The 144,179-nt window shown below is 37.8% G+C and overlaps 2 protein-coding genes across 2 annotated transcripts; one reads left to right on the top strand and one right to left on the bottom strand.

Annotated features, from left to right (window-relative positions):
- Positions 1-57,237: 57,237 nt before the first annotated feature.
- On the top strand, positions 57,238-101,527 carry PIK3CA (phosphatidylinositol-4,5-bisphosphate 3-kinase catalytic subunit alpha; the record flags this gene model as incomplete). Its single annotated transcript, XM_080695730.1, has 20 exons — positions 57,238-57,589; positions 58,104-58,313; positions 60,060-60,310; positions 61,793-62,038; positions 63,202-63,287; positions 71,867-71,972; positions 72,715-72,867; positions 75,676-75,810; positions 80,234-80,358; positions 81,351-81,432; positions 87,462-87,626; positions 87,835-87,938; positions 90,143-90,314; positions 93,925-94,031; positions 94,503-94,624; positions 96,506-96,584; positions 99,162-99,332; positions 100,093-100,210; positions 100,323-100,474; positions 101,257-101,527. 20 exons carry the CDS (start codon positions 57,238-57,240, stop codon positions 101,525-101,527), a joined length of 3,207 nt encoding a protein of 1,068 aa, XP_080551856.1.
- A 5,880-nt stretch (positions 101,528-107,407) lies between these two features.
- On the bottom strand, positions 107,408-129,468 carry KCNMB3 (potassium calcium-activated channel subfamily M regulatory beta subunit 3; the record flags this gene model as incomplete). The annotated part of the gene is made up of 4 exons (XM_080695729.1): positions 107,408-107,476; positions 112,694-112,892; positions 118,167-118,355; positions 129,407-129,468. 4 exons carry the CDS (start codon positions 129,466-129,468, stop codon positions 107,408-107,410), a joined length of 519 nt encoding a protein of 172 aa, XP_080551855.1.
- Positions 129,469-144,179: the final 14,711 nt, after the last annotated feature.

Below are 144,179 nucleotides of genomic sequence, written 5' to 3'. Positions count from 1 at the left end.
ATACTAAAATGAACAGTGAAGGGGACGTATTATAGTAGGTGGATATTCCTGCCTGGAGGAAAGCACTGACCTAGCATCAGCATGTGGGGAAGGCACATTGGGGTCTTTATACAGATGCATAAATCCTTTATTTCAATGGGCATTTATTTATTGAATTATCTTCACCCTTCCCCCAAAACATACAGTTCAGTTAATCATTTCAACTGGAGAATAGCAATAAACAACACATATATCATCAATCATGTGTTGCAACAAGGGGAGATTCTGAGAAATGTGTCATTCGATGATTTTGTCATTGTCTGAACATCTTAAGAGTGCACTTACACAAACTAAGATGACTGCATTTAAGAAAATACTGTCAGTGAGTGGGGTGGCATCCACCTACAATCCCAGTACTTCCTTGAAAAGCTGAGAGGAGGAACACAGTAGGTTCAAGGTCAGGGCTTAGAGAGACCTTATTTCAAAATAAAACAGGACTGAGGATATAGTTCAGAAATAGAACACTTTTATTCAATTCCCAGGACCCCCCCCCCACACAAACTCTCTTGCATTCAAGTACCAGATATGACTTTGTGCTATGACACATGATTTCATAACAAAATCATATAATTAATTAGCATTTACTTATTAAAATATATTTTAGAGGAAAAAATCTCTCTAGCATAAAATTTCCCCACAAGTACTACCTATTAATATCTCACAGAATTCTTTGCTTGAAAACACAATTTTAAAAATACTACCTAAATATTAAGGTTTACTTCAATTAGTGATTCCATGTTGTTTTTAATTCCCTGCTTCTGAATAAGTGTTCTAAAACTGCTGAAAAACACTAGGTCAAGAAAAAAATTTAAAACATAGAACCCTAGAGTGGGAGTGGGAGTGCACAGGGGGGAACGAAAGAAAACAGGAAATAACAGGAATATAGTCAAATGAAACTCTGACCACAAAGAGGAATGGATCTCACTTAATATCGGGTTACAGACGTGTGTCGTTCAGGAGGACTGAATTGGTCGGTTTTGCCCTGGATGTTAAGCTGGTTGTGACATCTCTAGAGTTGGTCACTTCTTTGTCCTCTAGTCCTTAAAAATTTAAGTGGGGAGCAAAGCTGTATCAGCCTTCTGATCACTGCTCCTACTCCTTTAGAATACAATAAAACACCGCTAGGGGGAGAAAATCGCCGAGTATAGGACCCTTATAGAAGTAATAGCAAAGCCTACAGATTCCATTACTGCACTCGCAAACAAAAAGAGACTTCCGTAGTATGCAGCATCAAGACACCGCCTCCTATCTAAGCTATAGTCAGCATAGCCTTTCGGAAACCTCCTTTGGCTTTATGCGAAAAATCACGTCTTCTGAAAAGTCAGAATCCTGCAAGCTGATTCGCAGAGTGGGAGGAGGAGGGCGCAGCGAGAGGTGTCCGCGAAGTGAGTCAAAGAACTGCAGAGGGCTGTGTGCGTGCGTTCTACGTCTAAGGTGGGTTAAATCTTAGACCAATGTTGGTAGAAGGACGCGCAGCAACTCTCCGTAAAGGCCTTCTTTCTAGAATCCATAGCTACTTTGGGTTAACAAATAGTGACAGTGGCAGCCACCGTGCCCCCTTCGCTTTGCCCCCAACTAATCCCGTTTCTCTTTGGGCGTAAAAGTGAATAAATAACTTGATTCTAATCATTCCTTTCTGTATCTCTACCCTAGCCTGTCTTTGTCGTAGGAAAAAGAAAAAGACACGTATACTGTCCTAGGATGACACAACACCCTCGCTACTGCAGAGACCTTGCATTGAACAGGACACGCGCCAGAGAACTAGTCCCAACTAGCCCACACTCCGGGCGGAAACGCAGGGCGCAGGCGCAGTGGCACACTGTTGCCAATGCTGCCCGTCCCCCGCGTCTCGCCTCAACTTCACTTCCGCTCTCTTGCACATCTGCTTCCAGGGCACCGCAGGCCCGGCCCCTCCTCAGCTCGAACCCTCCTCTGCCGAGGAGGGGGGAGTCGAGGGGGTGGGGAAGAGTTCGTTGTTTGTTTACACGATGTGAGCGGAAAAAGAGACCAATAAAGTTTATTCTGGAAACAAAAGAAAAAAAAAAAAACAGGGGCGACTGAGAAAGGAGACGGGGGCGGGGGCGTGTGGCGGGGGCTAGCGAGGAGAGGGAGCCAGGAGGAGAAAGCGGCAGTTCCGGTGCCGCCAGCCACCGAGGTCTCGGGCTGCTGCCGCCGCGGCCGCTGGGGCTGGGCTGGGGCCGCCGGCGAGGCAGGGCTCGGCCCGGCCGGGCAGCTCCGCAGCGGCGGGGGAGAGGGGCCGGGCGCCGCGCCGCCCGCTCTCCTCTCCCTCGGCGCCGCCGCCGCCGCCCGCGGGGCTGGGACCCGATGCGGCCGGAGCCGCGGAGCCTGGAGGAGCCGGAGCGTGAGTAGAGCGCGGCGGGCGGGCGGGCGGGTGGGCGCTGGGCGGGGGCCCGGGTCGGCCCGCCGCGGAGTTGGCCCGCGACGCCGCTCTCAGCCGCCGGGGCGCGGCGCCGCTCCCCCGGTGGCCCGCGGCCGCCGCCTCGCCCCGCTTCCTCCCTCCGCGTTCGGCCACCCGGCGGCCGCGGGCTGGGGAGGGCGCGGGGCGGCCGGGCCGGGCGGGGCTGTCACGCCGGCTCCCGCCGCGCAGCCCGCGGCCCTGCGGCTCGCGGCGTCTGGGTTTAAATCGCCCGGCAGGGGTAGGGAGGAAAGGCGCTCCCCCACCCGCCGCTCCCCTCCCACCCTTCCTTTCGAGGTTGTTTTTTTCCCTTTCGCGAGACAAACATTTAGATCTTTCATTCATTGAACTGAGACACTGGCTTGTGTCTTTACTGTCTATTATGTGATGCCTATTTCGTCGCTAAGTGGCTCAGAAAGAGAGAGTAGCGCCCAGGATTGGGCTGTGTAAACACCAGACGTTCAGCCAGTGTGTTTTGACCGCAGCTTGCGGGGTTTATTTTAGGATGCTAATGGTGATGGTGGCCAACCATGTTACGAGAGACTTGGGACTAAGAGCTATTTCCTTAGATGTCAATAATTTGGAAGCTGTTTACATAGCTCTATAAGCACGACAATAAGGGGGCTTTGTAGACCACAGTCTGCATGTTCTTTAATGAATTAGAGTTGTGATTTCATCTTGGTGAAGCTTCCTCCTTCCACCACTGCGCCTTTGTTCACACGCGGGGCATAGGTTTGCGGGACGATGTTTTGATGTTTTGGAGTATAGTTTGTAATGCCAGGGTCATCCCCTAGAAAACCCGGAGAGATAAATTCCAGGTAACTCAAACCGGGTGATTTCTGCTGCAACTATTGAACCGTTTGTGGCAATACTGTTCCCATATTTTCTTGCATAGGAACTAGATTCTCTAGGCATTTGTTTACATTGCACCGTACAGAATTTGTGCTGAATTGTGTGTTTTAAAGAAAGTCCTGGGAAATTCTTAAGATACCATGCCTTTACATTAATTGAGATAAATCAAAACACTTTTTATTAATGAGCTCTCAAAGCCAACGGTAGTGTAACTAAAAATTTGTTAGCATGCCTGCCTGTTCAAGTTTTAAGAATTTTTAACTGAAGCGTTGAATTCTGGTTAATAGCATAGATCTCCATCTAGACATCACATGTTCTGGAAAATTTTAATTATCAGATTAACTGTTCTGCAGTGTCATCAGCCAAAATTATCTGAAGAGAGCCCCGGGAGAGAGCTAGAGAATGAGAATGAGAATGAGAATAAGAATGAGAGAGGGGCGGGGGGAGAAACTTTTCATTTCATGTTTTGGGACAGTGTTTTTAGGGAGACAATAGTAAGTAAAATTCTATTCATAATCTTTTCAAAGTTTCTTATATACTTTTCAAAATAGAGTGTTTTTCTATTAAAATTACAAATTAGGTGGTTGAAAATTACAACATATCGGAGTAGTAATAGGATCACAAGGGAAATAGGAGAGTAATGAATGTTAACATTTTATCATTGAGTATAAAGTTTGAATGCCTTTCCTGCCATGTAATTAAAGAATTAAAATGGTCCACATATAAATTCAAAACAATGGTTTTATCCACTTGGAGTTTTTTTTTTTAAATTTAGGTAAACTGGATATAGCATTAACGAGGTGTCATTAAATACCAATGGTGCATGTGAACTGAAGATTTACTGTATGGAATTGTGTATGGGTCTGCCTGGCTCTCTTCATGGAACAGTCCTGGAAGCAGTGCTTCCTTCCTGTCAGGATAAGATCCTCTCCATCCCAAATCAGTATTCTTTTAAAAATAACATCTAAATTTAGAAATAAAATACTTATATGATATAAATTAGATCATAAAGCTTTTTGTCTAAAAGTTTACTTCATGTAGCTTATTTCTTATTCATGCTTTTTCCTGAATAAAGATTTTTAAACAGTTGTGTTTACCATGTAAAGGGCATTTGCTCTGTTGATCTGTTTATTTGAAGAGAGCTAACTTAATCTCATTTGATCTCTTTAGCAGCTAGAGGAGCATTAAAAGGATCAGTTTTCTTTTATTATTCTATATCTTGAATTCCAAAGTAGGGACAGTGATTCATTTTATTTACTTATTTTGTGGCACTGGGTATTAGCCCAGGAGTGTTGTACTACTGAGCTAGACCTCCAGCCCTATTTTAATTTTTATTTTGAAACAGTATCTCACTAAGTTACTGCACACTGGCCTCTGTCTTGTGATGCTCTTGTCTCAGCCTCCAAGTACTGTAATTATAGGTGAGTGCCACCATGCCCAGTGGGATGATTCTTCAAATGTATCAAGTATCATAAAATGTATTAAGTATCATAAAAGATTTTTTCTCTAGTGAAAATATTTATGAACTTAAAAATTTATTCTACTTTTTTTGGCCGGGCGTGGTGGCGCATGCTTGTAATCCCCGCGCTTGGGAGGCAGAAACAGGAGGATCGCGCAGGTTCGAAGCCAGCCGCGCGCTGGCTTAGGAGACCCTGTTTCCAAATAAAAATGTAAAAATAGGTCTGGGAGTGTAGCCCGGATGTAGAAGGGCTTCCAGAAACCCCAGTACCACCAAAAAAAAAAAAAAATTTATTCTACTTTTTAGAAGTATGCCTTTACATATGGTATATATTTTATTAGCATATTTATCAAATAGTTTGTTTCTCTTACGATTCTATAAATAAAGAAGCATTACTGTCCCTAGGAAATAATATTCAAGTCTGAGGTCAGATGGGTGACAGGTGACAGACTCATTGACAAAATCAGTGTTTTCTGACTCATTTCCCTCTGTCATGCCATCTCAAATCTGCCCCAGCTCATTTTTAGTACAACTAGAGAAATGGAAGAGAGGTTAATTACTTAAGATCACGTTTTCCCAGATTTGCAATAATAAATATGTATTTTTAATTCCCTTTGTAGTTGAAACAGTACTTTTCAATCTGGCTGCACATTAGAGTCATCTAGGGAGCTTTTAACAAATACTAGTATCAGGGTCTCATCCCCAGATATACTGATTTAATTGGTCTATAATGGAGTCCAGACATCTGTTTTGTTTGTTTGACTTAAAGTTCAGGTAATTCTAGTAGATAAAATTGTAAAGTCCTGGCATTCATTCAAGGATGTGTGTGATTTGGTCCTTGTTGCTCTCTCTCTCTAGGTTTATCTTTTCCTTGCTACTACAGCTCCCCTGGTCTTTGCATGCTTTTATGTGCAAATGCTGTTTGCACTTCCTAAAACATTTGTTCACTCAATTCTCCTTCCTTTAAATAGCTGGCTCTTACTTATGGGTTACATTGCCTCCTTAAAAACTTGTCTCTGGGTTAGGTGTTCCTGTTTCCTATTCCCATGGCATCTTGTACCCCCACTGTCAGATCGTTGACCTCTGTGCATTGTAATTGCCTGTTTGCCCATATCTTTCACCTTCACCAGGGTGTAAATTCCATGAGGACAGGGATTGCTTTCTGTTTCATATACAATTGCATTTTTATAGGCAATCATGCCAGTACATTATAGGCCCTTGAGTGAATAAATATTGTAGAGATAGACTTTTATTCATCAGCACTAATTAAGTTTTTTTTTCTTGCTAAATACATTTAATTTTTTTTTTTTCAATGATGGGGATGGAACCCAGGAGCATTTTACCTCTGAGCTACATCCCCAGCCCAATTTTTTTATTCTTTATTTTGAAATGTCTCACTGCATTGCAAAGGGCATCACTAAGTAGCTGAGGCTGGCCGTGAACCATGATCCTCCTGTCACTAAGTAGCTGAGGCTACCCTCTAACCGCTATCCTCCTGTCAGCCTCCGAAATGCTGGGATTATAAGTGTGTACCACCGGCTTCATTTAATTTTTTGGTCACTAAAAACCCACAGCTCTGAAATTGCCATAGACATGAATTTCTCTCTTCCTTTCTTCCTTTCTTTGTTTCCTTCCTTCCTTCCTTCCTTCCTTCCTTCCTTCCTTTCTTTCCTTTTTATTACTGGGGATGGAACCCAGGGGCATTCTACCTCCAAGCTATACCCCCAGCCCTATTTTTTATTCTTTATTTTGAAACAGGGTCGCACTGAGTTGCAAAGGGCCTCACTAAGTTGTAGCTGAGGCTGACCCTGAACCATGATCCAAATGCTGGGATTACAAGCATGTGCCACCATGCCCGGCTGGACATGAATTTCATTTGGAGACATTTGAAATGTTATAAATCATCTCAGTAGTGACATTTTCCCCACCCCTATATCCACACACACAGGCACACATAATAATCATTATTAGACACAGTACTACACCAGAAATCAAGGGACCTGAATTCAGATCCCCATTTTACCATTAACATTGTGTCTTTGGGCAAGTCTCTATTTCTTCAGGTTTCATACTCATCTGTAACATGGGATTGGACTAGATATTCTACATGGTTCTCAGTGATCTAGCCTTAAAATTCTGTATTAATGAAGTTGGTTTTGAAATCAGATGTGTCTTGGTTCAAAACCTGGTTCTTAAACATGTAGGATTACATTGGACAAATTTTCTAATCTGTATAGTGGGTGTAATTTCTGCTCAGTAAAGTTGTTGAATTAAATGAGATAATGTAGATCCAAGAGAATTCTTAACCTGGATCAGGTACTTAATAAATGTTCACTTCCTTTCTTTTAAGAGATGTGAAATCTCATGAGTGGACTTAACTGAGATAAAAGAAGGACACAGTTTATGTAATAAGTTCTATTTTCTGCTCTGCTGACTGCTAGCCCTGCTGGTGTGACAAAGGACCTAAGACTTTAATCTGTGGATTTTTTTTCTTTCATTTTCTTAGAACCCATTCTACTTGGGTTCTTGGGAAATTATTATGCCTGGATATTTGAACCTGATAGAAAAACAAGTGCCAAGTTATTAATACCTAACATATGTACATATATATATATATATATATATATATATATATATATATATATATATATGAAAGAAGAGAGTCTGAGCTGATGACTTTAAACCATCTCCAAAGATAAGTAAAAGACCTGGTCATTCAAAAGAAAGAAACAAAGAGTTATAAGAGAAGACCCAGAGACTTTGGTGAAATCTCTGTTCACCAAACCTTAAAATTTAGGGACTGCTATTGTATAATCTCCAAGTGATAAAGGAAATATAAGAAAAAATGGTCTGGTCAGGACCAATTCCAGAAGATAGGCACAAAAAATTCCTAATGTCAGATGTTCCTAATGTCAAATTAGCAGGTAAAAGATATCAGCACACTAAAATTGCTGATATTTTTCTTTATGTGGGAGCCATATTTCTTAGTTTTATGTAGTGATTTTAACCTTTATTTGGTAATATCAAGAGCAACTTTACACTTAACAAATTGTTGCTCTGCTGAAGTTTTGTCATGAGTTTGTCTATAAATTAAAATTACTTGCCTGAGTTTCCCCTTAAATTGATGTCAAAATTGAACTTTATAAATAACCTTTTAGGGAAAATTACTGAAATAATTTTAAACTGTGGATAGGAAAAACTGAAGTATTATAAAAGAGAAAGATGGTATAACATACATAGGACTCTGAGGATTCATTATGGAGGCTGGAGATTTCCATCATTCAAAAACGTTATTCAGCTAGACGTAGTGGCACAAGTTTGTAATCCTGTACATGAGAGGCTGAAACAAGAAGACCAAAGGTTCACAGCCAGCCTCAGCTACTTAGTGAGCCCATCTGCAACTTAGACCGTTTCCAAATAAAGAATAAAAAATAGGATTGGGAATGTAGCTCCAAGGTAGAATGCCCTTGGGGTTAAATCCTCAAAAAAAAAAAAGTTATTCAATTTCAAATATACTGACAATATTTTATAGCTACATGCCTTATAGCTATATGTAGCCATGTAGTTTATATATCCTGTTATATTTAACCCTCTATTATATGAATCAGTTAATCTTAAGGAATCCCCTCCCTACCTATACAGTTTAGGGAGTTTAAAGTTAAAATACTCCAATAAAGAGTTTGCAATAGAAGTTTTCCCTCAAAGTTAACACTTTTTTAAGTGAAGCTGGTTTTAGTATGTATTAGAGAGTAATCATCTAGATGTCTGAGACTAAAATCTGATCACAAACTACTTTGTGTATATATGTGTATATGAGAAAGGCAGATGATATCACATTTTTGTCTTTGCATTGTTATGAAATGTGTTGCTTACTAAGTAACCTTTATAATAAATGAGATAATTTAAATGATCCCAAAATAATTGTATAAAATATTTAGGAAAAATGTATGTATAGTAGTTATAAAGTTGCTTCAAATTTACATCTACCATAAGAATAATATATATTTGATCTGAAATTAAATACTTATTTCTTCTGTATGATTTTGGTAGTTAGCTTTACAGTTTATCTAAATTGTATTTGTAAGTGGTTAAATTTTAGTAACTTTTAGGATATAATTGTAATTGTAACAGAGGTCTTTTTAAAAATCAGGGTTAACATTGCCATTTGAAACAAGTATAGGATTAAAAAAATTTGTAGGAGGGCCAGGCATGGTGGCACAGGCTTTTAATCCCAGCATTCGGGAGGGGGAGACTGGAGGGTCTGAGGGTTGCAGTTCACGGACAGCTACTTAGCGAGGTCCTTTGCAACTCCGTGAGACCCTGTTTCAAAAAATAAAAAGACTAAAAAATAGGGCTGGGGGTGTAGCTTGGAGGTACAATGGCCCTGGGTTCCATCTCTGGTACCACAAAAAAAATATTTTGCTTTTTTTTGTAGGAATTCTTAAAGATTATGCATATTAGGTATACTTCTGATTTTAAATATTTGTTTAGTAGATACCAAAGAAATCAGTGTTGTGATGTGAAAAAGCTGTATAAGGATAAAATCCATCTGCTATGATCATAACTCCTAACTCCCAAGAGTTAATAAGACTCAATGGAGAACTGTGTTTTTTCAAGTACAACAGAAAATGCAAGGTAATAAATGAAGAGGATTTTAGAAATGGGTATTTGAACAAGAGGAGACAGTATTGTGTTCATTCCTAATATTCTCAGCTCCTAGTATAGTGCCTACATGTAAGCATTGGGTTTTTGTTTTGTTTTGTTCTAAAATAGAATCATATTGAAAATCAAAATACCTGTCTTATATTTCTATCAGTAGTTATAAACTTTAAAAGATATTTTTAAAAGTAGTTTTCTATGTGCTAGTCTCAGTTGATCATATATTGTATTGAGTACAGATTTGAAGTATATAAGAAATATTTTTCTATAAGTAGTTGTATATTTCTATTGATATTTGGAGATTTTTTTAAACAAAGATTGATTGCTTAAGAAGAGGCTGTGTGTTGTAATGAAAAAGAACATTGTATCAGATACCAGAAAATATGGATTCTACAGTTAACTATTTACTAGCTGCTTGGCCTTAGATCCTGAGCTTATTCTTCACCTGCAAAATTTCTAAGGTTATTTGTAATTTCCAAACTGTGTGAGATACCTCATATTTAAAATTTATTTCTGAAGCCGGGCGTGGTGGCGCACACTTGTAATCCCCGCGCTTGGGAGGCTGAGACAGGAGGATCGCACGGGTTCAAAGCCAGCCTCAGCTACTTAGTGAGGCTCTCAGCAACCTAGTGAGACCGTTTCCAAATAAAATATTTAAAAAAAAAAAAGGTCTGGGAGTATAGCCTGGAGGTAGAAAGCCTCTGGGTTCCACCCCCAGTACCACCAAAAATAAATAAATAAATAAATAAATTAATTAATTAAAATTTATTTCTGATTTAGAAAAGAGTAAGCAAGCCACCCACTAGAGGGAGTAGACTGTTCAATTTGTCCTATTTTCAGAAGCTGAAGGTTTGTGGGGTTTTTTGTCTACCTCTATAAATTTGTACATATTTGAAAGCTTTTGTGTAAAAATCTGTAGCAGACAAAAGTTGCCATTGGGGAAAAAAATGGAGTGAAAGAATTTTCTTTTTCCTTAAACCATGAGTAACTTTGGATAACCAGACTTATTGCAGGTGTGGTCATTTTGCTTACTGGCACTGGAGCAGTCGTGACTGGCGGGCATTGAGAGTACATCACCACTCCACAGAGTTGCCAGGGTTATTATGAAGGCCAGCAGACCTGTTACAGCACCCTTAATAGCTAACTGGATATCCTTGCTTGTTGAAGACTTCTAGGAAAGCATGCTCCCTAATTCCCTTGGTGACCCATTCCACCAGGCAGTTTTCAGGAAATGTGTTCCAATTTTAGAAATATAATTCCAGGGGCATAGTAAATCTCTTTTTTTCTAGGTTTATTTTCATTTGTACAGATAAATGTGTGAAAAGATGACAGAAATTATTCTTGATCAGAAAGTAATGATGTGTATGCTGTTGATGTTTCTATTCATGTTCAAGTTACTTTCAGCTCTTGAATATTTTTTGTCTAGGAAACTGCTTGGGTAATGAGCTATTATTTAGATTTATTTTGAGTGTATACTCATTTTTTAGCAAGCTAAGCAGATTTCTTGTGGCTTATTTTAATTGAGAGACCTTGCTTTTCTAAGTACTTTTTGTGATGGACTTATTGCAGGTCTAGACCTGACTGTACTATGGTATTTCAAAACAACTGGCTGTCTTTAGCCTAAAAGTGAACAAATTGTATTTTTTCCTTAGGAACCTTTTTTCTTTGCTTATTTATTTGCTAAATCAGCAACTATTCTATGAATATAGATTTATGGAGTATATCATCAAATGTAAATCAGAGCTTGGCACCATGTCTCACACTTGTAATCCCAGTACCTGGGAGGCTGAAACAGGAGGACCACAGGTTCAAGGCCAGCCTAAAATAACTTAGCAAGACCCAGTTCCAAAAAAGAAAGGGCTGGAGATGTAGCTCCATATACACAAAAGCATTTAGGGCACTACAGGCACATAGTAAGCACTCAGTACGTATCTTTGAGCTCCTGGCAAGTAAGCACTGTGACATATTCAAAATTACTTATTTTGGAATTTAACATTACATAGTGAATTGAATCTGACTATTCTGAGAATTTAGTAATAGATCTAATATCTGGACAGTGAATAATAAGGTTGTTTTCTAACAAGTTTAGACTAGTTGTCAGCTCTTTATATAGTTGTATTAAAACTTTCATTTGAGCTATAGGAATCTGAGTTGGATTTCATACCTAGTTCTTAAACAAACTAAATGGAAATTAAGCTAGATAGGAAGGAGAATAGACAGAAGAGATTAAGTAAATGGATATGCATTTTTCACCTCTACTCTGAGCCTTCTATGGATTGATTTTTTTCCCTAGAAAATATTTTAATAGCACTCTGCCACTGAAGCAGCATTTGTTTCCTTCTACAATGTATTTCTTTCCATGTCGTCATGCACTAAAGATAATAGTTGTGTCGTATTGTTATATAGTCCCTAAATGACATGACTTTTATACAGTTCTCATGTTCTATTTTAAAACTGCTTGTACTTGGTCATTCTGCTTATTATGAAGTCTTTATTAAATATCTTCTATGTTACTTTGTTATTCTAGTATACTATACACCAACTGGACATTGTGTAAACTTTATAGGTTATTTATGTGAAAATAAGGAAAACATCCAAGTGTTTTCATGAGTTTAATCTGTAAGTATTACCTTTTAATCACTAAAATGGCTATGTGGCATCATCTACCTGGTAGATAATTGTTGGTACCTTATATAAATGAGACTATTAGCTCATATTTAAGTGTGTATGTGTGTATGTGTGTGTTTGTGTTTTTCTACCTCTTGCTTTTTACCAGATTTGGCTAGACCTCTCTTGATGGTCACTCAGAGTAACTTCATTCTTCTGAAGTTGATAATCTCACAGTCTGTTTATCTCATAAATCATAACAATAATAATAAAACCCATAAATGTTAAAAATGATATTATTATTATTATGCGTGGAGATTGCTTCAGAAAGTATCAGCAGTTTTTAGAATAATTGTTCAAATTTTTTATTGTAACTTTTTAAAGATTGGTTTTTATGGTTTTATACATCTTTAATTCATTTAAAATTATAGAATTTAGTCTCTTATAGAAGGGTAGTATGCACAATGAAAAAATAAAGTGATATTTCCAGTACTTGGGAGGCTGAGACAGGAGGATCCCATGTTCACAACCAGCCTCATTTACTTAGTGAAGCCATCTGCAACTTAGACCCTGTTTCAAAATAAAGAATAAAAATAGGGCTGGCCATGGTGGTGCACACTTATAATCCCAGTACTTGGGAGGCAAAACAGAAGGATTGCAGGTTCACAGCCAGCCTCAGCTACTTAGTGAGGCTCTCTGCAACTTTGTGAGACCCTGTTTCAAAATAAAGAATAAAAAATGGGGCTGGGAGTATACCTCGGAGGTAGAATGTCCCTGGGTTCAATCCCCCTTACTGCCAAGAAAAAATAAAATTACAGGATTTATCTAAATATACCATTGAGCATCTACATTTTGAATTCTCTCAAATCCAAAGATTACTATCATGAATCTGAGGAAGGGAAATATTTACATTATTTCCCTTAATCTTCATAATAATACTTCAGTACACATTTAGTCTTCTCATTTTGAAGATTAGGAATCTGAAAGTCCCACAGCTAATCAGTATAGTGGAATTTCATTACATTTAATTTGCATGAAACCATCTGTATATACTCAGTCAAATGTGAAAACATGATAAAATAATATTTTAAATATTGCCGTCACATTCCACTATTGAACTTTTGCCTCGAAGTAGACATGAGATTAAAGACATAAAAATTTGACGCCGAGCGTGGTGGCACACACTTGTAATCCCCGCGCTTGGGAGGCGGAGACAGGAGGATCGCGCAGATTCGAAGCCAGCCACCCTGGCTTAAGAGACCCAGTTTCCAAATAAAAAGTATAAAATAGGTCTGGGAGTGTAGCCCGGAGGTAGAAGGGTTTCCAGGAACCCAGTACCACCAAAAAAAAAAAAAAAAAAAGACATAAAACTTTGCTCTCCCTTTAGTTGGTTTCTGCCTAGGTATGAACATTTTGCTTAGTTGACTGGGATTCTGTTACTCAAACATATGTAATGTTTACAAAACATGGCTTCCAATATATCACCTCTCCTGCTCAGCCAGAGAAACAGTAATTTGTTCTTGGAAAAGCAACTGCTACATAGACTTCTAAACAATTTTGTTGGTCCCTAAGGTGCCTTGCAGATATGGCCATAACAGAATGTTACCTCTGCATGTGTATTCTCTTTCATAAGCATATGACCATTCATGCATAAATCCATATCCTTTTAAGTACATGGATTTTATATAAGTAAATTTATTATGTTTGTGCAAACATTTCTGTACAATGTAGTATATGAAAGCCATATACATTTATCTTATGGGCAAATTAGATTAAGGAAAATGTTCAGCTCTTTACATCCATAGACTGTTTACACAAGCTTATTTCTGGAACATCACACTCTGGAAGCATCTCTTCTAATCACTAGCCATTCATTAACAAATTTCTAGGCTCCTAAAATAAAAGTGGTTTGTTTGAAGTCACATAGTTGGCAGACAGGTTGGTCTTAGGGTTTTGGTCTAGATTTATAGTGTCCCATTTATTTCATCAAACCTTTCCTTTTTTCCCCCAATATAAGAGAGATCATCTCTTCTTGACCCAAAATCTCTTTGGTCAGCTAGCAAAAATGACAAATGGTACCTTAGGGTACATTGTTCTTTTTTATAATGCTCTAAAGAAAGTGCTCCTTCCCCCTCGCAGTTCAAACAGGATATAAATTGGGTGTTTGTATTAAGGGAATAGATACTACATAAGGAAGTGAGAGTAGCCATGTAGATTTGTCACATTATTTACATTTCCTGTCTTCTAGTTTATTTCTCTGCTAAAGACTTAACTGCCTCGAATGAGTTTAAGAATCCTGTAGACTTAGAAAAGAACAGGCAAAAGGAGGAAATATAACTAATAAAAAGTCAGTTGTAATTCAGTTAATATTCTGTTTCTGTATTCTAATATGACACAAGAGTACTCCATCTAGGGAATGAAGCAGATTTCTTTAAAGTACTTTCAAAATTTAGGATGAGTAAATATGGTCACTAAATGAATATTTATATTCTTAAAAATAAGCAGCTGAACTGGGCATGGTGGCGCACGCTTGTAATCCCTGTGCTTGGGAGGGGGAGACAGGAGGATCGCGCAGGTTCGAAGCCAGCCTCACTGGCTTAACAGACCCTGTTTCCAAATAAAAATATAAAATAGGTCTGGGAGTGTTGCCCGGAGAAGGGTTTCCAGGAACCCCAGTACCACCAAAAAAGTGAATAAATAATAAGCAGCTGAATAATTAAGCATTATTTCCCATTTTTTTTCAGTATGCCTTCCGTTTGGCAGTGTTCTAATCATAAACTTGGTATATAATCATAAACAACATGAATATAGTCTATGGATACACAGAGTAAACATTTTCCTTGAAAAAAGTCTCATAAATCGCTGATAAAGTTCAATGTACATGGTTTTATATACAACCTTAAACAGAAATATGTTTTGTACAAAGCCATAGTGTATATTGAACAATATAAGATGCATGATTATTATTACACATTATATACATTCATTGAAATGGTATACTCTCTACCACTTTACCCCACAAATATGTATAATTAGTATGTCTCAAAAACAAAAGACAACATAAAAACATGATGTGTTATATATTAAAAACAAAAGACAACATGAAAAACATGTGCCATTTAAAAGGGATGGTTATGCATGAAAATTTGCACCTATGTATATCAGAGAATACATCTGAATAGACAATAGTTTGTTGTGGCCATATGTGAATTCTTAGGATAATTTTTGCTAGGGAATTATACTTAATATACTGTTGAAGCCAGGTTTGGTGGCTCAAGCTTGTAATCCCACTACTTGGGAGGCTTAGACAGGAGGATCACAGGTTCACAGACAGCATCAGCTGCATTGTGAGGCCCTTTGCAACTTAGTCCCTGTTTCAAAATATGGACTAAAAAATAGGGCTGGGAGTATATCTTGGAAGTAGAATGTTCATGAGTTCAATCTGTAGTACTACCAAAAACTATAAACTATATACTATATATATACAAATATATATATATATATATATATATATATATATATATATATATATACTGTTGAATTACTTTTATTTACAATTGCCATTTTATTTGTGTTCTACATAAAGATTATTCGTATCAATGTAAGATATGAACTGAAGAGGAATAAATACTGAAAAAGAAAATACACAGTTCCCATTTTTGGTATGATATGCTTACATCTTTAGGAAAACCAGGCATCAAATGAGAAAGTATTAGAGTGACTAAGTGTAGAATAATAAACAAAAGGCAGATTTTGAAAATCAATAATTTTCCTTTTTGATGGCAGTAATTGTTACAGAGTATAATAGAAAAATTAACAGAAAAATTTTAAATGATATTAATGAAATATTGTGGGTTTTCATTACAAAACCTAAAAAAACCCCCTCTATTGGAATATATTGGAACTATCATGCTCCTGGTGGGAAATTCAAAATACCAGTTTTTCTCAATATAGAAGTGTAGAAAAAAAGTCTCTTTTTTTGAAGATGCATTTGAGAAATTAAGATAATTCTTTTTTTTAATTTTATTTTATTGGTGCACTGTATTCATACATCATAGTGGGATACAAACTTTTGTAGACATACATGCACACATCGCCCAGTCAGCCCCCACCCAATCCCCACCCCATTCTCTCCCCATCCCTCCTTCCCATGCTTGGCTTAGTGGTTGACATCTAGTATTATAGCAATTTATCCAAAATTAAAAATGTTAATCTCACATAACAGTTTCATTTGTCTGATACCAAGCTTTTGACGACTTAAAGATAACATTTCAATATTTCTTTTTGCTTTCTTTCCTACCAGAGGATTTTTTTTTTGTTTTTTTAGGTGAAACTATCATATATTTATATATTTATTTTTCAGAAAAAAAATCTATCCTAATATGGAATATGGATTCTAGATACCCAAAACAATCTTGAAAAAGAACAAAGCTAGCAGATATATATTTTCTGATTTCAAACCATATAAAGCTACAATAATTGAAACAGTGTAGTACTGTTCTAAAGGCAGATATATAAACCATTGGAGTTAAATACAAGCCTAGAGCTAAATTCTTCCCTATATTGCCAAGTTATTTTTGACAAGGTTTCCATGAACATTTGGTGGAAATAATAATCTTTTAATTAAATATTGTTGAAAATAATACTTACATGGAAAAGAATAAAATTGGACCCTTACCTAATCCCACATACAAGTATTAACTCAAAATAGATAAAAGACCTAAATATATATCTTAAGACTATAAACTTTTAGAAGAAAATCTGGGTCATAAAACCTCGCAACATTGAAATTGGCAGTGATTTCTTGGATATGATTTCAATGGCACAGGCAACAGAAGAGTATACAAACTCCCTAAAAAGTAAAAAAAAAAAAAAAAAAAAATTGTATATCCAAAGACAATGTAAACAGAGTTAAAAGTTACTAATAGAATTGGATAAAATATTTCCAAATGCTATATCTGAAGGTATATTAATATTCCAACTAGAAATCCTAAAAATTAACAACAATAAAGGCAAACAATACAATTTAGAGATAGGTAAAAGACTAACATAAATAATGAATCTCCACAGATAACCAATCTTAGTTGTCTGTTGGATGGAAAGTCTTGTTTCTCTGGTTCTGGTGAGTGTTACCTATTTCTTCTTTGTAGTTAATCTCTTTGAGTATTTTCTCTAGCGCTGGTTTTGAAGACATAAATTCCTTCAGTTTCGTTTGTCATGGAAGCTTCTTATTTCTCCATCTAATTTGATAGAAAGTTTTGCTGGGTAGGACATTTTTGGCTGGAAGTTGTTTTCTTTCAGAGTTTGGAATATGTTACTCCAAGCCCTTCTGGCTCTCATGACTTGGTTTGGGAAGTCTGGAGTGATTCTAATTGGTTTGCCTCTGAATGTCACTTGGCCCTTTGTTTTTGTTGCCTTTAAGCTTCTCTGCTTGGCTTCCACATTGGTCATTTTGACAATTATATGGCGTGGGGATCCTCTTCTCCGATCCTGTCTAAAGGGAGTTCTATAAGTTTCCTGGACCTGTGTATCAACCTCTTGCTCTAAGTTTGGAAAATTTTCTGCTATTACTTCCTTGAAGAGATTGTTGATCCCTTTGGTTTCACTTTCTTTTCCCTCCTCTATTCCAATTATTCTTAGGTTAGCTCTCTTAAGATGGGCCCATATTTCTTCAATGTCAGATTCCTGCTGTTGTATATTTTTTTCTAGATTAGAAACTATGCGTTCATTTTTGGATTGCTCATCTTCTAAGAGCGAGATTCTGTTCTCCATGTGGTCTAATCGGTTGTTTGTGCTTTGAATTGAGGCCTTTACTTCATTAATTGCATCCTTTATCTCTTTTTGGCTCTCTCTGAGTTCTTTTCAAAGCACCTCTATTATTTCTATAGTTATTTTCCTGATTTGATCTTCTAGAAATCTCTGATTTTCTGTTTTATCAGGTTCTGATGTTGTGGGGTTGTGGGCATTCATTGCCCCAGTGTTATTCCTCTTTCCCATGATTTCGGAGGTTTGTGCCTTCTCTGGGTTCTTCCCTTGGGTCACTATGACTTCACTTAAGGTGCTCTGGATCTCGAGTCTGTAGTATCTCAGACCCCACTACTCCTTTACTGGGTTGTATCACAGAGTCTCCAACCCAGGGAGTCGATAGAGGCTGCTTTAAACTATGGGGGGTGCCAGGTTGCACGTTCTCCTATGGTGTGATATCTCTGCCACCCCCACTCCCTCACTGGGTCAAGTCCCAGGGGGTACAGTACTGGGATTTCTCCTCTGTGGCCCACAATTTGACTCACTGTTCTTGAGTACGCAGATGTAGCTGTACTGGACTCGGTGAATTCACTGCTGCTGCCGCTGGTGGCAATATGGCGCCGCTGCCACGCCCTCGGCCGTGAGGCTGGCGTATTTTTTCTTCTCTGGTTTTGAGTTCCACTTTGAGTTCCTGCAGCGTGTGCTGAGCTCAGCCACTGGGAGCTCTAAATGCTCTCTGCGCCGAAAGATTCCGCAGAGGCTCACCTTGACTTGCTGTAGCCGTCCGGTGAGTTTGCCGCTGCTGCCGGCAGTATGGCGCTGCTGCCGCGTCCTCGGGCACGTGTATCTCCTCTGTGGCTCTGAGCTCTGTTCTCAGTCCGCTTTCTCTCTGGAGCCTGGTGGTTTTTTTGTTTTTCTGGTGATGGTGTTTTCTGGCTATGAAAGGCGCTGGTTTTGTGGTAATGGAGATTGGTTGTTTGCGGGGCTCTTAAGCCCCGCTTTTCTCGGTCGCCATCTAGATAATTCTTGATTTTTTTTTCTGAGAAATTAAAAAGAGGTACTTGGGAGGCTGAGACAGGAGGAGTGCAGATTCAAAGACAGCCTCAGCAGATAGTGAGATTCTCATCAACCTAGCAAGATCCCATTTCCAAATAAATAAAATTGGGCTGAAGGTAGAGCCCAGAGTAGAATTGGATTTCAACCCCAGTACCACAAAAAGTAAATAATTAATATTAAAAAATAAATATTTATTTAGCCGAGTGTGGTGGCCCACACTTGTAATCCCTGTGCTTGGGAGACTGAGACAGGAGGATCTCACAGGTTCAAAGCCAGCCTCAGCTACTTAGTGAGGCTCTCAGCAACTTAGACCATGTTTCCAAATAAAATATAAAATAGGTCTGGAAGTATAGCCCGGAGGTAGAAAGCCTCTGGGTCCCACCCTCAGTACCACCAATAAATAAATATTTAGGAAAAGAAAGTTACTCAAATCTTTATCTCATCTTATATGCCAAAATAAAGTCCAGGTAAATTGAAGAGTTAAGTGAAGAAAGTAAATATGCTAGTCTTATTTTAAAAAGATATTTGTCTGGATGAGGACGTACCTTCCAAACTTTATTGAAAATACTTATGAGAGAGAAATTATTACATTTGACTATATTCATTAATATTCTATCTCAGGGAAGGGAGGTGGAAGAGAGAAAATGAGGCTTAAGGCAGGAAATGATTAAAATAGTGTTATTTGGAGGTATCAGTACCAATCTCATTAACGTGTATGGGGAGGCAGGGGGATTGGAGTGGGATGTAGAGGGAACTACACCAAGTAACGTGTACATGTATGAATGTATCACTCTAAATCTCAGTGTGATATGTAATTGTAATACACCAACAAAGTGTAAAGTAAATGAGAAATACTTAATAAGAACATTTTTTCTGTGTCTCTCTTCCCAACTCCCATACAAATCAATAGATTAAAATATGTGCCAAGAGGATTAAAGTTCTGCAAAAATGCATCATATAGATGTTTAAGTTTCAAAGTATAAATACTTTCAAAAGTACCAGTCCTTTGTAGACAAATGAGCAAAAAAACTGAGAAGATGGGCTCATTTACTATAGAGGAAGTATAAGCATATAGGAAATGTTTTCCCCAACAATTGAAGAAGTGGAATTTTAACATGCAGTGATAGGATCTTTTTACTTTTTGAAGATAGCAAGAATAGTTTGTAATACCTCTTCCGGTAGGAGAATGCCATGAAATGTGCTTGCTTACTTAATTGTATTCGCTGCCAGAATTGGCTCAACCCTTTTGGAAAGCAAGGGTGTAATTTTTAGGTCTTTAAAATGAACATACCTTTTGACCCAGCAATTCCATTTAAAGCATTACATAGAGTAATTTACAACAGTTTAATTATTTAACAAGTAAACTGGATTACATCTTCCATAGAAATACATAGTCATAGAAAATGAGTTTTTAAAGAATGTACAGTAATTTGAGGAAATGCTTTTGAAGTGAAAAGGCAAATTAATAAAATAATACACTATATGAGTACAACTATACAAAAAACCAAGAACTATATGTGGAAAAAATCTGTAAGGGAATATACCAAAAATACTAACAATGGTTGTCTTAGACATATTATTCATGCTTTTATTTTCTTCATTTATATATGTACTGTATTTCCATGATATACAGATCAAAACAGGCACTTCAGTCAGTACTTATTTTTTTATATATATTTTATTTATTATTATTTTTGTAATCATACATCACTTTGAAATACAAGACTTGAGAGGATATACAAGCACATAATATCCAATAAGCCCTCATCCAATCCCCATCCTATTCCCTCCCCCTCCGTCGATCCCATGCTTAATTGGTAATTATCTTTGATATATTTTTTTACGTACCTCATGAGTTTTAAAGAGATTCCATCCTTCCCCATCTCCTCCCCTCTGATTGGTCACCTTAATTGCTTCTCAATAGGGCCTTTTCCTATTTTCGACCTCCTCCTGTTACCCCTTTCCTCCTAGTTCTTTCTAATTAGGGGAAGCATCTGGATTTTATTTTCTGTGCTATTTCAATGTACATGCTGCATTGCATAGTTCCAATCCCACTCTTGATGGCCCCAGTAGTGGCCTGGCCACCCAGGAGACTCCTATCCCGACCTCGCTGGCTCCAGCACCAGCTTTGCCTCATGGGAGACCTTGATCCTGGCCTCACTGGCCCCTGCACAGAACTAACCCCTTGGCTGGCTCCACGCCCAGCCTCAGAGGCCCCAGCACCGGCCTACCCTCACGACAGGCTCTAATCCCAGCCTCGCTGACCCTGGCACCTGCCTAACCACTCAGCAGGCTCCTATCCTGGTCTCGCATGTCCCAGCTCTGTCCTTGCCTCACGTCAGGCTCCAATCCTGACCTTGCTGGTCCCGGCACCGGTCTAACCCCTTGGCTGGCGCCAATCCCTGCCTCGGAGGCCTCAGTAGCGGCCTTGCCTCACGGCAGGCTCCGAACCCGGCCTGGTTGGCCCTGGCACTGACCTCACCCCTCGGCAGGCTACAGTCCTGGCCTTGGAGGCCCCAGCACCAGCCATACCTCAAGGCAGGCTCTGATCCAGGCCTTGCTGGCCCCAGCACCAGTCTAACCCTCCAAGGCTCCTATACAGGCCTTGGAGGCCCCAGCACTAGCCTTGCCTCACAGCAGGCTCCGATCCTGGCCTCGATGGCCCCGGCATTGGCCTAACTCCTCGGCAGGCTCCAATCCCGGCCTTGGAGGCCTCAGCACTGGCCTTGCCTCGCAGCAGGCTTCAATCCAGGCCTCGCTGGCTCTGGCACTGGCCTAACGCATCAGCTGGCTCCGATCCTGACCACGGAGGCCCCAGCACCAGCCTTGTCTCACAGCAGACTCTGATCCCAGCCTCACTGCCCCCGGCACTGGCCTAAATCCTTGGCAGGCTCTGAACCTGGCCTCAGAGGTCCCAGCACCGGCCATGCCTCACGATAGGCTCCGATCCGGGCCTCTCTGGCCCCGGCACTGACCTAACCCCTCGGCAGGCTCAGATCCCGGCCTCGGAGGCCCCATCACCTGCCTTGCCTCACGGCAGGCTCCAATCTAAGCCCCCTCTTCACCCAGCAGGTTGTCCCACGTTCCCGAGGTGCGTAGTGGTAGTATTCCACCTCTGAGGTAATTTCTTCAAAAGTTCCAGGTGTATTATGTCAGATCTCTGCCTCCCCTGAATACTTGCCGCTGCCAATGCGACTGCCTCCACCATTTCAAATCTTTCCAAGCTCTTTTCCCATACCGCACAATGTTCAGTGTTCAAAAGCATGCACGACGGTAGCATTCGTCTTTTGGGGTAATATCTTCAGAAGATCAGGGTGGGTTGGATCAGATGTCTGCCTCTCCCAAAGACAAGTCTCTACCGCCATCTCGGCCACTGCTGCTGCCACTGCCTTCCTCCTAGGTCTCCACTAGACTCTCTCCTTTCAGGTGATGTCCAGGATTCTTAAAGATGTAGAGAAGCCTCATTCCTCCTTCGCGGGGAATTTTTCCAAAAGTTCCAGTTCAGATGTATATGTTTTGTCTGCATCTCCAATATTCTAGCTGCCGCCTCGGCCAGCTTAACCCCTCTCGAATATTTTTCTTTTCCTTTTTTTTTTTTTAAAAAAAAGAGAGAAGAGAGTATGTGTGGTTTGGGGAGGATGTGGGTTCAGGCACTCAGTAACGATGAAAATTTTTTTTCATTCTGGGTGTGTGGGGTAGGTGTCACCTAAGGGTGCCCCGCCCACGCCTGCCCACAGGCCCAGGTTCGGGTCTGGTGGCTTGGACCTCAGGGTCCTTCCGGATGGGGAGGGAGTTGCCTAAGGGTGCCCAGCCAGCGCCTGCCCATTTGCCCAGGGTCGGGGCCAGGGGGCCCGGACCTCAGGGTCCTTCCGGGTGGGTAGGGGGTCGCCTCAGAGTGCCCTACCAGCACCTGCCCATCTGCCCAGGGTCGAGGCCAGGCGGCCTGGACCTCAGGGTCCTTCTGGGTGGGGGGTGGGTCGCCTAAGGGTGCCCCGCCAGCGCCTGCCCATCTGCCCAGGGTCAGGGCCAGGCTTAAATCGAATAAATTTATATTAAATATGTTTGGGTTACTTTTATATTCAAGAAATACAAATGCAATTCACCTCTTAAGTTAAGAAGCATAGCTGATGTGGTGTACACCTGTTATCCCAGTCATTCGAGAGGCCGGAAGATCACAAGTTCAAGCCAGCTTGAGCAACTTAGTGAGACACTCAAAATAAAAAATTGAAAGGGCTGGGAGTAGCTCAGTGGTGGAGCTCCCTGGGCTCAATCCCTGGTAACACGGGCACCCACAAAAGGATAAAAAGCACTCTAGAAAGGAATCTGCTAAATAGAACGTAACACAAATTTTTGTTTTCAGATCTCTTATGTGATCCTCTTCTGTCCTAATAACAGCATTACTTGCCTAAGTTAGAAATTCCCACTAACCTTGACTCGTCTTTGTCCTCCCTGACTGCCAACTCCGTATGATCACCAATTTTGTATATTTGCTCTTAAAAATGCCTCTTGATTTTTATCCCCATCTTTTCTCATTATCACTGCCTTGAGTTAGTATTTTCCTGTATTATCGAAGTATCCTAGCCAGTCTCTACTTTCTAATTCCTTTTTACTTTTCCAGAGTTTCCAGAATTACTAGTTATGTAAATAACTATCAGGATTTATGTATATGCTATTATAAGTAGCCTTCATCTTGATTGAAGTTTCATAATTCCTTATGATCTATATTGCTCCTTCTTAAATTTGGGATTTATGAGTCCTAGGGAAATTTTAAGTATGCAGATTACTCAGGCCTTAGAAATTATAATTCAGTAGATTGATAGCCCTGACTTTTAATAAGTCTATCATTTCATGATCCTCAAGCAAGCATTTGACCCTAGGACAAGATATTATGGAACACTAACCTTGGGATAAAGTCATATCTCATTAATTTAGTATAATTCTCTTCACAAATTAGCAATGCCCCACTTTTTTATACTTGTGTTCTATACATTTTCTCATGAGACACCCTACAATCTAGCCCCTCTGATCTACTGCAAACTCCTGTAGGTCTTTCTGGAGTTCTGTTCCTGATGCTTAGAGACCCTGTTGTTATGGCTACTCATTCCCAGTAACTCTTCATCAGCCACGCTATCTTCAAGTTTTATATGTAATCTGCATAACATGTTTCAGGACACACTCACAGTCTCTTCCTCTTCCATATTTCCATAGCCTTTATGTAGTACAACACACACATGCTAAGTTGTGCTTACTTATTTACATATCTTTGTCTCAAGACTGGGAACCTCTTGAGTTTCAAGTGCCATTTCATTTGATCTCCAGCACCAACCAGGCACATAACAATCACATGGTAAATATCAAGTGATTAAATATTCAGTAAAAAAAAAAAAGTCAGGGAAAGAATTATTTGTCCCATTTTTCAGTGAGGAAAATGGAGTCTTGTGAATTACTTGCCTGCATTTACCCATCTTGTAAGTATAGACTTGGAACTTGTACTCAAAATATCTGGCTTTTTTCCGGTCTTGATCTTTATAGGAAAGACTCTAAAGTAATATTACCCCCTTCTTTTTTTGAGCCTTTTTTGGGGGCTCACTTATAATTAATTTATTATGTTTAAGAACTGTTTTAATAAACTTTTTATGCCTTTCACGTTTTATAAAATAATGCCTATCTCAGGGCAAGAACTGATTGATGAGTATTAAGCTATTTGTCTCTTAACTTTTACAGTTAACCTTCTATACTCAGCTTTATGGTGTTTGTTCATATCTTTTCAGAATGTGTATTATAGTGCTTTACAGAAATATTAAATTAAGCTGATATTTATATAGGAAACATTTTATCTGGCAGCAACTAAGGCAAAATGCTATCTATAATACATATTTAAGTGGGTTTCCATTGTCGTTTTAAAAGATCAGTTTCCAAAGTTTAGATATGTTTAGCCTCACTATAGACTTCATTCTAAAGGTGTTGATGGAAATCAATGACCAGCTGCAAAGTTCAGCTCTAGTATGCCATAGAATACTTGTAGCTATGGTTTAAACCAAATGTTAGCAATGAAATATTTAGTCGCAACTGTTCTTTTAAATGAAACATTTTAGATAATTAGAGACATCTTGTAATATCCTTATACCCAGCTGTCAGCTTTTTACTTTTTCTGCCAATATTTCTGGAACTGAAACCAAGAAAGTGGAAATTAGGCTGTTGTGCTTTGAAATAAATTGAACACTTGAAAAAATGTTATATCATATAAAATTTCTATAAAGAGTTTCTCAGTGCTTCAAAATATTTTTATAAAAGCAAGTATCTGTAGTAATCCTCTCCAATATTAAGCTAAAGTACTTTAGTAAATGATAGGAGCATTGAAAAATGGGAAAACAATCTTCTACAGGTAGTCACTGGACTTGAGATTGTTAAAGTAAATTTGAACCTTCTAATTTCAATTCTGAATTTTTATTTAGTTTCTTAATTTTATTAACCAAATTTAACAGCTTACTAGACTTATTCCATTCTTCATTCTTCAGCTTTTGTTTTATCTACTTTTTAGATACTCATATCTGCTTTTCCTGTCACATCAACACTCAATATTTCTGATTCCTCACTGTGCTAGACAATAGTACCCCATTCTTTCAAGTCTCCCACTTTGACAAGAAGTATACAAATTACTTTTACATTATCAAGTAATTATAACACTTTTATTCTTTTCTATACCCATACTGAAATCCTCTTATGTTTTGACTATAGGAAGATGTATAAAGTGGAAATTAATAGTATTCACATGATTATATAAAAATGTTTCACTCTACAACTTAATAGAATGTTGTAGTTGGGTTTTTTTCTCTAAATCTCTGTTCAACATCACAAAGAATAACTTCAGCATTGAGTTCACATGGTTTAACTTTTTATACATTCCAGATATTGCTCAAAACTGTGCTGTCTTCTTCATTTCAGATATGGTTGTAATATATTTTGGCTCCCTCCCCAACCTTTCAATTACCTTCCTTATTGCTTAATGTGAAAATAAATGTAAATAGTCTTCAAGATGTATATAATGCAACCTAACTCCTCATCTTTACTTATAATGCTATTGTATTATTTTTTCCTGAACACTTTTTACTTTGGCCTTATAGATTTTATCTTCTAGTTTGGGCTTAATTACTTTTATGATTAATGAATGTAAAACTAATGTAATGAATGTAAAACCTAATTGGCTGTAAATGTCTTTATTAGTAGTAGTATTAGTATTAATTGTACATGATAGTTAGCTGGGTATAGAATTCCTGGACAAATTATCTTCCACCAAATTTTAATTGCAGCATAGTTTTACATTTTAAATATTGATGAAATAGTGTTGTCTGTCAGATAATTTGTTTTCCCTGCTTTGAACACTCCTACTCTCTTATTGCTACCATTTATTGTCTGTATATATATATATATTTTTTTGTATTTGTTATGCTCAGTGATCTCTTTAATTTGAACATGTCTCTCCCCATTAAAGATGTTTTTCTTTTATTTCTTGAGTATTTATTCTTCTATTTTTCTCTTATTTCAGAGCTTCAGGAACAAATATTTAATTTGTTTAGAAATTTTTCATCATCAGACCTTTTTCCCTTTTGTTTTACTTTACAAGTCTTTTCTTTTTCTTTTTTTTTTTTTTTTTTTTTTTTTTTTTTTTTTTGTGGTACTGAGGATGGAACGCAGGCACTTTCTACTCCCAGGCCATACTCCCAGACCTATTTTTCCATATTTTACTTGGAAACAGGGTCTCACTAAGTTGCTGAGAGCCTCACTAAGTAGCTGAGGCTGGCTTCGAACCTGTGCAATCCTCCTGTCTCATCCTCTTGTCTCAGCTTCCCACTGGGATTACAAATGTGACCCACCATGCCTGGCTTTGCAAATCTAATAGTTGAAACATATCATTTAATCTGCATTTTTATTATAAGTAAAGATGAAATTAGTAACTATTGAACATAAAATTGCTTTTTTATGAACTCTAAATTCATTTCTTTTGTGCTTTTTTATTAGGTCATTCCTGTTTATTCAGTAGAGATTTCTCCCATTGTCAGTTATATTGTAGCAAATAGTTTTTACTATGTTTTTTTTTTCTTTTTTTTTTTTTTATCTGGGGATGGAACCCAGGGGTATGTGACCTCCAAGCTACACCCCCTCTCTATTTTTTATTCTTTATTTTGAAACAGGGTCTCACTGAGTTACAGAGGGCCTAAGTATCTGAGGCTGACCGAGAACTGCGATCCTCTAGTCTCAGTCTTCCAAATGTTGGGATTGCAAGCGTGCACCACCACACACCGGCTTTACTAGTTTTTTCTTGTTTTAACCTATGATGTTTTTCCTCTACATACAATAATTTGTATTTTTTTCTTTTATTTTTATTTATTTATTTATTTTCATTCTCATGGTGGTATTGGGTGTGGAACCTAGAGGCTTTCTACCTCCGGGCTATACATCCAGACCTATTTTATTTTTTATTTGGAAACAGGTCTCACTAAGTTGCTGAGAGCCTCACTAAGTTGCTGAGAGCCTCACTAACTAGCTGAGGCTGGTTTTGAACATTTGAGATCCTCCTGTCTCAGCCTTCCAAGCACAGGGATTAACAAGCGTGCGCTACCACACCCGGCTAATTTATATTTCTTATGTAGTTGTATTTATCAGTTTTTTTTTCTTTTGCTTTTACTTAGAAAAAATTTTTCAGGCATATTAAAATAATTATCTTATTTTTTCTTTTAATGTTTTTAATGAATTTATTGTATTTTATATTATATTTGGAATTGGAGATTGAACCCAGGGGCATTCTACCTCTAAGCTACCCTCCCAGCCCAATTTGTTATTTTTTATTTTGAAAGAGGGTCTCACTAAGTTGCAAAGGGCATCATGAAGTAGCTGAGGCTGGCCTTGAACATGAGATCCTCCTGTCTCAGCCTCCCACTTCATGTTTTTTATTATAAGTATGATTTAATATGAAGTACAAATTAGAAACCCACCTATTTTTTCAGGTACCTGGCTAGTTCTCAATATTCTTTTACCTGTTGTTTTGAAATGACACCTTTATCTTACATATTCAAATTTCACTTCTAGTTTATTAACCTGACTTCATGAGCCATATCTTACTATTGTATTTATTGTTTTGTAATATGTTTTAATATGATTTTTTAAAATTTTGTTTTTGATTTTGGTGGTACTGGGGTTCCTGGAAGCCCTTCTACCTCCGGGCTACACTCCCAGACCTATTTTTACATTTTCATTTGGAAACAGGGTCTCCTAAGCCAGCACGTGCAGCTGGTAATTTGCATGTGTATCTCTCTTTTGTACCTTGGGTGTTTTGTACTTCCTTTTACTAGAAATTCACTGGGAGAGGGGAAAATATAAAAAATCTTGTGTCCAAAATAAAGTGTTCGATTGCACAAGAAGCATCGATCCATGTCAGGTTCTTTTTAAAGTGCCGATCATAGGATTATTTTCCTAGGAAAGAACCGCTACAGATAAGAATCTGTAGAAAATCACTCTGTCCTTCCCCACCTTTACTGAGACCCTCGACCGCGAGCAAACTCGCGCCCCATTGGACTAGCTGGCTTTCGGCACAACAGAACTTACTGGCATTTTATTGTGATTATACTAAATGTATAGATCATCTAAGGTAGAACTTTTGAGATTTTGCATAGTCTACTCTTAAAATGACATGGTATTTTAAGTAAGGGTAGAATTCTAGGTTGAAAGTAATTTTTACTAAGACTTTGTTAAGTATTGATTGCTTTGATGTCTGCTAGCTTCCAACTTTGCCTTTGAGTGATCCAATGCTATTCTGGGTCCTGATATTTTATGTTTGTATTTACTTATTTTTCTTTCTCTAAAAGGGATTTTTTTTTCTTTTCATGCCTGGTGTTCTGAAATTTTATGTTTTAACCTTAGTGTGCATCTTTAAAATTCATTGTACTATGCACTCAGTAGGTCCTCTCTGCAGTCTTGATCTTCAATTCTTGGGAGTTTTATTGCCTTATTATTTTTTTATTTCCTCCACTTTATTTTCAGTGTTCTCTATAGAACTTCTATCAGGTATTAGACTCCTAGAATAGTTCTTCTAACTTTTAACCTTTACCTCCTATTATCATTTCTTTCTTTTTATCGTTTTCTTCTGGAAAATTGCCTTGTCTTTACTTTCAAACTTCTACTAAATTTTTTGAGCTTTTATGCTCTGACTATTCTTTTTATATTGGTTCATTTCTTAAGGATGCAGTATTTTCTCTTAGTATTTAAATTACAGTTTCTTAAATTTCTCTCTGTGTCTTTATCTTTTTTCTTAGCACTTAAGTTTATTGTTTTGGTCTCACACTTTGATACTGTAGCTGGGCGTGGTGGCTCACGCTTATAATCCAGGGGCCTGGGAGGCAGAGACTGGAGGGTCCCAGAGAAAGGAGGATTGCAAAGGTTCAAAGCCAGCTCTGCTGGCTTCAGAGACCCTGTTTCCAAATAAAAATATTAAAAATAGGTCTGGGAGTGTTGCTCGGAGGTAGAAGGGTTTCCAGGAACTCCCGTACCACCAAAAAAGCAACAACAAAAAATCCTTGGTTGTCATTTAAATGAAAGGATTTTAAGATGATTGAAACCTTTGGATTTGAGGGTAGAGCACTTATGTATTGGTAGACTATGATCTATGAAATCCCTAATTGTCATGATCCTTCTCTCTAGGTTATAGAGCACTTATGTATTGGTAGACTATGATCTATGAAATCCCTAATTGTCATGATCCTTCTCTCTAGGTTAGTTAGATTGGAATTCTTTCTGAAGAAAATTTAGTCTCCTTACATTTTAGTGTTGTCCTAAAGACAGAAGCTTTGAATTTCATTAGATTTTGGCATAATTCTTTGGTTTTAGTCACAGCTTTACCTATATCTACTTCTGTGACTATTGAAGTCCAAAGCCTCTTGAGTTTGGTTTTCCCTAAGCTATGACTTCTGATTTCTGCATGACTGGGAAATTATTGACTACACCAAGTAGAATTAGAGACTTTGAATTCTAATAGTGCTAGGAATCTTTCAGCCCTAAACTCTTTGGTGTTTGTAAGAACTGGGATACTCCTCACATATATAGGCACTTAAATTTTTATATGGCTCACCTCTGCTGAGTCATTTTTTTAATTCTCCTACCCCCACCTCCATATATTATGGTTTAGGGTTATAGTGTTCTAGCTTCATAGAAGGTATTTTTTTTCTTATTCTCTTTATTTTGAAATATTGGGGCACAAAGTTCTTTGCTCTAATATGTTAAAATGTGAAGTCGGTTCTTCCCTTCTTATGAGCAGTTTCCTACCTCTCCTTATCTTACTATATCTTTGAGTTTTTCATATCAGTATATACAGATTTATATAATTCATTTTAACTACTTATAATATTCATACATACTATGATTTATGCAGTCATTTCCCTATTGTTGAATATTTTTATTATTTCTAGTTTTTTCATGAACATTGCTTCAGTGGTTATGATAGCCTACTTCTTGGTAATTTAATACACCAAATATTAAATTTCTAGTAGTAAGATTGCCTCATTTAAGAATATGAAGATTAAAATATTTAATCATATTGTCAAATTGTCCTCTGTAAGTTTACATCCCCTCCCCCAATAATCTGTGAGCTATCTTTACAATGTCTGGGTTTCATCAAGCTTAATTTTTTAATCCAATAGGTAAAAAATGGTACTCTGACACTTTTTATTTGCATATTGTTTATTATTTTAGGTGTATTGGATATTTCATTTTCTTGTGTATACTGTGTATTTGTAACTATTGTATTCTTATTGATTTGTTGAGCTAAGCACTAAATATAAAAGAAAATTTGATTAAATAGATCCCGTGCTTGGGAGGCTGAGATAGGAGGATCCGAGTTCACAGCCAGCCTTAGCTACTTAGTGAGGCCCTCCTCCACAGCCTGTTTCAAAATAAGAATAAAATCCGGCTGGGATATAGCTCAGAGGTAATATGCCCCTGGGTTCTATCTTCAGTACCGCAAAGAAGAAGGAGGAGAAGGAGAAGGAAGGAAGAAGAAAAAGAAATACCATAAAATGAGGGGAAATTTTTCAATACTTATAATAACAAATAACTGCTATCCAGAATATATTAAGAAACTTTACAATCCACTTTTTAAAAGATGAATTAGAGGCAGGTGTGTGGTAGCACATGCTTGTAATACCAGTTCTTTGTAGGCTGAGACCGGAGGATCACATATTTAAGGATAGCCTCAGCAAGTAGTGAGACTCTCATCAACCTAGTAATAGTATTTCAAAATAAAAATATAATAGGACTCGGAGTGTAGCTCAGAGCTAGACATGAATTCAATTACAAGTACCACACACACCAAAAAAAAAAAAAAAAAGAAAAGAAAGGAAGGAAGAAAGAAAGAGGTAGAAAAGAGATGAACAAGGCAATATAAAAGTGGGTAGAAGACTTATACTTTTTCACAGAAGATACACAAATGACCTAAAAGCATATGAAAAGATTTTCAACGTTGATAGTCATTCATAAATGCAAATTAAAACAATAATAATAGCTAAATAGGTATAGCTGAGTTCAGTTTTCATCACCAAAAAACTAAACAAACAATAGGAAACTGTCATGAATTATCACTACAAAGTGAGAAACTAGTGGAATACCTAAAAAGACTGCTACTACTAAATATTTTTGAGGATGTAGAGCAACTATCACTATAATTTATCACTGGTAGGATTGTAAAACAGTAAACCCTTTGAAAAACTATTTCTTGTAAAGCTAAACAAAATGTTTTGTCTATGTTTTGGGGATCCCCAAGAACATACCTAAGTTTGATAAGATTTGCTAAGAGGGTTCATAACACTTTTAAATAGTCATACTTAAGGCTTTATGAGTTTTTTAGTAGCAGCATTCAAAACACAGAAAAGGGAAAAGGTAAATGGGGCAAAAGCTATGGGAGAATAGGTACAAGCTTCCAGGTGTCTTCTCCCAAGTAGACTTGCATTTAGCTGCCCCAGCAAGGAATTTGACAACATCTATAATGCAGGTAAAGCAGAGAAGTTTGTTAGAGATTCATTGTCCAGGAATTCTAGGGACTTATACCCTCTGCCCAGCACAAACCCAAATCCTAGACTCCAGAAGGAAAACAGGTAGTTAGCATAAATCATATTGTTATCATATATCACTTAGGCACAGTGAGTCACTCTTATCAGATAGGGGGTGGAGGTCCTCACCAAGTCCAAGATTCAAGTTCTCAGATACCCACATAGGGCCAGCCTTGTAATCAGGCTTTTTAAAGGATATCAACATCCTTTAAAGAATGTTTATTCTTTTCTGAACATCTCACAACTCAGGATTTCTCTTCCTAAGTATTTATGAAGAAAAATAAATACACAAACACACAAACACACAGAGGGAGGGAGGGAGGGAAAGAGGGAGGGAGGGAGGGAGAGAGAGAGAGAGAACTGATGTAAGAATGTTCCTAGCCAAAGCTAGAAACAGTCTATATCTTCAACAACTAGAGCATGGATAAACAAGCTTTTGTATGTTTTGGAATACTCCCTAGCAACTAAAAAGAACTACTGGGCTATGGATGTAGCACAACAGTTGAGCATTTGCCTAGCAGTAAGAAGCCCTAAGTTTTATTCCCAGTACTGCAAAATTAAAAAGAACTAGCTATTGACAATGCTGTCAAATTAAAAACGTGAATATGATCACAATACCATAAAAGAAAAATATGAATGAATCTCAAAAACATATTAAGCAAAAGAAACCAAACACAAAAGACTATATACTCTGTGATTCAGTTTATATTAAGAATCAGCAAAATTGATCTATAATTACAGAAACCAAAACATGATTGCCTGGAGATAGAGCAGGAAATGAATTGGAAAAGAGCATTAAGAAGTGTTCTAGGAAAGATACCTAGGAGTGGTATAGCTGGATCATATGGTGGATCTATTCCCAACTTTCAGTAGGACCCCAGATATTAGAGGGGAAATACTAGCTAAGTTTTAATGGAAAGATAGGAGAGGAGAAAGGCCGATCTGGATTAATGAGGGTCTACACCTGAACATGTGTAAAATTATGAATAAGACATGGTTAACCTGGACAACCATTGGGGGGGGGGCGGGGGGAGAGGGCACCAAATATAGTGTAAATGTATACTACTTATGTTCAATAAAAAATTGTTTAAAAAAAAGTGTTCTAGGGTAATAGAAATGTTATATATCTTGTTTTGTGTGGTTGGTGGTTACATAGGTGTAAAAAGATGTCAAAAGTCAAGATATGTGCAATTCATTGAATGTGGAATTTTAAGAAATACTACTAAGGAACACTAAAGAAGAAATACCAACTTAGCTCAGAAAAATATTCTCCCTAAATTAGTAATAAAGTATTTCCAAAATACCAACAAATTTCTCTTTGATCTTTGCTTTTGAATTTAACAAAGTGATTCTGAAGTTCATATGGAATGATAAACCAAGTTTAATGATACTGTGAAGGGACTTTGGAGAAGGCATTTGGGCTGAATTAAAAAACAATTAGTATGACTGAAGTGGCAGAAAATGGGAATAGAAAGGAAAAAAAGATCATGTACCCTGTTTACAAAAGGAAAGATTGATGCAGTAATATTTGAGATCGGATTATGGGAAATAGAAAGCAAGGCAGAGCATAGTTAAATGGTTGGTGAGGCTTCGTGTCTGAGGTATATGTTGTAGAGCTTGACCACATCACTTCATTTGAATAATAGTGTAATTAGGTAGTTTTAGGTAGCAAATTCTAGTGACACTGGATAATGAGTTGGGGAAGGAGAAATTGAACACTGTGCTTTCAGGGCTTTTTCCTTAGTTCATCCTGCCCACTACACAGGCTATGCCCTTCTCATTTCTACCTCTCATAAATGCTTATTCATTCAGTGCACCTCCCTTAAACACACACCCTTTCTCCTAAAATTACTCCATTCTGCCTGGTACATTGCAAGGTAATAAAGAATGAAATTTTATTCTTTTTGTCCCTGTTTATTTACACATATGCATATTGTCTTTTCTTTTCAGTCACCCATCCCTCCACTTCAACTGCCAATATCTTATACAGGGCAATTGCTTAGTGAATGCATGTTGAATTAGAGATAGTTCAGTGTTTCATATAAGAACTCTTTAGGGTTACATAGTCATAGCAAAGATTTAAAATAGTGATATTTAAGAATGAATTAAGTAGAAGTGATATTATGCAAGGGAAAAGTTGAAAGAGCTAAAAAAAAAAAGGAGATTGAAAAGTTGTGATATCATAGAAAATGCCCTTATTTGAGTATTAAGTCAATAAGAGATACTAATAAAAATAGTGATTAAAGGTCATAAAATATCAGATTATTTGGGCTTCCTAGGATAAATGGGGGGGCCTTAATTAAACCATTTATAACATGAACATCTCCTTATTTTAGTAACTTTTCTGTTTTAACTTATGAAGATAATCTGATAACATTTTCTTTTGCTTTTTTCTTTCTTACTTTTTTTTTTTTTTGCTACTAGAGATTAAACCTAGAACTTCACTCATGTTGAATAAGCACACATTTTACCACTGAGCTACATCCCCAGTCTCGATCTGAGAACATATTAACACCTAACTTTATAGAAATAAATGTTCGCTTTTAAAATGTCCTCTATGTATATTGCAATGACTTTATAATAGATGCTCAAATATGGTGGGAAACATTTCGGGTGGAGGGTTTTGTCCTGGGAAAATGATATTCTGACAGGACAGAACAAAAGAGCAGTACTGAAAATAACTAGACTAAAGGTTGTTTTCCTGTCACCACATACCAGATATGGAGAGTAGTAAAAGAAGACAGATGGACAGTTCTGCTGGTTTTGGAGTGTGTGAATAGAGAAAAGAAACATTCTGTTCTTTTTACTTAGAAAAGGAATTTCTAAGCTAAATTACTAGTCTCAGTAATAAGTTTCATATATTCTGACCAAAGAAACATTTTTTTTTTTACCCTTGGAATAATGACTCATGTTATTCTCAGAATTATGCTTTTGTAGATAGTAAAGTGTAGTCATAAATACAGTACTGTTAGTTGCAGCTTAGTGATAATGATATTATTGTGTGTGGACTAGTGATAGGTAAGAACTTTAGTATTGTAAACCCAATTGTAACAGAGGAACTAAGCACATTTTAATTAACTGATTCTAGGAGACATAAAAGTGAATTTTAAAACTACTAAACTAGCTTGGTGTGGTGGCGCACACTTGTAATCCCAGTACTTGAAGGCTGAGACAGGAGGATCTTGGTTTGCGGACAGCCTCAGCTACTTAGTGAGGCTCTTTGCAACTCAGTAAGACTCTGTTTCAAAATAAAGAATAAAAATAGGGCTATGGGTGTAGTTTGGAGGTAGAATGCCCCTGGGCTCAATCCCCAGCACCACTAAAAAAACAAAAAAAACTAAGGCAATTAATTATAATTTTATGCATTATACAATAAAAATAGGAACATAACTTTATTTTTAAATGCTTTATCATTTTGATGCCTTTTTGTCAGATAATAGCCTAATGACATGTTAAATAATAATCATAAGTTGATAAATTTCCAATATTGAATATGGGGTTATTTTTTCTGTGTCCTTTATGTTTCTCAAAATAGTATGAGATTATCAAATTATAATCACATTGACAGTAAAGCAAATAACAGTAAATAGGAATTATTATTATTGGTTAGATGAAGTTGAAAGTTTACATGTCAGTTTTATTTAAACTTTAATCTTGTACTTTAGGAAATAGAAGTTTAAATGTGCTCTTCATGTACCATAATTGATGCACTCACTGAATTTTCACCACATCAGAATATTCTATCACTGAACAGTCATCCTGTAATTTCTGCTATAGGCATATACACAGAAGGCTTTGTTAATGTCTCTTACAATGTCCTTTTTCAACACAGGAACATTTTGGTGATACTGGGGGTGGAATCCAGGGCAACACTCCCAGACCTATTTTATAATTCATTTTGAAACATAGTCTCACCAAATTGCTGAGAGCCTCATTAAGTAGGCTGGCTTCGAACCTGTGTGACCCTCCTGTCTCACCTTCCCCAGTGCTGGGATTACAAATGTGTGCCACCACACCTGGCACAGGAACATTTTTTTATATTCTAACTTTAATCTTTGCGTTCAGTCCCTGTCTTGGGTTAACACCTGTTTAGCCTCTTCCTACTGAAGACATAGAACTTTATCTCTTGAAGTTCTCTTTTTCAGTCTTTTATTCTTACTGTGCCTTTTTTAAATTTCAGCAAAAGTTAGCTCATGAGATGTGAAACAGTTGGGTTAATAGCCTAATGACATGTTAAATAATAATTATATGTTGATAAATTTTATATGGAAACTCTTAAGTATTTTAAGTAGTTATTTTTCTTAACTATCCTTTGGGTGGCCAACTAATGATATATAAAGTATCAATAAATAAAAATGGAGATAATCTACTTACTGATTACTTAAATTGCTACTTTTACACAGCCACACCAATTTAAGTTCAACATTCTGTTTGCTCTCTTTTTAAGATATAGTAACTATAATTTCCAAGATACTTGGTACACTGTACTATAACAAGTGGAAGTAAACAGTAAATGTTTAAAAAGTCAAAGTAAATACTATCTGCTAATATGTCTTTCTCACTCCTAAGTAAGTTATGAAATATATTGCCAGTAGTGAATTGTCTAAAAAGTGTGTGTGTGTGTGTGTGTGTGTGTGTGTGTGTGTGTGTGTGTTATATTGGGTTTTGAACTCAGGAGCACTCTGCTGATGAGCTACACTCCCAACTCTTTTATTTATTATTTTGAAATGATCTGGCTTAGTTGCTGTACCTGGCCTCAAACCTGTGATCCTCCTGTCTAAGCCTCCCAGATACTGGGATTACATAAGTATGCTACTATGTCCAGATTTTTGTTCTGCACTGATTTTTAATATCTGTTCTTGCATGATTCCACATCATTGTTGACACCATTCATAGAATTTGCATATTTTGGCTAGATGGTATTTGCTCTAAAATTAAGCTACTCTCTGATTGTACTTCTGTTATATCTTTCTTCCTTAGCTTGCCAGTTTTCTTCCATTGCATTTAGTGAAGTTTCTTTTTTACCAGAGATCAAATATTGATGGATGATAAATCAGTATTAAAGTTGGTTAATAGTTTCTTGTATCATTTAATCGTTACTAATATAATACTAAAATATTGTTATTGCCAGGAAATGGGGCAGATGGCAAACAAGTCAAAATGTTATTTGCCTTTATCATTGAAAAACAAGTTTGTAAAAATCAAGTTTCTTTTATATTTCATGTTTTATATTAAATGGTATAACATACCTCTTGAAATGTATATTTACGTATGGATACATGCAGTGTTCATTGAGCAAGTGATATATTTATCAGTGTTCTTTGAGAAAATAATAGAGTATCTTCATTAAAATATAGTGTGAAGAAAATGCAACATTTTTCAAGTAGCTCTTTGAGGCTTATGTCATTAAACAAAACTGGGGAAAATGTGTTGTGGCTAACAAATTTGGCATGTGAAATTACTAGTTTAAGAATAGACATTAAGTGATCAGCTCAAGTAAAACAAAATTTCACTGTACAATACATTCTGTGCTTTGTATCTTTTTTGTAAGACTATCAATATGTAATAGATATGGTATGAGAAGGAAGAATACTTTAAGAAATTATAATAATAGCCTCTAAGAAAGGAAATCAGTTCAAGGACATAGGCAGAAATTGTGATATAGGACCAAAGATAAAAGCAAGGGTAGAAAAATAACAAAACATCAGGGACCTAAGTATTGATATGGTAAAAAAGATACTCAGTACATTTAGAAGCAGACTTTTTCCAGCATCTAGTCTAATCTAATCCTGGTTGCATAGTAAATACTGTGATCTAAAATTTGTTTTATGACACTAAATTATGCTGTTGTTTAATTATGTAATGTAAGCCATCAGGAACTGTGCCTTAGGATGAATGAAACTGAAAGCAAGGTTTTCCTAGTTTTGTTTTTGTTTTTGTTTGTTTGTTTTCTCTGTGTGTGGTACTAGGCATTGAATCCAGAGATAACTCTACCTCTGAGCTACACCTCTAGCCCTTTCTTTTTTGTTTGTTTGTTGTTGTTGTTTTGTTTTGTTTTGTTTTGTTGCTGAGTCTCACTAGGTTGCTGAGGCTGTCTTTAAACCTAAAATCTTCCTGTGTCGGCTTCCCAAGTTATAAGGATGAGCCACCAAACCCAGCTGCGTTCTCCTATTACTTTTAATACAAATTTATTAGGTAGTGCCTGTTTCTGAAAATTGAAATGATGACAGAAAGTGAACATGGTCCTTCCCTGTACAAATTATTACACATATTTAAGAAGTGCTCCATATTTTAAGCTAGTCTTTTTTATTTGATTCATTTACTAGCAGGTTGTTTTCCTGTTACAAAGCAAATAAATGGAGTCCATTTATACCTCCTCCTTAGCCTGTGAGTATTGGCAGAATCACTAACATGATTGCAGCAGTACAGTTCATGCCTTGTCATTTGATTTTGAAAATAGTGTCTTTGCGACAGCCAGTTACAGCAATAATATGCGAGTATTTCCTTTGGTCATTATTAGTGCCTTGGAGTATATAAATTAGAAGTACATACACTGTAGCGGCAATTCTTTGACACTTGCTTGGCCCAAGAAAATAAGAACAGTAGACCATGATGAGGCTTTATGAGTGGTCTCTGATTTGTTCTTCCTTAATCATTTTGACTTTCTGACAGGTAGTACAAAGAAATCTATTGAGTTAGTAAAAATGAAAATAAGCCAGGTGGAAGGAGGGAGGGAAGGAGGGAGGGAGGGAGTCCAAAACAAATCTGTGTGAAATATATCTGGATACAAATAGGTAAGTATATAGCATGCGCCACCACGCCCGGCTGAAATATCTCCTGTTTTTGACATTGTGTAGCTTTCTCATCTTTGCCTTGATTAATGTTTAGCGTCCTTTTGAGCTTAAATTTTACTTTGATTTATTCTATTGCACTTTAAAATTTTTGTGCTTTAATGTATTCTGTTGCATATTTGAGTTTTTAAAGACCGAAGCAAGAAAATTAGTGATGACACATCTCAAGATTTTGTAGTTTCTTTGTATAAAAACTTAGTCATGATTTATCATCTTGACCAAGTATTCATTAATCTATTTCATTAATGACTCTAACTTGATTCTGCTAGTTGCAGAATCTTTTAACCTACCTTGTTCACATTTACTGATAATGCAAAGTCTACATTGTTATAGACATTACTTAAGTCTTGAGAACTTGATTTTCTACCCTAAAGTTGTAAAAGTCTTCTCTCTCCTTAAAGGCATGAGTTAAATCTGTTTTCTCATGGTCAGTGTAAAGGTCATTGAAGGCTAGCACTCTAAAAGAAATGGATAATGTGCATCCTTCCAGAGCTAGTGTATATTACAGCTGTCTCTTTGGACTTATTCCAGCAACAGCCCAGTGACTCTTAAAAGAGAATTTTAGAGGCCCTAACTGGGGCTCAGAAAAGTATACTAAAGAAGACTTGCTTCCCATGTATTTTCCCAAATCGAATCGGTCTGAGTGTTATTTTATTTTCTTTTACAAGGTATCCTCATTTTTCTCTTACTATTCCTATTGCTACCTCTTTTATCAGGCCTTGTAACAAAGGGGATAATTTCAGTGAGATAATTTTGACAATTTAGTTTTCTTCTTACTCTTCTATGCTCTCCTCCACAAAGATGTATCCTAAAAAAGTTCATATTCTAGTAGGAAATCAAACATGGATATATAAAATTTCAATAGGAGTATATTAAGCTATATTAGAAATACCTATAAGCCCAGGCATGGTGGCGCACACTTGTTATTCCAGTACTTGGGAAGCTGAGGCAGGAGGATCCGGGTTTGCAGCCAGCTTCAGCTACTTAGTGAAGCCCTACACAGTTTAGTGAGACCCTGTTTCAAAATAAAGAATAAAATCAGGCTGGGGATGTAGTTCAGAGGTAATATGCCCCTGGGTTTGATCTTCAGTACCTCAAATAAAAGAAAAAGAAAAAAATAAAATAAAATAAATACCTATAAGAGGCCATGAAAGAGAGATTAGCTCTAGAAATATTTAAAGTTAACTGACCATTGGATTATTAACTCAGAATTTAGATATAGAGGGAAGTTTTTGTTCTCCTGTTCTAAATTAAAGATTCATTTTGTAATTAAATATTAAGGAAAGCTTATTTTTATTTCCTAGTTACTAAGCAAGTAAAAATATATAACTGAGCTATAAAACTAAATACTGCTTCCCTGTTAATCTGAGAATGATATTGAACAATATCTTGTCAATCTAAATATGCAGAAAAATGAGAAGTATTTGTAAAAGCTGTTGGTCCCTCAACATTTAAGTAGCATCTGTATTTGTGAAACATAAATATCTAGAAAATACAAGATGGTTTTTGTAGCAAACTGTGACGGCTTGAGGTAATTAGGCTTTCAAGTAAGTATATCCCCTAAACTTGTAGATGTGTGCTTCAAAATAGCTTTCATATTTTAATGACTTTCTGATGCAGATATAATATTGATTTTTCAAAAATAAAAAAACAACTGTCTTGGCTGGGCGTAGTGGGGCATGCTTATAATCCCAGTACTTGGGAGGCTGAGACAGGAGGATCACAGGTTCATAGCCAACCTCAGCTACTTAGTGAGGCCCTCTGCAACTTAGTGAGACTCTGTTTCAAAATAAAGAATAAAAAAATAGGGCTGGGGTGTAGTTCAGAGGTAGAATGCCCCTGGGTTCAGTCCCTGTTACTGCAAAAAAAGATAAAATAAATAAAAATATTAAATAATTATCTTTTTAAATTATGAGTGATATTAAAACAATACATCCCAGGAAATTCCTGACATCCCAAATGATGGAGTAAAAGCATGTAATCAGTTGTTGCACTATTCTTAGACTTGCTCAACACACCTCACCTAGTTCTTTATTGATGAGTACCAATGCCAAGGCTGTGTCATTAACCATTTTCATGAATAGACACAAGGCAGTGACTTACTTACTATTAATTCGGAAATGGCCAACAAAATGGCTGACAATCCTGCAACAAGAGCTGGAGACCAGAGATACAAGTTGCTATTACAGTTAGTGGTAGGGAGCTTGTGTGACCTGAGGGTAGGCTCATCTCTGTTGTTTGGATTGGTCTATTTACACTACTATTAAATTTGAGGTTACATGGCACTGGTCCTATACACAGTTTCCTGGAACAATCATTGAGATGGGAATCAGCTTCTCTGAACCCTGTGCCTTACTCTGAGTATTTAATGGCCTTCTTGGCCATTAAAATCAAGAAAGTTGTTAGGTTAAGATTTGTCTGCTTTTGGATTCCTCATTTTGCTAGGCCAAGACCAGCTAAATGTGACATTAGATGCTCTGTCTGACCAAATTGAGCTTGAGCATACAGAAGGAAGGTGTGTTTAGTACATTTTCTGCCATATGAGTTAAAAAAAATTAATGCTACAGTCATCAGAAGTAGGGTTTGGAATAATTTGACCCCATCTTCTGGTAGGGAAATGGGGAACTGTTGGAGTATTGCAATTTAGGATCTCAGGGGTGGACAATCTAGAGGACTGTGGAAGAAGATATTTTTGTTGATTTTTTTTGTATGTATCAAAAAAAATCTTGGTTCTATCAGACCAAGAAGTTCCTCCAGGGTTAGGTAGACTCAGGTCCCCCCCACACATACACACACACTGCCATTTTACACACTTATATGTACTGGTGTCTCTTAGAGTATTCTGTGGCAAGATGATAAAGAAATTTTGATTGTTTTTTTTTTTTTCAGGTTTGATCAGTTAGGATTTTAAACCTGGCTCTTTGGTCCATCATGCTAGACTCCTTTTGTCCATATGACAGACCATCAGGCAGGCTACAGTTACTCCAGTGGAGTATCAAGGGAGCACCCACAGTTACTGTGGTGCTGCCATAAGCTAACTGCTGTTAGGAGACACCCCTTAGACGTTAGGCCCATAATAGAGGAAAGAAAAATTATTAAGGGCAAGCCCATTGCTAATATAATGCCCAAATAGGGGATATTTTTGAGAAGTTTTAAATATATATATATATGTGTGTGTGTATATATGTGTATATATACACACACATTTATTTATTTATTTATTTATTTAGAAGTATAATAGCTGGGAGTCCCATCTTTGCATTTTCCAGAGTCCTCTGAAGGCTCCACCATATAGGCCCTGGCTGCATCTAGTGTAATTCCAACTGGAAGGCATAAAAGAATTTGCATCAGTTGATCTAGTGAAATGAAAAGGATAATGAGGACAAGAATTCAGAATAGAAAGTATCTTAGAGTTTCCTGATCTATCAGGGGGAGGGAGTCTAGATTTTTATTTAGAACAAATTTGATCTTCGGAATAATGAACTATATAATCTTGCAGGTGTGGTTAATCTGCCTTTATATGCTTGGGTCCAGAAGGAGGTGATAAGGCAGTTTGGGCTCAGAAAAATAAAAGGGTAAGAGTATCCAACCTAAGGCTAAGAGAGTTCGAATTACAACTATTTTAGTTAGTACAGGAAGTACAAACAGGGTGGAACGTGAAGGGCAGGGAAAGCAAGGCAGAGTGAAAAGCAAATATGGTTGGGGGTATTGAGGGAAAGAGGTATAACAAGGTTGATTCAGGTGGTCTTTTCCTCCTGTTCCCAGGTACTCTTGTCCTGCTGATGAAGTGACCCTATCTGCTGGTAGGGAAATGGGGCACTGTTGGAGTGTTGCAGTGTAGGATCTCAGGGGTGGACAATCTAGAGGACTGTGGAAGATTTTATTATATGATGTTTTGTTTTCATATGCATCCAGAGCTGGGGGACTGAAAAAGTCATTTATGATGGTTTGGTATCTACCTGAAAACTAATATTTAGTGAATTACACAGTAATCCAGATATCTCACCATAATGTTTTTTTCCATAACCCATTACCCTGTGCCATCCACTTGTTAGCATTTTAAATTGGAGGCCAGGTAGCCAACCTATTTGCAATAGGCCATGAGTCATTATATATATGACATTGAATTTTTTTGGCACACACCTAAAAAAAAAAAAAAAATCCAGCATGTTGTTTTTATCTAAACTTACACAGATTTTTTTGTCTGTAAGATTTGGGCAGCCAAGCGTGGTGGCACACGCTTGTAATCCCAGCACTTAGGAGGCTGAGACAGAAGGATCACACGGGTTTGAAGCCAGCCTCAGCTACTTAGTGAGACCCTGTTTCCAAATAAAGTATAAAAAAGATCTGGGAGTGTAGCCTGGAGGTAGAAAAGGCCCTGGGTTCCACCCCCAGTACCAAAAAAAAAAAAAAAAAAAAAAAAAAAAAAAATTGGGGGCAGGACTCTGATCCTCCAGGAGTTTACAGAAATAAGAATTTCCTCTTATTAATGGTAGTATTATGATCATGGACCTGTAAAACCTCAAGAACAACAGGCATAATTTATCTCTGATTATACTGTTTTTTTCTGGGAATTCAGATTAAGCTGATTTTTTTGTTAAGAACAGTCAAGAATCCTCAGGGTTATTCCTAGGGACTTGGTGACAGTCTACCTTTACCAGTTGTGCCATCTGCCAGGACAGGTTATGTCAAGCCATGACTATTTGGCTTTATCTGAAGCATAGAAGGCATTTTTTTAATCTCTAATGACCCTCTTTTTGCAGATTGTGCACCAGTGGCTTCATCTCTGGGACATTTTTTTCTGACCTCCCTTCTTGGGAAGTCAGAAAACTGGAGTTTGGGGGACCTCTAGTAAGGTTTTTCTCAGGGTCCTATTTGACTTGGAAGACTAGGGCCAAATTTGGCTACTTTTCTTTAGTCTTTTATCTCCAGATCATTCTCAGATGTTGAACATCCACAAGGTCAGTTTCATCAATCCTTTTAAGTTGTCTTGCAGGTGATGGCTGTTATCCCAAAACACTATTTGGGCCGTTGTATTTCTGTTAAATACTAACAAACAACAGTTATATAGTTTTCTGGGGAAAACACAAAACAGAATTATCAGGAATAAAACAAATCTTGCTTGAATTTTTGCATAAAGAAGATAGTGGGGGCGGGCTTGGTGGCACACGCTTATAATCCCCGCACTTGGGAGGCGGAGATAGGAGGATTGCGCTGGTTCAAAGCTAGCTGTGCTGGCTTAAGAGACCCTGTTTCCAGATAAAAATATAAAATAGGTCTGGGAGTGTAACCCGGAGATAGAAGGGCTTCCAGGAACCCCAGTACCACCAAGAAGAAGAAGAAGAAGAAGAAGAAGAAGAAGAAGAAGGAGAAGGAGGAGAAGGAGGAGAAGGAGGAGAAGGAGGAGAAGGAGGAGAAGGAGGAGAAGGAGGAGAAGGAGGAGAAGGAGGAGAAGGAGGAGAAGGAGGAGAAGGAGGAGAAGGAGGAGAAGGAGGAGAAGGAGGAGAAGGAGGAGAAGGAGGAGAAGGAGGAGAAGGAGGAGAAGAAAGGAGGAGGAGAAAGAGGAGGAGGAGGAGGAGGAGAAGGAGGAGGAGGAGGAGGAGGAGGAGGAGGAGGAGGAGGAGGAGGATAATGTGAGGAGGACGACAACATTGACATAATGTAATTAGGCCTGGACATTTTGGGAACATAAATAACTAAAATGCATTTGGGGAACACAAATATCTAAAACATTATTGTCAATAGATAGCAGGAGCTACAGGTTTTGTAAAACTTTACCAAAGACAAATCAGTATCTTAAGAAAATCAAGCCGGATGTGGTGGCATGCTTGTAATCTCAGCATTGGGGAGACTGAGACATGGTTTGTGGATAGCCTCAACTACTTAGCGAGGCCCTTCACAACTCAGACTCTGTTTCAAAAAAATAAGACTAAAAAGTAGGCTAGGAGTGTAGCTTAGAGGTACAATGCCCTTGGATTCCATCCCTAGTACCACTAAATAAATAAATAAATAATCAAATAATCAAATAAATTAAATTAAATAGAGCTGGGGCTGTAGCTTGGAGGTACAATGCCCCTGGGTTCCAACCCCAGTACCGTAAGTAAACACATACATACATATATGCATACAAATAAATAAAAAGACTAAAAAAAATGGAGCAGGTGCTATGGCTTGGAGGTACAATGCCCCTGGGTTCCATCCCCAGTACTGGGGGGGGGGGGGTTAAATATGGAATGCATAGACTATATACATACATATATCTTATTTTATCAATCACTTGCAACTTCCTCAAACCCTCTGCAACTTATTTAACTCCCTAATTCTTTTTCTCATATTTCTTTTTCCCTATGGCATAATTCAGTTATTTAGAAAACACACTCACAGAGGAGTTAAAATACAGGGCTTTCACCAAGTACTATGTGCCCGTATGTCATTGTCAACATGATTTACATTATGGTGTGAGACTATAATGCACGTTATAGAAAAAAATACAGGGCTTTAGAATCCTAACTTAACCTTTAGAGTACAAAAAAAGACAACACTAGAACATGGGATTATAAAATTTTTAAAGCTTGAGATATGCATCCCTCACTATTTTAAAAGCCAGACCATATTTCAAGCAGGGATCAGCAAAGGTGAGTGAAGGCATTTTTTTAGATGACATAGCTTTAAGAATTTACTTAATAAAAGGGCTCTGGAAAACATTTTTCATAACTGAAAGGACATTTTTCATTAATTTAGGCTGTTAAACACATCTCAGATTCTGCCCTTGATCCCTAATGGCTGGAAATGCTGAACCAGTGGTGGTAATCCAACTGGTAGTGGGACTAGGGGTTTATCTCTGACCAGGGATCAAACCGAGGCCACAGAAGTGAAAGAGCTGAGTCTTAACCTCCACTTTAATTCTGCTTGGGAAAGAGGGCTCAGGGAACAGATAAGAGGTAGAGTGAAAGGGTAAGGGACAGCAAATGGCATAATCCGGCCTGAGCTGGCAGACACTAGTACACAGACAGGGCCTTGCCCTGGGACCAGCACTTGGTGGTCATACTCCTTCCGGGCCTCTACTAGGCCAAGGCTCAGTCCCAAAAGGCGCTGCTGCCCAATCCCAAAGTGGCTGGAACTGTACACCTGGGCCGGGGATGGAGTGAGTGGAGAGGGAAGTTTTCACAGTAGAGCTGGTGTGGAGTGCGGGTGATTCTGTGGGGAGCATGGATGCACAGGCAGAAGCCCACAGCAGCACTGTGGAGTGGGGCGCTCTGCTGGAGGCAGGAACAAAGTGGGAAAGTTAGCCAGCAGGAAGTGTGGCAGGGCTGGCCTCAGGCATTTGGGGTATGAGCATGCGTGGTCCGAAGTGAGGCTTCTGTTCACTGGGAAGTTCTGCATCAAGGAGAAGGATTTGGCAGAGAAAATGATTGTTACAGAGCAAAGGGCAAGAGTGAAAAGGAAAGAAAGTTTGAAAATGGAGAGTTTTTTCTTCCTGTCTTTGGCTGTACCCGGCAGTGTAGATAACAGAGTCTTGTAGGATTGGGGGGTTAAATGAAAGGGTGTTTTGTTTATTTACTCAGTTACTTGTGTGGGGGAAGGAGGTACTGAAGGTTGAACCCAGGGGTATTCTACCTCTGAGCTAAAACCCCCAGCCCTACTTTTTTGTTGTTGTTGAGGTTCAGGGATGAAACCCCAGGGGCATTGTGCTTTCGAGCTACACTCCCACCCTAGTTTTTTAGTCTTTTTAATTTTTTTCCCCAGTAGTGGGGAGGGAACCCAAGGGCATTTTACCACTGAGCTCTACCCCAGCCCAATTTTTTAGTCTTTAGTTTTTGAAATAAGTTCTCACTGAGTTGCAAAGGCCTTCCCTAAGTAGCTGAGAATGTCCACAGTAGGCGATCCTCCAGTCTCCGCCTCCCAAATACTAGGATTACAAACAAGCTGCACAACTATCTTTTAATTCTTTATTTTGAAAGAGGGTCTCAATAAATTGTACAGGGCATAAGTAGCTGAGGCTGGCAGTAAGCCTGCGATCCTCCTGCCTCAGCCTTCCAAGTACGGGTAATACAAGCATGCGCCCCACGCCCAGCTGGAAAAGTGTTTTAAAGGACATGCCAGAAGGGACTCAGAGATTTTTGAAATTTGGGAGGGCCGGTAAGACATGATTGCCAGAAAACTGAAGCACTTCAGGTCAAAGCCCTAAGGTTGGATCACCTGCTTAATGGGGTAGGGCCAGAAACTGAAAGGCAAGTGTTTGCCATATTTTTGTTTTGGCAATGGAAAAAGTCCCCAGGTTAGGATTTCCAGAGCCAGGGATCCCCAAGCCTTTTTGCAAGGGAAGGGGGTCTCTGAAGCTAGGAATCCTGGGTGGTGGGAGATTTAGGGGTCCTTCCTGGGCACCTCAGAAAGGCTGATAAGGGCAGGGCTTAACAGCCTAAATTAATGACTGCTGTTGAATGTAGGCGTCTGCATCAGCAAAAGACTTTGCAAATGCTGGAGCCATGAAAGGAGGAGGGGTCAGGAATGATACTGGCCCTTTAGAGAGTGGCCGGCCAAAAAAGTTCTCTGGATCTGATCACAAAAAAGATCTGATTGCTACTTTCATCTTGGGTTTTTGGCACCATTTATGTTGGGAAATATGAGATCAAAGCTCAGCTGCGGGAACAGATTTTATTCTGAAATAAAGCTTGGGAGGAGGCACCTGACCAGGAAAGAGAGTCCATGAGTGCCAAATAGCCCCTTTCTTACTGACTAGGAGCTTTTTGTGGGAGGGAGAGCAAAGCAGTTGTGTATGTCTCTGATTGGTGGGCTTGACACCGAGCCAGAACAGGTAAATTTATGGGGCTGGGGTCAGGGGGATTGTTAGGGGTGCTTCTCTTTCCCACCATTCCTGGAATCTTTTGTTCACAGCCTCCTCAGGCCAGGCCTCACAGACCTCACAGTGCCCACAGTGACCATTGACTGCTTAGAAAAAAAGAACGAGGAGCAATTTTTAAAGGACTGTCTCCAACTTGGGTCATTGGTTTTAGAACCAGTAGGATCCTCTTCACCTTAATTCCTCATGAGTACAGAGAGCTTTGTTATATGTTACAGTATACAGCACAATAATTGTTATCTATAGTAGGGACTATAACTTGTATACTCTTTTAAGGAAACAACTTAGATATCTAGAAAATTAGGATGAACAAAACCAATTTATTACTTAAGAGATCTGGGTAGTTAGTTGTGATTCACTACTATAGTTCTGGCATTTTGAACCAATAGAGTGGTTCCTTAATTCTTAAAAATGTTTTTATTAAGTACATTTTTAAATTTTATTTATTCATCTATTTATTTTGCAGTATTGGGGGTGTAACCCAGAGGCATTCTACCTCTGAGCTACACTCCCAGCCCTATTTTTTTATTTTTATTCTTTATTTTGAAACAGAGTCTCACTGAGTTGCAGAGGGCCTCACTACATAGCTGAGGCTGTCTGTGAACCATGATCCTCCTGTCTTAGCCTCCCAAATGCTGGGATTACGAGTGTGCAGCACCATCCCCGGCTTAAGTACATTTTTTAGTCTGTGTCCTCATACCTCTAAATTGCCTAGGTTAGAATTTCAAAATTTAATTTTATAGTGACTGATCCTCATTACTTTTCAAATAAATTCTTTTGTAAAGAGAGAATATGCATTTAAATTTAGCGAGACCCTCAGCAACTTAGCAAGGCTCTGTTTAAAAATAAAAAGAGCTATGGATATAGCTCAGAGGTAGACGACCCCAGGGTTTAATCCTCAGTACCAAAAAAATATAGAGGGAGGGAAGGAGCGGGGGAGAGAGAGAGAAGAGAAATTTGATACCTCTGTCTTTATCGACATTTAGGTTTTTAGTCTAAAAACCCATTTATTTATTTATTTATTTATTTATTTATTTATTTATTGTGGTCTCAGGGATTGAACCCAAGAACGTTCTACTTCCGAGCTACACCTCCAGCTCTATTTTTAATTATTTATTTTTGAAACAGGATCTCAATAAATTGCAAAAGGCCTCACTAAGTAGCTGACACTGGCCTTAAACCCAAGATCCTCCTGTCTCAGCCTCCCAAGTATTGGGATTACAGGAGCTCGCCACCATGCCCAGCTTAAAGGTTCTTTTATTTTGGACATTATATAATCATATTTCTTAATTTATGGAGTTTTCTTTAAATTAAGAGAACTGAGAAGACACCTTTTCATTTTAGTGTGTGTTTGATTATGTCCTTTATCTGAAAAGCAATATCTAAAGAAACCTTAGAGAATTAAAAAATAATGGAAAACATGCCTTTTTTAGCTCAAAATTCTTTTCTCAGCATGCAACTTTAAATTCATTCTTCAACATGGTTCTATGATCTGGCTCCTTTCTATCTTTCCACCTCCTCATTTCTTGTTACACACCCCACCTGTTCCAATGCACTTTAGACTCAAATAATAAAAACAAGAGCTTATATTGCTAGTAATAGGTTGCATTCTTTTATGGTTGAGTTTGCACACTAAACTCTTGTGGCCATCTAGAGTGCCTTCCTCATCTAATGCTCCCCCATGCAAGCCACTCTATCTGAAATCCCTCTTTTCTATAATGTATTAAAACTTTACCTAGCCGAAGCCTTCTCTAAATTTCTCAGACTTTTCCCTAATACATATCCTATTTTGTAACAATTACTGTATTGATAAAGGTGTTCTCAGTAGATTGCAAGTCCCTGAACGGCAGAAGGAAAAACATTTTCTTTACCTTTTTTTTTTTTTTGGTGGTGGTACTGGGGATCCTGGTAGCCCTTCTACCTCCGGACTACACTCCCAGACCTATTTTATCTATATATTTTTATTTGGAAACAGGGTCTCGTAAGCAAGCAAGACTGGCTCCGAACCAGCACAATCCTCCTGTCTCCACCTCCCAAGCGCAGGGATTACGACATGTGCCACCACACCCGGCCATTTTCTTTACCTTTAATACCAAAATTAGCCTTAGAACCAGGCGTGAGTAGGTTGAGTAGGTACTTCTCAAAGCTAGGGACTGGGGGAGATCCCTCACATCTAAACTGTAGACTTAATAGGAATCTGTGGAAATGGAAGCAGCTGCAAAAGCAGGAGCATCGAGCCCTTCAGTACTTAACTATTCCAGGACTGTGTGTGATCCTCCCTATGACTACTGCTACCTTAAAGTGTTAGAACTTGAAACTGGCACTGCATTAGTAAGCTCCTTATTTATGTGCCTCCCTTGGTAAAAATCCCTACCTGGTACCAGCCCTGGATAATTCGTAAAGCTTGAAAAGATAATGTTAATGATACCTTACATGTTTGCTAATAATATTTACCATTTATTGAGTGCTTTCTTCTTGCTGATCTCTTCATGTTATTTTTCATGTGTTATCTAATCCTCAGTGATTCAATAATGTAGATGTGTATTATCCCAAATGGAAGAAAATGAGATTCAGTAAAGTGAACTAAATTGTCCAGTGCCACACAATTAACTAAGGGAGGTAGAATTTGAATCTAATGAAACTTCAGAGCTTGTTGCCTTACTCACCACCACTGAATATTGCCCTGCCATAACTGAAGCCCAAATAACATTGTGATTATATTGTACGCCTTAAAATCATCTAGACCTGGATTCAAAACCTCTCTTCTGGTAACTTCACTTTTCTGACCTGCTATTTCCTCATATATAAAATGATATTACTTATCCCCAGAAGGGTTATTGCTACCTAAGTGTAGGATGTGTTCTTAGTAATAAAGTGTTAGCTCCATCTACCTTTTCAGTGCTTCTGTAAGCAAGTTCTGGAATAAAGGCTTGTACAGATTAAGGTCTAGCATGAAAGGCAACAGACCATCAGACAAATAACAAAGTACCGTCTGTCTTCTGTGTAGTTGTTACCATAATGCCAACCTGTGCCTGCCTACCTTCCAGGATCTCTGAGTATTTAATGGCTGTGATCACATTTATTTTTTTTATGTCTTGTGTCCTTAATAGTATGTCTTGAGCGCTTAATAGTCATTAGTTACCCATATATATGATAGAGTAGAATAAAGAAAGAAAGAAAATCAGTAATCTACCAACCATTTTGGACTTCTCTCTTTCTAATTTCTTAGGGAACAGATGAAGTGCTGTGAGTTATTTATTATATAAAATAGATACCATGGCACATGCTTGCAATCCTAGTACTTGAGAGACTGAGACTGGAAAAAGCACAGGTTCGCTGCCAACCCTGGCTACTTAGTGAGGCCCTGTTTCAAAATAAAGAGTTTTAAAAAATAGGCACTGCATTAGTAAGCTCCTTATTTACGTTGCCTCCCTTGGTACCTGGTACTCTCTACCTGGTACCAGCCCTGGATAATTCATAAAGCTTGAAAAGATAATGTTGATAGCTTAGAGATAGAATTTTTGGAATTTACTAATTTTTGGAATATACTACCCCAACCCACATACCAGCCTGGATAATTCACAAAGCTTGAAAAGATGATGTTGATAGCTTAGAGATAGAATGCCCATGGGTTCGATCCCCAGTACCCCCCCACACACACAAAATAGTTACCTTAGTGGTTCTATAAAATAGACTTCTTAGTACTATATAACAAAGAAAACCATAAATACAGCTGCTGTTTTGGTATGGCTTGTGGTTTTGGTTTTAGTTTTATTTGAACTTTTTTATGCAGGCAGATCATCAAAGTAGTCATTTGGCATTTTCTTGCATTCTTTAAATTTTTGATAGTTTTTTTTCAAAGTTTAACTTAAATCACTTTTAAATTTGTGGACACAGATTGATCCATCAGTCCTTTATACTAACCAGTGTTTTTTTTTTCAACTAAAGAATGTATGATAATTATATTTTAAAATTACAACTTTAGCCAGGCATGGTCGTACACACTTGTAATCCCAGTATTTGTGGGACTAAGACAGGAGGATCACAGGTTTGTGGCCAGCCTCAGCTACTTAGTGAAGCCCTGCACAATTTTTTTTAAGTTTTTTAAATTTTTTATTGGTGCACTGTATTCATACATCATAGTGGGATACAAAAAAACTTTTGTAGACATACATGCACACATCGCCCAGTCAGCCCCCACCCGATCCCCACCCCATTCCCTCCCCATCCCTCCTTCCCATGTTTGGCTTAGTGGTTGACATCTAGTATTATAGCAATTTATCCAAAATTAAAAATTATAATCTCACATAATAGCTTCATTTGTCTGATACCAAGCTTTTGATAACTTAAAGATAACATTTCAATATTTCTTTTTGCTTTCTTTCACCAGAGAATATTTTTTTCTTTTTTTTTTTTTAGGTGAAACTATCATATATTTATATATTTATTTTTCAGGAAAAAAATCTATCCTAATATGTAATATGGACTCTATATACCCAAAACGATCTCAAAAAAAAAAACAAAGCTAGAAGATATATATTTTCTGATTTCAAACAATATAAAGCTACAATAATTGAAACAGTGTAGTACTGTTCTAAAGGCAGATATATAAACCATTGGAGTTAAGTAAAAGCCTAGAGCTAACTAAATTCTTCCATATATTGTCAAGTTATTTTTGACAAGGTTTCCACAAACATTTGGTGGAGGAAATAATAATCTTTTAACTAAATATTGTTGAAAAATAATAATTACATGAAAAAGAATAAAATTGGACCCTTACGTAACACCATATACAAATATTAACTCAAAATAGATAAAAGACCTAAATATAAATCTTAAGACTATAAACTTTTAGAAGAAAACCTGGGTCATAAAACCTCACAACATTGAAATTGGCAGTGATTTCTAGGATATGATTTCAATGGCACAGGCAACAGAAGAGTATACAAACTCCCTAAAAAATAAAAAAATATTGTATATCCAAAGACAATGTAAACAGAGTTAAAAGTTACTGATAGCATGGGATAAAATATTTCCAAATGCTATATCTGAAGGTATATTAATATTCCAACTAGAAATCCTAAAAATTAACAACAATAAAAGCAAACAATACAATTTAGAGATAGGTAAAAGACTAACATAAATAATGAATCTCCACAGATAACTAATCTTAGTTGTCTGTTGGATGGTCTTGTTTCTCTGGTTCTGGTGTGTGTTACCTATTTCTTCTTTGTAGTTAATCTCTTTGAGTATTTTCTCTAGTGCTGGTTTTGAAGACATAAATTCCTTCAGTTTCTGTTTGTCATGGAAGCTTCTTATTTCCCCATCTAATTTGAGAGAAAGTTTTGCTGGGTAGGAAATTTTTGGCTGGAAGTTGTTTTCTTTCAGTGTTTGGAATATTACTCCAAGCCCTTCTGGCTCTCATGACTTGGTTTGGGAAGTCTGGAGTGATTCTAATTGGTTTGCCTCTGAATGTCACTTGGCCCTTTGTGTTTGTTGCCTTTAAGATTCTCTGCTTGGCTTCCACATTGGTCATTTTGACAATTATGTGGTGTGGGGAACCTCTTCTCCGATCCTGTATAAAGGGAGTTCTATAAGTATCCTGGCCCTGTGTATCAACCTCTTGCTCTATGTTTGGAAAATTTTCTGCTATTACTTCCTTGAAGAGATTGTTGATCCCTTTGGTTTCACTTTCTTTTCCCTCCTCTATTCCAATTATTCTTAGGTTAGCTCTCTTAAAATGGACCCATATTTCTTCAATGTCAGATTCCTGCTGTTGGATATTTTTTTCTAGATTAGAAACTATGCGTTCATTTTTGTATTGATCATCTTCTAGTAGCGAGATTCTATTCTCCATGTGGTCTAATCGGTTGTTTGTACTTTGAATTGAGGCCTTTACTTCATTAATTGCGTCCTTTATCTCTTTTTGGCACTCTCTGAATTCTTTTCAAAACACCTCTATTATTTCTACAGTTATTTTCCTGATTTGATCTTCTAGAAATCTCTGAATTTCTGTTTTATTCGGTTCTGATGTTGTGGGGTTGTGGGCATTCATTGCTCCATTGTTATTCCTCTTTCCCATGATTTTGGAAGTTTGTGCCTTCTCTGGGTTCTTCACTTGGGTCACTACGACTTCACTTAAGGTTCTCTGGATCTCGAGTCTGTGGTATCTCTGACCCCACTACTCCTTTACTGGGTTGTATCGCAGAGTCTCAGACCCCGGGAGTCAATAGAGGCTGCTTTAGACTATGGGGGTTGCCAGGTTGGGCGTTCTCCTATGGTGTGATATCTCTGGTACCGCCATTCCCCCACTGGGTCAAGTCCCTGGGAGTGCAGTACTGGGATTTCTCCTCTGTGGCCCGCAATTTGACTCACTGTTGTTGAGTGTGCAGATGGAGCTGTAGTGGACTTGGTGAATTCGCTGCTGCTGCCGCCAGTGGCAATATGGCGCCGCTGCCACACTCTCAGTCGTGAGGCTGGCGTATTTCTTCTCTGGTTTTGAGCTCCACTCTGAGTCCCTACAGTGTGTGCTGAGCCCAGCCACTGGGAGCTTTAGATGCTACCTGCACCGAAAAATCTGCCAAATCCCGCCCGGCTGTTCCGCAGCGGCTCACCTCGGCTCGTTGCCCGCCATTTCTCTCTGGAGCCTGGTGGGCTGTTGAGTGCGTTGGTCTGGTGTCATCCGGTGAGCTCGCTGCCGCCACCGGCAGTAAGGCACTGCTGCCGCGTCCTCGGCCATACAGCTGGCGTATCTCATCTGTGGCTCTGAGCTGTTCTGAGTCCCCCTCCTCCTTGGGGCTGGTGCTGCAGGGAAGATGGTGCCTGCAGCTCCACGCCGTGGCTCCGGCCGCAGCACTGCAGTCTGGTTTCTTTCTGGTGTCCCGTTTTTCCAGCCCTCCTTTTCTCTGTCCCTTGCAATTACATTTTTTTGTTTCTCTGGTGATGGTGTTTTCTGGCTATGAAAGGGGCTGATTTTGTGGTTATAGAGATTGGTTGTTAGCGGGGCTCTTAAGCCCCGCTTTTCTTGGTCGCCATCTTCCCGGAAGTCCCCTATTTTCAAAATAAAGAATTAAAAATAGGGCTGGGGGTATCGCTTGAAGTAGAATGCCCCTGGGTTCAATCCCCAGTACCACAAAAGTAAATAAAGTTAAAAATTAAAAATTATAACTTTAGTGCATCTCTTTTGTAAATTTTTATAATATTTTCAACTATCAAAAATTGCTTTTGTTATGTTCTTCATTCTCTTCCAGTCAATTTCCATGTTTCCGGAGGTGGGAGGAAAACTAGATTTTTCTGATCTTCCTACCCCTTGCCTCCTTCATATGTTATGACTTTGAAAAATATCATAGGTATTTGTTTGTAACTTAGAATTTTTACATCAGGGGTGTCTGATCAAATCAGGCCCATTGCTTTCTTCAAGTCACACTGGCTGTGAGGTAGATGGAGGATGGATTATAAGGGGGCAAACTAAAATGGAGACCATTTAGGCCTATGCAGTGATCCAGACAAGAAATACTGGTGGCCTGGCCCAAGGTACTAATTGTGGTAACAAAAGGATGTAAATGAATTAAGGAGAGAATTTATTGATGGGTTAGATATTAATGAATGTAAGAATAAGGGATGGAAGGTTTCTGGGTTAAATGTGTTATGTTCCTTGCGTCTTTCTCCATTTGTTTGTTAAACTCCTACTTACTCCTAAAGGATTCATTTCATGTTACCTTCTCTGAGAGAGCTTCCCACCCCAACATTCATTAAGTTAGGTGAATGCACTGTGTGTTTTTATAGAACCTGTCACTTCTAGCATTCATTCTGTTTTGTAACTAATACTTTTACCACACACACACACCATACCCATAATTTTCACACTCGTGACTTTTATGAGAGCAAGGACGATGCCTCTCTTATTCTTCATTATATATCCAGCTCCCAACATGGTCCTGGGAATAGCACAAATATACTTTTGGCGAATAAGCAGATAGTGTCATTTATGGCTGTTGCCCACAGTTCCTGATAGAAAAATCAAATATAGTATATTATCTGGTCCTTTTGGGCTCATTTCTCTAGCTTAAATTACTCTTTATTTGGTGTCTTTTGTTGTCTTTTTTTTTTTGTTGTAACTTCCCAGTTTAGCTTACTGAATAAAAGAAAATATAAGAATAAACAGTAAAATAAACTTAATGTTTTGTGGGTTAGGGTAGTATATTCCAAAAATTAAAAAGACCACTGAAGTCTAAAAATATAATGGAGCCAGGCATGGTGGTGCACACTTGTAATCCCAGCATTCAGGAGGCAGAGACTAGAGGATCACCATTTGCAGTTCGCCATTCAGACAGCCTCAGCTACTACTTAGTGAGGCCCTTTGCAACTCAGACCCTGTTTCAAAAATAAAAAGGACTAAAAAATAGGGCTGGGGGTGTAGCTCAGAGGTAGAATGCCCCTGGGTTCCATTTCCAGTACTGCATAAATAAATAAATAAATAAATAAATAAATAAATAAATAAATAAATAAGTAAAAATATAATGGCTTTCAAGTCATAATAGCACTTAAGTTATGGGTCGAACTGTGCATAGAACAATTCTTTTTTGATGGTACTGGGGTTTCCTGGAAACCCTTTTACCTCCGGGCTCACTCCCAGACCTATTTTTATACTTTTTAATTTGGAAACAGGGTCTCTTAAGTCAGCACGGCTGGCTTTGAACCTGCGTGATCCTCCTGTCTCCGCCTCCCAAGGGCGGGATTACAAGGGTGCACCACCACGCCCAGCTAGAACAATTCATATTAATTGGAAGTGTTAGGACTAAGTATTGAAGAAAATGCATGCATCATTGAAAATTCATCATCATGCTTTAGGGAAAATGCATTGGTGAACTTTATATTATTGTGAACATGTATATATATGTAGATATATGTAAATCATACTTTATAAACAGAATGGTTATAAGACATCACCTTGACAAGAATCAGTTCTCCTACTCCCCCACCATGGGAAATTACAAAGATTGGTTTAAGAAAGAAAGGCTGTGTTGATTTCTCATTGCTGTAAATTGGGGGTAAGATGTTAAAAAAAAAAAAAAGAATATGACTTCTCTAGGATTTTCTTATCCTTTAAGTAAGAGCAATAGACTTATATCATAAAACAGCCTTTCTGGCTTAAGTTCTGTTGCTCCATAAGATAGAGTGATAACCATTATAGATGAGAATTTGGATTTGAATTATGTTTTCATTCTTCTCATAGCCTCAACTCTGTCTTGATTGTCTTGATTAGATCTGACTTAGAAAATCTATTCAATTATGTTTTTAAATAGCATTTTAAATTTAATTAAATACAAATGGTTCTTGTAATCTCTGTAGAAATCAATCTTTTATACCCTAATTTAGAGCAATAGTCTATTCAAATATTTAAGATTATTATCCTATTTTATTGAAACTACAGAACATGAATTTTTACATCTAGCAATGATATAAAAGTATTCTTTTATAGCTGTTTCTCTTTTAACAGATGTTTTCTTTCTCTCATTAAGGTCACTGCTTTGGAAGAGCTATACATCTAATACCTTAAAGTAGTTTTACATGTAAAACTTGTACAAAGGATCAGAACAATGCCTCCGCGACCATCATCAGGGGAACTGTGGGGCATCCACTTGATGCCCCCAAGAATCCTAGTAGAATGTTTACTACCAAATGGAATGATAGTGACATTAGAATGCCTCCGTGAGGCTACTTTAATAACAATAAAGCATGAACTTTTTAAAGAAGCAAGAAAATACCCTCTCCATCAACTCCTTCAAGATGAGTCTTCTTACATTTTTGTAAGTGTTACCCAAGAAGCAGAAAGAGAAGAATTTTTTGATGAAACAAGACGACTTTGTGACCTTCGACTTTTTCAGCCCTTTTTAAAAGTAATTGAACCAGTAGGCAACCGTGAAGAAAAGATTCTCAATCGAGAAATTGGTATGATAAAATTTTTTACTAGAAGGCATTGCCATACTATTATAAAGTACAGATAACTGTGAGGCTTAATCATTATCTCATTATTGGAATATTTTTGTCTGCCTTTGTAATCTTAAATGGGTTTTTTAATAAAAATCATTATTCATCAAGTATTTTGACTACTTGAAATATGAAACTATTTTAACACCTTGATAGTCTATAAGATTTTTTAAGAAATAGCATTTGTAAGAGGACTTAGGTTTGTTATATCCCAGTTTTGTTTTATTATTCTGTAAAAAATAATTGATGAGAATATCAATAAAAATAAATATCTTATGTATTCAAAACTTTTGAGATCTTATCAGTTCTTACTATATGTATTTTATCACAGATATTTTCAACCCAGAGAAACTTTTGATTATCGCAATCCTGTTACTAATTATGGTAGTGGTGATACAGCATTTTATTTGAAATGAAATTTGTCTAACAAAAGAATCAATACTGTGTGCTTAATAGACTGTTATATGTTTTTAAGGTTTTGTCATCGGCATGCCAGTGTGTGAATTTGATATGGTTAAAGATCCAGAAGTACAGGATTTCCGAAGAAATATTCTGAATGTTTGTAAAGAAGCTGTGGATCTTAGAGATCTCAATTCACCTCACAGTAGAGCAATGTATGTCTATCCTCCAAATGTAGAATCTTCCCCAGAACTGCCAAAGCACATATATAATAAATTAGATAAAGGTAAGAAAATTGTCAGTCTACTGTAATTGTTACTGTAGTGAAATCTTATACCTCTACCTATATTTTGTACAACCTTTTTTTTTTGTAACGAGAAAAGCTTCTTGAAAGCAGTGACTTTTTATACTAATAAGATATATTTGAATGCTAAGTATACAACTTCTGTACAATAAATATTTACTAATTAATTGTGTGGATATGATGCTTATCTCGTGGTAAATCTTCAACTCAGTAAAACTGAAGAACTTTGAGCTTGAAATTCACTAGTTTTTCAGATACTAACAGAATTAGAGATAATTGTCTTTTTGCAAATAAAAAAGTAAATAGAAACATAAAATTTTGTTTATGAAAACATTTTATAAAATTTTTTGAATTTTACACATTCATGTATCATACCTGTAAGGAAAAAAATTTCTAGTATTAAATGCAACAATTAACTGATAATTATTATATGGGTATACTTAACATTTAATCTACCAATAGAATTAAGTGAACATGAAAATATCTAAACTGTAATGTTTTGAATGTATTATATCAGATAAATAGCAGTATTTTTCATGATAACAAACTGAAAGTTTCAATTTGAAGTTATAGAATGTGTTAATTCTTAATATGCTATTTAATATAAAATTCTGTTACAGTAAGTTAGGGTATCTTATTTCTATCTCACCCATATTACTCAATTGTACCATAACATAGTACATTTCTAAATTATTTTCTGCTCTAGCAAACTTTTTAGAATAGAATGCAGCCAGGCATGGTGGCACATGCCTATAATCCTTGTACTGGGAAGGCGGAGACAGGAAGATCTCAGGTTCGATGACAGCCTCAACAAGTAGTGAGGTTCTTGTCAACCTAACGAGACCCTGTTTCAAAATAAGAAATAAAATTGGGCTGGGGTGTACGTTGAAGGTAGAATGCCTCTAAGTTCAGTCCCCAGGACCACAGAAAAAATTGAGAAAATGCTATTTTCACTTCTCTCACTTTTTATGAAAAATTTCTAAAATATAGGAAAGTTGAAATATTAGACTATGAACATAGTTCAGATACTTTTAATTTTTCCAGATGGGAGGTCTCCTGGCTTAATTTTTTTTTTCTTGTGGCACTGCAGATTGAACTCAGGGTGTTCTACCTCCAAGATATAACCCCAGCCCTTTATTTTTTTTGTCTTAAAACAGGGTCTCCCTACATTGCTGGGGGGTCTTTCCAAGTTGGTGAGGCTGGCCTTGAACTGGTGATCCTCCTGTTTTATCCTTCCAAGTACTGGAATTAAAGGCATGTACCACCACACCTGGCTCTTGTCTAATTAATCTTAATAGGAAAGGATTGAAAAATCTATTTCTTTCCTCCTTATTTTCTGACTCTCCTTCCCCCATTTTTTCTAACATTCTAATTCAGTATCTCCATTGATTCTTGCTTCCCACAGTTTTCCACTTTAGGCACTATTGAACCTTTGAAACTATCATTAGCCACTCTGTACAGGGATTGTACCTAGGAAGTTTGTCATACAGTTTAAAATGGAAATTAGTTTGGTCTCAGCTACTTGTGACCGACTAGTCTCAACTTTGCATGCATGCCATGAAACAGGTGACTTGGACATGGTCTGGCCACTGTATTTGTTATGAAAATTTTCTTATTTTACCTGATATTTACCTATATTTAATTATGGTAAGAGTAATCCTTGAAATGTGTGTATTGAGAAAATGAAATAGATAAGATGACTGCAACTAATAATGTTTTCTGTTTTAGGACAAATAATAGTAGTGATTTGGGTGATAGTTTCACCTAATAATGATAAGCAAAAGTATACTCTGAAAATCAACCATGACTGTGTGCCAGAACAAGTAATTGCTGAAGCAATCAGAAAAAAAACTCGAAGTATGTTGCTATCCTCTGAACAACTAAAACTCTGTGTTTTAGAATATCAGGGCAAGTATATTTTAAAAGTGTGTGGATGTGATGAGTACTTCCTAGAAAAATACCCTCTGAGTCAGTATAAGGTGAGTTACAAATCTCAAGAATATTAATTTTAAAATTTTAAAGAAATCACACAAAGATGTATTTTAAGGAATATATCTTGAAAGCTAATATTAGCAAATAATATTTATAAGTTTAATTTTGTTGGGTTTTTTTGGTACTGGGAATGGAACACAGGGGCATTCTACCTCCAAGCTACACTCCCAGCTCTATTTTATATTCTTTATTTTGAAACAGGGTCTCACTGAGTTGGAAAGGGCCTCACTAAGTAGTAGCTGAGGCTGTCCTCGAACTGCAGTCCTCCTGCCTCAGCTTCCCAAATGCTGGAATTACAAGTGTGTGCCACCATGCTGGCTTAATTTCTTAAACTTTATATGAGAGACTAAAAATGTTGGCAGTTAAACTAACCTCAAAATGTGAAGTATTTCATGATTTTGATCCTTTCCCAAGCAATCACAATGGAATGTAATTAAGAAAGATGTTTTCCAAAAAATCCATGATTTATTGTTAAGATATCCGTGTGTGTGTGTGTGTGTGTGTGTGTGTGTGTGTGTGTGTGTGTGTGTTGGTCACTTGGGGATTGATCCCAGGAGCATTCTACCTCCAAGCTGCACCCCCTACCCCCAGCCCTATTTTTTATTTTTGGGTCTCACTAGCTTGATGAGAGTCTCGCTACTTGCTAAGCTGTTCTCAAACCTGCTATCCTCCTATCTCAGCCTGCAAAGTACTGGGATTACAGACATACACCACCACACCTGGTTTACGATATACTATTAAGACTTCCCTACTACCTGAGCATGGTGGCACGTGCTTGTAATCCCAGGATTTGGGAGGCTGAGACATGAGGATTGTAGGTTTGTGACCAGCCTCAGCTATTTAGGGAGGCTCTCTGCAACTTATAGTAAGACCATGTTTTAAAATATAGTATAAAAAATAGGGTTAGGAGTGTACCTTGCAGTAAAATACCCCTGGGTTCCATCTCCAGTACTGCAAAAGAAAAAAAGACTTACCTACTCTCTTCTTTTCTACTCTTTAAATACCTGTAAGAAGCAACTAGAGCAGGCACATTCCAAGTACTGATTTACAGTACCCAAGCAAAAAGTAGTTGGTCACCCTTAAATGGGATATCAATATGACTTAATAGATTCACAGTCAAGATATTTACTAAATAATACTACTTTTCTCTTACATTTAGTATCCTCTGGACCTTGTATTTAATTTTTTTTCTTCTTTCTTCAGAGAGTAGAACTGTAGTATCTAAAGTTGCCCTTATGTTCTTTTTTTAATATACTTTATATTCAAAGGTGCTGGATTCATCTTTACAATAACTTAACTCCCAAGTATTTTAAGTGTTTTAAATAACTGCTAAGAAATGTGGTTTACTTGACTTTTTAATTGCTTTTGCAGATTAATATGTAAATTTTCATAATACTACTGCATGTTGCTTTTAAAATGAGAACTCTTACAGGAAATAACTGTTTCCCTCCCTCCCTAATCTCTTACAGTACATAAGAAGCTGCATAATGCTTGGGAGAATGCCCAATTTGATGCTGATGGCTAAAGAAAGCCTTTACTCTCAGCTGCCAATGGACTGTTTTACAATGCCATCTTATTCCAGGCGAATTTCCACAGCTACACCATATATGAATGGAGAAACATCTACAAAATCCCTTTGGGTTATAAATAGTGCACTCAGAATAAAAATTCTTTGTGCAACCTACGTAAATGTAAATATTCGAGATATTGATAAGGTAATATCAAATGCTGATGCTCATTTTTATATAACTATATAAATCTTTTTTACTTGTTAGCATGTTAGTGATATATTAGCATGTTTTCAGATCACTAGAAAAATTTCAAAGTAACAATATGTAATGAATTCTATGAGTTTCCATTTATCTCAACTTCCACACAGTCTTCAGTCCTTTGTAATTCTAATATCAGTAATTCTAAGTTCTTAAAGCTGAAGTTTTATAGAACTTGTTTGGCAACAAAACCTAATCCAACCTAATGTGAATCTCTGTATAGTTTTTAATTAATCCTATTTAATATAGTATAAATATTTAGGTCTTGTTACAGAAATATCAATGTCTTTGTAGGGTGCTGCTCTAGCTGCCAACAGTTTTTAAAAAAATACCTATTATTGCCAGGTGCGGTGGCACATGCTTGTAGTCACAGTGCTTGGGAGGCTGAGACAGGAGGATCACACAGGTTTGAAGCCAGCCTCAGTTACTTAGTGAGACCCTGTTTCCAAATAAAATATACAATAGGTCTGGGAGTGCAGCCCAGAGTTAGAAGGCCCCTGGGTTTCATCCCCAGTACAAAAACAAAAAGCAAACAACAAAAAACAACAACCTAGTATTTATACCAATTTATTTTTCCAAAATAGGAAAAACTCTGAGTTACATACCTTGCTTAAAGAAATTTTAGGTCTATATTACTTTTTAGTAGCCTTATGTCCCCATCATTTTGGGGGTTTTTTCGGGTCTGGAGAAGGAACGCAGGGGCATTTGACCTCTGAGCTATACCCCCTGCCCTATTTTTTATTCTTTATTTCGAAACAGGGTCTCACTGAGTTACAGAGGGCCTCACTAAGTAGCTGAGGCTGTCTGTGAACCACGATCCTCCGGTCTTGGCCTCCAGAATGCAGGGATTACAAGCGTGTGCCACCATGCCCAGCTTTCCCCATCATTATTAATGGATAAAGGCAGCAGCAAATTTAGATGAAGATTATATGTTAATATTAACTTATATAAGTGAAAAGAAAAACAAAAAAGCTGTATCTAAACGAAAATTTTTCGCTGGTTCTCTCATATCAGTCATATAATATTGTTTAATACATGGTTTTGTCTAGTATGTGTATGTGCATTTGTATACAGAAGAGTATACACATACTTTTTGTTTTCTTTTTTAGATCTATGTTCGAACAGGTATCTACCATGGAGGAGAGCCCTTATGTGACAATGTGAATACTCAAAGAGTACCCTGTTCCAACCCCAGGTAAGGGAGTACTTATATAAATTTTCATAGATTATATTAGTATTTAGCAATATGATCAATAAAGTAAAATATTTTAATTATTAGTTTTATGCAAGTTAAATAAATTACCAGGCATATACATATAGAACATATGGACTTTATTTCAAATAAGTATCAATTGCAGGATCAATATTGATTCGCTCTAAAATTTTGCCCTAAAGATTCTTTTGATTCTCTTTCCCATTGTTTCAAGGAAAAAAAAAAAAAAGAATATGGTTACAAATTTGTGCTGATGTTTCCTCACATTAGATTAAAAAAAAAAAAACAAGCATTTATTTTATTTCCTTCTTTCCATTGCCATTTATATGAAGAAATAGGAGTTGGCAAATAATTGCAGGGCCAAACTACTCTGAGACAGTTTATTTCAAGTAACTCCCAAAAATATGTATTTGTGGCATTGAATTAAAGTGTCTTTGGAGAACAAACCTTTTTTTTTTTCTTTTCTTTTTTTTAAGTACTAGGGATTGAACCCAGGGGCATTATACCTCCAAGCCATATCTACACTTCCAACCCTTTTCTTTGTTGTCTTTTTTTGAAACAGGCTCCCACTAGATTTTTTTTTTTAATCAAACTTATTTTTACTTTTATTTTTTTCTCTTTTTTTAAAATTTTTTATTGGTGCACTGTATTCATACATCATAGTGGGATACAAAGAAAACTTTTGTAGACATAAATGCACACATCGCCAGTCAACCCCCACCCGATCCCCACCCCATTCCCTCCCCATCCCTCCTTCCATGCTTGGCTTAATGGTTGACATCTAGTATTATAGCAATTTATCCAAAATTAAAAATTATAATCTCACATAACAGTTTCATTTGTCTGATACCAAGCTTTTGATAACATAAAGATAACATTTCAATATTTCTTTTTGCTTTCTTTCTTACCAGAGAATATTTTTTTCTTTTTTTTTTTTAGGTGAAACTATCATATATTTATATATTTACTTTTCAGAAAAAAATCTATCCTAATATGTAATATGGATTCTAGATACCCAAAATGATCTCGAAAAAGAACAAAGTTAGGAGATGTATATTTTCTGATTTCAAACCATATAAAGCTACAATAATTGAAACTGTAGTACTGTTCTAAAGGTAGATATATAAACTATTGGAGCTAAATAAAAGCCTAGAGCTAAATTCTTCCATATATTGTCAAGTTATATTTGACAAGGTTTCCACGAACATTTGGGGGAGGAAATAATAATCATTTAACTAAATAATGTTGAAAAATTAAAATTACATGAAAACATTTCAATATTTCTTTTTGCTTTCTTTCTTACCAGAGAATTTTTTTTTCTATTTTTTTAGGTGAAACTATCATATATTTATATATTTATTTTTCAGAAAAAAAATCTATCCTAATATGGAATATGGACTCTAGATATCCAAAACGATCTTGAAAAAGAACAAAGCTAGAAGATATATATTTTCTGATTTCAAACCATATAAAGCTACAATAATTGAAACAGTGTAATACTGTTCTAAAGGCAGATATATAAACCATTGGAGTTAAATAAAAGCCTAGAGCTAAATTCTCCCGATATTGTCAAGTTATTTTTGACAAGGTTTCCACGAACATTTGGTGGTGGAAATAATAATCTTTTAACTAAATACTGTTGAAAAATAATACTTACATGGAAAAGAATAAAATTGGACCCTTACCTAATCCCATATACAAATATTAACTCAAAATAGATAAAAGACCTAAATATAAATCTTAAGACTATAAACTTTTAGAAGAAAATCTGGGTCATAAAACTTCACAACATTGAAATTGGCAGTGATTTCTTGGATATGATTTCAGTGGCACAGGCAACAGAAGAGTATACAAACTCCCTAAAAAATAAAAAAATATTGTATATCCAAAGACAATGTAAACAGAGTTAAAAGTTACTTGATAGAATGGGATAAAATATTTCCAAATGCTATATCTGAAGGTATATTAATATTCCAACTAGAAATCCTAAAAATTAACAACAATAAAAGCAAACAATACAATTTAGAGATAGGTAAAAGACTAACATAAATAATGAATCTTCACAGATTACCAATCTTAGTTGTCTGTTGGATGGAAAATCTTGTTTCTCTGGTTCTGGTGTGTGTTACCTATTTCTTCTTTGTAATTAATCTCTTTGAGTATTTTCTCTAGCGCTGGTTTTAAAGACATAAATTCCTTCAGTTTCTGTTTGTCATGGAAGCTTCTTATTTCCCCATCTAATTTGAGAGAAAGTTTTGCTGGGTAGGAAATTTTTGGCTGGAAGTTGTTTTCTTTCAGAGTTTGGAATATGTTACTCCAAGCCCTTCTGGCTCTCATGACTTGGTTTGGGAAGTCTGGAGCGATTCTAATTGGTTTGCCTCTGAATGTCACTTGGCCCTTTGTTTTTGTTGCCTTTAAGATTCTCTGCTTGGCTTCCACATTGGTCATTTTGACAATTATGTGGTGTGGAGATCCTCTTCTCCGATCCTGTATAAAGGGAGTTCTATAAGTTTCCTGGACCTGTGTATCAACCTCTTGCTCTATGTTTGGAAAATTTTCTGCTATTACTTCCTTGAAGAGATTGTTGATCCCTTTGGTTTCACTTTCTTTTCCCTCCTCTATTCCAATTATTCTTAGGTTAGCTCTCTTAAAATGGGCCCATATTTCTTCAATGTCAGATTCCTGCTGCTGGATATTTTTTTCTAGATTAGAAACTATGCATTCATTTTTGGAATAATCATCTTCTAAGCGCGAGATTCTGTTCTCCATGTAGTCTAATCGGTTGGTCATGCTTTGAATTGAGGCCTTTACTTCATTAATTGCATCCTTTATCTCTTTTTGACTCTCTCTGAATTCTTTTCGAAGCACCTCTATTATTTCTACAGTTATTTTCCTGATTTGATCTTCTAGAAATCTCTGATTTTCTGTTTTATTTGGTTCTGATGTTGTGGGGTTGTGGGCATTCATTGCTCCAGTGTTATTCCTCTTTCCCATGATTTCAGAAATTTGTGCCTTCTCTGGGTTCTTCCCTTGGGTCACTATGACTTCACTTAAGGTGCCCTGGGTCTCGAGTCTGTAGTATCTCTGACCCCACTACTCCTTTACTGGGTTGTATCACAGAGTCTCCGACCCAGGGAGTCCATTGAGACTGCTTTAGACTATGGGGGGTGCCAGGTTGGGAGTTCTCCTATGGTGTGATAACTCTGCTCCCGCCACTCCCCCACTGGGTCAAGTCCCAGGGAGTACAGTACTGGGATTTCTCCTCTGTGGCCCGCAATTTGACTCACTGTTCTTGAGTACGCAGATGTAGCTGTACTGGACTCGATGAATTCACTGCTGCTGCCGCCGGTGGCAATATGGCGCCGCTGCCACGCCCTCGGCCATGAGACTGGTGTATTTTTTCTTCTCTGGTTTTGAGTTCCACTCTGAGTCCCTGCAGCATGTGCTGAGCTCAGCCACTGGGAGCTTTAGGTGCTCCCTGCGCCGAAAGATCCCTCCTGGCTGTTCCGCAGCGGCTCACCTCGGCTTGCTGTAGCCGTCAGGTGAATTCGCCGCTGCAGCCAGCAGTATGGCGCTGCTGCCGCGTCCTCGGGCATGAGGTCGGTGTATCTCCTCTGTGGCTCTGAGCTCTGTTCTCAGTCCACTTTCTCTCTGGAGCCTGGTGATTTTTTTGTTTCTCTGGTGATGGTGTTTTCTGGCTATGAAAGGCACTGATTTTGTGGTAATGGAGATTGGTTGTTGGCGGGGCTCTTAAACCCCGCTTTTCTCGGTCGCCATCTTCCCGGAAGTCCCTCCCACTAGATTATTAAGATTACCAGCTTACTAAATTTCTGAGGCTGGTCTCAAACCTGCAATTCTCCTATCTCAATCTTTCAAGTTACATGTATTACAAGCATATAATACCACCATGCCCAGCTATAAACAGATTCCTCGGAGGAGGAATTATTTGGAACTTTAAATTATTTGGAACTTTAAATTAGTGCCTAGATATGATGAAGAAGTAAAAGGTAATATAATTCAAAAACTTGCCATTCTCTTTCTTTGCCTCTCTTTATAAAGTTATTTAGGAATAAGAGTCCATCCCTAAATATAATAATAGTAATTTTTAAGAGAACTCAAATATGGGCATGGTAATCCCAGTACTTGGTAATCCCAGTACTTGGGAGGTTGAGACAGGAGGATCACAGGTTCAAGACTAGCCTCAGCAACTTAGCAAAACTCTCAGAAACTTAGCAAGACCCTATTTCAAAATAAAAACTAGGGCTGGGCGTGGTGGCGCACGCTTGTAATCCCCGCACTTGGGAGGCAGAGACAGGAGGATCGCACAGGTTCGAAGCCAGCCGTGCTGGCGTAGGAGACCCTGTTTCCAAAAATAAAATAGGTCTGGGAGTGTAGCCTGGAGATAGACGGGCTTCCAGGAACCCCAGTACCACCAAAAATAAAAAAATAAAAAATAAAAAAATAAAATAAAAACTAGGTATGGTGGTTTAGCTAAGAGCTAAAACAACCCTAGGTTTGATACTCAGTAATACCAAAAGAAAAAAAGGGCTGCAAGTATAGCTCAGAGGCAGAATGCCCTTGGATTTAACCTCATTACCCCCCCCCCAAAAAAAGTCAAAATTTACCAAATACTATAGCACACACCTGTGATCTCAGTACTTGGGAGGTTGAGACAGGAAAATTTCAGGTTCAAGGCCAGAATGCAGGAGTTGAGCAAGACCCTCTTTCAAAATAAAAAGGACTAGGGGTATAGCACAGTGGCAAAATGTCCCTGAACTCAGTCTCAGTACCACAAACATATATCAGATGTTGAAATTTTAGTAAATTAAAGTAGTTATTTAGAAAAGACTATTTAATAGCCGGGCGTGGTGCCGCACACTTGTAATCCCCGTTCTTGGGAAGCTGAGACAGGAGGATCGCACAGGTTCGAAGCCAGCTGCGCTGACTTAAGAGACCCTGTTTCCAAAAATAATAAAATAGGTCTGGGAGTGTAGCCCGGAGGTAGAAGGGCTTCCAGGAACCCCAGTACCACCAAAAAAAAAAAAGACTAATTAGCTTCAAGAATTTTTTTAGTCTAAAAGGTAAAATATGTTAGCAGTATGAAGATTTAAGTTAATTTTTAACTTTCCTGTATTTTTAACTTTCCTGCATTTATAAAATAAAAATATCAGAGAAAATTGAATATGAGGTTATCAAAAACATAAAAAATAGACTTTAGAATTTTATTGTTTTGGTTTGGTTTGGGTACTGGGGTTGGAACCCAGTTGCTGGCGAGGATGTGGGGAAAGAGGAACTCTTTTACACTGTTGGTGGGAGTGCAAAGTAGTTCAGCCACTATGGAGATCAGTGTTGAGATTCTTTAGAAAACTGGGAATAGATCCACCATTTGATCCGGCTATACCACTCCTGGGTATCTTTCCAAAGGAGTTGAAATCAGAGAGCTACATTAACATATGCATACCCATGTTCATAGCAGCACAGTTTGTAATAGCCAAAATATGGAATCAACCTAGATCTCCATCAACAGATGAATGGATTGCAAAATTATGGGAAATACACACAATGGAATTCTATTCAGCTATAAAGAAAAATAAAATAATAGCATTTACAAGAAGATGGAAGGAACTGGAGAACATTATGTTAAGTGAGATTAGTCAAGCACAGAAAGAGAAGGGACATATGTTTTCTCTAATATGCCCAAGCTAGAGAGTAGTGGTAATACCAGAGGGATTCCAGATAATGGAAGGGAAATCTCAGCAAAGCTAGAATGGAAAGATAGGAGAGGAAGAAAGCTGAGGTTGTTTAATGGAGGAGCTACATCCAAATATGTGTAATAGTATAAATATAACATGGTTAATCAGGACATTCTTTATTGGGAGGGAGGAAATGGGGGGGAGAGGGCATGAAGCACAATCTAAATGTATACCATTTTCAGTATGTTCCACTTATAAATAAAATAAAATATGGAAAAATATTTTAATTTAAAAAATAAATATAATCAATAACTAAAAAAATTTTTTGTTTTGTTTTGTTTTGGTCCTAGAGGTGGGACCCAGGGGCTTTTCTACCTCCGAGCTATACTCTCAGACCTATATTTCTTTTATGTTTTATTTAGAAACAGGGTCTCACTAAGTTACTGAGAGCCTCCCTCAGTAGCTGAGGCTGGCTTCGAACCTGTGTGGTCCTCTTGTCTCAGTCTCCCAAATGCTGGGATTACAAGTGTGCACCACCATGCCCGGCAAAAGATAAAATTTTTAAATTCTTACTGAGATAGTTTGCTCCAAACATGTGCTTCGGTATACTACATAGATAAGGTAGTTTATGATTTCTTCATAAATATACCTTTCAAAATTAAAATCAGTTTAAACTATATATATAAATCATTTTGTTTTAAAAAAGAAAACTTGGTGTGTGTGTGTGTGTGTGTGTGTGTGTGTGTGTGTGTGTGTGTGTTGTGAGATGGCTGGACCTTAAAAGAAAAGACATACTTTATTTTGTTAGTATATTACTATTAGTATATTACTAGAACAACTAGGTATATAGGACAGCTCTCTTAGAAAGAATACTTCCCATTAATTCATGAACAATTCTAAAGATTTAGAAGTAATAAAAAGTCGTAAGTGAATTTAAGTAGATGCATCTTCAATTTTTCTTAAATTACTGTAGACTTTCTAAATCTCACAATATTTCTTCTCCCTATATTTATTTTATAACATTTATTGCTTCTTTTGCCTTTAGAATTCTTTCTAAATTTCTTCCATTTTAAACCTTCTCTCTACTAATGTGTTTAATCTTTTCTCAAATTCCAGAAAAGATAATACAATAAATATACACACATGCATGTTTAGATTTAAAAAATGTAGTATGTACACACAGTGGAATTTAAAGAGGAACAAAATTATGTCATTTGCAGGATAAAGGATGGAACTAGAAAACATGCAGACCAGCTGGGCGTGGTGGCGCACGCTTGTAATCCCCCTGCTTGGGAGGTAGAGACAGGAGGATTGCGCTGGTTCGAAGCCAGCTGTGCTGGCTTAAGAGACCCTGTTTCCAAATAAAAAAATATAAAAATAGGTCTGGGAGTATAATCCGGAGGTAGAAGGGTTTCCAGGAACCCCAGTACCACAAAAAAAAAAAAAAAAGAAAAAATATGGAGACCAGCCAATCTCAGAAAGTTAAGGCTAGCCGTGCGTGGTGGCACATGCTTATAATCCCAGCATTTGGGAGGATGAGACAGGAGAATCACGATTTGAGGCCAGCCTCCACTACTTAGTGAGGTCCTTTGCAATTCAGCGAGACCATGTTTCAAAATAAAGAATAAAATATAGGGCTGTGGTGTAGCTCGGAGGTAGAGTGCCCTTGGGTTCCATCTATAGTACCACACACACACGCACAAAAAAAAAGGTTAACGCTTATTTGATCTCACTCATATGAAGAAGCAAGAGGAAAATAGGAAACAAAAGGGACTAAATGAAGAGACCAGAGACCAGAGACCAGTACAGTAGTAGAAAGGGCTTGGGGATAGGAGGGGGGAAGGGGAAAAGGAGGATTGAGGGAGGCAACAGTTCAAATAATGTTATGTTAATATATGATAGTATTACCATGAATCTTACTTAAGTGTGTGTGTGGAGGGGTTGATTCAGAGAGAAATACACTAAGTGCTGTGTGCATGAATGAATGTATACTTTGATTATTACTGTGGTATATAGTTACAATGTACCAATAAAAGTATGAAAAAGTATATAACAAACCATAAATGTATAATTGATAACAGTAAATTATTATGAAGTGAATATTCATACCCACTGTACTAGTCAAAAAATAGTATTCCAAAAATCTTCCCTCTGCCTGTCTACCAATCTGTTAACCTTCTCTCCTTCCCAATAGTAACCATTGTCTTGACTTCTATTATTCTTGGGCAGGTTTGCCTATTTTTGTATATTATATAAATTGACTCAGAATAGATATTCTATTGTTTAACTTCTTTATTTCATCCATTTTGTTATTCACTTCTCTTCATTTTCATTATAATATGATAGTCCATTATATGAGTATACCACAATTTGTCTATTGCTGTTGGACATTTGAATTATTTTTTAGTTTGAAGATATTATAAATCATTTTGCTATTAACATTTTATGCATAAAACACACATTTTATGATTCTGTTCCTAGAAGGAGAAATGGGTCATGGGGTATACACATATTTGCTTTTAGTAGATTATTTTTTTCAAATAGGTTGTAATAAATTATACCCCCACTCTGAGTGTATGAGATATCCTATTAGTAGATAACCTTACCACTCTTTAGTATAATCAGTCTTTATAGATGTGTAGTGACATCTCCATGAGATTTTAATTTCTATTTTTGTATGACAAACAATACTACTTTTTATGTTTTTAGTCATTTTGATACATCTCATAAAGTGCCTTTTCTAGCCAATCACTTGCCTTGCTTTTGTTTAATTTGTCTTTTTTTTTTTGCTGTTTTATAGGAATCACATACTGTAGGTGAAGTTTTTTGAGGGGTGGGTAAATTATGTTTTTGTACAATTTTACATAGGTGGAATGAATGGCTAAATTATGACATATACATTCCTGATCTTCCTCGTGCTGCTCGACTTTGCCTCTCCATTTGTTCTGTTAAAGGCCGGAAGGGTGCTAAAGAGGTAACATATTTTTTTTTTTTCTTTTTTAGAGGTAATATATTTCTGAAGGACAATTCTGTTTACCTCTAATCTTCTGTGTCTCTGATTGAATACATTTCACAAAATGTTTTCTGTTTTGTCTAAAAAGATAATAAACTTCTTTTGAGCCAAGCATGGTAGTGCATGCTTGTAATCCCAGCATTTGGGAGGCTGAGACTGGAGGATTGCGGTTCGAGGACAGCCTCAGCTACTTAGTGAGGCCTTCTGCAACTTAGTGAGACCTTGTTTCAAAATAAAGAATAAAAAATAGGGCAAGGAGGTGTAGCTCAGAGGTTGAATGCCCCTGGGTTCCATCCCTAGACCTGCAAAAAAAAAGATAATAAACCTTTTTAACATATTTAATAAATAAATATATCATAGAAGAATAACTGGGTGAGAGCTTCAGAAAATGTATTTATGATGAGTATGTCCTGAATTTATATTGATACAATTTTTAAATATGCAAAGTAACTGTGTGACTTTGCAAGTATGTGTTATGCTGATTTGGTTCATATTTTCTACTTAAAGTTTAAAAAAATGCATGTGATTTCAAATGAGGAAAAGCAAAGAGTACTAAATTTGGAAAAATCATTGTGACTTTTGGTACATCTCATTCCTGTTACTATAGAGACAGTTATTAAAATCTCTTTTTCAGGAAAGAAAAGTGTTATGAGATGAATTCTGTAATCTATAGAATAGTGAATATTTGTCCCCTTTTTTTTAGGAACACTGTCCATTGGCCTGGGGAAATATAAATTTATTTGATTATACAGACACCTTAGTATCTGGAAAAATGGCTTTGAATCTTTGGCCAGTACCTCATGGATTGGAAGATCTGCTGAATCCTATTGGTGTTACTGGATCAAATCCAAATAAAGTAAGCTTTCTATTAGAATAAATTGTTTTTTTTTCTTTATTCTGACAATAAAGCACTATATACACACACACACAATTTTTTCTTTTTCTGTACTGGGGGTTGAACCCTGGGGTATTCTGCCTCTGAGCTACACCCCCAGCCCTATTTTTTATTTTGAAATAAGGACTCACTAAGTTGCACAAGGCCTCACTAAGAAGCTGAGGCTGTCCACAAACCTGTGACCCTCCTGTCTCAGCCTCCAAAGTACTGGGATTACAAACATGTACCACCATACCAGCTTTAACTTGTTTTTTGATGCATTGTAATTATTCATCTTAATGAAGTTCAGGGTGATAAAGGCATACATGCACATAGTACCTATCGACTGCCCCAGTTCTCTCCCCATTCTTTCTCCCTCCCCTCCTTACCATGCCAGTGACTGACATTGATAAGTTTGTGCATGTACATCATGTCCATTGAAGTGTTTCCCTCTTCAAGTCTTCCCTGTTCTGTCTCCCTCAGTTAGGTCCCTTCCTTCACTCCACTAAGGTTTCTCTTCCTTTGTCTAGAATCTCTTCTGTGTCCCAGTTCCTCCCTAGCTTCTGCAAATGAGGAAAAAGAGCCAATCTTTCGCTTTCTGTGACTGGCTAATCTCAGCATAATATTTTCCAATTCTACTTATTTCCTTAAAAATCACATTATTTTGGTTTTTTTGGCTGAGTAGAATTCCATTGTGTGTATATCCCATAATTTTATAATCCATTTATCTATTGATAAACATCTCTCTACTGGTTCCATAGTTGGGAAATTATGAATTGTGCAACCGTAAACACAAATATGCATGTATTACTATGTTAGTCTGATTTCAATTCTTTTGGGTAGATACCCAGAAGTGATATAGCTGGGTCATATGGTATGTTCATTTCCATTCTTCTGAGGATCCTCCACACTATTTTCCAGAGTGTTGCACTAATTTCCAATCTCACCAACAGAGTATCAGAATTTCTACTTCTCCATATCCTAACCAGCATTTATTATTGTTTGTGGTTTTTTTCCTTTTTTCTCTTTTTTTTTTTTTTTTTTTTTGTGTGTGTGTGTGTGTCACTGGGGATGGAACCCAGGGGCATTCTACCTCTGAGCTACACTCCCAGCCCTATTTTTTATTCTTTATTTTGAAAAAGGGTCTCATGGAGTTGCAAAGGGGCTCACTAAGTAGCTGAGGCTGTCCTCAAACTGCAATCCTCCTGTCTCAGCCTCCCGAATGCTGGGATTACAAGCGTGTGCCACCACGCCCAGCTTTTGTTTGTGTTATTAATGATTGCTATTCTAATTAGGGTTAGGTGAAATCTCACGGTAATTTTAATTTGCATCTGATTACTAATGATGTTGAACTTTTTTTTCTTTTTCTTTTTTTTGTGTGGTACTGGGGTTCCTGGAAGCCCTTCTACCTCCAGGCTCCACTCTCAGACCTATTTTTACATTTTTATTTGGAAACAGGGTCTCCTAAGCCAGCATGCGCAGCTGGCTTCGAACCTGCGCGATCCTCCTGTCTCCACCTCCCAAGCGCGGGGATTATAAGCGTAGGCCACCACGCCCGGCGAACATTTTTTCATATATTTATTGGCTATTTGTTTTTCTTTTATGAAGTGCCTATTTAATTCACTTGCTCTTTTTTTAGTAGGTTACTTGTTTTTTGGCAGTAAGTTTCTTGAGTTCTTTATGTAGATATTAGTTCTCTATCAGAGGAGTAGCTGGCAAATATGTCCCATTCTGTCAGCTCTCTGTTGAGGTTCTTAATAGTTGCCTTTGCTGCACAGAAGCTCCTCAGTTAAATGCAATCCCACATGTTAATCTTTATTTTAATTTCCTGGGCCTTTAGGGTCTTATTGAGGAAGTTTTTAACCATGCCTATATGTTGAAGTGTTCTTCAAGTAACTGCACAGTCTCTGGTCTAAATTTCCAGGTATTTGATTCGTCTTGAATTGACTCTTTGTGCAGGGTGAGAAAGTAGGATTTATTTCTGTTTTTTCTACATATGAATAACCAGTTTTGCCAGCACCATTTGTTGAAAACAGTATCTTTTATTCAGCATATGTTTTTGACCCCTTTATCAAAAACCAGTTGGTTATAAGTATGTGGGTTTGTTTCTGAATCTTTTTTTTTTTTTCTGTGTGTGGGGGGGTCGGGTACTGGGGATTGAACCTTTGAGCCACACCCCAGCCCTATTTTATTTTTTAGTTTGAATCAGGGTCTTGCTAGGTTGCTGAGCATCACGCTGCATTGTCAAGGATATCCTTGAACCTGTGATTCTTCTGTCTCAGTCTCTCAAATACTGGGATTACAAGCATGTGCCACCATGCCCAGCTCTGTTTCTGAGTCATTTGTTCTGTTCTGTTTGTCTGTATGTCTGCTTGTGTGCTAATGCCATGCTGTTTTATTACTATGAATCTGTAGTATAGTTTGAAGTCAGATATCGTGATGCTTCCTGTATGGTTCTTATTGCTGAGAACTATTTTAGCTCCTCTGAGTCTTTTGTTGTTCATATGAATTTAAGGGCTGATTTTTCTAGATCTGTGAAGAATGACCATGATATTTAATAGAGGTTGCATTGAATCTGTAGTTGATTTTTTGGTAGGACTGCTATTTTGTTAATATTTATTCTGCCTATCCAAGACTGTGGGAGATCCTTCCATCTTCCAAGATCATCTTCAATTTCTTTCTTTAGTGTTATATAATTTTGATTTTAGAAGTCACTCCTTGGTTTGATTTATTTCAAAGTATTTTATTGGTTTTGAGATTATTTACAATAACTTTTCTTCCATTTCATAGGAAACTCCATGCTTAGAATTGGAGTTTGATTGGTTCAGCAGTGTGGTGAAATTTCCAGATATGTCAGTGATTGAAGAACATGCCAATTGGTCTGTATCCCGAGAAGCAGGATTTAGTTATTCTCATGCGGGACTGGTAAGGCAAATCGCTGAGTTTCTTAAACATCAGCACAATCTATAGCTATGGGTTCATACTCTGTGTGGACAAGGTTTCATTTTAGTTATACTGGAATAGATACTATTGAGTTCTAAAACAATATTGCAATAGAATAAAATTTTCTATATGCTAATAATATTTTTCCTGTGGCTCTATTTCTCCTTAGTTTATTCAAAGGCCTATCCCTCCTTTATTCATTTAACAAATATTTATTGAATGCCAACTATATGTAAAGCAATGGAGTAGGCAGAAGTTGTGAACTAAACAGACCTCCAATGAGTATTCAGTCTAATGGTGGGAACAGACATTAAACAGATACAAGCAGAAATATAAGATTATAAGTCATGGTAAGTGCCATGAATGAAAAAAAAAATAGTGTGGTAAGAAAAACTGAGAGTCAAAAGTTAATATATTTTAAGTCCAGAAACACCTTCCTGAGTTAGTAACCTTGAAGTTTGAGACCTTATGTTTTTAGCTGAGCTTGAAAACAGAGGAAATAGCAAATCTTTACCACATTAGTCTAGGTCCTCCAAAAAAGAATGAATATGAAATAAGGTTAAATATTGATATGGTTATCTAATCTTGGCCATAACTATCAAGTCACAATAGAACTGGATTCAAAGAACATTATCTTTCCCTTATTTCTCAAAGGCAAAAGTGTCAGTGCTAAGAGAAGATAATTTTGTTCTTTGTTGACTCTTTTTCCCAACTTCAAATTTATTACTTTTTCTTTGGCCTGATTTTAGGGTATAGATAGACCAGCCAATGAATACTGGGCGAGGAGGTTCTGAAATATGCCCAACTCAGGCATGGTAACAGCGGCACCCAGAGGTGTCTTGCAGTATTGCACTTACCAAACTTAATAATTTATAGCTCTGTTCCCCAGTAAGGAATCTACCAAATGCTTTCATAAACTTAGTAATACCATATCTTTCCCGCATATATTATTTAAAATATAAGCTTTTTTGAGAAATTTTAATTCTTTATAAGGATTGATGTTTTATTACTTGCATTTTTTAAAGATTGATATTTTATGATTTGTATTTCTTAGAAAAAATTATCAAAAATTTAGCTTATTTTCATAATAGAATAAAACACATTTATTTTCAATTACCATTTGTGTATTTTGGAAACTTTCACAAATCTAGGATAAATTATAGGGTCTTAGTTTTCTTATATCTGAATACTATTTTAGCATCCTAGGAATTATTTCACCTTTATTTATTAATTGTTTCCAACTGTGGTAAAAATATTAAAATAATATGAAGATGTTTAAGAAGAATATAATAATCTCATAGGATGATATGATAGTAAAATAAATTACCACTATTAAAAGCCCTTCAGAGTCCTTGGGAGGCTAAGACAGAAGAATTGCAGGTTCCTAGCCAGCCTCAGCAACTTGTGAGGCCCTCCGCAACCTACTGAGACCCTGTTTCAAAATAAAGAATAAAATATGACTGGGGGTGTAGCTTGGAGGTAGAATGCCCCTGGGTTCAATCCCCAGTAATGAAAAAAAAATAAAAAATAAAAAAAGCCCTTCAGTTTTCTTGTTTCCCAGTGTCTTGCAACATCTTTTCCAGATGTACAACACTGTCTTTGGGGGGTGGGGGTTGTATCTGTTTCTTAAGTCTTTCTTCATTGGACAGAAGTTTTTACTTTCTATCCATAATTGACAAAGAGAGGAAAATTTCAGAGGGGGATATTACAGTTACTAAATGGATCATAATAGGAATGCAGAGACAAGTAAGAGGACTCTACAGCAGTATTTCTCAACCTCAGTACTATATTTTCAGCCAAATACTTCCTTGTCCTGTGCTTTGCTGGATGTTTAGCAGCATCTCTAGCCTCCTAGACACCAGAGGCACTACCACACCAAGTTGTGACAATCAAAAATGTCTCCAGACACTACCAAAAGTCCTTTGGGAGGTAGAGGGGCAAAATCACCCAATCACTGCTCCAGACTCTAATGATATTGGTGAAATTCACCATATAAATAAAAATATCATATAACAGTATCCTACATGACTTTTCTCAAACTCAAAATAACAACGATCAATATATTTTTGAGAACAAAAAGGAAATTGGGCATTCACGTTCAGTTAATCATTCAACAGGAATAACTTAAGCTCACAATATTTTGTGACCAGAATCTGAACAGCCTTGTGTTTTGTGATTTTTTTCTATCTTTCATGATGTTGTACACTAAAATTTATTTGATAACTTTCCAAATGGGCAAACAAAGAAGGCATGTGTGTATAAAAAGCCAACTAGAAAGAAAAGGGTAATGTTGTTTTTCAGTTATTGAACAAAGAAGATGGTTATCTTTATTCAAGAAAATTATAAGGCATCAGTTTCCAGTAGTTTTGTATTTTGATAATGTAGATTACAGTTTGACCAGGGTATTATCTCAAAATGAGAAAAATATGTGTAAGAATTTGGTTTTACTATGCTTAAGTTCTTATTAAAATTGTTTTTCATCACTTTTTTCTATAATTTATTTTGTATTAAAATATAATAAAACAAAAATAAGTTAAAAATAATTAAATTTTAAGTAGAGTCTATTGGACTAAGACTAAACAGTAATAACTGGTAAACCAAGAATTGCAAGCCAGGCATGGTGACACATACTTATAATCCCAGCATTTGGGAGGCTGAGACAGGAGGATCACAGTTCATGGACAGCCTCAGCTACTACTTAGTGAGGCCCTTTGCAACTCATTGAGATCCTGTTTCAAAATAAAGAATAAAAAATAGGGCTGGGGGGTATAGCTCAGAGGTAGAATGCCCCTGGGTTCCATCCCCAGTACTACCAAAAAAAAAAAAAAAAAAAAAAAAAGAATTATGTATTTATTATCTCTTGCCTGGAGTACTGCAATAGCCTCCTAACTGATCTCCCTTCTTCCACGGAACAACCAAAATAATCTTTATGAAACATATTTCAAATCATGCTATTCATCCTTTAAATAGCTCTCACTTAAAATAAAATCCAAATTTTTAGCCTGACCTGCGTATTTTACACACTGTGAACTCCACCTGTCTCCTCTCCTATATCTACTAGGCATTGGTCTTATTGGCTTTCTTACTACTCCTCCATCAAACCAAACTCATTTTCTCCTTGGGGCTACTGCAGTATTTTTTCCATCTGCAGTTGTCTTTTTCTGGCTAACCTGGATGGTTTCTTCTTGTCATTTGAATCAGATTTAAATACTAGGTTCTCAGAGGCCATTTTCGAATACTCAGTCAAAAGTAGCTGCTCAGTCATTCTCTGTTATTATCACTCAGAATACTTGTGTCAAGCTTCCAGTATATTTCTTATCTGTGTATTTGATAACCCATTAGAATGGAAGCTTTGTTAGTGCCAGGCTTTAAAGATTTTGTAACTCAGCAAGAACAGGATAAGGAGCTGGGGGGGGGGGGGCGTGCACGCTTGTAATCCCAGTGATTGGGAGGCTGAGACAGGAGGATCACGCAGATTTGAAGCCAGCCTTGATGGCTTAAGAGATCCTGTTTCCAAATTTAAAAATATAAAATAGGTCTGGGAGTATAGCCTGGAGGTAGAAGGGTTTCCAGGAACCCCAGTACCACAAAAAAAGAGAACAGGATAAGGCATATAGTATATGTTTAATAAATGCCATTGGAGGAATATGTGTAAGTATTATTTCTTAATATTGGAAGAAATTAAAATGTATAAATAAATAAAACCAAGTACCATGGATGTCTTATTTTCACTTGTAGCAATAGAAATGACTAAGGAATATATATATATATATATACACACACATATATATATTTGTTTTGTTCAATGTGTATTTGTAGTTATTCATTATTCAGTTCATATATTTATAGAGAGTAAATATTATTTGAATTACACAAAAAGTTATGTTATTTTTTAATTTTCTAATAGTGTACAGTATTTTAAGGGAGTATTTCATCCTCCTTTTCCTCTTATTTTTAATTTTCAAATTTAAAAGCTTTGCTGCAATTATAAGGGTATGTTCAGGCAAGAAAAATTAAGAATTTATCTTTTTATTTTATTATTTTACTTTTTCTTATTCTCTTACACCAGACATAATAGTAAATTAGTCAACAGAATGCTAGAAGAGTGAGTGGTTCACTATCATTCCCTATTATCCCAGTCAGTTCTCTCTTGATTAGCTTTGGCAGTAACTATTCTAACTGGTTGGTGATAATCTTAACCAAGCAAAAGACTGGATTTGTTCCACAGATACTATGATTTAAACTGATTCTTTCATATCCATGGAAATGAAGCCTTGTAGTAAAAAAAAATAATAATAATTTTGTAACAGTTAATAAATAATGCAGAATTTATTGGAAATCAATTGCTTCTTTCTGGATCACTCCTGAATACAAAAATCATTTAACATATTACTTTATTTTACAGAGTAACAGACTAGCTAGAGACAATGAATTAAGAGAAAATGATAAAGAACAGCTCCGAGCAATTTGTACACGGGATCCTCTATCTGAAATCACTGAGCAAGAGAAAGACTTTCTATGGAGCCATAGGTATCTGTTTAGATGGAGATTCTCTGTTTTTGTTTTTGAGTTTTACAGAACAAAGAACTGACTTTGTTTCATCTTGCCATATTTTTATTACTTTATTGCCATATTTTATTATTAGAGTAAATAAGATATAATTTATATTAGTGTTTTCTTACTAATATTGACTTTTTGAAACTATGGATATAGATTTGTATTTCTAGAAAAATGCTGTATTGATACACATTGCACGATGAAGATTTTTAAATTTTTTTTGTTGGCATTGGAGATTGAACCTAAGGCCTTTTGAATGCTAAACATGCACTTTACCACTGAACTGTATTCTTACTCTGAAGAGTTTATTTAACTCTTTTTTTTAACTTTTCTTTCAGAAATATTACTGAGAATTTTCAAATATTTATTTGTGGAATGATGTTCTTTGGTTTTTAAAAACAAAGAAAAAACCTATAGTTCTAGACCAATTAGTTGTGATTAAATTAGTCTAGATATTACAATTTTCAAGAGTTCCCTTCCACTTTTCTTTTTTTCTTGAGGAAATAGTGTAATACCTTATTTTCACTTAGGCAGAAATTGTCCTGGTACTTGTAAGTGGCATTCATATATTTAAGGCAATTGCAGTGCATTTCTACAGAAAGTCCATTAAAGCACAGGTATTCTCTAGTAACCTCTCTAATGGTTCAAGTTGCACAAGTAAGTGAACAATATGAACAATGTAAAAATCGGTAAAACATATATTCAGTTTTTCTTAACCATCAACTAAATTTAAGAACTTATCCTTCATTTAAATTTTCTTTTGTCATCTTTGCCATTTTAATTACATGTATAAGTAGATATATATACAATTGTAGTGTGAAACAATGATTTCTTTCTATTTTAAAAACAATGGGGGTAGTGATAAGAAGTCTTAAAGATAATATAATTGAGAGTTAGACATCTAGGTCTTTTGAATAAAATGGAATAATTATTTCTAATTTGTTTTGTTTTCTTTTTCCCAACAGACATTATTGTGTAACTATTCCTGAAATTCTGCCCAAATTACTTCTGTCTGTTAAATGGAATTCTAGAGATGAAGTAGCCCAGGTAAATGCATTTCAAGATAACTAAATAACTGTTGAACAAAACTGATTGATATGTCACACAAATTATTTTTTTCAGAAAATTACATAAATTTAAGAGATGAAATAGATAATTATGGTAATATAATAGAGAAAAATACCATTTACATTATTTCTACAGATAAACTAATTAGAACTGAATTTTGTAAGCAAAGTTTAATATCTTTTTTCTTTTTTATTCTTTTTTCTATTTTTTTTTCTTTTTTTTTATTAGTGCATTATATTCATACATCATATTGGGGTAAAGAACTTGTGTGTACATACATGTACACATCACTGATTTAACCCCTACCCAATTCCCACCCCATTCCCTCCCATTTCCTCCTTCCCTTACTTGGCTTAGTGGTTGACTTCAATATGTTTAAGTACATTGTGTGTTTTAGAGATTTTCCTCTTCCCCCCCTCCTTTCTCCTCCTTTAGGTTGTCTTGTTTGCTCCTCTATAGGATTTCCTTTTTCATCTAGAGTTCCTCCTATGACCCATTTCTCCCTAACTCTCACATATTAGGGAAAGCATCTGATTTCTTATTTTTTGTGACTGACTAATCTCACTTAGCATTATGTCCTCCAGTTCCATCCATTTCCCTGAAAATGACATAATAGAGTTTTTTTTAATGGCTGAATAAAATTCCATTGTGTACATATCCCACAGTTTTGTAATCCATTCATCTGTTGATGGACATCTTGGCTGGTTCCACAGTTTGGCTATGGTGAATTGTGCAGCTATGAACATAGATACACATGCATTACTTTGGTTGTTTGGTTTACTTTCTTTTGGGTAGATACCCAGAAGTGGTATTGCTGGATCAAATGGTAGATTTGTTCCCTTTCTTCTGAGGATTCTCCATACTGTTTTCCAAAGTGGTTGCACTAATTTGCAGTCCCACCAACAATGTTTTAGAGTTCCCATTTCTCCGCATCCTCACCAGCATCTGTTGTTTGTGGTTTGAATGATTGGCATTCTAGTTGGAGTTAGGTGAAATCTCAGGGTAGTTTTGATTTGCATCTCTCTGATTACCAGTGATGATGAGCATTTTTTCATGCATTTATTGGCCATTTGAATTTCTTCTTTTGTGAAGTGTCTATTTAGTTCATTTGCCCATTTTGTTATTGGCTGCTTTGTTTTCTTAGTGTTGAGTTTACTCAGTTCTCTGTATATTCTAGATATTAGTCCTCTATCAGAAGTGTAGGTGGCAAAAATCTTCTCCCATTCTGTTGGCTCTCAATTGAGGTTCTTGACAGTTTCCTTTGCTGAACAGAAGCTCTTCAGTATCATGCAATCCCACGTATTGATTCACCTTTTAATTTGTTGTGCCTTTGGGGTCTTGTTGAGAAAGTGTTTATCAGTGCCTATGTATTGCAGTGTTGGACCTATGCCTTCTTCAAGGAGTTTCAAGGTCTCTGGTTTGATTTCCAAGTCTTTGATCCATCTTGAATTGACTTTTGTACAGGGTGAGAAAGTTGGATTAATTTAATTTTCTGCATATGGTTAACCAGTTTTGCCAACACCATTTGTTGAACAGGCTGTCTTTTTTCCAGTGTATATTTTTGGCCCCTTTGTCAAAAATCAATTGGCTGAAAGTGTGTGGACTTGTTTCTGGGTCTCCTATTCTGCTCCATTGGTCTATGGATCTGTTTTTGTGCCAGTATCATGCTATTTTTATTACAATGGCTTTGTAGTATAAAGTCAGGTATTGTGATTCCTCCTGCATGGTTTTTGTTGCTGAGAATTACTTTGGGTTACTTTGGGTATTCTTGTCTTTTTGTTATTCCAACTAAATTTAAGGACTGATTTTTCTATGTCTGTGAGGAATGATCTTGGTAGTTTAAAGGGCATTGCATTAAATCTATAGATCACTTTTGGGAGAATGGCCATTTTAATGATATTTATTCTGCCAATCCATGAACATGGAAGATCCTTCCATCTTCTAAGATCTTCTTCAATTTCTTTTTTCAGGGTTTTATAATTTTCTTTGTAGAGGTCTTTTACCTCCTTGGTCAAGTTTATTCCTAAGTATTTTATTTTTTTGTGGGAAATCCTGAGTGGAAGGGTTTTCTGAATTTCTTTTTCAGTGGATTTATGGTTCGTGTACTGGAAAGCTTCTGATGTTTTAAGATTGATTTTGTATCCAGACAATTTGCTGAATTTGTTGATCAGTTCTATAAGCCTTTTGGTTGAGTTTGTTGGGTTTTCTAAATATAGTATCATGTCATCTGCAGATAGTGAAAGTTTGAGTTTTTTTTTTTTTTTTTTTTTTTTTTTGGTGGTACTGGGGTTCCTGGAAGCCCTTCTACCTCTGGGCTACACTCCCAGACCTATTTTTACATTTTTATTTGGAAACAGGGTCTCCTAAACCAGCACACTCAGCTGGCTTCGAACCTGCGCGATCCTCCTGTCTCTGCCTCCCAAGCGCGGGGATTACAAGCGTGCGCCACCACGCCCGGCAATTGATTTCCTTTTCTTGCCTTATTGCTCTGGCTAGAGTCTCTAGTACTAGATTGAAGAGAAGTGGTGATAATGGACATCCTTTTCTTTCTGTTATTAGGGAGAATTCTTGAAGTTTTTCCCCATTTAATTTGATGTTGGCGGTGGACTTATTGTAGATTGCCTTTATGATGTTGAGATACGTTCCTTCTATTCCAATTCTCTGAAGAGTTTTTATCATAAATGGATATTGAATATTATCAAATGTTTTTTCAGCATCTATTGAAATGATCATGTGATTTTTGTATTGATTCTGTTTATATGATAAATTAATTGGATTGATATTCATATGTTGAACCAGCCTTGCATCCCTGGGATGAACCCTACCTGGTCATGGTGTATGAATTTCTTGATGTGGTTTTGAATACATTTTGCTAGTATTTTGTTTAATAGTTTTGCATCCAAGTTCATCAGAGATATAGGCCTGTAGTTTTCCTTCCTTGAACTGTCTTTATTCAGTTTGGGTATTAGTGTGATGTTGGCTTCATAGAATGTATTTGGGAGAGTCCCACTTTTTTCAATTTCACGAAAAAGTTTGAGTAATATTTGGGTTAGCTCTTCTATAAAGATTCTATAAAATTCACTTGGAAAACCATCTGGCCCTGGGCTTTTCTTTGATGGTAAGCTCTTTATTGCTGTTTCAAGCTCTTTGATTGTTGTTGGTTGGTTTATGTATTCTACATCTTCTTGACTCAATTTAGGAAGGTTGTATTTATCTAGGAAGTTGTCAATTTCCTCCAGATTTTTCATTTTGTTGGAGTATAGTTTTTCAAAGTAGTTTCTGATAATCCTCTGGATTTCTATACTGTCAGTAGTAATGTCTCCTTTTTCATCATTTCATAATTTGGGCTGATTCTCCCTTCTTTTTAGTTATGTTGGCTAGTGATTTATCAATCTTGTTAATTTTCTCAAGAAACCAGCTTTTGGTTTTGTTGATTCTCTGTATTGTTTTTTATTCTCTATTTCGTTAATTTCTGCTCTAATTTTAATAATTTCCTGTCTTCTGCTTGCTTTGGGGTTCAATTGTTCCTGCTTTTCAAGGGCTTTGAGGTGTGTCGTTGAGTTTTTTATTTGAAGATTTTCTGTTTTTCTTATGTGAGCACTCAGTGCTATAAATTTACCTCTTAATACTGCCTTCAAAGTATCCTCGAGGTTTTGATATGTTGTATCTTTATTTTCATTTGTTTCTAGAAATTTCTTGATTTCACCTCTTACATCTTCTATGACCCATTGTTCATTCAGAAGTGTGGTGTTCAGTCTCCACATGTTTATGTTGTTTCTCTGGGTCTTCTTATAGTTGATTTCTAGTTTCATTCCATTATGTAAGGTTTGTTTCTTGTAAGCAGCAGATGGATGGATTCTGGTTTTTAATCCATTTTGCCACTTTATGTCTTTTTATTGGGGAGTTGAGGCCGTTTACATTCAGTGTGATTATAGAGAGATAACTTTTAATTCCTAACATATTAAGATTTTATTTCTGTTTGAGATAATGTTTATTCTTCTTGCTTAGTTGTCTGCTGGACAGAAATCTTGTTTCTTTGGTTCTGGCGTGTATTACCTATTTCTTCTTTGCAGTTAATCTCCTTGAGTATTTTCTTAGCGCTGGTTTTGAAGACATAAATTCCTTCAGTTTCTGTTTGCCATGGAAGCTTCTTATTTCCCCATCTAATATGATACATAGTTTTTCTGGGTAGGAAATTTTTGGCTGGAAGTTGTTTTCTTTCAGAGTTTGGAATATGTTACTCCACACCCTTCTGGCTTTCATGACTTGGTTTGGGAAGTCTGGAGTGATTCTTATTCGTTTGCCTCTGAATGTCACTTGGCCTTTTGTTTTTGTTGTCTTTAAGATTCTCTCCTTGGCTTCCACATTAGTCATTTTGACAATTATGTGGCGTGGGGATCCTCTTCTCTGATCCTGTCTAAATTTTCTATTACTTCCTTGAAGAGAGTATTGATCCCTTTGGTTTCACCTTCTTTTCCCTCCTCTATTCCAGTTATTCTTAGGTTAACTCTCTTAAAATGGGCCTATATTTCTCCAATGTCAAATTCCTGCTGTCGGATGTTTTTTTTTTTTTTTTAATTAGAAACTATGCGTTCATTTTTGTAGTGATTATCTTCTAGGAGTGAGATTCTGTTCTCCATGTGGTCTAATCGGTTGTTTATACTTTGAATTGAGGCCTTTACTTCAATGATTGCATCCTTTATCTCTTTTAGACTCTCTCTGAATTCTTTTCAAAAGTCCTCTATTATTTCTAAAGTTATTTTCCTGATTTGATCTTCTAGAGATCTCTGAATTTCTGTGTTATCAGGTTCTGATGTTGTGGGGTTGTGGGCATTCATTGCTCCATTGTTATTCCTCTTTCCCATGATTTCGGAAGTTTGTGCCTTCTCTGGGTTCTTCCCTGGGTCACTACTTCTTTGCTTAAGGTGCTCTGGATCTTGAGTCTGTGGTATCTCAGTCATCACTACTCCTTTACTGGGTTGTATCACAAAGTCTCAGACCCAGGGAGTCAATCGAGGCTGCTTGAGACCAGGGGAGGTACCTGGCTGGGCATTCTCCCCTGGGGAACTGCCACTATGGTGTGATCTCTGCCACCACCACTCCCCCACTGGGTTGGACTGCAAAAATCTCCGACACAGGGAAACTCTCAAAACTGTGCAAGTCCCTAGGGGTACCATACTGGGATTTCTCCTCTAGGGGCTGCAATTTGACTCACAGTTTTTGTGTGCGCTGATGTGTAGCTGTTCTGGACTCAGTGAACTCGCTGTTGCTGCAGCTGGCAATATGACACCTCTGCCATGCCCTAGGCCATGAGGCTGGTGTCTTTCTTCTTTGGTTTTGAGCTCCGTTCTGAGTCTCTGCAGGGTGTGCTGCGCCTGGACCCTGGGAGCTTTAGACGCTCCTTGCACCGAAAAAACTGCTGAATTACACCCGGCTGTTCCACAGCTGCTCACCTTAGCTCCTTGTCCACCCCTCCTCTCTGGAGCCTGGTGGGTTGTTGAATGCGCTGATCTGGAGCCGTCCAGTTAATTCGCCACTGCAACTGGCTGTATGGCGCTGCTGCCGTGTCCTCGGCCATGAGGCCGGCGTATCTCCTCTCTGGTTTTGAGCTCCATTCTGAGTCCCCTTCCTCTCCAGAGTCTGGTGCTGCGAGGGAAGATGGCGCCGCCACAGCTCCACACTGCAGCTCCACCCGTGACACTGCAGGCTGGTTTCTTTCTGGTGTCTGGTTGTTCTTCCAGCCCTCTTTTTCTCTGTCCCTTGTATTTACAGGTTTTATTTCTCTGCTGATGGTGTTTTCTGGCTATGAAAGGCTCTGATTTTGTGGTAATAGAGATCGATTGTTAGCGGGACTCGTAAACGCTGCTTTTCTCTGTTGCCGTCTTCCCGGAAGTTTAAGATCTTTTTTAAACTTGTTTTAAAATCAGAGGTTAAGATGATGTTTTAGAGATTCCATTCACATCTGTTTTCACTTTTTAAATGTGATTTAATGTCTGTCTCATATACAGATGTACTGCTTAGTAAAAGACTGGCCTCCAATCAAGCCTGAACAGGCCATGGAGCTTCTGGACTGTAACTACCCAGATCCCATGGTTCGAAGCTTTGCTGTTCGATGCTTGGAAAAATATTTAACAGATGACAAACTTTCTCAGTACCTAATTCAGCTAGTACAGGTAAAATATGGCAAAGTAGAAGATAATGTTTTATTCTAAATCGATGCAACTTCTAAAACCTACTATATTAGGTTTTATGCTTTTAAAATTGTTTTTACTTTACTACCAATAGTATCTATTTTGTTCCTAAAATTTTTTCTTTTAACTCAGCCATCCAGAAATAGACCTTGATTCATTTGAGTTTTTCTTTGTTCTTTTAATCTCTTAGGTCCTAAAATATGAGCAATATTTGGATAACCTGCTTGTGAGATTTTTACTCAAGAAAGCATTGACAAATCAAAGGATTGGACATTTTTTCTTTTGGCATTTAAAGTAAGTCAAATTATTCTCACATTAAAATATAGATTACTTTCTTTCTTAATAGGTGCATAAATATGTTACTTCTGCACTTTCATTTTTGTTTGGCTGGAATAATTGTCTATACTGGAAATATACTGCACCACTGATAAACTTTTTTTTTTTTTTTGGTAGTACTGGGCATGGAACCCAGGGGCATTGTACCTCTGAACTACACCCCCAGCCATGTATTTTATTCTTTATTTTGAAACAGCGTCTCACTGAGTTGCAAAGGGCCACACTAAATAGTAGCTGAGGCTATCTTCGAAGCGCAATCCTGTCTCAGCCCCCGAAATGCTGGGATTATAAGCGTGTGCCATCATGCCCAGCTATCATTGATAAGCTCTTTACCGATTACTCTTAGAAATTAAATTAGCAGTAGAAGTCAAAACGGAATTTTAGCCAGGTTTGGTGGCACACGCTTGTAATCCCATCATTTGGGCAGCAGAGACCATAGGATTGTGGTTCGTGGACAGCCTCAGCTACGTAATTAGCGAGGCCCTTCACAACTCAGTGAGTTCCTGTTTCAGAAATAAAAAGAATAAAATATAGGGCTGGCGGGTGTAGTTCAGAGGTACAGTGACCCTGGGTTCCATTCCTGGTACCTAAAAAAAAAAAAATTGAATTTTATACGTGAATGAGAACTGAATTTTTTTTTTTTTTCTTGTGGTACTGGGGTTTCTGGAAGCCCTTCTGCCTCCGGGCTACACTCCCAGACCTATTTTATATTTTTTTATTTGGAAACGGGGTTTCCTAAGCCAGCGCGTGGCTGGCTTTGAACCTGCGCGATCCTCCTGTCTCTGCCTCCCAAGCACAGGGATTACAAGCGTGCACCACCACGCCCGGCTGAACTGAAATATTTTTAAAAGTTTTGACTCTTAAGTAAAATTGGCTAGGTATAGATTTAAGTAAATTGGCTAGGTATAGATTTATATTTCTGTAGCTTTCACTCTAAATATGGATTGAAATTTCCTAAAATAAAGAATAAAAATTTTACCTTGGGCCGGATGTGGTGGCACATGTTTATATCCCAGCACTTCGGAGGCTGAGACAGGAGGATCACACAGGTTCGAAGCCAGCCTCGGCTACTGAGTGAGGCTCTCAGCAACTTAGTGAGACCCTGTTTCCAAATAAAGTATAAAATAGGTCTGGGAGTATAGCCTGGAGGTAGAAAAACCCCTATTAACACACACACACACACAAATACACACACACATGCACACACACACACAGAATATTACCTTGAAATTCAGTCAAAATCACTAGAAAAAGAATAATAAATGTTTTGCAGAATGCAGTGTATCTGATACTCAAAGGTAGAAGTCATAAACTATATTTTAAATACATTTATAAATGAATTTGTATCTGATAGACTTTTTAAAATATTAAAATAAAAAAATGAGACCTAGTCAGGCATAGTGGCATATGCCTGTAATCTTGTATTCTGGAAACTGTGACACAGGAGGATCACAGGCCCAAAGCCAGCCTCAGCAATTTAGTGAGACTCTTGGAAACCTATGTTTTGTTCATTTCCCAACAAAAAAAGAAAGAGTGGGGTTAGACCCTAGGTTTAAAATAAATTTAGTAACAATATATAGAAAAGTAAGAATGTATAGTACTTGTTCTACTTTCTTCTTATTTATTATTTTTGTGTACAATCCCCCTTTTTAATGTTTTTATATCTGTGCTGAGATTAGTAAATGAAAGTTAGTTAAACCTAAAAAGTAGTTGTTTGTTAAATGACATATCCAAGAACTACTTTAAACTTAATTCCTCTAAATGATTTTGAATCATTATTTTTTTTTTTTTTTTTGGTAGTACGAGGATGGAACCCAGGGTCATTCTACCTCGAGCTACACCCCCAACCCAATTTTTTATTCTTTATTTTGAAACAGGGTCTCACTAAGTTGCAGAGTCTCATACTAAGTAGCTGAGGCTGGCCGCAAACCCAGATCTGTCTCAGCCTCCCAAGTACAGGGATTACAAGCGTGCACTACCACACCCAGCTGTAATCATTAATTTTGAATCTAAATGTTTTCTAGTTTTATTTGATAGTATGCTTGTAACATTCATTGGATTTAGAAAGTGAATTTTCTTGTTTTTTTTTTTAAAAGACTGTATTAATACTGAGATAAGACGGTGTGTGTGTGTGTAGTATTAATCTTGCATTATCCTTTTAGATCTGAGATGCATAATAAAACAGTTAGTCAGAGGTTTGGCTTGCTTTTGGAGTCTTATTGCCGTGCCTGTGGGATGTATTTGAAGCACCTAAACAGGCAAGTCGAGGCTATGGAAAAGCTTATTAACTTAACTGACATTCTCAAACAAGAGAAGAAGGATGAAACACAGAAGGTATGTGATTCAAATTTGTCATGAGACTGTTTATTGCAGCATTGCAGGTTTGTTTAGAAGCCCATAAAGGTCTTGGTCCTTTGAACCAAGCAGACTAGTCTTTGAATCCAAGTTCCAATACTTCTCTTAAGATTAATTTTCCTCGTCTGTAAAATGTAAATAATACTTTCATTATAAGATTGTTGTGAAAACTAAAATACATGAGTTATGCAAATTACCTGTCACAATCCCTAGAATGTGATGTGCCAAATAAATTGAGCCTGTTTCCCCTTCCTTTTTATATGTCCCTAAGTATATAAAATAAATATTTCCTTATTCTCTATTTCATTATCTTATCATTTACCCTGAGAATGTGTGGAAATAAGTGAGTTTTTAATTTTCTAAGCTTAAAATGGACTCCTAGCCACTGAGTAAATATGTCACACACACTAATCATTTGCAGTTAACTTAATGTAACTAAGAGAAATGAACAGTAAAGGTTTTTAATAACTTTTTCCCATTTCTTATTTCTCTACTACATGATGCAGTAAGGTGAGATTCCACACATCTAGTGGAATTGGAAAGGGGGGAGGGCAAACTTTAGTTTTTGATAAGTCCCCAGGACGAAGAACATAAATTAGCAGTGCTGAATGGATTTTTCCAAAATCTTCATTAATATTCCTGAAGGAACAAACAACTTATTATATAAATATATATTTATTTATCACTGTCAGCACTGATTCTATTTTTTTTATTTTTATGTAGATGATATTGAAAATGGCATACATTAGCACAGTGCTTGGTACCTTCCCCTGCGCCCCCTTCCCTTTCCCTCCCTTCCCAACAATGAGTATGCTACATTCACACTTCAAATGTAGCTCCTTCAGTTAATCAACCTCAGCCTTCTTCCTCTCCTACCCTTCCTTTCTAGCTTTGCTGAGGTTTCCCCTCCATTATCTGGAGTCCTTCTGGTATCCCTAATACTCCATAGTTTGGGCATATTAGAGAAAACAGATGTCCTTTTACTTTGCTTGGCTGATCTCACTTAATATAATGTTCTCCTGGGTCTTTCCATCTTCTTGTCAATGACATGATTTTGTTCTTCTTTATTGCCGAGTAGAATTCCACTGTGTGTACTTCCCATAATTTTACAATCCATTCATCTGTTGATGGAGACCTAGGTTGGTTCTATATTTTGCCTATTACAAATTGTGCTGCTATAAACATGGGTTATGCATGTTACTGTAGTTCTCTGATTTCAGTCCCTTTGGAAAGATACCCAAGAGTGGTATAGCCAGATCATATGGTAGATCCATTCCCAGTTTTCTAAGGAATCTCCACACTGATCTTCATAGTGGCTAAAATTGTTTTCACTCCCACCAACAGTGTAAATTAGTTCCTCTTTCCACACATTTTTGCCAGCATTTGTTGTTATTTGACTTCTCTATGCTTGCCACTCTTGATTAGGGTTAGATGGAATCTCAGGGGAAGGAACGAACAATTTTAAAAGATAGTTATTAATAAAAAAGAAAGTTACTAAGTTACTAATTCATCTAAATGGCATATAATATGTGACTGGATTGGTTTTACTGAAATTGTAGTATATAAGATTAAATATGGGATATTAAAAAAATAAGTAGTATTTCTGCCGGGCGTGGTGGCGCACGCTTGTAATCCCCGCGCTTGGGAGGCTGAGACAGGAGGATCGCACGTGTTCGAAGCCAGCCTCAGCTACTTAGTGAGGCTTTCAGCAACTTAGTGAGACCCTGTTTCCAAATAAAATATAAAAAAGATCTGGGAGTATAGCCCAGAGGTAGAAAGCTTCTGGGTTCCACCCCCAGTACCACCAAAAAAAAAAAAAAGAAGAAGAAGAAGAAGAAAAATAAGTACTATTTCTAATGCTAGAATTTATGGGCAGAAGGAACTAGACTGCTTTGTAAAAACAAAATATATTTATATATTTTAACTGAACTAAGGAAAAAAACTAGGTATTAGATATATTTATAGATATAGGCATTTATTTTGTGCTAGAGTTTTATCATATTGGCTATAATACAATGCTTTAACTAGGAATGTGAAACTCATTATTTAGAGCTTTCAGTAAGAATGCCAAAAGTAACTAAAGTTGCAGTCATAGAAACAAAAGCAGTTACTTTCTGTGTTTTTTTTTTGTTCTAAAGCAATGAGTGATAAAGTATACAAAACACTGTGCTAATATTAGACTAAGTTGACAGTGATAGAAGAAATGTCTTTATAGAAGCAAGAGCTACCTGCTCAGTGATGACTACATTTTTGAGCTATTTACTTAAATGTAGAAAGAAAGGGGGAAATTTTTTATTACTAAAATCACAGTGTGCAAATTAATTTATTATGAATTCCTAGCTTCTGACTTCTTTTTTTCACCACTCACATTTTATATTTTCAAAGTATCTATTTTAATATAAAATTAGTGGAAAAAAGCAACTTTAAATGAACATTGTTAACCAGGTATGATAGTATATGGCCATAATCCCAGTACTTGGGAAGCTGAGACAGGAGAATTGCAGGTTCAAGAACAGCCTCAGCAGTGTAGCAAGGCTCTCAGCAACCTAATAAGATCCTGTTTCAAAAACAAAACAAAATTTTAAAATGTCTCTGTTGGAGCTCAAAGATAAAATGCTCCTGGGCTCAATCCCCAGTACCCCCCCCAAAAAAAGATCATTACTATGTTAATCTAAAACCCACTATATTAATCTATATTAGTTGAAGATTTCCTAAAGTAAAATGTTGGCTATTCTGTGATAACTCAGTAGTCTGACCTCTGGTTTGATTTGTTTTTAAAAGAGAATTTGTTTGGTTTTGTTTTGTTACAATATATACTAGAACCTGAATATAAAGGGAGACTGCATGTAGCATGAGATTTTATAGGTTTTTTTCCAAACTGTTTCTTTTATTTTTTTTTAATTTTATTTTATTGGTGCACTGTATTCATACATCATAGTGGGATACAAACTTTTGTAGACATACATGCACACATCGCCCAGTCAGCCCCCACCCGATCCCCACCCCATCCTCAAACTGTTTCTTTTAGTATCAGTAAACCTTTTTTACCCAACAAAGAACGTGAATGTGATTATTTTCTGCAAGGTCTTAAAGTAAGACTATTAAGCTATGATAGTATGGTCTCTAGTTTTTCCTCTAGAAGGATGATCAGCAAATTTCTTTTTCAAAAAGGCAGATATTATTTTAGATTTTTGCAGGCCATGTAGTCTGGTCCTGTTCTAGTATGAAGGCAGCCGAAACACAATGAATGGGAATGACTATAATTTAATGGAACTTGATCTTCCAAAACTAGAAGCTGAGTTATAGGCAGTAGTTGACCAACCCTGCTCTAGAGACAGTATTTCCTTCATCAACACACAAAGTTCATCTTCTCACAGGAAGGCGCAGAGTGCTGCTACTCTTGTCTATTTGCCTGAGTTATGCTGTTCTATGTTATAGAAACCCTTCTTTTTCTTTAGAATGTAACTAGACCCAAGTACAGATTCAACAACTGCACAGTACTGAATTGTCTGTGAGTAAAACAGATTAGCAGTTAGTTTCACCTTTTGGAGGATTGGTTTCTAACTTTGATTATGTTTTTTTTAATCAGGTACAGATGAAGTTTTTAGTTGAGCAAATGAGGCAGCCAGATTTCATGGATGCCCTCCAGGGCTTTCTGTCTCCTCTAAACCCTGCTCATCAACTTGGAAATCTCAGGTAAGGTTTTCTTGGAAGTTTCATTGATGTATTTGAGTAAGTCCTTTCTGGATAAAATCAAAGTCAAAAGTCAAAATATCCTATATAATTAGAATGACCAGTTATATATGGTCACTTCTCCCATCTCTTACCCTACAAAATAGAAATAACAAAATTGTCTTAAACTAGAACTGCATTTATTCAGAATGAGTTTTTACTACTTTAGCAATAGAGTTAAAACCTTTGGTTAGAATTTCTTATATCATAGATTAGCAGTAAAATGTAATGTCTACAAAACTAATGATGTCTTATATAATTTTTTTAATATTTATTTTTCTTTATCCTTTTTAGTTATGAATTTGTAAAAACTGGGAGTTCTACATTTTATAGCACTTCAGAAAGCTCTAACTAGATATATATTTTAAAGTAAATTTGAAAATAAAAAGAATAACAAAACTAAGGTGCCAAGTAAAGTTTTTAACTATTTTAAAGGCTTGAAGAGTGTCGAATTATGTCCTCTGCAAAAAGGCCTCTGTGGCTGAATTGGGAGAACCCAGACATCATGTCAGAGTTACTGTTTCAGAACAATGAGATCATCTTTAAAAATGGAGATGGTAAGGAAGAGTATTAATGAGCTTATGATGCATGAATTTAGCTATCTTTTTATACACAGAATATTTATGAACCATGAAAACTATTGAAAGCCATTTAAGAAATAAATATCCATATGATAAAATATAGATTATCAAACAGATGTCTTCGTCATTGCAATATATATGTAAAGGAATTCAGGAAATGTGACCTCAAAATATGATGCTTTGGTGCGCTAATGACTTAGAACTAAGGGTCCTCAGGGAATGGCAGATACAGATGGAAGCTTCTCCCAGCTTCCCTTATCTACCTAAAAGTACAGCCTCCAAAGGAATTAATTTGTCATGAGTTCTCAAATAGAGGTTGACCCCTCCAATTCTAAATTTTTTTTTTAATGATTATACATGGGTAAGCAAATGAAAAATGGCTTTCCTCTCATCAGGCTTAAGTTCCAGAGCTAGGCTACAAATTAAACTGATAACATGAGGGGGAAGAAAAAGCATTTAGTTATGTACATATGCATGAAAGTCCCACAAAATAGGAGACTCAGGCTCAGGCAACTGAGGTTTATCCTGAGCTATAGAAAGTGGTGGCACACACTTGTAATTCCAGCATTTGGGAGGCTGAGACAGGAGGATCACAGTTCATGGACAGCCTGAGCTACTTAGTGAGGCCCTTTGCAATGCAGTGAGACTTTGTTTCAAAAAAATTTTTAAAATAGGGCTGGGAATGTAGCTTGGAGGTAGACTGCCCCTGGGTTTCATCTCCAGTATGAAAGAGAAAGAGAACAAGAGAAAGAGAGGGGGGGGGAGAAAAAAAAAGGAAGGAAGAGGAGGGGAGGGAGGGAAGAAGGAAGGAAGGAAGGAGCTTGGGACTTCCTAGCAGTAATATTGACACAGTTATTGGAGGGGATATGATATGATGAATAACAATATAAGTATAGGTTGTCTTAATAGGCAAGATAAAAAAATATGTCAAATAATAAAATTACCTCAGAATAGACCTCAGAAGACTAGGTAATAGTCTGTCTACCAGTTATTCTTCTGGTTGAGGTGGTATTTCCTATATTCCTTCAGAATCAAAGTCCTAAAATCAGTTTGTATCATTTGTTCAGCTATTATTTGTGTGGTGGTGTGAGCACCCATTCATTATATAACCATCTTGAAAACAGAATCCCTTCCCTCTTAGAGCTTACCATCTGACAGGGAAAGATGGACATTAAGTATTAAAAATATAAAGTACAACCATGGTGAAAAGAAAAAGTGCAGTCTGCTAAGGAACCATATAAAGGAAGATCTTAGCCAGGCATAGTGTACACACCTGTAATCCCAGTACTTGGGAAGCTGAGACAGGAGGATCAGAGGTTCAAGGCCAGCCTCAGCAGCTTAGTAAAACCCTACTTCAAAATAAATAAAATAGGGCTGGGGGTGTATCTCAGAGGTAGAATTTTCCTCCGTTAAGTCCCTAGTATACATATATACATACATACATACATACATACATACATACATACATATTCTAATTTACATGGAACACAGGATGTAGAGGAACGGGGCAAGGATAGCCAATAGCTTTCCATTAGGAAATGACAGTTCAGCAGTTAATTCTGTTGGTCCCAGTATTTTAAAATAAACATCTTCAAATTTAAGAATTCACAGAAAAATAAATGTTCTAAATGTTTTTAAATTTTTTGTAAAATCTGTACTCTTATTCTACATTGTTTCACAGATATGTTAATGCAGATACTTTTGAAGTGGGTTAAAGAATCAAAATAGTACTATCTTATAAATGATTTTGAAAAGAAAATATAGCTGTTCTCTATTTGAAAACAATATGATGTGTGATCTCCTAATTTTATTTATGACATTAAGTGATTAAGTGATAAAACATTATTTGAATTTCAGATTTACGGCAAGATATGCTAACACTACAAATTATTCGCATTATGGAAAATATCTGGCAAAATCAAGGCCTTGATCTTCGGTAGGTAATTAATAAGGCAACCTGTATGTTAAAAGTTATCCTGAAAGAGATAAAACTATTCATAAATATCTGCTTATGAACTATAAGGATTTAAATAAGATGGCATTTTTACTTATAGTTGGCAATAGTATAATTCAGATTCAGATTTCTTATAACTCTGCTTAATTTTTATATAAGAATTAAATGACATTTTGACAAGCATGACCAGCAATAATAAAAACAGAGAATGAGCTAGAATATAACCTTTAAAATTTTCTGTATTTACCAAGACAAGTAGAGAAAAGATTAGATAAAAGAAATGGTCAAAGGGGAAGTAGTACCAAGTAATTAAGTCACAGAACCAAAAAGAAGAGATTCACAACTTTTAGTGCCAGGTACTGTTAAGGGGTTTAGAAAACAAGGACTATGAAGAGCCAGGTGTGGTGGCCCATGCTTGTAATCCCAGTACTTGAGAGGCTGAAACAGGAGGATCAAGGCTAGCCTCACTCAGAAACTTAGCAAGGCCCTCAGCAACTTAGTGGAAACTTGTTTCAAAATAAAAAATAAGGCCGGGCGTGGTGGCGCACGCTTGTAATCCCCGCGCTTGGGAGGCGGAGACAGGAGGATCGCGCAAGTTCGAAGCCAGCCGCGCGCTGGTTTAGGAGACCCTGTTTCCAAAATGAAAATGTAAAAATAGGGCTGGGAGTGTAGCCCCGAGGTAGAAGGGCTTCCAGGAACCCCAGTACCACCAAAAAAATAAAAATAAATAAATAAATAAATAAATAAATAAATAATAAAATAGAGCTCGGGGTATAGCTTGGAGGTAGAATGCCCCTGTGTTCTGTCCCCAGTACCACCAAAAAAAAAAAAGACCTATGAAAAAAGCCCTTGGATTTGATGACTCATGGTTATCTTTAAGAAGAGTTTATGGTAGAATGGTAGGTGTGGAAGCTAGTCTATATGGAATTAAAGTGAGAAAATGAAAACAAGTACAGACTGTTTTAGAAACTTAAAGGAAAGGTGGAAAGAAAGGATAGTAACTTAAGAGACCAACAGAGAAAAGAAAACCATGCTTTGAGTACTTACTCTCCCATTTGTATGCTCTTTTCATTACTACTTTAAGTCCTCATGTCTCTAGCATATACTATTTAGTCTTTTTTTTTCTTCTATTGAATATTTGATGTGATAAAAACAGGAAGTACCCATAAAGCACTCTGCCATACCCCAAAATATGAGTTATATCAAGAAAAAGCATTTGTGAGATTGTGAGCTAAATGAGTTCCATTTTTCATAAAGTACCATTTTTATTTTTTAAAATAATATCTATGATTACTCAGATATGTATATTTGGCAGATGTTTTCTTGAAAATGAATAATATGCCTGTCTCTTAAAATAAAACAACCGTGGAATTTAGCAAGACCTCATTTCAAAATAAAAAATAAAATAAGTCTGGGGGTGTAGCTTAGAGGCAGAATGCCTCAGGTTCAGCCTCCAAGTACCATTAATTAATTAATTAACTAATTAATTAATTAAATATCATCAATTAAAGTTAATGGTTGGTTGCAGAAACATACATGAAAATTCAGTTGACTGTAAAACCAGACATTAAATTTTTTTTTGAAAAAATGTGGAAGAGCATCACTCTTACTAAATTTTTTTTTTTTTTTTTTGCGGGTCTGGAGATGGAACCCAAAGGCATTTGACCTCCGAGCTATACCCCCTGCCCCATTTTTTATTCTTTATTTTGAAACAGGGTCTCACTAAGTAGCTAGGGGAGGCTGTCCACGAACCGCGATCCTCCTGTCTCAGCCTCCCGAATTCTGGGATTACAAGCATGCACAACCACGCCTGGCTCACTAAATTTTTTAACAGGGGTTTTTGTTTCATAAAAGATGTTCTTTATATAACACATAATGGTTTGTTTTAAATGAATTAATAAATGCTTTTTCTTTGTTTTAACCTCTAATATTAATAATCTTCATAAGTGAGAGCTCTTTGAGCTCTTCAGTAATTTTTTGTGTGTGTGTGTGTGTGTGTGGTACTGGGGTTCCTGGAAGCCCTTCTACCTCCGGGCTACACTCCCAGACCTATTTTTACATTTTTATTTGGAAACAGGGTCTCCTAAGCCAGCGCGCACGGCTGGCTTCGAACCTGTGCAATCCTCCTGTCTCTACCTCCCAAGCACGGGGATTACAAGCATGCGCCACCACCCCCGGCTTAATTTTTACAAGTATAAAAGAGTGTTGAGACCAAAAGTTTGGAAACTGTTGCCAGAAGCTTTATTTAGATACTAGACAAGCAGCTTTAAATTCACTTATATTGTTAAAATAATAAATGTTTATATTTTTATTGCTATAATTTTAATGCTTTTCTGATAATAGAGTTACATGCTTTCTCAATTGAAAGTTATAATAAATGATGGCTGATAATCTTGGGATTTTTTAGGAATATGTCACACCATAAAAAAGAAAATTAAAATAAGACTAATCAAGGTCATGCATGACAAATTTACAATTAGAATATTCATATTTGAATCTACTAAAATACTTGCTATTTTAAAATTTAATTAATTAATTGCTAATGTACTTCTTTTTCAGAATGTTACCTTATGGTTGTCTGTCAATTGGTGACTGTGTGGGACTTATTGAGGTGGTGAGAAATTCTCACACTATTATGCAAATTCAGTGCAAAGGTGGCCTGAAAGGTGCACTGCAGTTCAACAGTCACACACTACATCAGTGGCTCAAAGATAAAAACAAAGGAGAAATGTGAGTTTTAAATCCAAGTTTTTGTTAGATGAGTCTGTTAATGATTGAGTGTATCCCTCTGAGCTAGACGAAAGAAAACAAAATTATTCTTAGTTCAGATAAAAAAATATGCTCATCTTTTGAAATATTTCCGTTTATTGTGTTTAAATTATCAGAATTGAGCCAGACATGGTGGTGCACACTTGTAATCCCAGTACTTGGGAGGCTGAGACAGGAAAATTGCAGGTTCCCAGCCAACCTCAGCAACTTAGGTCCTCCACAACTTAGGGAAACCCTGTTTCAAAATAAGTAAAATAGGGCTGGTGGTATAGCTCAGAGGTAGAATTGCCCTGGATTCAATCTCCAGTACAACAAAAATAAAAAATTATCAGAATTGTTTTTAATTTATAAAATGCTGGACATTCAACTTAAATATCTAAGAATGTTCTTATTGTTTATTCTTTTAAAAATTAACAGTGCACATGCAAATTTTACTTCTAGCTCGGTGCTATTGTGAGTAAAAAAATAATTTTAATGGTGTAAATATTTTTTCACTGTGATAATGATATATTGATCAGAAAATATCTAGAAATTTTCTTAGAAACCGTTGAAAACTTCAGAATCTCAGAAATCCTCAGATCTTTGGACATAATTACTTCTTCAATAATTCCAGTGATTGTCTGTATTGTTTAAAAAGAAACTTCAGCCATCTTTTCCTAGTGTAGCCTAGATCATTGTGTGTTTCCACACTGCTCCTGAGGTGTTTACCTTCTCTTTGTAGATATGATGCAGCCATTGACTTGTTTACACGTTCATGTGCTGGATATTGTGTCGCTACCTTCATCTTGGGAATTGGAGATCGTCATAACAGTAACATCATGGTGAAAGATGATGGACAAGTAATGGCTTTTTTTAAAAGTGTTTTGCTATTAAACTAAATTTATTCATTCAAAATGCTAAATGTCTTCATATGTCAAACTTACATAGTTTTGTTTTTTTTTTTTTTGAAAGCTGTTTCATATAGATTTTGGACATTTCTTGGATCACAAAAAGAAAAAATTTGGTTATAAACGAGAACGTGTGCCATTTGTTTTGACACAAGATTTCTTAATAGTAATTAGCAAAGGAGCCCAAGAATGCACAAAGACCAGAGAATTTGAGAGGTAAGCTTAAGAAATAAAAAGCACAAAATAAAGTTCTTGCTGCCCTGTTAGAAATTACTGCTATTTTTAAGCAACTTCAAATAACATCTTATTTAGCAAAGCTAAATGTTTTAATTTTTTATTTATTTAGTGTGAAGGAGAATGGAAATTAAAACCATTTTAACTTATTGAGCTAATTAAGGCCTAAAAAGAAGTAATCCTTAAACTTGATGCATTAAAAGTTTTTTATTTACTACTATTTAAATAATTGGACACCACCTTCTCTGTATTGCAAATAAAGCATAGTGGTTAAAACAACACTTTTTGTCATAGAAATTAAGGAAAGTCAATCAACCATAGTTACTATGCTTATTCATAATTTTTCTTACCACTTTATGGTACATAATTTGTCTTAGACCTTAAAGTACTTTTGTAAAATTTTATTATATCTAAAACCTCAATCTTCTTACCTTAGCTAAAACCCTGCCACATTAGTGTGTACCAATTTATAGTTCTAATAAATATTCATTAAACTCCTGGTGGACTAGGCATTGTTTTCAGTGCTTGTGATAAAACAGTAAACAAGGTTTTTATCCTCTTGGAGTTTACATCCTAATGGGATAATGGAAATAGAAAAGTACTGGCAAGGGGAGTAAAGAGAGGAATGCTATTTTTTAATATACTTTTGTTCAAGTTAAGACACTTTGATGTAACATTTTGTAACTTTGATGTAACATAGCACAAACCTCAAAGTATTTATGCCATTTGCTCTATACTGACTGAACTGTTCTTACTACTTATAGGTTTCAAGAGATGTGTTACAAGGCTTATCTAGCTATTCGGCAGCATGCCAATCTCTTCATAAATCTTTTTTCAATGATGCTTGGCTCTGGAATGCCAGAACTACAATCTTTTGATGACATTGCATATATTCGAAAGACCCTAGCCTTAGATAAAACTGAGCAAGAGGCTTTGGAATATTTCATGAAACAAATGAATGATGCACATCATGGTGGCTGGACAACAAAAATGGATTGGATCTTCCATACAATTAAGCAGCATGCATTGAACTGAAATGATAACAGAAAAACTGAAAGCCCAATATTTGGATTCTATACTGCACTGTTAATAACTGTCAGCAGGCAAAGACTGATTGCATAGAAATTGCACAATCCATGAACAGCATTAGAATTTACAGCAAGAACAGAAATAAAATACTATATAATTTAAATAATGTAACAAAAACAGGGTTTAATAGCACTAAACTAGTTCATTTCAAAATTAAGCTTTAGAATAATGCGCAATTTCATGTTATGCCTTAAGTCCAAAAAAAGGTAAACTTTGAAGATTGTTTGTATCTTTTTTTTAAAAAACAAAATGAAACAAAAATCCCTAAAATATGTAGAAATGATGGAGAAGGGAAAAAAGGATGACATGCTATTTGTCTTGCAAATGTTCTGTTTTAAAATGTGGATAAAACAAAAGCTGTTACTGCAGCCATAAAAATAGTTTATGTTAAATTATGTAAGATTGGAAAAATATGAAATTTTCTTATTTTCCCATTGCTGTTCAATTTACAGTTTGAAGTGGGTTTGACTCCTTGTTTAATGAAGAAAAATGCTTGGGGTGGAAGGGACTCGAGATTTCACCAGAGACTTTTTCTTTTTAATAAATCAAATATTTTGATGATTTAGGGTCTTATCTGCACAGTTTTGGAAGCAGTCACAAATGAGACCTATTATAAGGTGGTATTTTTGTTGGGTTTTTTTTGTGGGGTTTTTTTTTTCTGGACAGTATTTACAAGGATCTGACTTGTTTCCTAGGGAAATTCTGGGCTCCCACAAAGTAAAATAGTCATAGAAAAAGAATGAATAGGAATAGTTCTTGTTCCAGAATTGTACAGTATTCACTTTGAGATTTTTTTCCTTTTGCAATTGAACTGAATACATTTTTTCATGCATGTGTTCCAGAAATAGAAGTGAGTATTAATGTTATTAAAAAGATTATTTTTTTTATTAAAGGCTATTTATATTATAGAAACTATCATTAATATATATTCTTTATTTACATAATCTGTCCCCTAGTCATGCATTGTTTTGCACCCCAAAATTTTTATGTTGGTAGCAGCATGGTTAGCTTTTCTCTTGATGTATAGATGAGGCTCAGGCACTATCCCATTAATACCAATACCCAGTATATAACTATGTAAGAGAAACAGATTGAATTTCACCCCTTTCCCTTGAATTTCTTTCTATTTTCACATGAATCCCACATCTTCCATCTTTATATAGTTCAGAATGGCTCAATCATAAGAAATTAGTGACCAAAATAAACATAATTTTGACTGCCATCCTTATTGCTTAAACTCTTCTACTGAGATATGCTCATGAATAATCATTATAATATGGGAGAATAGAAACCATGAACTTTTTACCTTTTTAAGCTGTTTATCTCTCTCAATAATAAAAGTAGGACGCTAAAACCATTTTAAAAACATGTCCCAATTCCAAGTGGTCAGGTCCCACTCCAATTTCATTAAATCCCATTCAAGCACAAAATACATTTTAAACATTTTGAAAAAATGTTCACCCAAGATGTAGGAGCTAATGCTAGTTGTCCCTCTAGAATCTGCTATTTTACTCAGTATTTGAAATGAATGATTAATGTCCTAGGAAATAGTTTTAGTAAATGTCCAGGTGCCACACCAAAAAAAAAAGTGCAATAATTTACTGACAGTTTTCTAGATTAGGCATATTATTGGAGAACAACTTTATAAAAGTGTACATTGTATACTGTAGTAAAACAGCATCACTTTTAAAATATTCGTCATAAAATCAGATACCTATAGTAGAAGTCTTGAATAGTGAACAAGGGACTCTAATACAAATACTCTTAATATCTGACTATTTTAGAACCCTTAAAGGGCATAACTGTTGAAGATTTAGGTACTTCACTAAAGCATGTATATATTATTGCCAACAGAAAAAATAAATTTAAAGATTAGTGGAACATTTCTGTAAACTGTCTTGGAATAGTTAAGCAGAATTAACTCTGCTTTAAGCAGGAAACCATATAGATTCTTTTTCAGCTATAGAAGATTTCATAACTTATTTAAACTTCACAGTTAATATTTTTGTGTTATTTAGATATATGCAGTTAATACATACTAACAACCCAGCCTTTTTTGTATCAGGGATTGATTACCAGACAACTCAGTGAAATGGTACAAAAATGAAATTTTGATGGTGGAAACTGAAGAATTAACAGAGAACTGTGTTTTATCCAAGTGCCAAAACAGCCTTGAGCCTCCTTACACAAAAGTTACTGGGTGTTTTTTTTTTTTTTTTGGGGGGGGGGGGTCCGGTTTTTTCCACATTAATTCAGATAGTTCCCTCCTTCCTTTACCCCAGGACATCTCCACCATTAAAACACAACCACATAACTTATTTCATTATTACATTTATTTTTAAGAATTACTACAACCAAATTAATTCTATTTAGAGAAGTATAGACAAATTTTGTAAAAACTAAAAATTAACTGATCTAAGAAAGAATGGAGAATAGATCGTTATTCAGAAAGACAAAGACTTGAAAGTCACATATGGTGACTGAGATCTGTTTCAAGTTAGTGACAAGATAGCCATTTCCAGGTACTTCCACACCCAAGGTCAGTTCCCATGAATCAGTCAATTCCTATAGCTGACCATTCTTGTCATTCAATGTGGTCTATTGGCTCTATACTTTCATTAAGTCACTTGACAAAATAGTCTATTAATAATTAGAGAGGGAGTGGAAAAAGTGTGTCTACAGAAAAAAACTTAATTTTGCATTGTTAGCAAGACATGATCAACTGTTTGAAAATCATGCTTTAACTTTTTACCATATTCTTGACTATATAAAAAAAATTCTTTTTTAGGATTTTTAGACTGCTGTTAATTTGAAATCTGTTAATCTTATTGTAGAATTTAGTTTTAAAAAATGTTTCTAATTGGGTTTTTTAAAAGAAGAATGGAATTTGGTTGCTATTTTATGATAGACCCTAAGCTTTTTGTGGTTCTTAGTGTTCTCTGTAAAACTTAGAGTAATCACTTTGAGGTTTTCCCTTCTATTCTGCTTTATATTATAAGCCCATTAGGAAATGGGAACCTGGTGAATACATAATGAATTGTAAAATATTTTAATGTATAACTTTTTCAACTGTGAAACTATGACTATTGGTTTTTTGATGAAAACAGCTGCTGATAAAGTATTTTGTGTAAAGTGTAGTTCTTATTAATCAGGAGAATTATGGCTTGATTAGACTGTGTATACCCTCTTGGATTTTATTTTAAATGGATTGGTGATTTTTTCACATAGGTAAAACACCGTCCATCTGTTTTCTTTTTCCATCAAAAACTGAGTGATTTGGCATTTTAAGAAAAACTGTGAGCAGCCTCTTTTAAAGGCACCATAGAAGTGTCACAGCACATAAACTTGGATTTGTTTATTTTCATAATTATTTTGTAAATCCATTTAATTCATATTTTGATCAGTAGCCCATGCTTGCCAAATCTTTTTAAAGGAATTTAATTTCCAGCAGTATGTTAAAGCTAGCATGTGGACTTTTTCTAAAAATTTTAAGTTTCATTCCTCTTGTTTCTATGTCTGCACAAACTAGAGACCTGGGCTGGACCCACCTTAAAAAATTATTTTGATGTCCAAGATATCACTAAAATACTCAGTTTAAAGACAATGTGTGGTGTTAAAAGATGTGGTGCTTCTCCTATTTAAAGACAACTTTCATACTTCAGATATTTTTGAGGGAATGTGAAGGGACGGCACCACAGGGAGAAGTTGTTTGAATGAATTGCATTCTTTATCTCTGTCCTGCTCAAATGGGGCATGTCTAAGAGAAGGCTGAAAATTGTGAGACTATATTGTGCATACCATAAGGAAATTAACTCTTCATTGAGAATGGGACTTTGAAGGCCGAACTATAAAATCCAGCATTGACATCATCCTCAGATAATAATTCCTGGTCACATAATAATGCAGCTGGGCTGGTTCTTAAAGTACAAACACAAAACCATTTTCATTATTATATTAAAATTGTAAATATGTCTTATATGCCATGGCCTGGGAAACCTGTTTTCTTTTCTTAGAAAAATTACTTTCACTCTGAAAAAGATTATAGGATTTAGCTCAAGATAACTATGGTCTCAAAATTGGGTTGTTACCTATCTCTACCTTAGAAGGTTAGTAGGCTAAAAAAAAAAGATGAGTCACATTCCATACTTTAGACTCTCATATTCTATACTTCTTACTCTCGTATTAGAGAAACTGCAGAGCACTATATTTTAGATTTATAAAGTCAGAGTTAGCATACCTACTTTTAATGATTCAAGAGACATTAAGAAAAAATTGGATAAAATTTAATCATTGCCCTGGCCATTTTGAAAACAATATAGTACAAGAAGGTTCATGGTACTAGGTTTTTTTATTTGGCTTCTAAAATGTATCTCCATTATTAGTGCATTTGGTATGTGTACTTTTTGCACACATTTCTACTTTCACAGTGCTATCCCTAATCAAGAAGGATCTTTTATAAAAGGTATAAACAAATTTCAAGGTTCTAAAAATCAAGTTCAGAATTTATTAGAAGTCTCCCAGTTGGGCATGGTGGTACACGTTTGTAATCCCAGCATTCAGGAGACTGAGATAGGAGGATCACAGTTTGCAGACAGCCTCAGCTACTTAGGCCCTATGCAACTCAGTGAGACCCTGTTTCAAAATAAAAAGAATAAAAAATAGGGCTGGGGGTGTAGCACGGAGGTAGAATGCCCCTGGATTCTACCCCCAGTACCGCAAAAAAATAAGGTCTCCCAAGTCAGGATGTTAGTCTTAAATATTTATTTTATCCAAGCATTCCACTTGATTAAGATTTTAAGATTTTGTACTTCCCCTATATTAGTGCAATGCCATTTCTTTTGTGGTCTTATTCCAGCCATCTGGTTAGTAGAAGTGGCAGGTGTGAGCCATAAGGATATTTTCTAACTTAATTTCTACACAATTACATATAAAAGTTTTGGGGGAATAGGGTAAAATTAGTCCACCATATAGTATAGTATAGTATAGTTGGATGTAAAACTGGTTTTTATTACCAACAGTAGACTCCATTCTTCATGTTGGTAAGTACAGAAAAAGTGTTAAAATACGTTTTGTAAGTCTAGTACTGTCTGAATCTCTCAGCAACTTCATTTAGTCTCACTGCAATAATTTTGTAGCAGAACCAGGTATATTTTTAGGTATTATTTTTGTTGATCCTAGGTTAGCAAGGAGGCAGAAACCCTTCAGTATTGTTAAAATATCTTTAGTAAAACTAAACCCCTCAGTTCTAGTGTGAATTTTCAAATGTGATCATTATCTTAATTTCAAAAGAAAAAGCTCCTTACCAGATTTATATTCCTAAGGAATAGTTCGAGAATTTGACTTTTATCTGATTTCTAAAAATCTTTTTGGCTGTGGAACTCAAGTTTTAAATGTGGTTAATGGTATCAGTGTGATTTAGTCTTCAGACTTAAATTTGGTTAAATAAAATCTAAAAGAATATATTATTTTGAAACATAATACCTTAATATCTTGGGGAATATAACACTACCAAAAATAACTACTGGTGGGTCAAATATTTATTTAAGGAGCTTCAACAGGGAGCTCAAACCACCCTTTTTAGCTCCATTAATTGTAGCAAGTCTTTTTCTCTGTATTTTGTTTATGCACTGAATTCCTGTGGTATAAAGCACTAGTTAGGAGAAAAAATGTTTTTGATGTTCTTTTAATGATGGCCCCCAAAATATTTGACACAGCAAGATGCATGTGTTATTATATTAAAAATACATAGTAAATACAGTATCACTAAATTTAAGACCTCTTCTTAGTCTTGCTATTTCTAGCAAGAAGTTTGGCCTGTGACTGCACTTACTGTTTGTGCTCATCAGAAACTGTCAATGTGTGCTTTCCTTTAACTTTGCAGTCTGTAACATCACGCTGTTTATTAAAAAAAAAAATACCTTTACGTGTGTCCAAACAATCCTTAGTGTATTATGTAAACAAAAATCTGTAATAATTGTATTTTGCCATTTCTTTTTTTCTTAAATTTTACTGGTGCATTGTAGTCATACATCTTAATGTTGAGTACAAGATAGTAGAGGTATGCATGCACACATCACTTGTAAGCAAACCAGTATTGGTAACAGTCAAAATTTTAGTTGGATTTGATTGAAAACCGAAACTATCAGACCTTAAAAGCCAATTGTTTCTCCCTGGCAAAGTTAACAAGTATTAGAAAAATGTTTATTTAAATAATAGCTTCCTCTAAGTATAAAGAATTTTATACTTGTATTTTAAGCATATATACATGTAGGTGTGTATGTATGTATATGTATAGGTAGGTGGACATTTTTTCAAGTCATTTGGAGACTAGAAGCAAACTGGTTTTGCTTTCTGTTATCATCAAAAATTATAAAAGGTAAGTCTGAGCCTTTCTTTGACCAAAAATGCTCATGGACATTAATATTTGGTAAGTCTAAGCAATTAAGTGTATCATTGCTTAAACTTTATTGATTTGTCAAATGGCTTGAACTTAAGTTAACTTTGTTCTCTGAGTAGAATGTCTCTCTGCTGGGATGAACCAACTAACCATTATCTGAGTGGAAAAGTAACTACTTTTTTGAAACATATGCTTTAGGTTTTATATTAGTAGTTCTGAATTTTTTAGAAAAATCACAAGAATTGTACATTGCTAAGGTAGAAGTCAAATTTACTAGGAAATGGGATAGAAAGTGTCCTTTATTTAAGAAAACTACAGAATGTCCATTTGCAGCATGATTTAAATGGACACATACAGGTATTTTATTACAAGGAAGTCTTTGGCATAGAAAATAATTTGTCCCACAACTTTTAACCAAGTTCTGAGTCTTCTATGTATGTCACATTTAGCCAAGAAAATGGGGGAGAGGCAGACGGCATCATCTCTTGCAGCACCCTACTCTAACCATCCACTTGCTGCCTAGTGAAAATTACCAGTGCTGACTATTGTTAACCCAGGGTGGTTTTTTGTTTTTGTTGTTGTTGTTGTCATTGTTTAGCCATTAACATTTTTTTAACAATTTTTTATTGAACATAAATAGTATACATTTACACTATATTTGGTGCCCTCTCCCCCCCCGCCCCCGTTTTCTCTTCCCCCCTCCCACCAATGGTTGTCCAGGTTAACCATGTCTTATTCATAATTTTACACATATTCAGATGTAGACCCTCATTAATCAAGATCAGCCTTTCTCCTCTCCTATCTTTCCATTAAAACTTAGCTAGTATTTCCCCTCTAATATCTGGAGTCCCATTGGTATCCTTTCTAGTTTGGGCATATTAGAGGAAACATGTGTATCTTCTTCTGTGCTTGTCTGATCTCACTTAACATGATATTCTTCGTGGCTTTCCATCTTCTTGCAAATGATATAATTTTGTTCTTCTTTATGGCTGAATAGAATTCCATTGTGTGTATTTCCCACAGTTTTGCTATCCATTCATCTGTTGATGGTGATCTGGGTTGGTTCCATATTTTGGCTATTACAAATTGTGCTGCTATGAACATAGGTATGCATATGTTGCTGTATTTCTCTGAATTCAACCCCTTTGGAAAGATACCCAGGAGTGGTATAGCTGGATCATATGGTGGATCTATTCCCACCTTTCTTAGGAATCTCCACACAGATCTCCATAGTGGCTGGACTAGTTTGCACTCCCACCAACAGTGTAAAAGAGTTCCTCTTTCCCCACATCCTCGCCAGCATTTGTTGTTGTTTGATTTCTTTATGCTTGCTACTCTGACTGGGGTTAGATGGAATCTCAGTGTAGTTTTGATTTGCATCTCCCTGATTAGCCATTAACATTTTTAACGCCTAATCTAGTTGTTTATGCCTTACAGTCAGAAAAGAAGAGGTTTTCCCCATTGTGCGGATGAAAAGAGGTTCAGGCAGTTTAGCTGACTTGCCCAAGGATATGCATCCAGAAAGCTGAGATTATGACCCACAAATTGAAATGAATCCTACTTGGAGACTATGTTCTACCACTCAACACAAAACACCAAGATTGTTCATTACTGGCCAAATCAATATTACTCCATTTAATTCAGTTTGTTTACTATTTTGTGACCTGAATTTAATTGCTAAGGGCATTAAACTGATTTAGAATCAAAGGTTGTGGTTTGATTACACTTATGTGTAAAAATTGTTTTAAAAGTCTCATTCTTGTGGGCAGGGGCTATTACTGACAAAGTGTTCGCCCAGCATGCATGAGGCCCAGATTCAACAGCCAGTGTCATAATAATAATAGTCTCATTTTTCTATTGTCCATAATTTAAGTTTTTAGTGGAATTCTTTGTTGTTTGTTTATGCTACGAGGAGTTGAGCCCAGGGGCTCTGTACTGTTGAGCTACATCTCCAGCCCTTTTTATTTTAAGACAGGTTCTTGCTAAGTTTTCCAGGCTGGTCTCAAACTTGTAATACTCCTGCCTCAGCCTCCCCAACTCACTAGGATTATAGTTTTAGTAAAATTTTAAAGATATTTTGAGGCACGTTGGAAAGCCAAAACCAACCCCTTTCAACTCATACATGCTTAATCTGGAAAGACCGGATGATTGCAGTTCTCGGCTAGCCTCAGCTACTTAGTGAGACCCTTTGCAACTCTGTGAGACACAGTTTCAAAATAAAGAATAAAAAATAGGGCTGGGGGTGTAACTTGGAGATAAAATGCCCCTGGGTTCCATCCCCAGTATTGAAAAAAAAAAAAAGTAAAATGAGCTTATGAAAAGTATAATTAGAAAAGTGTTGCTGAAAGAAAACTTACATTGTACATGGCAAGGTTATATTATACATGGCAAGGTTAAACACAAATAACTATAAACTGGGTGAATTTTCAAGGCAGCAGCTTTCCTGTTTTTCTCATTAATGGTGAAGAACAAACTGCAGTAGTAGACAGGATATGTCCACATTTTCTTAAACAGTCTTCAAATTTTGTCTTCTGTAGTGAATGAACTGTTCTTCACTCAAGATTTTTCTGTAAGAAATGTTTACATGTAGCCAGATGTGGTGGCACATGCTTGTAATTCCAGTACTTGGAAGGCTGAGACAGGAGGATTGCTGGCTCCCAGCCAACTTCAGATACTTAGTCCTTCTGCAACTTAAGACCCTGTTTCAAAATAAAGTATGAAAAATAGGGCTAGAGGTATTGCTCAGAAGTAGAATGCTTCCTGGGTTCAATCCCCAGCACTACCAAAAAAAAAAAAAAAAATGTTTCCATATGAACTCTGCTGCAGAGTTGGGCTGAGTTGAGTCTCAGGGATTAGATGCCTTTTTTCCATACTGACAGCTTCTAGCCAGGGCTGAAGTTAGATGAAGAATAACTACCACGAATTCACTGTCCTGTTAAGTGCTTCTGTGGTTCATGTGGAAAGATAGGGAGTAGAAAAGACTGGGAGTTTGTACCTATAGAATAAATAGAATATATAATGGAATTTTTTTAAACGCTTCCTTAATTATATTAAGGAGGCTTAATTAAAAATGTTTACTTAAGCATAATTAAGTCTATGACTGTAGAAATCACAATTTCTGTGGCCAGTGCTCCAATTTGACTACTGCCTTAAGGTGCCTCTGCCACTTCCCTTGACCTCCCTGGTCCCCTCAGTTTTGCAGTGCGCCCTCTGCTGCCCACTTCTGCTCTGACCGCAGTGCGGTATTTTTCACATAGTAGGGACAGGTGCTGTGTCAGTCTCACCATGCCAACAATCAAGGCACCACCTAGCATAGTCAGTGATGGCCAAAATAAGCAGTGGAAGAAGACCATTTGGTCGTACTTTTTCATAAGAATGACATCTTCAGATTGGCTGTCTGGACTGTAGAAGCATGAAAAAGGGGTTCTGTTTCTGTGGTCGAAGAATTCCTTTATGTCCAGAGCACTGCTGAGCAAGTCATTCCTGTCCCGATGGCACTTAGGTGTGTAAAAGCACTAGGGACATGGAGGAGGGAGGAAGATAAGGGCACTGTTAGCCATACCAAACACTTAACAGTTTTAATTCTGAAAGCCTCAGGCTCAAGCTATTCATGGGAAGTTTCAGTCTTAGAAGGTGGTCAAATATCACATAGATCACAGGGAAACATAGGCAAGAGGCACAGAGTAATGGTCATTTCCAAGCCAAGCAAAAAGCTTGAGGTTTGTTACCATTATCGATTATGCACTGGAGTGCCATGTTAAAAGGTGATGTTGGAAACTAAGAATACTACGTCCAATATAGAAAATAGAAATCATCAGATTGAAATTAATGTTTATGTAAAGACACCAAAGTTTACCATGTCATCTAATCTCATACACTCTTATGCTTAAGTGTAAATATAAATTTATATTAACCTGCTGTGTAACTCTTTAAAATCAAAACTATAACAATACCTTTAATAAGGAAAAGGAAATTACTTGAAAGACTAAAAAAAATTATATATATATATATATATATATATATACACTTTTTTTTTTTTTGCAGTACTGGGGATTAAACCCAGGTGCATTCTACCTTCAAGCTACAACCTCAGCTCTATTTTTTATTCTTTATTGTGAAACAAGGTCTCACCGCAGAGGGCCTCACTAAGTAGCCGAGTCTGTCTGCGAACCATGATCCTCCTGTCTCAGCCTCCCATCACACCTGGCTTAAACTGAATATATTTTAATATTTTGTTTGTTTGTTTTGGTACCGGGACATTCTACCTCCAAGCTATGCCTCCAGCCCTATTTTATTTTCTATTTTTTAAACAGGGTCTTCCTAAGTTGCTGAGGCTGGCCTTGGACCTACAATCCTCCTGTCTCAGCTTCCCAAGTACTGGGGTTCTAGGCATGGGCCACTGTGCCTGGCTACATCTTAACACTTTTGATATGACAGGGAGTGGGAACTCCCAAAGTAAGACTGCCTACTAGCCACTCTGCTCTTTGTCTTGGCCTACAAATTCTAGACACTAAAACTGGAATAATCCCTCTCCTTTCCATATACCCTATTTCTCCTCCAAACTTAATCCTGATTTGACCACTATGAAAAATGTTCACTAGAAGGAAACAGATTTATCCCTACAGATGTCTCTGGGTTCTGCACCCTGCCAGGGATAGTCTTTCATGGAAGTGTGGGTATAGTAAGAACTCTTTATTAAATAAACTTTACATTACCTTAGGATTTACCTGGACAGCCTCTTCATTATAATGCAAAAAAGCTTTCTGACCTGAATGTGTGAGGTTCACGAGCACCTGGAGACATGGGTACTTCCCCTGACCTCTGCAGTCACCACTGCAGGTGAGAGCACAGTCCAGCCAGTCCTCCACAATGTGTGTGTGTAAGGTAGTGCAGTTCGATTCTTCCCTCTGAGTGCTTCAAGAGGAAAAAATAAATTCTTCACCTACTAGTGAAGTTTGGAGCCCAAGACATTTGTCTAGGTCAAGGTAATAGTGTAGGGCTATAACAAGTCACATAATGATCAGGGAGTGCAGAGGACTCTGGGAACACCACAGCAAATTGCCAAGTTTCATCACAGTTTTGTATTTTTTATATAGTGTTGGGGATTGAACCCAGGGGTATTCTGCCTCCTAGCTACATCTCCAGACCTTTGTTTTGTTTTTTGTTTTGAAACAAGGTCTAGGTTGCTGAGGCTGGTGATCCTCCTGTATCAGCCTCCCAAGTACTGGGATTACAGGTGTGTACCACCACACCCAACTCCATCTCAGTTCTGATTCCACAATCATTTTTCACTATACTAACCTCAATATTCCCTTAGATCAGTGATTTTCAAACTTTAGAATCACACGAATGAATCTGTTAGGATGAAGAGTTGGTTAAGTGTGGACCTCAGGTCTTCATGAACAGGCATTCTAGCTTAGTGGGTATGAGTCAAGACCCAGGATTCTGTATATTTAATAGCTTTTTGTTTGTTTGTTTGTTTGTTTGTTTTTTACACTGGGGATTGAACACAGGGGCATTCTACCTCTGAGCTACACCCCCATACTCATTTATTTTTTTATTTTGAAACAGGGTCTCACTAAGGTGTTGAGGGCCTTGCTGAGTTGCTGGGCTTGAACCTGCAATCTTCCTGTCTCAGTCTTCCAAGTCTTAGGATTACTATTAAAGACTACTAAATAGCAGAATGAGCCATTACGCTCTGATATTTAATAGTATTTAAGATGCAAGTATTTTGAGAAACAACCTGTAAGCAATGTTACCCTTGATAGTGTACCACCAAGATTCAAACTCAGAAATCTCAGAAATCTCACTATGTCTTGTATCTCATCATCTCAAGATGCACCCACTGGCCTTTCCTGATGAAGGAATTTAGCCAACATCCCCTTGGATGGTATCCAACTGTAATGCCTTTAGTCAACATAGCCTGCAGAAGTTCTGGTGACAAGGCACAATTCCAAAGGATCAAATGCAAGCATGTAAAGAATCTATTGGGATATTTATTTGCACTTGCTATCAGTTAAGTTCTTTAAACTCAGGAGCTACATCCTGTTCCTCTTGACATTCCTTGAAGTTTAAGGCACAATGCTTCTCACATACTAGATGGTCTACAGTATTATGCTCAATTAACATTTACTTGGAAAACATTCCTTGAGAACTTGTGCATACATTACAAGCACAGAATGTAGACAAAACTCCTGCCATGAAGCCCTTGGGGTGGTGCTAAGAAAGAACCTATGTATATGAATTAATTACAGAACAAGTCCAAGATGAAGTCAATGGGGATGAGAGAAAGTGCTGAGACTGAACTCCTGGGACCAGCTCTTGGTGTAGGCTCACCCTCATATCTGTGTCTCTGTGTTTTTTTCCTCTCTTGTCTTAAACAAGAAGATAGATTAGCAAGCCTAAAAGTCAGCATACTTGAAAAGCAGTGTTAGCTTTTCATCACACTCATTGATATAATTAGCCAGAAATAATAATTTTTATACTCAAAACACACTGCAGTTTAACTTGACTGACCTCATGGCCCAGAGCATAAAAATCACTGGGGAGTATCGCTGAAAAATATGGTGGCAGCAGCCATGTCAGAGAGCTGCGATGTGAACATGTGAGAGGACTTTACTTGCTGCTGCTGGCTTCAAAGGTGGAGGACAGCAGACCCAAGAAGTCAGGGAATGCTGGCAGCATCTAGAAGCTGTAACAGGAGAGGAAACAGACTCTTTTGGAGCCTTTAGAAAGGAATGTAGCCCTGCTGACGCCTGGATGTTAGTGCTCTGGGGCCTATGCCAAGCTCCTGCCCAGAATGATGTGAGAGGATATATTTGTGATGTTTCAAGTCACCAAATTTAGGGTAATTTCTTAACAGCAGTAGTTACCAATATTTGTTACATGGCAGTTACTGACAGTTTTAATGAGTCAAAATTATTGCAAACCTAAAAATAAATTTGGGACAATGTTGGGCAAGTGAAAATTGTAAAAATGGAAAATAAAGTTCTTTCATAGGTTTAACTCTGGCCTTCTTTTTCATCGTTTTAACATATTTGTTTTTTCTATTTGTTCATTCATTTATTCATTCATTCATGGTACTGGGAATTGAACCCAGAGGCCTTCTACCTCTGAGCTATACACTGGCTCTATTTTATTTTTTATTTTGAAACAGGATCTCACTAAGTTGCTGAGGACTTTGCTAAATTGCTGAGTACTTAGCTTCCCAAGTACTAAGATGACAGGTGTGCACCACCATAGCCTGCTAATTTATCTCATTTAAACTAGGTACCTTGCAATAATATTTTAGAGTTGCCCGCTTACCTGTTAGAACCCAAGTTCTCTAGGGTTGGACCAAAACAAACTGAGTATGATTTGAATCTCCCTTAAAGATTTCAGAAAGGCTCACTGTAGAGAATATGACATTCTGCCTGTGAACAAGGGTTAGTTAGGCTAGAGCCTTTCAGGTGGAACCAGGAATGTATCTAGGGCTGAAAAATGAGCACATTCCCTCAATATCACTGTGAGTCTATTTGTCTACAGCTGTGATAAAAACCCACCATCTGAAAAATGAGGGACTCAGAAAATGGGGATAGACATGAGCTGTCCAGGTCTTAACCACCATTTTTACTGGAGCAAATCTATTCTCTGAAATGGCACAAGATTATAAGGCAAGAAAACTCACCTTATAACTAGCATTCACTTAATTATTTAAACCAAATAATTTCCAAAACACTTAGAAAAATAAAACTTGAATATGAGCAACTGGCTGGATATAGTGCCTTACTCCTGTAATCTCAGTACTTGGAGGCAGAGATATAAGGATCACAGGTTCAAGGCAACTTAGCAAGGCCCCCAGTGACTAAACAAAGAACCTATTTCAAAATAAATTTGAGGCTGGGGGTATAGCTCAGATGTAGAACCACTGAGTTCGATCCCCAGTAGCAAATAAATAAAATCAAAATAAATATGAGTAAATATTTGGTGCCATCTTGCAGCAGGTATCCTTGAGGCATCTCCAAAATATGTCTATCACATATTTAAAAAATAATCTGAGTTGGGTATGGTGATGCATGCCTATAATCTCAGTACTTTGAAGGCTGGACAATTAAGACTGCAAGTTCAAGGCCAGCATTAGCAATGTACACCCTCATTAACTTAGTGAACCCTGTTTCAAATTTAAGAATAAAAATAGGGCTGGGGTTATAGCTCAGAGGAAGAATGCCCCTAGGTTCAATCCTCAGTACCACAAAAATCACCATCATCATCTGACTTGACTGTGTATGTATAACTTTGTGTGTGTGCATGTGTATACGTGAACACACACACACACACACACACACACACACACACACTTCATCTATACAGACATATGTGATACAAGTTTTTAAAGTAGATGAGGAAACAACAGAAAAAGGAGAAGGCTGAAATGACATGAGTGAAGTACAAACATCTAACCTGAAGACCATCAGATTCCTTACAGTTATAAGAATTATATCCCTTATAGTGATAAAAGCCACAAATTTAGCTCTAAGCTTCCTAGCAGCCAAAGCAATGAAAGATGTTATACAATGCATGATTCCTGGTTTACACTGAATAAAAGTAAGCTAGTCGATAAAGAACAGCACGGTTTCTCTTGGTGCTAGTACCAGAGAAAAAATTCCTCTGGGCCCATGTAATAGTGGCAGCGTGTGCTATTGTAGAGGTGACCTCTATCTTTCCTCTTAACACTGATAACTCAGGAATGGCAGGAGATTGATCTGAAAAATAACAAGAGTATGCCCCTCACTGCCTTTCCATAACCTCTTCTCATTACTGATCTCCTAGGCCTCCTCTTCCATGGCCTTCTTTTGCTCTTTGGAGGTCCAAAGTGAATCACCCCTTCCTTCCACGTGTATTTAATAAAGAAATGAGTTAAAAGAAAAGGAAGAGCAGAATGTGGTGGTGCAGGCTCATAACTCTAGTACTTGGGAGGCTCAGACAGGAGGATCACAGATTTGTGGCCAGCCTCAGCTACTTAGTGAGGCCCTCCACAATTTAGTGAGTCCCTGTTTCAAAATAAAAAATAAAAAAGGTTGGCAGTGTAGCTCAGAGCTAAAATGCCCCTGGGTTCAATCCCTAGTACTGTAAACATAAAGAAGAAAGAGAAAGAAATATTTATTGAGTAGCTACTATGAATCAGGTAGGCATTGTTAAATTTTAAAAACCTGTGTTGTGCTCTTATGCTCACATAGAAGGCTTAACCTTTCCTTGGGAAATTGATTTATTTGGGGGGGTGTGATACTGGTGTTAGAACTCAGGGGAGTTCTACCTCTAAGCTACACCTCAGCCCCCCCCCCCTTTTTGCAGTACTGGAGATGGAACCCAGGAACATTCTACCTCTGAGCTACACCCCCAGCCCTATTTTCCATATTTTGAAACAGGGTCTCACTGAGTGGCAGAGGACCTTATTAAGTAGCTGAGGCTGTCTGCGAACCGCGATCCTCTGATATAAGCCTCCTGAATGCTGGAATTACAAGCATGCACCACCACGCCTGGCTTCAGCCACATTTTTTTAGTTTGTTGATGTTGTTTTTGATACAGGATCTCATTAGGTTTCTGAGACTCTAGATAAGTTGCTGAGGTTGGTCTCAAACTTGTAATATTCCCACCAAGTGCTGGGATTACAGGCATGCACCACCTGTGCCTGGCTAGCAAATTGATTTTGTGTGTGTGAGGGTGGGTACTGGGGATTTAACCCAGGGCATTCTACCTCTGAGCTGTATCACCAGACCTATTTTATTATCTTTATTTTAAAACAGAAACTCCCTAGGTTGATGAGAGTTTCACTACTTGCCATCCTCAAACCTGAATCCTCCTGTCTCAGCCTCCCAAGTACTGGGGTTACAAGCAAGCACCACCAAGCAAGGCTTGGAAATTGATATTTTAAAGGGAAAATATTCAATGTATGGCCTAAATGTGTAGATTATATATTGAAATACATGTGGATTATAGGATTGGGTTGTAGGAAGGAATATCTTCCACTTTTTACCCCCTTTCCTTGCACTCAGCTGCCTCCCAGCTTCGTAGAGGAACAGGCACCCTCCCTGTCCTACACTACCCTCAGTAGAACAGAGACAGAAGCAACCAAAGCCAGCCCCCCTCCTTTACCCACTGCTCCTAGGTCCCAGCTGAACTAAAAACTTAGCTCTCTGCTCTGTCTCTTACCTGAGCATGAAGGGCTTCAGGATGGTTGTTCCAAGCAAGAAGAACATTAGGAGGGAAAAGCCCATCATTGCAAGCCCCAGCAGGATGGCCCTGTCTTCTCCAGCACTGGATGGTAGCTTGTGCACAGCTAGTGGCTCTCCATTCTTGCAGTCTCTGTGTCTGTTCTTCCCTGAGGTAGAAAAGCCATTCCTTGGAGGAAGCAAAGGAAGGGAAGGGGTGAGGGATGTGATAAGCTCATAAAGAAGTAGAAACATTTGAAAACACAGGAAGGGATGGATGATGCCATTTGTGGCCACGTGGTCATGTACAAGGTCAACAAAACACCAAAAGATCCCTCATTCAGAACTGAAATGTTGTCGCGTCCCTAAGGCTCCGTCCTGCAGAGCCCCGGGAAAGAAGACACAAACGCCGAGTCTGTTGATGATGCTTCCTCTTTAATGCTTCCCCTCTTTAATGCTTCCCCTTCAATGCGCACAGCAGGCAAATATATATCAGTCTCATAACCCCTCCCTCATCACTCCACCAACCCCAAGCTTCCCACAGCTAGGGCATGCGCATTTCTAACCCTCTCATACGCAGGCTGGTGGTAGCACGAGGCGCTGCGTGACTGATCATCCATAGGGCGCCTGATAGGGCTCACTGCGCAGGCTCAGGACACCACCAGCCTCGTGAGCCTCGTGACTTGGCAACATGCCTAGGCACCATCTTGAACCACCGCCCCATCCCGGTCTAGCCGAGCGGGCCCCGACAAAATGTGAAAAGTCCATATAAAATCCTAAAATGCCAGGTGTAATGACACACACCTGTAATCCCAGTACTTGGAAGGCTGAGACAAGAGAGTCATAGGTTCAAGGCCAGTGTGTTATAACTTAGCAAGACCTTGTTTCAAAATAAAAAATAAAATAGGAGCCGGGCATGGTAGTGCACGTTTGTAATCCCAACATTTGCAAAGCTGAGACCAGAGGATCCAAGTTCGTGGACAGCCTCAGAGACTTAGTGAGGCCCTTTGCAACTCAGTGAGACCCTGTTTCAAAATAAAGATTTAAAAATAGGGCCGGGCACCACTTTGATAGGGGGCTAATATCCAGAATATACAAAAAGCTCAAAAGACTCTACACTAGCAAAACAAACAACCCAATCAAGAAATGGGCAATTGAACTAAATAGACACTTTACAAAAGAAGAGATACAAAGATACATGAAAAGATGTTCTACATCATTGGCCATCAGGGAGATGCAAATCAAAACTACACTGAGATTCCATCTAACCCCAATCAGAATGGCAAGCACAAAGAAATCAAATAACAACAAATGCTGGTGAGGATGTGGGGAAAGAGGAACTCTTTTACACTGTTGGTGGGAGTGCAAACCAGGTTAGCCACTATGAAGATCTGTGTGGAGATTCCTGAGAAAACTGGGAATAGATCCACCATATGATCCAGCTCTACCACTCCTAGCTATTGTTCCAAAGGGGTTGAAATCAGAGAACTACAGCAGAGAACTTAATCAGAGAACTTATGTTAAGTCAGGATCATCCAAGTACATAAAGAGAAAGGACATATGTTCCCTCTAATAAGCCCAAACTAGGGAGCATAGGGGATACCAGAGGAACTCCAGATAATGGAAAGGAAACCTCAGCAAAGTTTGAATGGAAAGATAGAAGAGGATAAAGGCTGAACTTGATTAATGAGGGTCAACATCCGAATATGTGTAAAGTATGAATATGGCATAGCTACCCTGGACAATCATTGGTGGGGGGAGAGGGAAAATGGGGGTGGGGGCAGAAGACCCCAAATACAGTTTAAATGTATACCATTTATTTTCAATAAAAATATGTATAAAAATAAATAAATACTTTGTATATTCTAGATGCTAGTCCTCTATCAGAAAAGGAAGACCTAATGTCCCAAAGAGTTTGTTTTATGAAAATGGATGTGCTCACACCTGGGGTATAAATGTTTACTTGGGACATAAATGTTTAAATCATTAAAAAAATATATAGGGCTGGGGGTTTAGCTTGGAGGTAGAATGACCCTGGGTTCCATTCCTAGTACCGCAAAAATAAATGACCTAAAATGATGTTATCAATTATATATGTGTATATCTATACATGCACATATGTGTATATGTATGTATGTATGCATGCATTTAGTGTACTAGTATTGGGAAGAGGGTTTAAAATGTATTAATGTGTCAGTATTGGGAAAGATTTCCAATTTTATAATATATCTTCTTTACTAAGAAATCCAGGGTTAGCTAACAGGAAGAAGAGACTTGTAATTTCCATTTGTAAAGGAAGGAAGGCTGGAGCCAGGAAAAATGTGTCTTTACATTCCTAAGAACAATTTCATACATTTTGGGGGATAAGACAAAAGGTAAAAGCCTGTGTCTGGAGACAGAGATGCCTCCCCCTCCGGCCCTAAATCCGGCTGGAGAGCTAGCAGGAGCAGAGCTGGGACTGGAGATAAGGGGTAGCATTATCTCCAAAATCAAAGGGACCTGCCTAGGACTTGGGCGGGATAAAAACACTCAGTAAACTGGAGTTCTTTGGCATTTTCATTCGAATTGCCCCCCTGTGCCCCGCTCTGGCACAGGGCTGTAACTATTCCTATATTTCTATCTTTTTAATAAACTTTAAATCTTCAGCAGCTGTCCAAGTGATGAATACTTATTCTTAGCTTAGGACAAGAATCCACGGTTTTCCTGTTTGTCTGTCTGTGTGGTGGTGGTGGGGGGGATTACTTCTCTCCACACACACACCATGCACATTTCACCCCCGCAACATTTAGTACTGGTAATTGAATCCTGGGGTGCTCTACTTCTGAACTAAACCAGCACTATTTTATTTTATGTTATTTTATTTGATACTAGGAATTGAACATAGGGAAATTCTACCTCTGAAATACACCCCCCGCCCTATTTTATTTTTTACTTTGAAACAGAGTCTAAGTTGCTAAGGGTCTCGGTAAGTTGCTAGCTGCTGAGGCTGTGCTCAAACCTGTGATCCTCCTGTCTCAGCCTACCAAGTATGGGAATTACCAGCATGCACTATCCAGCCCAGCTGTGTTAACAAATATTTTTAAGGAAATTATAACAAACAAGACTAAATCATGTTGCCTGGTGGAAGTCTTTAGAGATCTGAGTCATCAATGGGAAAGGATTACCTATGAGTAGTTTTTATCTTTTTATACAAATAAGTGCTAAAAACTGACTTATCTTTCCAGGATATTGCACATCCTTTCTGAAAATATTTGTTACATCGTCTTATGAATTCCACATGTAAAGAATGAGGGGAACAGCTCACACTGCGAATCTGCACTGTCCTAAAATGGCAGGGTTTGCATTGCTCTTTTGTGAGCTCCTCCTGGCAACCTTCTGCCCCGCAGCTCTGTCTACTCAGAATTAGGAAGCATTCACTGCTGTCTTCTTTCCCCTCGCCCCTGTGCTGTGTCCTGTCCTCTCACTGCTCTGCATGTGCCTCTCTTTGTGTCTTCTCTCTGCCTGAAAACCTGCTCCAGCAAAGGATGTGATAAATTTTTTCACAACGGGTGTCTAGTAGGTGGTAAAGTCTAACACAAAGGTCACAAACTAGAGGCTGAGAAATAGCATCCAGATTTGGATGTGTTTTTGTTGGCCATCTCTCTGGTTGTCCTCCTCCAGCTCCTTCTCTCTCCTCTCTCCCCCTCCCTCTTTTCCCCCTCCTCCTCCTGCTCCATAGTTTTAGGGATACTGGGAATTGAACCCAGGGGCATTCTACCTCCCAGCTACAACCCCAGCCCTATTTTATTTTGAAACAGGACTTCACTGAGTTGCTGAGAGCCTTGCTAAGTTGCAGAGGATGGCTTTGAACTTGTGATTGTCCTGTCTCAGTCTCCCATGTACGGGATTACATAAACCTTCCTCTTCTCCTCCTTCTCTTCCTTCTCCTCCTCTCCCCCTTTCTTCCCCCACCCCTATGGTGTTATGGTTAACACTTTAAAACCATTTTTTATTAAAATGCTTTTTTTTTTTTTGGTGGTGGTACTGGGGTTCCTGGAAGCCCTTCTACCTCTGAGATACACTCCCACGGGCTACACTCCCACGGGCTACACTCCCAGACCTATTTTTTAACTTTTTTATGTGGAAACAGGGTCTCTTAAGCCAGCAAGGCTGGCTTCGAACCAGCGTGATCCTCCTGTCTCCGCCTCCCAAGCGCGGGGATTACAAGCGTGCGCCAACACGCCCGGCTAAAATGCGTATTTATGACTTGTGAAAAAAATTACAAGAACCCCATTTCCCATAGGAACAGCTGGCCAGGTGCAGTGAGCTGCAGCCAAGCTGGGCTGTGTCTCCACTTCCCACAAGGTCAACACTGCCATGGTCAGTGTCACTGATTTGCTTTTCTCATATCAGTGGCCATTTGTGTCCCAGTGGTATTTCTATTCAGAGGTTTTTATGAAGTTGCAAGCCAAACAAATTCACCTGTAATGGTGAAGACTCAGGTTCCACCAAGCTGCCTAAAATCCTTACCAAATGTTGAAAACAAGCAAAAACTTCATCAAGAGACTTGCTAGTTGTTTTCTCTCCCCACCCCCGTATTTCATGTGCGCGCCCCATATTTCACGTCCTTGCGCAGTCCACTCCCTTCTCCCTGCAGCACCTTGGACTGAGGGGGTTGGCCCGCAGCTAGGATGCCCGGGGCCTGCGCCCTGGAGCAGAAGTGCCCGCAAAAGGAAGTGCCAAGCCGGAAGATGGCAGCACTTTGTGATCCGGCCGGGAGTGCTTTGTCAGCTTTGACACTTTACTCCTTCCTTGGAGAACTGCACAGAATTTTTTTTTAACTTTGAGCCAGAACATGTCTTAATTTTCAACACATCTGATACATGGATGGAGGAGAGTTTTAGCTCTAAGGTAAAGTTTGACTCTTTTCTGTAGTTCCCAGTTCCCATCCCCCTGGTTTTCCCTTCTGCTTTGGACCTTCGTAGTTCTGTGTTATAGGTTTCCTGGGGTTTTGCTGTAAGGTATGTATCCTAGGAGCCGGGCTTGGTGGCCCATGCCTGTAGTCCTGGTACTTGGGAGGCTGAAACAAGATCATAGGTTCAAGGCTAGGCTCAGAAACTTAGGTAGGCCCTCAGCAACTTATTTTGACCATGTTTCAAAATTTTAAAAAGCCGGGCATGGTGGTGCATGCTTGTAATCCCAACATTCGGGAGGCTGAGACTGGAGGATCACAGTTTTCAGACAGCCTCAGCTACTTAGTGAGGCCCTCTGCAATTTAATGAGACCCTGTTATTTAAAATAAAGAATAAAAACTAGGGCAAGGGGTATGGCCCAGAGGTCAAATGCCCCTGGTTCCATCCCCAGACTTGCAAAATCATAAATAAATAAATAAATAAATAAATAAATAAATAACAACCCTAGGTTCAAACTTCAGTACCAAAAAGTAAACAGCAGTCTAAGATGTCAGGGAGCCTGCACCTGGAAGCAGAAATAGCCAAAAACAGAAGTGCAAAGTCAGAAAATGTCAGTACTTCATGGTTAAATGAATATCAATTTAAAAAATATTTTTATCCTCAGAATCTGTGAGTGAAGAGGCTTATAGTGAGTCTCTGTGGCACTTCTGATGCATCTATTAAATATACCCAACTATAATAGTATGTTACATGAAACTAGCATAACCTGTTAGACTCTGATCTAATTTAGGAGCAAGACTATCTAAGAACAAACCTCCTATTGCTAATGTTTCTGTCTGTCCACTTCGTCCCAAGCCTTTATTTAAAAAAATTGACAATCTTGTAGATTTGCTATAAGGAATTATTTTATGTTTATGAGATGGGCTAATGGAAATAATCATTAAAAATTAACACATGTCCCATTTAGCTTAATGAAGATGCTGGCGCACTATGAAAAAGCCTAAGAATAGCCAGGCACAGTGACACCAGCCTGTAATCCCAGTATTCAGGAGGCTGAGGCAGGAGGATCTCAAATTCAAGGACAGCCTCAGCAACCTAGAGAGACCCTGCTTCAAAATTAAAAGGCTGAGCCGGGCGTGGTGGCGCACGCTTGTAATCCCCGCGCTTGGGAGGCAGAAACAGGAGGATCGCGCAGGTTCGAAGCCAGCCGCACGCGCTGGTTTAGGAGACCCTGTTTCCAAATAAAAAATGTAAAAATATGTCTGGGAGTGTAGCCCGGAGGTAGGAGGGCTTCCAGGAACCCCAGTACCACCCAAAAAAAATTAAAATTAAAAGGCTGGGGGTGTAGTTCAGTGGTAAAGTGCTCCTCAGTTCGAAAGGAAAGGAGGGAGAGAAAAGAGTAAAATCTCAAGGGACATATTTAACACTTAATTAGTAGACAAAAAACTGAAGCTGCAAAATAGTCAGTGTTAAAACATGTTTTTAAGTGAAAAATAGCAAACAGAGGTTCAGAGACATGGAAAGTAGGTTGAAAATGTCTAACATGTTATCTGTCTAGGATTCCAAAAGAAGAAAAGTTAGTCAGAAGCAACATTTTAAAGAGAAAAGTCAAATCCTAGGACTGGTGAAGGGCTGAATCCACAAATTCCAGGAGCCCTGTAGCATAAAATAGGAAGAAATTTACAGCTAGGCGCACCCATGCATACACTGCACAGCTACAGAAGCCAGAGAGAAAACCCAACAGCATCCAGAGAAAGATTAACATCAAAGGCCTGTTAATCTGAGAGCTCACTCCTTTAACAAAAATGGAAGCCAGAGGACAGGAATGGCGTGTGCATGCTGAGCAGAGTGACCTCGGGAGCCCATACCTAGCAGAACATCTCCCAAGCCTGAGGACATTATAAAAACATCTCAGATGAACACAAAACCTGAGTTTGCCCTCAGTAGACTCTAAAGGAAAAGGTAAAATATTTACTCTTGGCAGAAGGGAAAAAATACTCAGGAAACAGAGATGATTGTTAACTAGAAATGTAGAACCATAAAGAAGTAAATAGGAGCCCACGCTTGTAATCTCATTCAGGAGGCTGAGACAGGAAGACTGCTATTTGAGGAAAGCCTCAGGCCCTTTGCAACTCAGTGATACCCTGTTTCAAAATAAAGAATAAAAATTAGGGCTGGGGGTATAGCTCAGAGGTAGAATGCCCCTGGGTTCCATTCCCAGTACTGAAAAAAAAAAAGTAAATAGGTGAATGAAAATACTGACTCTAAAAAATAGTACTAGTAATTACTTTTATTATGATTATAATGTTTTGTGGGGCCAAATAAAAAACAATTACTGCACAAAAGCATATGATTTAGAGGAGGTAACAGTGCTAATATGTTCTAAGTGCCTGGGATTCTTTGGGGAAAGGAGAATAGATACTGATTTCACTTTAATAAGCTTAAGTGTGGCTGGGCATGGTGGTACACACCTATTATCCCTTATTTGAGAGGCTGAGGCAGGAGGATCCCAGGTTTGAAACCAGGGTGCAGAAAATTAATGAGACCCTTTTTAAAAATAAAAAGGGTTGGGAGTATAATCCGAGGTAGAATGCCTCTTGGTTCAATCCTCAGTACCATATAATAATAAAGTAGTAGAAATAGGTGATATAATTCCTAAACTAGTAAGGGAGGAAGAAAATCAACCCAAAGAAAGCAAGAGAAAAAAAATCTCAGCTTAGTGTTCCACATCTATAATCCCAGTGAATGGGAGGCTGAGATAGGATCTCAGGTTAGAGAACTAACCTCAGCAACTCATGAGACTCTAAGTAACTTAGCAAGAAACTCAGTAACTTAGCAAGATCCTGCTTCAAAAAGTGGGTGGGGGGCGAGAGTGTAGCTTGGAAATAGAATGCTTCTGGGCTCAATCCCAGTACCATGAGGAATAAGAATAAGAATAAGAATAAGAATAAGAAGAAGGAGGAGGAGGAGGAGGAGGAGGAGGAGGAGGAGGAGGAGGAGAAGGAGGAAGAGGAGGAGGAGGAACAGGAGGAAGAAGGATTCTTACAGAAAAGACAGGACAAATAGAAAGTACAAAATAATATGATAAAATACTATTATTCTAGCATATCAAGATTAAATAATATAAATAGATTAAGTGATTCAGCTAAAAGATAAAGATTGTCAGACTAGATTTAGACATATATGTGTAAATATTTATAGTTTTATTAATAATATACCTAAAACACACAGACGTAGAAAGATTAAAATTTATCAGGCAAAGTATAAAAAAACCAAGCTGATATAAACCTTAAGATTAAAAAGCTTTCTTAGAATTAAAGATTTAAAAAAAGAATTAAAGATGGTATGATAAGATTGATTAAAGCTTCAAATTCACCTAAAAGAGACAATTCTAATTTGTATATACCTAATAGTATTGCCTCATGGAACGGTATTATAAGGAGAACTAGACAAAATCTATTGGATTATAAAATATTTTACATACTCTCTCAACAAATGATTGTTTAACTGGACAGATCAATAAGAAAACAGATTTGAGCAAAGCAATGAACAAGTTTTCTCTAAATAATAAATATGAACTACTGTCCTCTGCAGAATACATATTCTCTCATGTATGAAACATTTGTGAAACATTTGTATGTTTCACATATTTGTATGTTTGCATGTGTGAAACATTTGTAAGACCTGACCACAAACAGCCATAGAGAAAGCTTCAACAAAGGTCAAAGGAATCATGAAAGTCATATACTTTTTATATGGTCATTGTATGAAACTTGGAAAATATGGAAAAGTCTAAATGAGGGGGGAAACACCCACAATTTTACCACCTAGTGGCAATACTATTTACTTGCTGAGGTATCCTTCTCTTTCTATATATTGGTTTAAATATGAAGAAAATCACACTACATATAGATTGAGGTTTTGGAATGTTTTATTTTTTACTTAGCAGTTCCCCTTGTCATAAAAATTCTTTATAGTCTTTCCATTGGCTACATAACATTCCATCAATTAGATATGCCATATTTTCCTTAACCAGGTCTTTATTGGTGAATATTATTATGGTGTTTTCAGTTCTCAGGATTCATAAATAGCCCTGTAATTAACTTTGTGGTATTCACAAGCACCTTTCATCCAAAGACCTCAAAGCACTTAACAAGGGTTTAATTTGTTCTCTAGTCAGTGAGATAAGTAAAAGTCTTTTTTCTTTTTGTCATTAATACATCTCCACTTCTAGCCAACACTGTGTTATCTAGAGAGGCTTATGCATAGTCAAGGAAGCAGTGCAGGCAGGACTGACTTTCCCACCAGACCTGAGCACAATGCCAGCCTACAGTTGCCCTCTGGCTCAGCCTGAAGCAAACTGGATTACAAGGAGCTTGAACTTGCTCTTCTGGGCGTAAGCCCAGCAAAAAGCCAGCAGCCTCTCCCTCCAACACAGAAACTTGTGCAAGAAGTGTTTCTTAGGGACATGCCGCAGCTCATCAAAGCTTCATAATTCATCAGTCACTTACTTCATATGCCTATGTAACTGCTAAGCAGGGGATTCATTAAATTAGTATTTCCCTGTCATTTGTTTTTGTAGCAGAGGAGGCTTTGGTAATTATTTTCACCCCTCTATTTCTTTAATTACAAAATTATTTTTAAAAACTTCTTTTGAAATAGCAAATGAGGCTGAGTCAAGCCAAGATGGTTCTTCAAGTTTGGCAAGTAAGTTGAGCGAGTAATCCCAGTATTTGGGAGGCTGAGACAGGAGGATCGCAAGTTCACGACCAGCCTCAGCAACTTAGTGAGGCTCTGGAACTTAGTGAGACCCTATTTCAAAATAAAAGTATAAAATCGGGCTGGGGGTGTAGCTCAGGGGTAGGGTTCTATCCTTAGTATAACACACACACACACACACACACACACACACACACACACACACACACAGTTTGGCAAGGGAAAGAGCAACAACAATCCAATGTGGGTTTCAGACGTGAAAACAAGATACTGCAGTTGCTTTGGGGTTAATATGACTACCTTTCTATCTAGATAATTATGCCAGAAACAGGCATTAAAACTTGTTTGCTTGCATGTCTGTCATTTGATCTTTTGCCATACAGTGATTCACTTTAATTGTCTGCTCACGAAAGCATTAGTCCACTGCTAGGAGAGAAGAATCTGTTTTTGCCCCATGGTCTGTCTGTTCTTTCATCCCCAAACCCTACCCCACCGGACCCTATACTCCCTCTCCTCCTGTTTGTCCTCCTGAGGCCATGACATTCTCCAGCGTTTCCCCTTTCTCAGCTCCCACCCAACTTGAGTCCCTGACAAGTCATGAGTGTTTCCAGATAACGAATAAACTTGGCTATAAAATGTACCCCTCCCAAGAATTTTTTAAATCATTTTAAAGATTTTAAAATCTTTAAATATCTCATTTCTCAAAGTAAGGCACAGTGGCACAGCCTGTAATCCCAGTTCTTGGGTGGCTGGGAGGAGAGGATCACAGGTCCGAGGCCAGCCTCAGCAATTTAAAATCTCATTTCTCAAACACCACCGGCATCACTCTTCTCCTGTTTGGGGCCCACAATGGACAGCTCGATGCCCAACTCAGGCAGCTGGGGCTGCTTTGCCAAAGGCTCCAATTTTCTGCTTTATATTGCCCTGGGAGAAGAGAAGGCTGAAAATAATCTCTCTTCCCCCTTTAAGGAGTAGATGTGGGTGGTTAATAACAAAGGTAAGATAAACCACACACTTGTAATCCCAGTACTTGGGAGGCTGAGACAGGAGGATCACAGGTTTTAGGTCACTGCAGTAACTTAGCAAGACTCTGTTTCAAAATAAGTAAATAAACAAAAAAGGCTGGGAGTATACCTAAAATACTTTCTTCAACCCCACCCTCCAAAAAAATAACTAAAATATTTAGAGAATATGGTGATCCAACCTAGATAGTAGATCTCTGCTGGGGAAAATAGGGACACTTACTATCTCCATTTCACAGATAAGGAGAAAAGGAGGTGGGAAAAGTTTAAATCACGCAGTTACTGGGATTTGCATCCCGCCAGGACTGGAAGGGTTCGCCAATGGTTTTCCTTCACTTCACCCAACAACGTGCTGGGCCATATTCTAGTGCTGAAATCCAGAGCTAAGTTTTAAAAAGTTCCTGGGCTTCCAAGAGCTTGCACGTAGGGAAGGAATTCAACAAGGAAGAAAGCAACCCCTGCATGTCAGAGCTGCAGGGGAAACCTCCAGGGCACCCAGCAGCCGGCAGATGGGTACTCTTGAGAGCACCAAGACTAAACTCAACCTCCAAATTCGCCGTGGCCCTTTTCTACCCCATTCAGTAAGATGCCCCTTGCAGGTGACTTACCTCCCCTGGCGCCTCTGGCTGCCCTGGATTGTAATCTGAACCGGGACGCTGAAGGGCTGCATGAGGTAGAGGCTGGGCAAAATGAACTCCTTTCACCAAGTCATCCGCTGAGGACCAGAAGGTGCAGCTCAGGCATCAGCGGAAGTGGAGTCTCAAAGGGAGCCCCCAGGGCCCAGCACAGGGACAGCCAGTAGCAACACTGGCGCCTCCAGAGTTGTCAGCTTGCTAGAACTTTTCTGGAGCCATGGGAACTTGAGGCCACCTGGGCTGGAGGCCCTGCAGGTGCCTGGCAAGATGGAGTGGTCAGCCCTGTGTGCTCAGGACCCCGTACGGATTCTCGCAGACAAACTTCTTCCACCATTGCCCGGTGCCGTCCACCACCTATCACCTGGGTTTCTGCTTCAGCAAGCAGGTGCATCACCATAGAGACCTAAATGCTCACGGAAAGTTCTGAGGCCCAAGGGGCCCGGGTATCATTGGTGAGGGACGCGCTAGGTACAAGGTTTATAAAAAGAGGAAATGTTTGTCCTAGCCACGTCTTCTTTTTCACAAATTGGCTTTAGAGTACAAGCTTAGAGAAAAGCTTGTTCTGGTTAACTGGATGTTCTGATTAAGAGAAGTTAACTTTGCTTCCAAACATGGGGTTCCCAACTTTCAAGACTCAATAGAACATATACTACTAAAAGTATCTCAAAGTTAAAAAAAAAAAAATTATATGGTGGGGGCGTGGTGGCACACAGGCTGAGACAGGAGGATCTCGGTTCCCGGACATCTTCAGATACTTAGGCCCTTTGCAACTTGGCGAGACCCATTTTCAAATGATTAAAATAAAAAATAGGGCTGAGAGTGTAGCTGGGAAGTACAATGCCCCTGGGTTCCATCCCCAGTACCGCAAAAAAAAAAAAAAAAAAAAAAAACCTATATCAAATATACTTTTTTTTTGTGTGTGTGGTACTGGGGTTCCTGGAAGCCCTTCTACCTCCGGGCTACACTTCCAGACATATTTTTACATTTTTATTTGGAAACAGGGTGTCCTAAGCCAGAGCGCGGGGCTGGCTTCGAACCTGCGCGATCCTCCTGTCTCTGCCGCCCAAGCGCGGGGATTACAAGCGTGCGCCACCACGCCCGGCCTATATCAAATATTTTATATTTGATGACTTAAAAGGAATTTGGAGATTTTTCTGTACTCCCAAATTATGAACATAAATTTGAGAATATAAATTCCCATTATTGTAGTTTATCCAGATGTAGATGATGACATGTTAATAGAACTTTTCCTGTATGTTACTGGATTTGCTTTGTTTTGTTTCAGTACTGGGAATTCAACCCAGGTGCTTTACCACTGAGCTGCATCCCTAGCACTTCTTTTTTTCATTTGTTTCTTTGACAGCATCTCCCCCCTGCCCTGGCTGGCCTCATATTTGCCTCAGCCTCCAGAGTAGCTTGGATTACAGGTGTGCACCTGGCTTCTTGTCTGTCTTTTTAATCAAGGAGAGACTATCTTAAAAATTTTTCAGCCAAGCATGGTGGCACACGCTTGTAATTCCAGCATTTGGGAGGCTGAGAACGGAGTATCATGGTTTGCAGACAGCCTCAGCTACTTAGTGAGGCCCTCTACAACTTTGTGAGACACTGTTTCAAAATAAAGAATACAAAATAGGGCTGGAGGGTATAGCTCAGAGGTCGAATGTCCCTGGGTTCTATCCCCAGACCCCCACAAAAATTTTTTTTCAAAACATTGGTTTGAGCAAGAATGTAAATATAATCACATCTATAAACATTGCCATATAAACTGTTACTTACCACTATTTAAAGAGGGTTTAATAAGCCAGGCATGGTGGCACATCCTTGTAATCCCAGCATTGGGGAGGCTGAGACAGGAAGATCCCGGTTCGTGGACAGCCTCAGCTACTACTTAGTGAGGCCCTCTGCAACCCTGTTTCAAAATAAAGAGCAAAATATAGGGCTGGGGTGTAGCTCAGAGGCAGAATGCCCCTGAGTTTCATCCCCAGTACTACAATAAATAAATAAATAGGATTTAATAATATATGTATATTTTTATTTGTAATATTATTCTATTAGAGTTATGGATTAGGTCCTGTAAAATAATTACTTTTGGTGAACTGATACAATTTAAGATAAAAACTGATGACAACTAGAAATGTTTCCTTCTTCCTCCTACTGCCACCTTAGTTTTGGAAATGTATGATAACTTTTCCTTTTCAGATTTAGATGTACTAGTATTTCCCCCTCAACTTGGTACAAAATTCCTGTGTGTGTGTGTGTGTGTGTGTGTGTGTGTGTGTGTGTGTGTGTGTCTTTGTGTTGCTGGAAGATTCTACCTCTGAGCTATACCCCAGCCCTATTTTATTCTTTTATTTTGAAACAGGGTCTCACTAAGTTGCAGAGTGCCTCACTTAGTAGCTAAGGCTGTCTTTGAACCTGGAATTTGCCTCTCTCGGCCTCCCAAGTACTAGTACATAACTCCTTTTAAAGAAGTGAATGATTAGCTGCTACTTTATATATTTGATTCAACTTCAGGAATATGGTAATTTGTGGCACATTTCTATAATCCTAGTACTTGGAAGACTGAGATAAGGAGGATCTCAGGTTAGAAACCAGCCCCAGCAACCTAATGAGACTCTCAGTAACTAGAAGGCCTTGTTTCTAAACAAACAACAACAACAACAACAACAACAACAAAAATCAATACTTGGGAGGCTGAGACAAGACAAGCACAAGTTCAAGGCCAGCCTCAGCAACTTAGGGAGGCTCTGTAAAAATAAAACATAAAATGAGGCTGGGGAGTGTAGGTTAGAGGTAGAATGCCCCTGAGTTCAATACATACTACCACATAAAAAAGAAAGAAAGAAAGAAAGAAAGAAAGAAAGAAAGAAAGAAAGAATAAAGAGAAAAAGAAGAAACAAAATGTAATTTTCAGCCTGTGAGACCCTTCCTTCTCCCCCTTCCTCCCTCTCTTTCTTCTCCCTCTCTTTCTCCCTCTCTTTCTCTCTCTCTCTCTCTCTCTATCTCTCTCTCTCCCTCCCTCCCTCCCTCCCTCCCTCCTTCCCTCCCTCCCTCTTTCTCTCCTCTGTTTTTTTTTTTTTTTTTTTGGTGGTACTGGGGTTCCTGGAAGCCCTTCTACCTCCGGGCTACGCTCCCAGACCTATTTTATATTTTTGAAACAGGGTCTCTTACGCCAGCGCGGCTGGCTTCGAACCTGCGCGATCCTCCTGTCTCCGCCTCCCAAGCGCGGGGATTACAAGCGTGCGGCACCACGCCCGGCTCTCCTCTGTTTTTTTTAGGGGGATGTTTTGTTTTGACACTGGGTGGGGGGATCTCATTGTTTCTCAGGCTGGTCTCAAACTTCTGGGCCCAAGCAAGCCTCCTGCTTCAGCCTCTCAGGTAGCTGATGCTGCAGGTACGTACCACCACAACCAGCCCACAAAACCCTTATTTTGCACCCAGAACGTGTGCTTGCCTATACTGGACCTTTCAGTCATTAAAATTCTACTTATACATAAAGGAAAATATTCCCACACATCCTTTAAAAATGCATGGTGAAATAAATCTGGGCATGGTGGCACACACCTGAAATCCCAATACTTAGGAGACTGAAACAGGAGGATTGCAGGTTCAAGAACAGCCTCCGCAATCTAGAAAGACTCTAGCAGCCTAGCAAGACCCTGTTTCAAAACAAAAAATAAAAAGGGTTGGGGGTGTAGCTTGGAGGCAGAATGCCTTTGAGTTCAATCCCCAGTAACACACACACACACACACACACACACACACACACACACACACACACAGTCATTTTAAAATGGTATAAAGAGTGAAAGTAGGTTATTTTTACTTTTCATCCTAATTAAAGAGTTTGGATGGGCCTTCACAGATTTCTTTAGGGTCCTGACAAGTGTGGGCCTAAATGTATCTTGAGTCTAGCTATCACAACTGGCCATGAAACTGATCTCAAAACTAGACTGTGTTTGGTTCTCTCTTCCTTTTTAAATAGAGCCAAGATGATAAGAAAGGTTAAGGTCAACTCTTGACTTTTGATTTTTTTTCTGATAAATGTTGACTGTCTGGCCACTATGTTCACCAGTACCACAGCCACTTTCCTCTCACCTGGAGAACAAGCTCCCTACACACAGGTTCCACCCAGGGCTCCCAGCCCACCTCTCCAGAGAATTGAGAGTGGTGGGTATGAATGCAGTCCCAATGTGTCCATTCATATTTGGCAAGAATACAGGGAGGCTCAGCCAGAGGGAGGATGGTGATGAGCAAGGCCAGGCTCCTGTACATCAGCATCTGGGCCCCACCACCCTCCCTGACTCCAGCTCATGCCTTCCTCTGACTCACCTCAAGTCACTTTCTGCTCCACAAAACAGCAACCATGAATCACTTGGTCAAGCTACCATATGGGTCTCATCCTTCTCTGGCCCAGAGATTTGAGTAATAGATTTAAATCCTAGCTTTGGGACTTCAAGAGACCCTTTTAAATTTCCCTGTTCTGGTTTTCTTTCATTAAAAGGGAATAAATAAAAACTCAGTTTGAGCCACATAAGTATACCACGTCTTCAAGTCCATAAAGTGTTGTGAACTCTATATATGAAGGAAGTTATTATTGCAAAATTCTGGCATGATGAATTCTTAGAGCCAGAGTCCTTGTCACTTATTTTGCATTTAATAGACACCTTATTCAAGGGGAATTAAAAACCCTCTCTCCCTTTCACCATGCCAAACAAACTACTGCCTTATTCTTTTTTCTGTTCTCTCACTTATATACTACTTATTACAGCTAAGAATTCTTTATAGCTGATATTCTTCATGTTCATGAAAACTATATCTGTTTCCAAATTTACAGATTTACAATTCATTTACAACAACCTAAAAATATGCAACATCTTTTGTTTGTGTGTGTGTGTTTGTGCTTGTGTAGGTAGGGCTAAATAAACCCAGAACTGAACAGTCATCAGGATGGAGAATTTTCACTGATGCAATCAACAATTTAAATGGTCCAAAGTAAAGTCCTATCTGATCTTGTGTTCTCTTTGTAGAAAAACAAGAAAGTATGGTCTGTGCCACCTGCTACCAGAATCTTTTCTTTTCCTGTACCCTAACCATTATCTTCAGCCATCTTCACGCTTGACCTACTTGATAAGAAACCAGCATCTCCTCTCTCAAGATGTTTTTCCTACTCTGAGTGGTAATGCTAGTGGCTTAACATGTACTGAGCACTTAGTATCGGCCTCATACAATTCTAAAGCTGTGCATTTATTAATTTATTCTGGGAGCTTTTCCAAGAGCAGAGAGCTTCACTAACTCACATGCTCTCCTTGGAACTGGACCTACCCTGAGGCTGTCAGTGAACCGCCATTCTCCTGTTTCAGCCTCCCTCCCAATTGCTGGGATTATAAGTGTGTGCCACCATGTGCAGTTGCCTGGCTTGTTTATTTTTTTATTTATTTGTTTTTACAAAATTAGTTTTATTGGCTGAAATATATTTAAAAAATAGTTTCAGTGTGTGTGTGTGTGTGTGTGTGTGTGTGTGTGTGTGTGTGTATTTACTGGGTATTGTAACCAGAAGCATTTTACCTCAGAACTACAACCCCAGCTCTTTTTATTTTGTTTTGAAATATTTCTTCATACATACTGAGAGTCTTGATAGGTTGCTGAGGTTGCCTTGATCCTCCAGTCCTCCTGTCTCAGCCTTCCAAGTACTGGGATTACAAGCATGTACCACCATACTCAGTTAATTTCATTGTTTCTTAAAAAGCCATATTTTTTAAAGCCTTCCATACATATGATTCTACATTCGTACTTCCAGAAGACTGGGTCACATATTAGTAGGCCTTGAAGGCCTACCCTTGGAAACCTAAACACCATGTCTGGTCTCAGATATCACTGCCTTTCTGGAACTTAGTTTATTCCTCTCTACAGCATGAGAATTGGAGCAGATGACTGAATGTACCTTTAAGATTCAGAAAGTATATGAAAGCATCAGTATGATTGCAAGGAGTAAGTATCACCTCTACAGGAGTTTCAATAATGCAAGAACTCCCCCTCAGCTGCTAAGTGGTGGATCTCACCTGGAAAGGAGAGAAGAATCCAACCACTGCACACTCAACCTCACTTCTCCTAAACAAGTTAATAACTTGGAGCCCTGAGCACACACATGACAAGCATTGTGATCTCTGTGCTCTGGGAACATATCTTTTTGTCTCTAAGCCAAGGAAGTATGCACTTTACCCATTCTGCAGATGAGGGAATAGAACTAGAGAGGCTGAGTTACTTGCCAGAATCACACAGCAACATTGGGAATCCAGGACTCCAGAGCAGGTCAGATTCATAAGACCCTGCTTAAACCAAGCATGGTGGTGCATGCCTACAGACCCAGCTGCTTGGGAGGCTGAGGCAGGAGGATCACACTTGACCCCAGGAGTTCAGATTGGGCAACTTAGAGAGAACTTGCCTCAATAAACAAAAATAAAAAAGTCCATGATCATACTGACAATGATACTGTGCCTCCTCACTCAGTGGCTTGAGATGAGTCTTACTCTCAAGGCTGGAACAAACCTGCCCTTTGGTCCCCAAAGTGTTGCCAGCCTAGTCTTTATAGTGACAGGATATTCAAAATTTTCCATAAGTCTGGATGTCTTGACTACTGTTGGATGAATTCTTGTTTCTGACTCAATGAGGCCCCCACTTTTTGGCAAGCAATATTTGACCATGCACTCTAATGCATCCTGAATAATTATAGAATAACTTCTGTTAACAAGGACCCACTAATCTGCATTCTTCATCAGCATTTGTCTGGTTTGGTTTTTTAAGTTATTTGGATTATTAGGTTCTATATAGAGAACCAAATAATTACTATTATGTAATAAAATGTAAGAAATACTATATTTAGCATTTCTGTTTCCGAGGGAAAAAAGACAAGTGATAAGTAAATAAACCTATACAGGATGCTTAACTCTGTGTGTGTGTGTGTGTGTGTGTGTGTGTGTGTGTGTGTGTGTGTTATGGGGATCTAAACCAGGTGCATTCTATCTTTAGGCTACACCCTCAGCCCTATTATATATATGTATTTTAAACAGTCTCACTAGGTTGCTGAGAGTCTTGCTATGTTGCTAAGGCTGTACTGAAACCTGCAATCCTCAAGTTTTAGCCTCCCAAGTACTGGGATTACAAGCATGCACCACCATGCCAGTTGATACTTATTATTCAAAAACACAACCCAGGAGAGTGTCTGGAGGTCAGTAGTGATTCAGTAAACTCTCCTGTTCCAGGTACAATTAGTGGTCAGTTTGTTCCTGACTCTAACGAACCTTAGACTCTAACACTTCTGTTGGCTCCTACTGATCTTGAAATTTGAGCTTCATGCCAGCCCAAGTCTATGTCTGTTATATTCATTCTTGTATCACTCATTCCTAGAAGAGTGCCCAGCATAGATCTTCAGTACACAGCATTTGCATGATGGAATATGCTGGACACCACTTCAAAAATTATTCAGTATATGCCATGAAGGGCAGCCACTTCCAATCCAGTTACGGTAGGCCTAAAGAATTAAAACATCAGACAGAGGTTCCATTTATTTCAGCATATCTCCACATTGTGAATTACAATTTAAAATGGTATTGGGAGGCTGATCCTTGATCCTCTTGTCGGATCAAGGCCAGAGCTCAGTAACTTAGCAAAGCTCTGTTTCAAAATAAAAAATAAAAAGACCTAGGAGTGGAGCTCAGTAGTAGAGTACCCCTGAGTTCAATCCCTAGTACCTTCAAAAAAAAATGTCTTTAATGTTGACTGTGAGAATCTGACCAAACATCTAGTGAGCCTCTCCCATCGCAGCTGTCTTCTCTTACTCCATTTCAATGGTTCTCAAAGGGAATGGTGCTACCCCTAGTGGACACTTTGAAAACCTGTGGGGTGTTTCTTGGTTGTTGCCAAGACTGGAGGGGCACTACTGATACTTGGAAAGTGGGGAGCCAGGTGTGTTAGACCCACAGTTTCCAGGGAAGCCTTATGCAATGAGGAATTTCCAGACTGCCATGGAACTTTCCATGTCCCACTGGAAATTCATGGAAATGAAAAATCTACATAATTGGCTGGGGCTGTAGCTCAATGGTAGTGTTTCAGATTTGATCCCCAGCACCACACACACACACACACACACACACACACACACACACACAAGGAAAGGAAAGGAAAGGAAAGGAAAGGAAAGGAAAGGAAAGGAAAGGAAAGGAGGGAAGGAGGTAAAGAAGGAAGGAATTTAAGGACAAATCGCTTAGCTTTAATTTCTCCTCCTATAATTATGTAGGTAAATTACAGGATCTATGAACTTCAGTATAGTAAAATAATTGCTATGAAGGGACATTGAAGCTAAAGGGATTAAACACATTGTTTTCCTTACTTAAAAATATGGGGACAAATATGTTTCAGAATTGTTTTAAAGGCTTGATTCTCCCCCACCCCACCCCCATGTGCTGAGGACTGACTCCAGGCCTTTGTACATGCTAGGCAAGTACTCTTAACACTTTTTAAATTTTTATTTTGGAAGTATCTCCCTAAGTTGCCCAGACTGGCCTCAAACTTGCTATCCTTCTGCCTCAGCCTCCCAAGTAGCTGGGATTACAGGACTGGGCCACCATGCCTGGGCTACTCTTAGGCCTTTAGACACAGTGCACCAGCATCTTTCTTGAGCCAAACAGGATATGTCTACACAAGTAGATCCATCATCACATTCCAATAATTTTATATGCTGGAAAAAGTAGGTTTAAATATACTGTACCAACTGAATGTAGTGGTATACATTTGTAATCCCAGTATTGAGATGACAGTACTGAGACTGAGATAGGAGGATCATAGGTTCGTGGCCAGCCTCAGCAACTTAGCAAGGCCCTCCACAACTTAGTGAGTCCCTGTTTTTATTTTTTATATTTATTTATTTATTTATTTATTTATTTATTTATTTATTTATTGTGGTTCTGGGGATGGAACCCAGGGAATTTCGACCTCCAAGCTACAATCTCTGCCCTGTTTTTTATTCTTTATTTTGAAACAGGGTATCAATAAGTTGCGGAGGGCCTCACTAAGTATTTGAGGCTGCCCAGGAACCACGATCCTCCAGTCTCAGCCTCCTGAATGCTAGGATTACAAGTGTGTGCCACCACGCCCGCCTGAGACCCTGTGTTTTTTTTGGGGGGGGGGGTTGGTACTGGGGGTGGAACCCAGAGGCTTTCTACCTCTGGGCTATACTCCCAGACCTTTTTTATATTTTATTTGGAAACAGGGTCTCACTAAGTTGCTGGCTTCAAACCCGTGCGATCCTCCTGTCTCAGCCTCCCAAGCGTGTGCCACCATGCCCGGCTGAGACCCTGTTTTAAAATATATAGTAAAACAAGCCTGGGGGTGCAGCATGGAGGTAGAATGTCCCTGAGTTCAATCCCCAGTAACATACACACACACACACACACACACACACACACACACACACACACACGAACACAATACTATGAAAAGAAAATCACACAATTCCTGCTATGAAAACACACCCAGCCCTTTTTTTTTTTTTTTGGCAGTACTGGGAATTGAACCGAAGGGCAATCTACCTCTGACCTACACTATACCACCAGCCTACACCACCTGCCCCTCTCATCTGACCAGATTGTATTTATTCTTCAAGTCTTCACTCTACCATGGCCCTCATCAAATTGGTCTAAAATCATCTGTCCCTGTCTTTAGAAACTATTAGCTCCCTCAAGGACAAGAATATCACATTACTCCTCCTTTCCTCAGCTCCTAGTGCAGTGCTGAGATGCAATGGACAACTAAAAAATGGGTGTTGATATACAACTAATTTCCTTTTCAGATCATCTCAGGGATGGTACTTCAGGAAACTACCAAATATAATGTGTCTTTGGATCTCAATCTGTTGGTACAGTGGGCCAAGGGACAAGTATAATAAAATCACCAATGACTCGAATGTGATCAGAACAAGCTCAAGTTAACCCCTATGCATGAGTCATTGAATCAATACATGGGCAAGATGAAGTAGCTGTCCTTACCAGCACAAGCACTTGTGTGATTAATGAGTCTGGTCTCACAAAAGCACATGACTGTAACTCAGGTCAGATGAATATAGAGTTGTTCTAGAGCTGAGAATGTCAGAACCATGAATCTGCAATCATCCTGAGTGACTCAGGGTACATAACTCTTTGGGCTTCTGTCCAAATAAACATGGGCTTGTAAATAGGAAGATGGCTCAGATGAACTTAAGGACATGACACAAAAATGATGACCAGACAAAGTTCTAATGACTTCTTTCTTCAGTCATTTGGGTTTTGCAAAATTGGATCTTAGTTCTCTTTATTATTGTATCACTAAGCATGAACTATTATGTCTTCATACCAGACTCTTAAATTCAGTTTTCTAATGCACTCAATTAGCATATACCCTACACAAATAATTGGGGAATAACTGTAGCTCTCTATCAGATGACAAAGACCCAAAGACAAACTTAACATAATTCCTGCTGGCAAAACTCATAATCTAATAGGAAGGAAAAAGAAGTAAAGAAATGAGTACGCAATGAGAAGTGAATAAGTAAAGGTTGGAAAGAAATGCTACCCAAATAAGAAAGAAGGAATGCCTGGTGTTGCTCCGGGGTCAGGGCAAGGGATGATCTTTGAGAGGACATGTCTCTTGAGTTCAGTCTACTAGTTTTCTCGACAGACGAGGACATGTCTCTTGAGTTCAGTCTACTAGTTTGCTCGACAGACGAGGTGGAGAAGTCTGGCAGAAGAGGCTAAACAGCTCCCAATGGTCAGCCCTTCGATTGGGACTGCACAGCACTCGTCACATATTCTACCCTTGGGTTAGACCAGGCATGATATGGGCTCAGAGATCCAGAACATTCAGTAACACTGCATAGATAGTTAACTGAGAATGTTCTGTGTAGCAGGCACTTTTTAGATCCACAGATATAACAGTCAACATAAGCACAGAAGCTCCTTATGTCTCAATATAGTGTCACATAAAAATTAAACAATCCAACCTCAGAAGATTTAAACAAATGTAAGTTGTATTCAAGCCTCTCCATGTTTCTGTCACAGCTGGCTAGCTTCTCCTATCCCTTCTGCCCAAACCCAACTTCCTCCTGGAACCTCCCCCCTCTTTCCCTTCCTTCTGGTCCTACATCTCTGTCTCCAGGGGACAAGCACATGGCTCAGGACTGGCCAATCCCCCCAGGTTACCTTGGTCATATATGTGATTCACAGGTGGGAAAGGGATTGATTCAGGACTGAGACATAAACTTTTGCTGGAGTTTCTGGATGAGAGACCGACAATTTCTTTTTCCATTGGACTTGAAACTAAGATTGGAGCTTGAAACATCTGGAACTGTCTCATAGTAGCAAAGATTATAACCAACATAGCAGATGGCAGAGTCAAAAGTTGGACACAAGTCAAATTCTTACCATGTTGTCTGAGAGCTGAGATCAAACTGTACTTGAATCAAGCTGGTCAAGCCACCTGCTAATATTTTAGTTGCAGGAGCCATATATTCCCGCTTTTGCCTTAAACACTTGTGTTTTCTGTTTTTGTTTTCCTTTTTGCAGTACTTAAACTCAGGCATACTCTAAACTATATCTCTTGCCCTTTTTATTTTAATTTTGAGGCAGAGTCTTGCTGCATTGCTGAGTCTGGCCTCAAACTTGCTAGCCACCTGTCTCAGCCTTCTGAATCAGGAATTAAAGGCTATGCTTTTCTCACAACCTCATATAGTGCCACTGATAATCTCAGCCTCTGTTCTCTCTTGTCCACTGACCTCAGGGGAAAAAAATCAGGCTTTCCCCTTTGAATGCCCCCTCCCTAGGTATCTGCAGTGCTGGAGATCAGACTGAGGGTCTAGACCAGTGCTCTATCACAGAGCTCCACCCCCAGCCCAATGCAATTCCCTTTGAATCCTCAGCTTTTTCCAAACCTCTGTTCATCTGTTGCAGTGACCACAGCGTCCTGGGCTTAGCACTACAAAGACTGGATCTTCCTTAGATAGCATGAGTCAGTTGGTAAAAGGCTGGGAACTTGGGGATTTCTGTATTTTTAATCCTCCTACATGCTGTTTCAATAATCCTAACTGGAACTAAGTTATATAAGCACCAGAAATGTTTATGCCAGAGCAGCAAGCCACTGTTGTTATCTCAAGCAATGGGGAGGCAGACACCACACACTGGCCCCAGAGGGCGCAGGAGCCTCATCCTGCAGGAATTGGCCATCATGCATAGACGTTAAAACACAGATCAAGCCGGGCGTGGTGGCGCATGCTTGTAATCCCCGCGCTTGGGAGGCAGGAGGATCGCGCAGGTTCGAAGCCAGCCGTGCACGCTCACTTAGGAGACCCTGTTTCCAAATAAAAATATAAAAATAGGTCTGGGAGTGTAGTCCGGAGGTAGAAGGGCTTCCAGAAACACCAGTACCACAAAAAAAAAAAAAAAAAACAGATCAAATCAACAAGCATTAAATATCCACACATTCAGGGTGCCAAGCTAAGCCTCCTTTTTAAAAATATAATTTTACTTTCATTAACTTTGCTGTTATTTTTGTGGCCATCTGTGTCATTGAATTGTTTATAATATGTAAAATGTTTTTATCAAGTCAAAAGAATTTTGTGAGCATGTGATTTTTATATTGTTGCTCTAGCCCATAAATGCTAGAAAACACCAGAGGAGGGGGAGTATTAAAGGAAGTTTTTTGAAACCAGGGAAACTCAAATGATTCCAGAAAAGAAAGAAAGAAAGAAAAGGCAGGATCTGGTGGAAGGAGAAGGAGTGGTTTTGTGAGACCATTTGCAAGATGGTGGTGATTACAGTTCTGTCTGGCTGTCCCATTCTCTCTCTCTCTCATTCTCTCTCTCTCTCCTGATTCCTTTAGAGGAGCTCCTTCCTTGCATTGTGTGACCTGGGGACACCTCATCCAGCAAAGGATGAGAGCTGAACCTGACTGTCCACTTCACGTAGGTCATCCTACAGCCACGGCGTGAACACGTGGCCCAAACAGAGCAGATGAAAATGCTCTCCAAAGGCAACATAGGGCCAGTTTTTCTTTTTTTTCAATTCAGGATTGCTAAGTTTGGGAATTCAGCCTGGGGCTATCGTCATCACCCCATCTTGCCTATCACATGAGCGGAACTTGGCTGTAGAATAGAGAAGGAGAGGCAGGAAGCTAGAGAGAGAAAAGGTGCCTGGATGAGAATGTGTGAGCCCCTGGATCCAGCTGTGCCTGAAGCTAATTTGCTCCTGGATGCACTTCCCTGTCACATGAGTGAATACATTCATTTTCTGCTGAAGACAGAGTTAGGTTTCTTTGATTTGTCTGAGTCCATTCCTAAGCCAGTTAGATAAAAAAATAAATAAATTTTGCTAAAATGTTAAAGTAAAAATTTCTATTTTTCTGCCTTTCTCTACAGGAAGCCTGGCCCACTCACATACAGTATTTCCCCCTTATCTACCCAGGTTATATTGCAAGATCCCCAGCAGGTGCCTGAAACCACAGGTAGTACTGAACCCAAATATACTCTACTTTTTCCTATGCATCCATACCCAAGGTACAATTTAAATTCTCTATTATGCACATTAAGATATCTAAAATAATAGTAAAAAGAGAGAGCCAGTCATAGTGGTGCACCCCTGTAATTCCAGTACTTGGGAGGCTAAGAAGGGAGGATTTCAGGTTTGAGACCAACCTTAGCAATTTAGTAAAACCCTATTTCAAAATAAAAAATAAAAAGGCCTGGGAGTTTTGCTCAGAAGTAAAATGCCGTTGAGTTTAATCCCAGTACCAAAATAATACTACTATTAATAGTAAGAAAATAGAACAATTACAGCACTATGCTATAATGTGAGTCATGTGAATGTGGTTTGTCTTAAAGCATCTGATAGTACTATTCCATCCTTCTCCCTACAATGTGAGGGGTTACCATGGCTACATGATGAGATGAAGTGGGGTGAAAGACCTTGTAATGAGGTGTTGAGCCACTGTGCAAGGGTTACTTGAACACAGAACTGTAATTCCGAGGCAGTCAATCTGATAACTGAGATTGTAGGAACCCTGGGCAAAGATATGATTCAGGTTTCCAGAGGGACAATGCAAGATGGTGCAAGATTTCATCACAAAACTGTGCGCAATTTAAAACATAGGAACTGACTTCTGGGAAGATGGCGATCGAGAAAAGCGGGTGTTAAGAGCGCCGCTAACAACCAATCTCCATTACGACAAAATCAGCGCCTTTCATAGCCAGGAAACACCATCACCAGAAAAACAAAAAAATCACCAGGCTCCAGAGAGGAGGGGGACTCAGAACGGAGCTCAGAGCCACAGAGGAGATATGCTGGTCTCACACCAGGGGAGGCGGCAGCAGTGCCTTACTGCCAGCAGCAGTGGCAAATTCACCGGACGGTTATGGCTACAGACCAATGCACTCAACAGCCCACCAGACTCCAGAGAGAAGCGGTGGACAGCAAGCCGAGGGACTCAGAGCGGAGCTCAAAACCAGAGAAGAAATATACCAGCCTCACGGCCGAGGGCATGGCAGTGGCGCCATACTGCCACTGGCGGCAACAGCAGTAAATTCACCAAGTCCACTACAGCTCCATCTGCGCACTCAACAACAGTGAGTCAAATTGCGGGCCCCAGAGGAGAAATCCCAGTACTGTACTCCCAGGGACTTGACCCAGTGGGGGAGTGGCAGTGGCAGAGACATCACACCATAGGA

The sequence above is a fragment of the Muscardinus avellanarius genome, assembly GCF_963383645.1.
Source record: "Muscardinus avellanarius genome assembly, chromosome: 5".
Lineage (NCBI taxonomy): Eukaryota > Metazoa > Chordata > Mammalia > Rodentia > Gliridae > Muscardinus > Muscardinus avellanarius.
This window is presented reverse-complemented; position numbering and strand designations above follow the sequence as displayed.